The sequence below is a fragment of the Thamnophis sirtalis genome, unplaced genomic scaffold (genome assembly GCF_051295495.1).
Source record: "Thamnophis sirtalis isolate CommonGarterSnake01/CBP01778 unplaced genomic scaffold, rThaSir2_p1.2 scaffold_1, whole genome shotgun sequence".
Lineage (NCBI taxonomy): Eukaryota > Metazoa > Chordata > Lepidosauria > Squamata > Natricidae > Thamnophis > Thamnophis sirtalis.
The window spans coordinates 149,801,512-149,921,832 of record NW_028261381.1 but is presented as its reverse complement, the minus strand read 5'-3'; the positions used below and the strand labels follow the sequence as shown (position 1 = coordinate 149,921,832).

Below are 120,321 nucleotides of genomic sequence, written 5' to 3'. Positions count from 1 at the left end.
AAAAAAGGCAGACTATAGCTCAATCAATCGATCAAATAATATAGATAGCTTCTTGATGCTTTCACTATTTTGCTATTATGTTCCTTGTGCCTTTGGAGATAGAATTAATTTAAAAATTTGTCCCATTTGTCCACCTCTGTTCTTGTAAACTATTTAATCCACTATTCACTTAGATTCTCCCAGAAGATAAGACTGGACCTGAAGACTTCTGGTCCATGACTCTTTTTAGCCATTGGCTTAATTGTTTACCTGTAGTTATTCTCAAACTGTTTCCCATACACACAATCAGGAAGTTTCCATCCTTCAGTTTAATCTCTATTTTATTCTGTCTCCTAGCTACAAAGGTGGTGAGCTCCCTTGTCCACCAGAACCTAACCTTTGCTCTGGTTCACAATTGCTTGATGTATAAGTACCTCTGAATATGAGTATAATATTCTCTGTTTCTCAATACATTTAACTTCAATTTCACAAACAGACAGCACAACACAAATAGATACGGTCTGTTGAAATCCACTCTCCCAGACTCTAGAATTATCTCATTCCATCTTTTGTTTATTTTTGGTAACTGTAATTAAATAAAAAGTTTAGATGTATATAAAACAAAAAAAGCGTATTAATATACTAAGTGTATTTTAAATCAAAATTGAGACATATCAAGTATTGCATTTCAGTTTGTTAGCTTAAAGAGAATAACATGGTGTACATTTTAATTTCACTAGTCTGACTAATTTCATGTCTCACATTATGAACTCTTTTCATAATGTGGTGTGTGTGTGTGTGTGTGTGTGTGAGTGCGTACTCATGTGTGTATGAGATAGAGAAAGAGAGAGAGAATATGTAATATAAAACATCCAACATTTGTCTGCTGGTGTGCTGAGGTTTAAAATTAACCAAAGAGCCTCTTTTTTATTGCTAATGCTTATTATAAGGTAAACAATTATTTGGCCAGTGTACCAGCAATCAAGTCAGCTTTTGCATTGACAGGCATTTAAAGTGCCACATCCATGGTATTTTGGGAAGATGGGGGGGGGGAGGAATAATATAAATGCTTTTTATTTGGAGGAGAGTTTTATTTTGCAGTGAAGACAAAGAAAAGCTGACTGAGAGGTAAAGAATATTGGCAGTATCACTGCTGTAATACCCAACAAAACTTTTGCATTGCTGGAAGCATAAAAGCTATGCAAAAAGTTTTTTAAAAAATAGGATCCTTTTCTTTCAATATATCCTCAAGTTACTGCACAGTATCACCACTCAGAAGAATACACATGCATAAATATTGGTTTAATCAATAAATAAAATGTATAAAACTTTCACTGTGGAAAGAAATAGTCATCTGGTTTAGTTCCAAGCTGCAAGAAAAATGCTGGAAACATGGAGGCTGATTGGAAAGAAGGTTTAATGATGAACAGAACCACCAAGCACATGTGATTCTTGGTAGCTGACCACATGGAGTTGAGGGGGAGGGAGTAATACTTTCTCTTGGGCTTTGCACTTGAGCTTCCTGTTCCTATGCAACACCATATATTCTATTGGCTGTTGTCAGACTCCCACGGGGCCATGTAAGGGCTATGAAGGGGTTATAGCTGGTTCTATAAGCAAAGTACAAACCCTAGGTGTTTGTCTGAGCTAAGTTTGTTTGAAGTTTCGACTGCTCTGAGGGTGATGCAATAATTCCTATTGTGGCTTAATGGCTTTGTCCTGTGTTGAATCTTGAGTGATGGCTGCTTTTAATCCTATCCTTCTGCCTTTGTTTCAAAATATCTTCTCTTGACTGGATTACCAAATCTGCATTTCTAAAAGCTGACCTCAGTATCTGCTGGGGCTATTAAGGAAAGTGGGGGGGGGTTGCTTTCTGTCTCAAAAAAAACATGTTTCTCCATTTCTCCCTTTGGGAAATATAATAATCTGCCTTTTTAAAATATTCCGCAAAATATTTCATTCTTCTAGGAGGGAGGTGGCTTCCCACAGCACGTACAGCATTTCATGATAGCTCAATGTGATCAGAAGTAGGGTTGCTTTGCTCAAGCTGGAGCAGAAGGTATTAAGAAGCAAAGGACAACCGAGAAGGGGGCATCTTTTCAAGAGAACCAACCCTATAGCTCCCATCCCAATAAGTGGCATGCCAAGTAACTTCTCCCGTGATTGATTGCTGTGCCATTAGAACTGAAATCCTTCAGCAGGTAGGTGTTTCAGTCAGCTTCCAGAACAAAAGAGTTGCTTGTTGAAGGACTTCAGCTCTGTACCTGTTTGGATTGCTGAAATCCAAGCAGGAACTGAACTGAAATCCTTTGGCAGCAGCTCTTTCAGCCAGACCCCAGAGACCATAGGAGGTCCTTTCAGCAGATAGCAGTAGCTTGTAACCTCCCCAATGGTTTCCCTATTAACTCTCTGGAGAAGCCAGCAGAGAAAATTGCAAATTGTGGCCACATGGAGTGTGGAGTGCTTGGCATCTAGTCATAAGTGATGCATTTAGTCATAAGAAAATAAATGTATCACTTTCTAATAAATTGTTTCCTGACAAATGAACAAGTGATGGAAATTGAATACGGTACATGTGCAGGACAATTTTTACTATCCACGTAAGACTTGATTTGTGGTTTTTTGTTTCATTTCAGAAAAATGGTTGTCCAATTCCTTCTTAAAAAATTCCAGTGTTGGGGCATTTACAACTTGTAGAGGCAAGTTATTCCACTGATTAACCGTTCTGTCAGGAAATTTCTTCTTAGTTCTAGGCTGGCTCTCTCCTTGATTAGTTTCCATCCATTGTTTCTTGTCCTTCCCTCAGGTGCTTTGGAGACTAGGTTGACTTTCTTTATGGCAATCCCTGAGATGTTGGAACTATTGTTCCAACAGTTCTCAGAAATTGCCTGAACAAGTCCCTGCAGATTTCTTGGCAAGGTTTTTTTTTTCTTGGCAAGGTTTCTTTCTAGGGCTGAAAGGGTATGTTTGGCCCTCTCCCTTTAGGAGTGACTGTCCTCCTAGGGTGGGCCTAGAACCCAAGGGCTCCCTGTTTCTAGTCTGATGCCTTAACCATTCTACCAAAGTAGCTGTTTAACCAATTTATTTCTTTGTTTAACAAATGTACTGTATTTTTCGGAGTATAAGACACACTGGAGTATAAGACGCACTAAGATTTTGAAGAGGCAAATTAAAAAAAAAGTTTTTGCACTCTGCAGACCTCCCCCAAATGGCTCATTTTTTGCAAAAATGGGCCCTTTTTGTCAAAAAAGGGCATGCATAGCCTTTAGGAGTGCTTGGCATCTAGTCATAAGTGCAAACTGATTGCCAAGTATGCAGATCATAATCACCTAATAGTCGGGGAGAGGTGGCTTCTGATACTTGGCAACAATTAGAAATGCTTTGCAGGATGTAAAGTATCCTTTCCAAAACCAGTGATAAATCAAACTGTCATAAAGCAAATGGTCATAAATTGAAGATTATCTGTACCTTTACTTAATGGTTGCACCACCCTTAATTGATGATCCTTTTAGGAGGTAATGGTAGTGATGGAAAAGGCAGTAGCAATAACTAAAGCTAATAGGAGTGGTACTTTGCTCAGAAAGGTCTAGCCAGATGTTTTGTAACTATACAACAAAGAGGTTTTTTTTTTTTAAAACCCTCACATAATACCACAAGCTAAAATGCTCAGCCAATCAGCATGTGTGTCCTGCCAGATATAAGTTACTTAATAAACTTTGTGCCTTACTATGTTATCTGAAATCGATGTCATTGACATTACTGGATTATGATAGATTACTAGTATCGGTTTCCAGTCTTGTAGGTTGTTTTAAATTGGAATGATACAACACAAGGCTTTGTTAAACAACCATGTGAAATGGGAGGCAGTAAAGTAGTGACTAACTTGCTCATTGTGTGAGCTTTACAATTTATCGTTTTATACAAACACAACCCAAACAAAGGGCGATTGGGTGGAAAATAAATGTATCACTTTCTAATAAATTGTTTCCTGACAAATGAACAAGTGATGGAAATCGAATATGGTACATGTGCATGACAATTTTTACTATCCACATAAGACTTGATAGCTGTGGGTTTTTGCTTCAAAAAAATTTTTTTTTAGCCAGGTAGTGTAGGAAGTTATCACCCAGCCCTCTCCCAGAAAAATGAAATATCCTAGGAAATATTGAAAAGGCAGAATATTTCTCTGGATGTGAAAAGGAAGAAATATGTTTTATAAAGAGAGAATAGCTCCCTGAAGCTTCCTTCCTGTCAATGGGCCATTAAGAAGGCCAAGCCAGTCCCTTCACATAATAAAGAGTTCTTCCCTTCAGCTCCATGGGGACGGGATTAAGGCATAATAATATTGGCCCTTTTCCCAACTCACCACATGGCATCTGAGAACTCAACCAAACCTGGATTCAAAACGCAGCCTAGAGAGTTGCGCCTGCATGGCCCCATGGGAGTCTGACCACCAATCAGAATACAAGTTCAAGATCAAAGGCCAGAGAGGGCATAAAACCAGGGACTCGGCTTCTCTTGCTTCCTTCTCTTTTTCTCCACCAACATTGAATCATGTGATCACCTTTTCTGTTCAGGACTCAAGCCATGTGGTCCTGTCCACCATTAAAACCATCTTTCCAAGCAGCCTCCATGTCTCCAGTGTCTTTTTCCACACTGGGAGCCGAACCCAGAAGGACATTTCTTCCAACAGTAGCACCTGTGCAGTTTCTGATATTACTAAATGCAAGTTTGAATTTCATGAGGACTCATATTTATTGCTGCTGCTGATGTGAAATATGACAGAGTAGACAGGATCTACTCACAACCTTTTCCACAATGGTGGGGAGTGTTATAGTTCTATAGAAAGAACAGCAATAGGTGCCTACATTATTTAGGATCATAAAATATACAAAATAGATGCAAATCCTTGCCTTCTGAAGTGCTCAGAAGGAAAATACATACTAATGATGCAGTCTATTGTTTATTTCTACTGCCACAGTTTGTGTGTGTGTGGTGGTGGGGGGAAGCAGAAATAACAGCAGAAAATTCTGCCTCAGATACTAAACTGTTTTGACTTGTTTCTGCCTGTTTTTCCTTTCCACTTTAACTCCAGATGTCCCTTTTAAATTCAGTTAGAAAAATTGTTTAGTTTGGCCCTTGTTGTAACTTGCAATTCAAGATTCCCAGAACATCATCTGACCATTCCTGTCTATGAATCAAGTATGATCAAGTCTGTGCCAATTGCTTCATTTTTGGATGGTTAAGGCAATACTTATGAAAAAAAAAAGTAGCTGCTGGGAAAGATGATGCAAGCTGCAATTGCTTACCATGCTGCGTTTACTCTTAATAAAAAAACCCTCAACAGAGGCCTGTTGATTCTGCTTCTTGGCCGTGAACATGCCTACATGGGAACATTTTGCATTTAAAAGTAATGCCATTTTGTACAAAAGCTCACTGGCTTCTGAGCTTTCATCATCCACCATCTATGTTCTCCATGTTTTAGGACTAGGGCGTTGACTTTGTTTTGTGTTTCTTGGTTCTAAATTAGACTCCTGCCATGGAATGCAGATTCTGCTTTGGTTCTTGTTATGGGTTGGGAGGCCAATAATTACAGGGGGTGATGATACATCATCAACTACTGAGAGATCTGTACTGGGGTCAAATGTCCTGACACAAGTATGTAATTGGAGCACTTATGTGATGATATCATTGAATATATTGTCAGCGTTCCAAATAGCATCCAAAAGTAAATCAGAGTCCAAGGCAAAGTATTGCTCAAAGTTCCAATTTATTAAGAGAGCCACGTTGGCACATCTGGGAAAACCCAAATCTGAAAGTTTCCCGGTTTTCCCCACCTAGTTGAAAGTTCAAGATCTCGCCCGCATACCCACAATAGCAATAGCAATAGCAGTTAGACTTACATACCGCTTCATAGGGCTTTCAGCCCTCTCTAAGTGGTTTACAGAGTCAGCATATTGCCCCCAACAATCTGGGTCCTCATTTTACCCACCTCGGAAGGATGGAAGGCTGAGTCAACCCTGAGCCGATGAGATTTGAACAGCCGAACTGCCGAACTAGCAGTCAGCCAGTGACGTGCGGTGAGGGATACTGTTGGTGAGGCAAGAGCGCAGCAGTGGCAAGAAGCAACGTCCCCGCCACTGTGTCCGACAGGCGTCTCTTGTTTATGATGGACGTAAACGCGAGATACCTGTCGAACACAGCGGCGGGGGTGTTGCTTCTCACCGCTGCCGCGCTCTGCCGCCTTGCCCCCCGCCTCCTCCATCCCCGCTGACATTCTTGGGAGCAGGTCGGGTGGCTGGCTGGCTGGGAGGAGAAGAGCGGTGAGTCTTTGTGTCAGCCGGCCGGCCAGGCAGGGAGCAGGTCGGGTGGGGGTGAGTGGCTGGCTGGCTGGGAGAAGAGTGGTGAGTCCCTCCCCAGCCAGCCACAAGGGCTCACCATTCTTCTCCTCCTCCTCCTCGTTGCCCTCCCCGCTCGGTGCTGGGCTGGCTGCAGAAGAAATGGCGGCTGGTGAAAGAAAAACCTCTCCAGAATCACCCTTGCACTTGCGCAGTCGCTCAAGTGCAAGACATGATTCGCTGCTCCCAGATCAGGAGGCGGGAGAATCAGTGCCTCTTTTGCATATTAAATCTTTTGCTTTTTAACTCCTCCTTAACTTTTAAAAGGCGAAAAATTCCTTAAGCAAAAGAGGCCCCGAGTTCTCTGGCCTCCTCCTAGTTAACACTGAGAGCAGACACCAAGCCACTGTGACTTGAAATCTGGTAGCAACTATCCTGGCTTTAATTCATTAAAAAAATATATTTAAAACTCTTTCCTTTCTCTCAGGAGACTGGGGAGGCTCCGTCTCCCTTGCCTCTAGTGACTGCACGTCCCTGCAGTCAGCTGAAGTAGCCTGCAGTACTGCACTCTAACCACTGCGCCACCTCGGCTCACAAGTCCATCACATGGTCCAATCTCCCACTGCCATGCTGGTAGTTCCACCCATCCAATTCTGGTCAGGTGCAGAGGTGCAGAGACAAAGGATGACCTTGGCTTTCTAGAAAGAATTTTGTTATGGCTACATATCATCTAACTCCGTACAATTCCCCCCCTCCTATTTTTCCACAATAGAAAATGCATAGTAGAATAATAGAAAGTATGATAGGCCAAAGATCCAAAAGAAAAGATCTCTGCAGGCCTGACACATATATTATCAGTTTGGTGACATGGGCATTTCTGTTTAGCCTGCTGCACTTGGGATGCTACAACAAAACCTTTTGAATGGTTTAAATAGTTCATTTAGTAGGAAAGGCCTTGCTAGATTAGGAAATTTATGTCCAAGTGGTTACATTTACTCAACATGATTAGCTTGGTTACTGAATTAATTCATTTTTGGACTTGTATAATACATTGCATCATAAACTCATCAAATGAGCTGAGTTTTCACAATATGATATGCTGCACGTAATTTTACCAAGACTTTTTTTTTTCCTGTTCAGTTGTGTCCAGTTAGAATATAGAATATAGGATAACAGAGTTCGAAGTGACTTTGGAGGTCTTCTAGTTCAACCTGCTTAGGCGGGAAACACTACATCATTTCAGAGAAATGGTTGTCCAATTCCTTCTTAAAAAATTCCAGTGTTGGAGCATTTACAACTTGTAGAGGCAAGTTATTCCACTGATTAACCGTTCTGTCAGGAAATTTCTTCTTAGTTCTAGGCTGGCTCTCTCCTTGATTAGTTTCCATCCATTGTTTCTTGTCCTTCCCTCAGGTGCTTTGGAGACTAGTTTGACTTTCTTTATGGCAATCCCTGAGAAGTTGGAACTATTGTTCCAACAGTTCTCAGAAATTGCCTGAACAAGTCCCTGCAGATTTCTTGGCAAGGTTTTTTTTTCTTGGCAAGGTTTCTTTCTAGGGCTGAAAGGGTATGTTTGGCCCTCTCCCTGTAGGAGTGACTGTCCTCCTAGGGTGGGCCTAGAACCCAAGGGCTCCCTGTTTCTAGTCTGATGCCTTAACCATTATACCAAAGTAGCTGTTTAACCAATTTATTTCTTTGTTTAGCAAATGTACTGTATTTTTTGGAGTATAAGACACACTGGAGTATAAGACGCACTAAGATTTTGAAGAGGCAAATTAAAAAAAAAGTTTTTGCACTCTGCAGACCTCCCAAAAATGGCTCATTTTTTGCAAAAATGGGCCCGTTTTTTGCAAAAATGGGCCCGTTTTTTGGTCAAAAAAAGGGCATGCATAGCCTTTAGGAGTGCTTCTGGGGGTGGGGGCAGCAAAAATGAGCAAAGAATGGCCCGTTTTTCACTCATTTTTGCCCTCCTCAGCCTCCAGGAACACCGGAAGCCTCATAAAGGCTATGGACAGCCATTTTGGCAAAAGGGGTGGGGTTTGGGGAGGCAAAAAAAAAAATGCTGGATTCAGTGTATGAGACACCCAGATTTTCACCCTCTTTTTTGAGGGAAAAAGGTGCTTCTTATAGTCCGAAAAATATGGTTACAGTAAGTATATGGCTACTCACCCCGTGTAACCCTGAGTAGCTTACAAAACATAATAAAATGGTATTTTAAAATGTTTTTCTTTAATAAAAAGAATGACATTTTATAACGTACCTTTTATAAAGTCCTCCCCACTTACTGAATTATTGACACAGATATTTGTCCAATTTGGCAGTTGTTTTATTTTTATGATGCTTTATTTGTGAGACCTTTGCTGGTTTTCTTTTTGGTTCTAAGCATATTTTCCCTGGTTGCCTTGAGCATTTTGATGTCAAAGCAGGTTAAGACTGATGTAACCAAACAAACAAAACAACCACTAATAAAGTCTGCAATTCACGATTCTATTTAAAAATCAGTGACAAAGTTCTTCATGCTTAAAATGATTCTGGATTATAACCAATATAAGCAACCTTTCTTTCCATGGATAACCTATAATTTTTTTTCTTTTGCTGGGAGCAAAAGATGATGAGAATGCAAGCATTTACAATGAAAACTGGGTGGAAATGAGAATGGAAAGAAATCCCGGAGTTCATTTCGGTGGGATTTCACCCTGCAAATAGATTCTTTTGGCATTGCAGAAAAATCAACGCAACATGTTGGACTTTGGTAGTTTGCAAAATATAAGCATTAATATAACCCCAATTTTTTTTAAAAAAAAAACTTTACTTAGCAAGGTGGAAAGCAATATAAAAGCACATCATCTATAAAATGTCAGCCTTATTCATTCTGGGCTTGAAACATTTTTCTGCTTACAAGGTTTTTCTATCAGAAAACTGTTCTAGCATAGAGATGCCATGGGAATCTGTTCAATTAGTACTGAATTTCATGTGAAAACGTTATGGATGGGAACTGCAATAAAATATGGGGGTATTCCTTCATGATCTTACTGCCAGTTGGCATACCCTCCTCTATAAAATGTCATTCAGTTGCTCCTTGACTTTCTAATTGCATGTCCAACATTTACTGGGTGGAAACATGTATTCGCGTTGGGGAGGAGAAATGTAGCAACCACTGATAAATCTCTGTTGGTTTAAGTTGAAAGCATTATTTATAGATTAAAGGCAGAAGTCAATGAATGTTTAATTGGATTTTTCTTCCAGACAGCGTTGGGTGGATCTTGCTAGAGCTTAGCTGGCATCAATTGTGAAGCGTGCAAATGAAGTTCAGTAACGTGTTTTATTAATCTCTCCTTGAATGTCCTAGTCTTTGGGATGACACACACTAAGCTTGCTCATGTGACCAACATATAACACCAAGTCACGTCCCAGCTGAACTGGCCTAGCACTGTGACTGAAATTCTGATGTGCAATTCTTGACTTCAGAACCCAAATAAGCCTGGAGGGAGGCAACTCAGCTTCAGCATCTCCTTCTGTCATATGGGGGGCGGGGGGGGGGCTTTACACTAACCCACCTTCCAGGACTATATGCAATTACAGGTATTCCTCAATTGACAACTTACAACAGATCATTTAGTGACCGTTTGAAGTTACAATGTCACTGAAAAAAGGAACTTATGTTCATTTTCCACACTTACGACCATTGCAGCATTCCCAAGGTCATGTGACCACAATTCAGACGCTTGGTAACTGACTCATATTTATGTTGGTTGCAGTGTCCCGGGGTCATGTGATCCCCTTTTGCGACCTTCTGACAAGCAAAGTCAGTGGGGAGGCAAGATTCTCTTAATAACCATGTTACTAACTTAACAGCTGCAGTGATTCGCTTAACAATTGTAGCAAGAAAGGTCAAAAAATGGAACAAAAGTCACTTAACAAATATCTCACTTAGCCACATAACTTTTGGACTCAGTTGTGGTTGTAAGTCAAGGACTACCTGCATGGGATCTTCTTTGGATCAGATTTAATTGCAATGTTTCATGGAACTAAAAAAATGCTGCCGAAGGCCTGCCCCAATGTTAAACTCAAAGTTGTCAAAATGCTACATGTTGCACACAGTTCTATTTTATGCTTTATTTTAAAATCATTTTCTATTTGACACATGAAAGTTGTGCTTTCAATGTTAAGTAACCTTGTGGGTTCCTCATGCTTACTGGGAGTTTCCTGAAATTTGCTATAAAATGCAGGCTTTCAAACAAATTATCCAACTTTTTGATTCATCCAGTTTTTTACATGTAGAGTTATGGAAGGAACATTGAAAGTGACAAGAGCATTTATTTGGGGCAATGAGGTGGGAGGAGAGAGAGCCAATCTGCATTTCCTGAAACTGGATGGAATATACTGGACAAACCTGACCATCAAACTTATCTTAATTGCCACATCAGTTGAAGCCATTAAGGTATGATCATGGGAGGAAGAAAAGGGGAGAGGTGTTTCTGTTCAATTACTGTGTGTATACTTATTTCCTGCTCTCTTTCTTTCTGTTAAGAATCATGTTACAGGTGAAATGGATTTTAATGGTCATCTAACCTTTGCTCATTGTAGAAATTGGGAAAATGAGAGAATCCCTGAGAAATGGCTACCCAGAGTGTGTTTAAATTACTCCAGGAAAAGAGAGCAGAAACAATTGAATCCACTGCTAAAGTAGGAACTTCTTGTGATGTTTAGTTTCCATAGAGTTCTACAGTAGTTCTTCTTCTGCTTCCTGGAGAAGCAGATTAAAAGTTAGTGCGGTTTTATATAGCACTTATGTACTTGATCTTCAGTTCTCCAGAAATATTGTATCCAACAATATATCACAGTGGTTGCCACAAAGACAGAGTCAAGTTATTCTCCGAAGCACCTGAGGGCAGGACAAGAAGCAATGATTGGAAACTAATCAAGGAGAGACCACAGCAACCTAAAACTAAGGACAAATTAGAACAATTAATCAATGGAACAAAATGCCTTCAGAAGTTGTGAATGCTCCAATACTGGAAGGTTTTAAGAAGAGAGTGGACAACAATTTGTCTGAAATGGTATAAGGTTTCCTGCCTAAGCAAGAGGCTGGACTAGAAGACCTCCAAGGTCCCTTCCAACTCTGTTATTCTATGCCAGGGATGTCAAACTGGATTTCTTTGAGGGCTGGATCAGCATTGCAGTTTTCCTCTGCAGCTGGCTGGGGGAAGAGGGGAAGGGAGACAGGACAGATGCCTCCTGCAGCACCCTGCCACCCAAAACAGACCATGGGGTTGCTGCACAAGGACCCCTGCGGCCATTTTCGGCTTCCACGGCCTTCTGTAGCACTCTAGCAGCCAAACACTGGCCACAGCCAGCAAAGTTGCCATGGGCCAGTCGTTTGATATTTCCAGGCCAGCCTCGAGGGCCAAATCTAAACACCCTGTTGGCTGGATTCAGCCCATGGGCCTTGAGTTTGACACTTGTTCTATGCTATTCTAAAATGTGTTTTTTTCTCCTTCATAGTAACAAAGGTTCAGCTGCAATGTCATTAGAAGCCTGACACATCAGGACAGCAATAATGAAGATGAGTACTGTAGGTCCTTTGCTGCATCCGATTTTTGCAGGCCATGTAGTATTGCCAGGGACACAGAGAACTCTCTTTTTTCAAGTCTGCGGTAGAATTTTCCAAGTGTTGTCAAATGCAAAATAAGCTCATGGTTTATTTTTGTGCCTTGGGTTTTCTAAATGGAAGCCACTTTCCTGGAACCCTCTGGATAGATGACCAAAAGAAAAATCCAACCAAACAAATCAATAGATAATTTATTTATTTTTTAAAAAATGTGGTTGGTGGCATGAGAGAGAGGCATCATTCTGGATTTTTATTTTAGCCATGTAAGTGCTGTGGAGCCTTTTAGTCACTTCAGCAGAAAGGCTAAGTGGTATCATAAGGTTAATAGCAAGACTTCAAATATGTTCTTGAGAGTCATTGGTGAAAACAATGGCACCCATACCTGTCTATGCAAGTGCTAGTTACAAGTTGTAGCCTCCTGTTCTCCAAAATCTGGATCGGTCTATGGATAAACTAACCTAGACCTTCTTGATCTAGAACTCTTTTAATTTTTTGCTCGAAGTGTCAAGCCTAAAGGTACTATTGTGGAGTCAAGAATGGCCGGATGTTGCTGCATGTTGTGGCCTCATCATTGAAAGAAAACCAGTGACACACTTTTTTTTTAAAAAAATGTAGTAAAACAACAAAAAAGGTTAGAACTCTATATAAAGGTGATAAGTATCAGAGAAGAGATTGCTTTTTTTCCTACTGGTGGAAGCTCATCTCCCTGGAAGATGAACATTCCATCAAATGGATATTACCCCGCCCAAGAAGAAAGATGAAAGGTTTGTTTCATCTCTCCATGAATATAATCTCTACCATGGATGGTACACACACAAGACGGTCTGTTTGGAGTGAGCACAAATAGGCCACTTGCAACTAGGCAACCCCAGGAAGACAAAGTTTTGGATTCTTCCCAGTGACCCTTCTGAAGATCCCTGTTTCTCGGTTACTAATGAATGCAGAGAGACAATGCTTGGGAGCAAGGCTGCTGTAAGAGCAGGCTGGCTGAATTTTTATTTTATTTTATTTTATTTTATTATTTTATTTAACTTTTCTTTTCTATTTTATTTTACTTTATTTTACTTTTTACTTTACTTTACTTTACTTTACTTTACTTTACTTTACTTTACTTTACTTTACTTTACTTTACTTTATTTATTTTATTTATTTATTTATTTATTTATTTATTTATTTATTTATTTTATTTTATTATTTTATTTATTATTTTATTTATTTTATTTTATTTTACTTTTCTTTACTATTTTATTTTGTTTTATTTTACTTTTTACTTTACTTTATTTATTTGTTTTATTTGTTTTATTTGTTTTATTATTTGTTTTATTATTTGTTTTATTTGTTTTATTTGTTTTATTTGTTTTATTTGTTTTATTTGTTTTATTTGTTTTATTTGTTTTATTTGTTTTATTATTTGTTTTATTTGTTTTATTTGTTTTATTTGTTTTATTTGTTTTATTTGTTTTATTTGTTTTATTTGTTTTATTTGTTTTATTTGTTTTATTTGTTTTATTTGTTTTATTTGTTTTATTTGTTTTATTTGTTTTATTTGTTTTATTTGTTTTATTTGTTTTATTTGTTTTATTTGTTTTATTTGTTTTATTTGTTTTATTTGTTTTATTTGTTTTATTTGTTTTATTTGTTTTATTTGTTTTATTTGTTTTATTTGTTTTATTTGTTTTATTTGTTTTATTTGTTTTATTTGTTTTATTTGTTTTATTTGTTTTATTTGTTTTATTTGTTTTATTTGTTTTATTTGTTTTATTTGTTTTATTTGTTTTATTTGTTTTATTTGTTTTGTTTTGTTTTACTTTACTTTTTATTTTATTTTACTTTACTATTTTATTTTACTTTACTATTTTATTTTATTTTACACTTTATTTTACTTTACTTTTATTTATTTTAGTTTAGTTTAGTTTAGCTTATTTTATTTTATTTTAGTTTATTATAAAACTTATTTGCTGCCCATCTCTCAGTTTGTGTGACTGTGAGCAGCCATGTCTTGGGTTTTCAGATGATGCTCTAAAGCTGTTTAGGAGTTGTGAGTTTCTGTGTGTGGAAGAGAGGGATCCCTCATGAGGGTCCCTCACTCCTAATGGAGTTCCACTTGCAACCCTTTTGGTGTTTTTCCCTTTTAAGAAGAAACACAGAATGCCACTGTTACGCAGTTATATCCAGAAAGTATTATTAGCAGGCACAGCACAGTTGTTGACAGAAGATTGTGATGAGTTTTCCCACTGATAGCAGGGGGTGGGGGTGGGGTGGGGAGCGTCTGCTTGGAAGGGAAGGAAAATCTGGCCTGGGCTTGTACAGGAAATGAAGTTCCCATTCAATACTAATTAGAAAGAGATTTTAAGAGGATCACGCAGGACAGAGCAGATGTACAGTATAAGCTGCAGTTACCTCAAATGACCCTCCAGAGCAAACACGGCTTTCATAAAATGCCAACAGCAGATGATCTACTCTTAAGAGCATGTGGAAGATTGATCTCCATTCAGTTCACAATTGCATCATCATGGAAACATAGAAAACTGATGGCAGAAAAAGACCCAGCGGTCCACCGAAACAGTTTTGGTTATTTGTGAATAAATGATGGATGGGCCATCCCAGGGCATACCTAAAGATGTATTGAAATCATTAAAACATCCACTGTTCTATCTACAGGAGGAGAAATTGTAAGGTAATTCATTATAATGAACAATTTTTACTTGGGCATCTGTGTACAACAACTTTGCGTACAATAGGGCTGCCAGTTTGGAACTGCAAAGATCTGGATGACGAGGAGATCACAGCAATGAGACACACTTTCTGCTTTTTAATGAGTGTCCAGTTTTGTTTTGTTTTTTAGATCTTAGGCGTGATAGCCCTAACCTCAGGGAACACTGGTGTCCTTATTTCCTCCTGCTTAAATATTGAGCAAACTATTGTTGCCAGTTTCCTGAGGGAAGAATTTCCAAGTTGTACAATATCATCCATCAGCTACACATACAGGGAGCTGGATAGACATCAGTTGAGAATTAGCTTTGGGCTTACCAAATGTTAACATTAAATGACTTATCCTGTTTCCCATTGGAGGTGAATAAAATATTCAGAGTTTCAAATATTCAGTTATCCTAGAAGGCCTCTCTGTAACTGTGATCCTATGATTACGTTTGAAAATAATCTTAGCAAAAATGGTGCTTAAATTCAGAAATCCAACACTGGTCAACCTTTCTATATTCAAATTGGTTTGAAAGCTCCATTACAGTTGTGTTACATTGGTTTTACAACATTTGCAGTGCATATATTACACCACGTCATATTGTTCTGTGATGTTATGTGTGATCCTAGCCACTGTCAGAAAGTTTGTATCACTCCTTCCTGATCGCTTGGAAATGAACACCATTTCCCATGCATCTCCAGAAGGAAAAAATAGAAGTCCATCCACTGAGTGTCTATGGAAATTCTCAGTCATTCAGGTCATGATAGTCCCAAAGATTCTTTTTTAAGGGGCAACTGGACTGTCTTTGTTTTTCCTTGAAGAAGTTTCGCTTCTCATCAAGAAGCATCTTCACTTGTGACTGAATGGTGGGGAATAGAAGGATTAATATCCCTTCAGTTATCTGGTCATTAGTATTCTTTATGAAAAAGAGAAAGCACTCAAAAAGAGTGCTAACAATCAGGTGACTGCAAGGAGTTTAAATCCTTCCATTCCCCACCATTCAGTCAGAATGGAAGAAGCTTCTTGGTTGAGAAGCAAAACATCTTCAAGGAAAAACAAAGGAATTCCATCTGCCGCTTGAAAAATCACCTTTGGGATTAATCATTGAGAATAAACTGAGCACCTTTATATCAAGGTGGGAGACTAACAAGAGCAATCACTTAGTTTAAGTGTTCCAGGATACTGGAGGGCATTGTGTTTATTTTAAAAACTGGAGCTTTAAAAAAAAAACATTTTCTATTATGCAAGTAATCTAAGGTGTTGAATGATTAACACAAATGAGAAATCCAGATCAAGGTGTTGGAAACCAGGTGAATGATGTACAGCACACGGAGAATCAGAGCATGGCCGCTCACCCCATCATTCTCCAGAAAAATATTGATCAGCCCTTTCCTGCTCGTTCCTCAAGGATAGAATATCCCAAACAAATTTATTCTTTGCAAGAAAAAAATAGTATTCCACAACATAAGCATTCATGTTCTCTCTTGCCAAGAAAACTGCTTTTCTGTCACTTACCAATAACAGATAAAATATATTCTGTCTTTCAGTTAACTTTCTTTCAGAGCATGTTGGTTTTGCATGCCTTTCTAGATCTCAGTGATGCAACTAAAATAAAAGACTTTGCATTCTGTATTACTCTCTTGGCTAATAAACTATGGTTTATGCCTTAATTGCATGTATCAGGCCAATGGGAGTTATTCAATTAATCAGAATGGAGATAAATCATGTTGTTTTCCGTAATGTGCGAATTCAACCAATACTGGCCTTTTAGAAGATGGGAAATTTGTTGTCTGAATCTGTCTTTTCTTTCACGGTGAGTGATTGACTATGCACAGACTTAGTTATAGAACTAAGTTAAGCAAGAAATTCTTAGAGATTGTTCTGCCTAAAAAAGAAGGAATCTTAGGATAGACTCACTGCTAAAATACATGAGGGTGACAATCAATTTTGATTATTTTAAAAGGGGAATAAACCAATGGGGGGGGGATGGTCAGTTCATGACTGTTCACTCTAACATCTAATAAAAATATCTGAACTATTAGTCGCAGCAAAGTTGAAAAATGTACTCCGTACTTTGAATCCTAGTTGCTGAAAAACAGCAAGCGGAAAAGGAACTTTTTCCTCCTATGTCCTGTCCGCGGGTTTTCTGGGAATATCTAATTAAACATTGCCAGAAGCAGGAAGTGGGACTCAAGAGGCTTTAATGTGTTCCAGTAAGGAACATAGATTTTATTATTTACATATTACTCAGGCTTATATGGCACTTCAATCATAACTGCATGCACATTTAGTGAAACAGATACAGCATCGCAACATAAACTTAAGAAAATAAATCAAAGTACATTATGCCAAGGAATAACCATACCAAAATTGCTGAGCATTTCTTCCCAAACCTCCATTCCCACCCCAAAAGCTTTCTGGAGAAACAACAACAACCACCAGGTGTGAAGAACTTTTCTAAATGTCTGTTACAAGTAGCCCTTGCTTAGCGTCAATAATTGGGACTGGCAATTTGGTCATTAAGCAGAGTGTTCATTAAGAGAAACCGTAACTGTGGTTACAAACTTACTTCAGCTTTCCTTTGCTTTACAGTCCTGCAAAGGTCATAAATATGAGGATTGGTCACAATGTTACTTTTTCATTGTCATCATAATTGCAAATAGGTGCTAAAAGGGACAGTCACTAAATGAGAATTACTTGGATAGGGTTGGTGTTAAGCTGAGAGGCAGCGGCAACAGAAAAAGCCTATATTTAAGGCCCCTGTTGTTAATGGGTTTATTTTACAAGGGAACTTTCCTTCCATATTGTATGAGGAAGGAAACCAATAGTACCAAAGACATGTAGATCCTGAGCCATAGCATTTTGCATTGCAGCCTTGCCAATATGCTGACCAAATCTTTTCCTTAGTACCCTTCCCTTGTCTTTCATGCTGTTGTTCCTCCATCTGTTGTCTGCCACAGACAAAGGGAACTTCAGAGTCATTGCATTAAGAATGGTAGCATGGCTGGTGATTTAAAATACCATTGAATAAAAAGTATTCAAATGCACTGGGGGATATTGGGCCACAAGAGCCATGGTGGCACAGTGATTAGAATGCAGAACTGCAGGCTTACTCTGCTCACTGCCAGGAGTTCAAGTCTGACTGGCTCAAGATTGACTCAACCTTGCATCCTTCCAAAGTCGGTCAAATGAGAACCCAGATTGTTGGAGGAAACTTGCTGACTCTGTAAACCACTTAAAGGGGTATATAAATCTAACTGCTATTGCTAGTGTTTTGTCCTTTAACCACTCTGCCAAGCCATTGTTGGTTAACTACCGTACTTAATCACAATTGACTAAATTCTCATGAATGTCTTAGTCAACATCAAATAAACCATTTTGACTTAGGCCATGTGTGAGCCCAGCCAAACTGATTCACAGAAATGATATCCACAACTTCATTAGAAATCAGTTTGGTTCAGCTTCACAATTCACCTTTCAAATTTGGATACATCTTTCCTCTAAATAGCCTAATCACATTGAGAAGCATTGAATTTGCTTTCTCTCTATCCTAACACATTAACTTGCCTATGGGCAAATAATTCCATGGACTTGTAAATCAATTTATCAGCTGAATTGTCTCTGCATAAGGTATGATCTTAACTCCCACCAAAGAGTTTCCTTGTGCATTTCAGAAATAATAATGTTCCTGATTATCTAGGTTGTCAACCACTTGGCAAAAAATGTAACCTTGTAAATTAGTATCCCAAAGGATGAGACTGTTTACATTGACTAGGCCTTTTATGTAATATTAATCAATACCAAATGAGGTCAGTTCCATTACTGATGGAAAAGAAAAGCATTCTCAATCAAGCTGTGGAGATTGGAGGTTAGAGATGCCCCAGACAACATGGAATTTGGGGATTTATATAATCTATATCTATACTTTATACAAAAAGACACAATAAAGAAAAAAAATCAAAGAAATGATACGTCCAAGATTAGCTGCTTACTGCTTTTTTCAAATTAATATATAGATATCACAATACTTTGCCTTTGCAACACACGGCAATTCTATCTTTTAGGAAGAACAAGGGGCTTCATAGTCAAATCAGTGACTTACTTCCCACTATTTCCAGTTCATCAGAGATGAAATAGCAAGCATTGATTCAGTACTGTATCGATAGGGCCTTCTGCCAGAAGAGAGCAATTGCAGCCAGTGGACCCTTTTGGCAGCTTATTACCTTAGTCCTGAGCAGGAAGTTAAGCCAATCACTGCAGGATTACTGCAGCCAGAAGATTTTGTGCAATGTTTCCTTCTCCCTGCCTTAGAACTTGTATCGTGGAATGCGCTGACTATGGGATATGATCTGTTGCTAATTTGGCAGATGTGTCAAAAGAATGCGGATAAAAAGAGAACATGACAAAAAAAGGAGAGATTCAGAACAGATTGTTTGAAAAGTAGGTGAAAAGGAATGAGGAAAAATGGGTGATTTGATTAGATAGATTCATTTATTTTGGTCCGTAGGAGGGAATTTATTGGAAACTTCCCAAATCACAATTGGGGACCAGAATTTCTATGACTAAACAACATAGTTGTTAAATGCATTGGGCCCTTTCTTATGACCCTTTTTTTGCCATAGCTGTTAAGTGAATCACTGGACTTTTTGAGAGAATCATATGGTTTTTAAGGGAATTCAGCTTTCTGCACTGACTTTGCTTTTTGGAAGCCGGGTGGGAAGATTGTAAATGGAGATCACATAACACATAAATATTTACCAATTGTCAAGCACACAAATTTTGATTACATGACCATGAGGATGTTGTGATGGTTGTAAGTGTAACGATAGGTATAAAAGTTACTTTTTTCAATGCCGTGGTAAGTTTAAACGGTCACTAACCAAACATTTGTAAGTCAAGGACTAATTGTACTGTGGAATGGGACAAGTCACTGTGGCCAACTTGCCGTGGATAACTAGCCATGGCCAACTCACCTTGGGACAACTTGCCATGGGACAATTCAACAATTCAATTTAATAATTTAAAATAATTTTAAAATTACTTTAATTTTTGTCATTCACATTTAATTTTGTCCCTCCTTTCTTTAGTGATTCTATTCCATGACTTATTCAATATAAATGTAACTCTTGTCCCATGGTGAGTTGCCCCATGGCAAGTTGGCTGTGGCTCCTACACTGGATTGTGATAGAACAGGAGTGTCAAACTCAAGGCCCAGGGGCTGGATCCAGCCCACGGAGTGCTTAGATCTGATCCATGGAGCTGCCCTGGAAACAGTGAAGGACTGGCCCGTGGTGCCTCTACCAGTGAAAACAGAGCTCGGGAGGGCTGCAGGCGGCTTTCCGGAGCTCCATTTTCACTGGCAGAGGGTTGCAGGAGGCTGTCGCAGCCGAAAATGGAGCTGAGGATCCCGTTTTTGCTGGCAAAGTGCTCAGGCCACCACAGGCGCCCCCAACACAAGTGACATCGAGCCGCCCACACCCACCCTGACAACCCGAGGTCAAACACAACCCTGTCGCGGCCCTCAATGAAATGGAGTTGGACACCCCCGTTATAGAATGTTCACTAACATTTGGAATCCGGGAGAGGAAAGCTCATTCATGTTTGGTTTGGTTTGGTTTGGTTTAATTTTATTTGTATGCCGCCCTTTTCCCTGAAGGGACTCAGGGCGGCTCACAACTCAAAAAGGGAGGGGAAATACAAACAGAATAACAAAAACATAAAAAACCATACATAGTTAAAAAGCACAACAATCATACCATTCGAAGTGGGGCAGCGAGTCTTTAGTCCCGGGCCTGTCGGAACAGCCAGGTTTTAAGGGCTATGCGGAAGGCCTGGAGGGTGGTGAGGGTACGAATCTCCACGGGGAGTTCGTTCCAGAGGGTCGGAGCAGCCACAGAGAAGGCTCTCCTCCGGGTAGTCGCCAGTCGACACTGGCCAGCTGATGGAATTCGGAGGAGGCCTAGTCTGTGGGATCTAATTGTGATGATAAATATATGGACCTGCTTTTGTGGCTACCAAATCTGGACTCAAACATTCACTTGGCATCTAACAAAGAAAATCACTTTTGCTGCCATCTGTTGATTATCTGGATTTTTGCAGTCTGGATCTCTTGCCTCTGTGAGAAACAGAGTGGTTTGACTGTGAAAAAAATTTAGATTCGGCTTTGAAACTACATACAATACACATTATCATTGACATGAAAACTGAAGATGGCCAATCCTGGTTCAAAAGATATAGTCAGATAATCACATTAGTTTTTACACTATGGGATTGAGAATTACAATGTGGCCTTTTACACGCCTGAAGTCTCTTCTGTGAATGAGCTGAGAAACAATTGCTGCCTGTTTGGATCATAATACAAATTGACAGCTAAAAAAATGCTCAGAGCTCATCTGCTGAGGTTATATAACTCTGGAACTTCAAGCAATGTTAGGGGGAGGGATTTATTGCACAAATAGTACAATTTCTCATCAGATGATTAAGGAGAAAGCTGATGGGGGGGGGAGTAGATAAAATTACCATAAAAGGCCACGGTCTCTGCATGTACAAGTAAATAAAAAAACACAACTAGGCAAATACAGTGGTGACTCCCTTTTTGCTCATGCAAAGATTCTAGAAGAAAAACACTGGGATTTTGCTGAGATAATATCATTTCTTAACTAATTAATGGGGGTGTGGAAAATGTTAACTTCACTTTGATATCAGGCTCTGGATCATGAAGATTAAGAAATGTGATTCAGTTGTACTGTATACTTTGTATGGGAATGAATTTTTTTTCTCGTTCTCAATTCTCCATTTTATTTGACTTTGTACAACTGCTAACACTGAGCAAATTCAGGTCACGGATGTCCTAAAACAACCTCTTCTACCAACATTTACAGAAATCACTATAAATAAAACATCCTCTCTGCTAGGTTTCAGATTCTTTTTCATGCTATCCCATAGTTATCCTTAGCACTTAGACTTATATACCGCTTCACAGTGCTTTTACAGGCCTCTCTAAGTGGTTTACAGAGTTAACATATTGCCCCCAACAATCCTCATTTTACCAACCTCGTAAGGATGGAAGGCTGAGTTGACCTTGAGCCTGGTGAGATTTGACCTGCCAAACTGCTGGCAGCCATGATCAGCAGAAGTAACCTGCAGAACTGCACTCTAACCACTGTGCCACCACCGAGGCTCTTGTATTTGGCAGGGTGGTCCATAAGAAAGAGGAATAGCCATGATGATGGCCATAACCAGGTGACCAAAGGCCCACCCTTTTTACACCTGTCATTTTGATCCCATGATTGTGGCTGCCGTCGTGATGTTTTGGATCCCACTGTGGCTCTCCTTTTAAAGATATTGTAATTCACAAGAAGGTTATCATTGGAAAGTCTTATAAATATACCTGTTGAGTTTTTATTTGTATACCTTGGTGTTATTTTTGGCTTGTTTGTTTATACTTTGTTTAACTCTGCAGTACTTTGAACACATGGTACAAGGATATTGCAAACTGTCAGGTCTGGCTTTGAAAGACTGGTGGTATTCATTCTTGGAAAATTTGGCTGGTTTATGCGGGCTATTTAGAAACTTCATAAACAGATTTGTGTGTGTGTGTGTGTGTGCTTTTTCTCATGACACCTGCCACCTTGTCGATCTGCTTCTGCTGTTGTGCATTTAACAGAGACCTGCAAAGGTGGAACAATATCTGGATGGAACTTTTTAACTGAAAAGGCCCCAAGACCAGGGGTGAAATCTAGCAGGTTCTGACAAGATCTGGAGAACTGGTCGCGGAAATTTTGAGTAGTTCAGAGAACCGGCAAATGCAACCTCTGGCTGGTCCCAGAGTGGGGTGGGAATGGAGATTTTGCAGAATCCTTCCCCTGCAATGGGGTGGGAATGGAGTATCCTTCCCCTGCCATACCTACCAAGCCATGCCCATGAAGCTACACCACACCCACCAAGCCATGCCCACAGAACTGGTAGTAAAAAAATTGAATTTCACCCACTGCCCAAGACATAGCAACAGAAGTGGATTTGAGCTAGAATGTGGAAATTTGTATCTCTTCCAAGAAGGATTTCAGTAAACAAGGCTATACTTGAAAAAGGCTGCAAGAATTACACAAGTAATTTTGGGAGGATAGCTGTGAAGACAGTTGGAATTTGGAAACTATGCCATGAAAATTCTCACACTGTATGTGCCATTTTGGCCATGGAAAGCTGTGATGAGTGTGGCAGCCAGGAAAACCCATTTGCCAGAAGGCAGACTAGTGAGAGAGATAGTTCCCTACTATCACATCTAGCCATCTTCCCTCAAATATTCCTCATCACTCTAATGTACTTTTATTATATTTCTGGAAATGTAGGCAACTTCTAAGCAAAGTATCATGCTATAATCACCTATTATTTGTATTTAATTTAAAAAAAAACCATTAGGGCCTATGTGGGAACCAGAGGCAAATTTATAAATAAAGCTTATACCAATGATTGGTGCTTTATATCATGCCAACTTCCATTTTTAAACAATTCAAACAAATGGCAGGCTGATCCATACTGATCCATAGATTACAGCAATTAAATGCAAATTTGCAGATGCTTTAATAATTGTATTTAAAAGAAACGTTCAATGGAACCACTTTTCCCACACCCACACAAACCACACTATTTGAGTCGGTGCCAATTGCCTTACATGACACAAGTAATTTTGAAATCCTGCTGAAAATAGTGGCTGGGTTCAAATATGCTATACTGGTATTTTTTAAACCAAGATTTTTTAATTGTCCCAAATGATTTTAGTCAAATAAGTGAAGCTTATTGAATTGCTACAGAGCTGTGATCATAATGCTATTACCTTTAATATGCATGGGGGAGACCCAACTAGTGGTAAACTTCCAGTGTAAGCAAGTGCAAAATAATGGTTGTTAGTGTAAAAAACCCCAAACTTCACCTCCATACCAGTAGTACATCTAAGTTGAACTGGTAGTGACAGATTCAGAAACAGATGGTAGAATCACAGTGGAGAGCTCGATGTAAATGATTGCTTTTTTTTCTTAAAGGCAGACTCCATGCATGGTAACATTAAGAAGTAAAATGAAAATAGAACTTCAAGTATATACTAAAGCCCATAAACAAATCTATGGTGACAGACATAAAACATTGAAGATAGTTGTGATCATCCCCAATCTTAACAAAGATATTTCAGAAGTTTAAAAAAAGGCGTAACCAAAATGACAGCAGATGAGGCAGCTCTTTCACAAGGAAGGTTTAGAACATAGGATAGTGAGAATAAGGGTGACAGGAGTACATAAAAGAATACGTGGATATATTAAATGGTCAGAATGAGATTTCTCTCTTTTTCACAGTTGGCCCTTCCCAGTTGTGTCTAACTATGCCACAATAGCAATAGCAGTTAGATTTATATACCGCTTCATAGGGCTTTTAGTCCTCTCTAAGCGGTTTACAGAATCAGCATATCGCCCCCACAGTCTGAGTCCTCATTTTACCCACCTCGGAAGGATGGAAGGCTGAGTCAACCCTGAGCTGGTGAGATTTGAACTGCTGAACTGCAGATAGCAGTCAGCTGAAGTGGCCTGCAGTACTGCACTCTACCCACTGCGCCACCTTGGCTCTACAAACAAACAATCACTGTACCTGATTTGTTTTGTCAACCTTTTTTTTTTGGCAATTCAGATAAGTAACCAATAGAGCAGGGGTGTCAAACTGGATTTCTTCAAGGACTGGATCAGCATTGTAGTTTTCCTCCACAGGCCGGCAGGGAGGTGTGGGGGGAATGAGACTGATGACTCTTGCAGCACCTGCCAGCCGAAATGAGACTTGAGGGGGCCATGTGCTTCTCCCCCCTGCCCATGGCCTATTTTCAGCCTGGACAGCCTCCTGCATCACTTTGCTGGCCAAAATGAGGTGCAGGGAACTGTGTGCGCCCACCCCCCATGCCCCATATTTGGCTACCAGAAGCACCATGGGCCCGTCCTTTGCTATTTCTAGGCCAGCCCTGCAGGTTAGATTTAAGTACCCCGCAGGCTGGATCTGGCCCGTGGGCCTTGAGTTTGACACCCCTGACATAGAGGATTGAACTAGTCGAGAGGATAATGGTTAGTTCAGACTAGTTTGGGTATACATCTGCTGCCTGCCTACTTTCTACTATCTCTATTTTACCCTCCCTGCCAAACAAGCATATTCAGCAAGCTTGCAGATCCGGGAAGTTCTGAAGAGTGCTTACAGTAAGTCTGTGTTCTGGGAAGAGTGAATAAGCCGGAGAGGATAGATCTAGTCATCTCTCACAACTTTGAGAAGCTAATCTTAATGTGGATGCTTAGGCTCCTCAGCTCACTTTGTGACTTAGGATCCACCCTGTTCACTTCTCCTTCGGATCCTGGTTAAGCTTCACATTCCAACAGGAAGGGCACATAGTCTTAAAGATGTCAGATGTTGTATGTAAATTTTGTGGTTCAGGTTATTCTCTAAATAGAGCCATTATCTCATTAATTTTGGAACAATCAACTCCTACATCACCATGCCAGTTGAAACGGGGCTTGAAGGGGCCGGGCGCTCCCCCCCCCACCGTGGCCTATTTTCAGCCTGGGCAGCCTCCTGCTTATCTTGACACAAGAAATGTGGGTTGAGGCTGAGGGTAAGCAATGCCTATGAGTTCTTTGGTAATGCAAGGTTTAGATTTAGTACTTGTGAGTCAAATTAAGGGTCCCTGGTACTCTAATGGCCTTTCCAAAGTAATCCCATCTACTGCATTTACTCATTATGTTAATCGTGTATAATATGGGTATTTTCCAGCCAGAGTAAAGGGTAACTTTCTGACTTAATCATTTTGCTACCAGGATGAATGTCTATATATATTGTAAGTTCAAGTGGGGAGATACAGTACCTTTTCTCTACCTGCAGAAAATTAATTGCCTAACTCTGCACTTTGTACCTGAAAATAGTAGCGGAAAGACCTGAAGAAACATGTCTCTTTGTGTATCTGGGTTTTCCCCAGCCTGGGTTAACCATTATGCTAACTATATTGTAGATGATGATGGAAGTCAAACTTGAATCCACAATACAGTGCAAGTATTGGTAACATGCCAACTCCAGATGAGGCTTGGAATATGTTGAGGTAGGATTGTAGTGTTTGACCTTTCCACTTTAGTTGTCAGCATTTTGTTGTGCAAAATATTGTAACTCTCTGTAATCTTTTCCATGCTTCTGAAAAAAAAACTTGCTCAATTGGCACTGGGCCAAGCAAGCAAAAGATTGCTTCCCTTTGCTTGGACTGAAGGAAGATGCTTGCTGGGCTGGAAAAAAAAGGCCATCATCTCTTGTGTAGAAAGGTAGGATAGAAATCAAGTTAATAAACAACAACACGGAGCCATAAATCAACCACTTATATTTTAGTTCAGCCTAGTGTGTGAGCCAAGGCATGTGATTAGATTGTAGCTCAGTATGTCACTGGAATCCAGAGAATTGGGTTAATTAAATAACTGACAGCAAATGTGCTGTGCAAACACAGTCAGTCAGCACAGAATGCCCACCCATGAACTGATTCCTTTACAATACAGTTAAGCCTTAAATCTAGACAGGGTTCGTTTTGTCTAGTGTTCAGTCTGCCTAGCATATGGATGAGGATCAGTATTTTTGAGACTGCTTGCAAAGAAGAAACAGTTAAATTTCTACCACTTTGGAGAAATCTGTGTAAATAAAGCACAAGGAATCTGGGAAGGGAGGCCCATTCTGTAATCAGGGATGGAGGAAATATCCTCTTACTCCTTTGATGGATCAACACTCTGTTTGCTAGAGCCCATCATGTGATATAAAATGGGTTACTGTATACTGGTAATGTTCTGCCTGACTGATCACTGAAAGCGATCACTGAAAGCAATTTCTTTTGTTAAAGCAGTAACCTATGGGGTTCTTTTTTTTTCTTTTTTCTTTAACAGGCATACAAAAAATCCTTAATGCTAGGATGGACTCTGAAGCCACCCAGAGTTCTGCTACTGAAATTTAGGGGCAAAGTGTTGAGTTACACTGGTATGGTTTCCAGCTGGTTTTTGGCAGGCAATGAAAGGAAATTGATTGTTAAGTCTCCAACAAACACTCACCCACCCACCCACTCATCACAAAAAAAGGCAGGAAACTCCAGCCTTGACTCTTCTAGTGATATCACCACTTCACAATAAGGTTCCCTACTTCCCTCATTCATCCCAAGCAGTGCCAAAAACAAAAACAAAAAAGGTGAGCTGATTTCCTCTGTCCACCAATTTCATCACTTTTCTCTGTACATCGATCAGGCTACCTATAACTCAGGTTTAACTGGTGTATAATTTCAGAATGAATTTGCCAAAGTGGGACTTAGAACAAAGCTCTTTTTTTTATTCCTGGCTGTAATTTGCCCAGGGTTGTTTTAAGATGGTTGCCTATAGAAATGTTTAAAATGAAATATTGAATGAATAAAAGGCTCCTTTCCCACTAGTCAATCATACAATTTTCCAGGAAACCCCGTTCTGCTCCCCTCTGTCCAAATTTGCTGTGACTCCTGAGAGCATTTTTCTGGGGCTAAAGACCTGTTGCCCCCGTCTCGAATGGTATGACTGTTGTGAGTTTTAAATTATATATTGTTATGCTTGCTGTTTTTTTAAAAAAATTTTTTGTCTGTATCCCCCCTTCCCCGGTTCGAATTGTGAGCCGCCCTGAGTCCCCTTCGGGGGAAAAGGGTGGCATATAAATATAATAAACTGAAACTGAAACTGAACTTTCTCTATCACTGACTTTCCCTGAGAGTGAGATGGGTGGTCTATACATTTGATAAATAAAAATGAATTAAAATGTTTTTAAGGCTCATTCCTTAGTTTTGTTGTTGTTGTGTCTCTGACTTAGATGCCTCTCTTGTTTATCAACAGTGGCGGATTAAGGCCAGTGGTGAAATTCATTTTTTTTTTTACTACCAGTTCTGTGGGCGTGGCTTGGTGGGCATGGTGGGTGTGGCAGGGGAAGGATACTGCAAAATCTCCATTCTCACCCCACTCTGGGGCCAGCCAAAGATGGCATTTGCTGGTTCTCTGAATTACTCAAAATTTCCGCTACTGGTTCTCCAGAACCTATCAGAACCTGCTGGATTTCACCCCTGATTAAGGCTCACTGATGCCCTAAGCACTGACAAATCTTGGCGCCCCTCTCCTGTACAAATCTTCATTTCTTTTTTCTTTCTTTCTCAACTTTGTGGTGCCCCCTTGGGCCTGGTGCTCTAAGCACATGCTTAGTCTGCTTAATGGTTAATACACCACTGTTTGTCAATTATGTTGTTTTGACTAAGTCCCACAATCAGAAAATAACAATATAGAGTCTAGAGCTAGGTGTTTACAAAGCTTTTGCAAGCTTTGCAGTCTTCAACACAGCCACAGCCACAGCCTGTTTGCTTATTTTATGGCCACCCTGAGCACCATTTGATGATAGAGTTTATCTCTGCTGGTTCCTGTCTGCATTACAATTATAAATAGTTCGGTTTTCCTATTAAGGCTTTGGTTATTCTGAGGATGCTGGGCTTTGTTTGCAACATAAAATAGTGGCTTTATTTTTCTGTCTATTGTTAAAATGAAGTTTGGGCATTCATCCCAAACAAGCTATATAGCTGGAGACAGAGGCAATTGAAAGATTGATATAGATGTCACCTATTTCTTTTAAATGTACACATGCAACAGCCATCAATTTGCAGATCTTGACAGCTTGCTTGCAAGCACCCAGCTACAAGAATTAAAACCAGGCTAAGAAATTTCTTTTAAAAACCCAACAGGCCTAGGTCTAGATTCCTGTAACAAAGAGGGGACCACCTTAGCTCCAGGGGCAAGTTATTTTGGAGAAAGCTAGAATTCTCCATATTGGGCTTGCTTTTGGTCCAAGGAATTCCTATGGAAATCATAAAAATCAAAGGCTATTAGCTTTGATAGCAATGCGATTGAAGACACATACACTATGGGTGACTAATGATTGGCTACTGGGAGAACAGGCTGCTAGACTAATGGGCCAGTTGGCTGATCCAGCATAGCACTGCTTACATTCATATATCTTATGTGCTGTACCTGGATTAGATGACCATGTGATAGCAGCGAAGAGAAATGCCTCTTTTCTTCCATCTAGTGATTGCCCAGACATTTGCATCTTAATAGTGGAAGCCCTAGGATTCCTCCATCCTTTTGTGTTCCCATCTGACTGGCTTCTACTGTTCAAAGGTGGAAGGAGACATGGCAACTCTATTGTGCTTGCTTTAACAGAAAAAACAGAGACTCTAGACCTGGAGGTCTTCTAGTCCAACCCCCTTGTCAGGCAGGAAACCCTACACCATTTTAGACAAATGGTTGTCTAGTCTTTTTTTAAAAAAAAACCTCCAGTATTGGAGCACAACTTCTGGAGGCAAATTGTTTCATGGATTAATTGTTTTAACTATCAGGAAATTTCTCCTAAGTTTTAGGTAGGTTTTCTCCTTGATAAGCTTCCATTTATTGCTTCTTTTTCTCCCTTCAACTGCTTTGGAGAATAGGTTGATAACCCCCCCCCCCGCATCTTCCTTGTGGCAGCCCCTCAAATACTGGGATATTGCTATCATGTCACCTCTAGTCCTCCTTTCTTCTTTTTCCTTTCTTCTCTTGATCAAACAGACAAGCCTTTAAGACGTTACAAAACCTGTGAACTGCTGCTGAGATAATTGTTGAAATGGAAGTGTGCTTTGTGATGTGTCTGTGTAACTCTGTAAGGCGAATTGATTGTGTCCAGTCCAATTCTGCTTGTTTCTGACTGCACAATAACACTCCACATGTAAAGTTCAATGCATTTTAACAAAAGATCTTTACGCTTAGAAAAGAAGATTGCTTGCAGGGTGGAATCAAAATATCGAGAAGACAGTTGAGATCACACAGTTGAAACCCTGCTTTCCTTTTATGCGCATTGTGAGACATATAAGAAAAAGACCCAGGGTTTCAGTTGCATGGATGCAGATGCCACACTAATTTTTTTGACTTGCCCACCCCCATCCGCCGTGGATGTGTGTAGTTACAAAAAAAAAATCAATTAAAATTAATCTACCCAAAGTGTCTCTGTCTTGATATTAAATTCACCTCCTCAATTTTCTAGCTTTTTCTTCCAATTGATGCGAATGCTGTGCTTATACAATTTACATGAATCTTCTCCATTATGTTTTTCAATTGCCCTGTTTGGACTCATTATTATCCACACTCACTGCTTCGGTCCATTTTAAAAATGTCTTGGCAAAATAAGTAATGAAGTAGCGAGCGGGCTGCATTACCATTAACATCACTTTGTCTATTAATATAGTTTTAACTCTTTTTATAGTTTTTAATGCTTTAATCTTTGTAAATAATGGTTTTAGATATTTATTATTTTAGTTTTGTTGTACACCACCGGGACACACTTGTGAGACGGGCATCTATATAAATTAGATAAATAAATAACACACTGAACCATAAACTAGACCCATCTTAATCTAACATGATGGGCAAACTCAGTCCCATGGGAATAATATGTAGCATTGTGTGAACCCAAGCATTTGAATTAACTTTAGTAGGGGACAGTTACATTAACCAAGGGCTGCAAGCATTGGGTGGATACTCAGTGGAAGTAAAGAAAGATATACTACTTTCTTTGTCTCCAGCTAATAGTGAATGCCCCAACACTGGAAGTCTTTCAGAAGATGTTGGATAGCATTTGTCGGAAACAGTGTAGGGTTTCCTGCCTAGACAGGGGGTTGGACTAAAAGACCTCCAAGGTCCCTTCCAACTCTGCTATTGTATTGTATTGTATTAATAGCTGCCTGGATTCTTGCAGTCCAGATATGGCAGTCTTAACAGAAAGTGAGATGGTGTGTAGGATGAGCAAACCTAAGACAGAGAAATGTTCTGAGACCCAAAGGAAAAACTGCTCTGAATTAAAGTTTCTCTTTCTACTTAAAACATTCTTTTATTAGGTGACCCTTGCCTTACCCTTGCCATGGTTGTTTCTAATGTTCAAGTGACACATTTACCACGATTAATTTATCTTTTAGTCAACCCAGTAACCTAGTTATTCCACAGCAGACAAAATTATAAAACCAACTACAAACCAGCTGTTTTAAAAGAAGTTTAAAGGAACGTGTCAGTGATTAGTAGCCATGATGTGTGCTAAATGGAGTTTCTTGGATTTTAAAAGTAATATTTCTCCAGATGTATTAATTGCAGCATGTAGCTGGGAACAGAAGATAAAATCTGCTGCCCTGCTTTCCTTGAGCAAAGAAATAAAAAGCATACAAAGGGAATCCCTCACTATGGGGACTATTCAACATGTTCCTCAGAAGTTTTCATAAGCAAGCTTGCAATTGACTGTAGGAGTCACTGCTGTTTGGCCAGTGCATGCCAGGCACTTCTCTTAAAAATTAACTGCATTGAGGCAAAGGTTAGGCAGCATGTAGTGGCTTGTATGCTGTGTGTGTATTTGTTGTATGACTTTATCTGCATGAGGTGGAATGTCTCCAGCATCATGTGAGCAGATTGCTTCATTCAAACCGCTTAGAGCCTGTTGCTTTCCGAGTCCGGGGAATTTGTACAGTGGAAAGTAGCTTCTTTTTGCCAAGGACAGATCTTTTGCTGTCCTTTGTTCTTCCTCTTTTTACATACTCCTTTTCAGCAAAAGACAGAGAGAGCCACTCAAATAAGTGGCATTCAAATGTTGCTGATAAATAAATGATTAATAAATAAAACGATGGATGTCACAATGCAAAATCTCTCCAATGATATTTGTGTCAAGTGAAGTAATGTACATCAAGACGTCACATTTTCTATACCGTGTACGGGCTCTGGGAAGTCAGGGGGGGGAAGGAGGTGGGGGGAGGGTGGGGGGAGGGGGGATATATACTATGTGTTAGATTTCAATGTAATGCGACTTCACATGTATACTGTTTCTCTTTAATTTCTCTGTAAAAATAGGACAAGTTGAGTACATTGACATATAGTAGAAATACACCAAGGGGAGGAGGAGTGGGATAGAAGAAAGATGGGTAGAGAGGGCGGGAGAGAGGATGGGAGGGAGGGTGGGAAGGAAGGGAGGGAGTGGATCGGGAGAGAGGAGTGGTAGAGGGGGAGGGGAAGTAGGCTAGAGGGGGATGATGGAGGGAAGATAGAAAGTTGGAGGGGGGCGGAAGAAAGAGGTGTATGGAGAGTGGAAGAGGTATATTGGCTTTCTATTTTGGGGGGTATTGTTGACAAGAGGAATTGCTGTGATTATTGTTTAAGGTTGTATGGCCCCGGCTATGCACAGTATATATGTGAGTGTATGAAAATGAAAAATGGAAAATAAAAAGATTTTAATAATAAAAGACGTCACATTTTTTGTTTTTGTTTTTTCATCACTGGGGTTGGTAATGGACACTTCTGCACCTATCTATGAATTATTTAAATGATGGATTCAGCTACCCATGGTTGAAGTTGGTCAGTAGAAGCAGTAGCTGGGAAACCATTTGTATCCTACTATCCAAATCCTATGCCTGTCTTTTCATGACTTAGATGCTCTTTCTGCCACTAAGCCAGTGACTGTTAAATGAGGAGGGGGGCGTGTGTGTTGCAATAGCACTAGCACCTTAGAGTATATACTGCATCATAGTGCTTTTATAGCCCTCTCTAAGCAGTTTACAGAGTCAGCCTATTGCCCCCAACAATCTGGGTCCTCATTTTACCCACTTCAGAAGGATGGAAAGCAGAGCCAACCTTGAGCCTGGTGAGATTTGAATTGCCAAACAGCAGCTAGCAGTCAGCTGAAGTAGCCTGCAGTACCACACTCTAACCACTGCGCCACCTCGGCTCTCTAGATTGCAGACAGAGATATGTCGTGGTAGTTATGGAGCTGTAAAGTGGGCAGTTTCTCCTGTGTGAGAACTTTTGCCACACTCTTCTCCCTGGTTTCTTAGTTCTCTCCTCTCCCTGCTGAAGTCTTACTTCCATGGCATCTTGACATTTTTTCACAAGGCCTTTTAAATGAGGTTCACTTTTTTTACTCTGGGATAAATGTAGTGAGATAACCACACAAATGGGCAGGGAGGGGACCAAGAATGCTGAGTCCTGTTACTTTACTGGAAGAACCACTGATCAGTACATGGAGAGGATAAAGCATTGTAAGGATAGTAGCTGTTGGACACATTTATTCTCAAGTTATATCAGCAATACAAGTCAGAGTACGGAAGTGCTCTCTGATTTCTGAACTTCTAAATGAATTTGCATTGGAAGTCAAAGAGATAAAATTGTTAACATGTCAGCCTTACCTTTTCTTTGTCATATTTCCTGTTTGAGGTCTCCTGAACATTTGCCCTCTCCAAATGAGTCATTATCTTGCTCAAACAATATCTAGAGTCAGGAAGGGTTTTTTTTTTCATAAAATGCAAATTTAAGAGAATAAACTTTGTAGAACAATAGAAAGTAGGAAAAGTAAATGACTAATGATCTGCTCTTAACGTGTTATGATACTTGCTTCATAAAAGGGAAGACTAAATAAGCAGCATATGGTTTGGAGGTGTTTGTTTTAAAGTTAGGTAGTAGAACAAAATATATAGTAAACTAGAGCTCATGGTATGATCATAAAGCAATATAAGTACTGTACAAGAGCAGATCTATAGTTTCAGACAGACTCAGAAAAAGAAACAAAAGTACTGGTGGAAATCAAAGAAAAATCCTGCTTCAAGGCAGATCAAAGGCAATCCAAGTAGAGTAATCAACTAGATTTTAGCACTTAAAACCTCCACCATGTTTCTTGGGGTTGGGGTGAGGGTGCGAGTAGGGAAGATAGCACAAAATGTCAATAGATACTCTAGGGCACATCGTCTCTGATATTGCAATAATTCTTCCATTCTCAGTATATTCTGCCTTATGGTGGGACCAATCCTTCTTCTTTTGACAGAGAAAAGGTTTATAAAACCCATCACATATGAAAATTAATTGTCTGCTTCTCATGTGTCATAATGGTGTTTCCACAAGTCAGCTACTGTATCTGAAACGAAGCAGTTTATGGTGTCCTAAGTGAAAGTAGTAACACAAGAAAATGCTTCTCTTTTTCTCAACCTCTCCCATGCTCCCTTCTTTTTAGGTGGTTTCCATGTCCATCCATAACCTTTTCATACTAGAATCAGATGAGTTGTTTAAAGTAGAACACAGCTACACCAAGAAACAAATAACTTCACACTGTTTTATTTATATTTATCAAATTTATATGGCCACCCATCTCATGGGAGGTGACACTGGACAGCATACAACAATCCAGTAAAAACAGATAAACAACAGGACATTAAGTACTTGCTTTTGATCAGTGGTGAAACTCATGTCTTTCCTGCAGAAAGTTTTGAATTCAAGCAAGCAGCTCCCTATTTTGCTCCCTGAGAGAAAATATAAAGGTTTGTTTCTGATTTAACTATTGTTATAATCTGTAATATGCTTTCTTTGGTTTTCATTCTTTGAGTTTTATAAACCTATAATTGTGAATGAACATTCTAGTTTATGGCTTACATGTGATGCTTGAACTCAAGTCAACTGAGATTTATTTTATGGTTTCATGGAATCACAGAATTGGAAGGGAGATTTGGGTGCACCTAATCCAGCCTCAATGCAGGATCCAATGTCTCTGACATGATTACCCATCCTCCATTTCAAGACTTTAAGTGAAGAACAATTCACCATTTCATGTGATTCCACTGACTGACATGATATTCAGTCAGGATATTCTTTCTGATGTCTAGCCTGAACTACTCTTTAAGAGCAGGGGTGTCAAACTTGATTTCATTGAGGGCCACATCAGGGTTGTGCTTGACCTCGGGGGGCAGGGGTGGGCATGGCCAGGGTGGGTGTAGCCAGCTTGACATCACTTGGAACGGGGGTGTCTGTGTGGCCCGAGCACTCTGCCAGCAACAACGGGCTCCCAAGCTCGGTTTTCAGCTGCCACGGCCTCCTGCAACCCTCTACCAGTGAAAACAGAGCCAGTCCTTCACTGTTTCCAGAATGCTCCATGGGCCAGATATAAGTACCCCTTGGGCCAAATCTGGCCCCCAGGCCTTGAGTTTGAGACCCCTGACTTAGAGCATTAACCCATTGGTTCTGATCCTGCTCTCGGGGACAATATAGAAGTCCACTCTCTCTTCTGTGTGGCATTCCTTCAGATTCTATCACATTTCCCCTCAGGTGTCTTCTGTCTAGAGCCTGGCTAAGCATTCCCAGATCCTTTAACTGTTTCCCGTAGAACTTGTTTTCAAACTTCTCACTATCTTAATGGTGTTTCAATTCGTCCCAATTTTTCATTCTCCTTTTTGAATTGTAATGCCCATAACTGGATATAAAATTTCAAATGGTATCCCACAAAGGCAGAGTAGAATTGAATAATTACTTTCTGTGATCAGGACTCTGCTCCTGAGTGCTGATATAGCCTCAGATAGCATTTGCTTTTTTAGCAACCTAATCATACTGCTAGCTCATGTCTAACTTGTGGTTGACAAGGACAAACAGATTCTTTTCACGTGTCCTACTCTCAAGCCAGGTCTTGCAATCCTAGACCCATATTTTTTTATTTTTCCTACCCAGATGCAGTTGTTTACATTTTTCCTTGTTAAAATAGATCCTATTTTTGACACATTCTCAACTCTAGCTAGATTTTATTTAATCTCCCCACCTTTAGATTAAACTAGCTGTCACTCTTAGTTTTGTGTCATCTGCAAAATTCATAATTCTCTTATCTAAGTCATTGATAAAATGATAAATGGCACCAAGTCCAGGGCAGAGCCCTGTGGCACTCCATTTAATGATTCCCTAAAAGATAAGTAATTACATTCTCTAGGTGCAATCATTCAGCCAATTGTAAATACATATGAAATAATATTATTAAAGCCATATTTCCATATTCTGTGGAAAGCTTTGCTAAGGTCCAAGTGCACTAAACTAATCTGTCAAAGAAGAGAATATGGTTAGTTTAGCACAATCTGTTTGCAACAGCTAATGTTGGCTCCTCTCAGAGGAAGCATGCCTTTCCACAAACATGTTGCTTGAAAATCTATTTGAAGACATGGTCCCATGTGTTGTAAAGCTGACAGATATGTAGTTTCCCAGATCTTCTATCTTCCCAATTTCAAAGGTGGGAACATTTTCTCTCTTCTGGGCCCTTGTCAGTTTTTTAGGAGTTCTCCGAAATTATTAAGAATGATTTTGAGATCATCCTTGTTAGTTCTTTTAATAACTTGCGATATAATTCATTTGAAACCAGAAATATTTTCAGTTAAATAAATGAAAGCCCAATTTTCTTCCTCTTTTTTGTGTTCAAGTCAATTTTGACCCTTATAGTTGACTTGGCAATATTTGCAGAAGTTGTTTTGCCATGGCCTTCTTCCTAGGGCTGGGAGGGAGCAACTGGTTATTGCTCAGCTGATTTTCATGCCTAAGGCAGGGCTAGAACTCACAGAATTCTAGAATTCATTAGCATTTACTCTCCTGGCTTCAAGATCTGTGCCTTCATCAAAGTACTTTATCAAACCGCCTTTCTAATTATGTCTTACCTTCTCCTTTTTTGCCTTAAGCTACAATCCCTCCCCCCAAGGCTGTATAATGATTAGTTAGGTCTCCCATTTTCTTATGAGAGAAAACAGATGCAAAATAGGAGTTAAGGAGGTCTGTTTCTGATCATTGCTCATTACCAAGTCACAATGTTTTGCTCTAGTCAATAATTGTTTTTAAGGAATAAGCTTTAAAGGAATGCAGACTGTATTTATCATTCTGATAGCACCAAGAACCAAAGAAGTTATCTTAAGCAATCGCATTGTAGTCATCTTGAGCGCATAGGACTGTGTGTTCAATTTTTGGTAAAGGGTCTAAACCTCATAGCATAACATCTGCCTTCCCATGTTTGATTTATCTTAAAATCAATGAAAATAATAATGTAGTGCCTGCTTCCTGATAGCCAGTGTAACTTTTTAATCAATAGTAACTCCAACTTGATAAACATACTATTTGAAATATATTGCTGTTCTAATGTTTTTCAAAATGTAGGACACAGTACATTTCCATGAATTCATGTAAATAATGTAACATTTAACCATAACACATAAGTTTTGATGTCCCTATGTCAGAAATAGTTTAAACAGACTAACATTTCTAGCAACATTATTATTCTGGCTTAATATCATTTTTTTTAATTAATTTTTTTTAATTTTTAATTTAAAACAAATACAACATCTTTCTTTACATGCTATAGAAAGTGTATCAGTTGGTTACAAATAGATTTTTGTGCATCTCTTCCACAGTCAACAAACATAATTCATGTTAACTCAAGTGTTTTAACTCAAATATTCATACATGTCACCATCATCATATATCCATTTTCATTTGACTATAATTGTTATTAAATAATAATAATAATAATAATAATAATAATAATAATAATAATAATAATAATAATTTTTGTTACTTAAACAACACATGCCCACACCAGGACAAAAAAAAACAAGGCAGGGGAAAAAAAAAAGGAAAAACAAAAGAAAAACCAAAAAAAGACACACACCCCCAAAAAAGAAAGAAAAACAAAACAAAACACAGGAGGTATAATGATGTCAATATGGTAAACATTAAGATATTTGAATTAATATGAATTAATGGAAGAGATACACCAAAACATGTTGTAACCAGCTGATATACTTTTTTTATAATATATACCTGTGTTTTGTTTTGTTCTTAATATCATTGATGGTGCTACAGATTAAGTTTTCCTATAATCTTGTTTCCTTGGAGTTTCATTGACATGAACAAAAGAACTACGATCATAGTTCATATAAGTTTTTACTGTTGCTTGAGCAACTAATTAATAGATCTTACTTTAATCCAAAGTAAGAAAGAAATGCATTGTGATTCTGTCATATGACATTGATTCAAAGGAAAAACTGAATAAGCCAATAATTAATCCTTAAATCAGAAGCTGCAGTTTTCTTCCAAAGAGTAGTTCGTGCCTGTTTAGAGCGGTAATCCCTTCTTCTGACAACACCCTTGAAATGCTGCCCTTGAAATGTTTTATTTAAAAGTCTAAAAGCAATTTTGTTTGAAGGATAGGTATGTTTTCTCAGTTGATGACTGAGGCTGCAGTCCTATGACCCATCAAATCAGAACTTACTTCACAATGTTTATTTGTTACTAAATGCTTATCCTTCAAAATAAAAGTTTACAACATTTACAATTATGAACTAGAGATTTAAACAAAAAATGTATGTATGTATGTATGTATGTATGTATGTATGTATGTATGTATGTATGTATGTATTTATTTATTTATTTATTTATTTATTTATTTATTTATTTATTTATTTATTTATTTATTTATTTATTTATGAATTTGGAGCCGGGTACGGGAAGAATCTGGAGGCAGAAAGGGGCTGGGTGAAGGGCTGACAAAATTTGCTGGAGGGGAAGGATTTGAAAATCTGGCTACAAAGTGGCTACAGAAAGAATAGGCAGTATGGTTTAAAACAGACTGTGTGGGTGCCAGAGATTGTGGTATAATGTAAGATAGATGTGCCAGTATGGAGGATTGGGGGCAGAGAAATAAAATGAGGTAGAAAGGAAAGGATTATAGAGATGGGCAGAAGTACATATGATAGGAAGCATAGAGAAGGCTGCTCTATATTATTTTATAGGAACCATCTAATTGTATATTATAACAAGTTTTGTTTATAAGAGTAAAGTATGCCTTATTAAGAGGATTGTCTTGAATAGAAAATTTTTAAAAAGATGTAAATCATTATGCTAATATAAAGGAAGAACAATCTGTGTTGTGGTAAATTATAGATTAAAAACTTTAGCAAAACAGAATATAATATAAGCATTTCTCTTTCATGAAAACTGTAAATTCATGCTGTGAAATTTAAGAAGAGAGGTAGTTCTAGCCCCATTTATAGTGTGTATCTCTGTCTGTTTTTATGTCCCACTTAGGCTTCTAATACTATAGCAAGCAGTTGCAGGTGGTACGCCGCAGTACGGGTGTACCGGAGCCTGCCCGAAGTGCTCTGGACCCTTTGGCGCTTCTGCACACATGCATGGCGCATACAGTGCCTGCGCAATGCTCCTCCAAGCAGCTGGAGCATCTCGGAGGCTTGTGGAGGTGTCGCTGGATGTTAAGACGCATGTGTGCATGTGCCACACGTGTTCATATGGAGGATGCCGGGCCCCATTGCAACTGTACCAGTGGCAACGGGATCCGGAACCCACCACTGATAGTAAACAAGTTTATTTATACATGAATAGCTGAAGATTAGATTTTCATTACTTCTGAGTGGATGAATTCACAGTAGCAAAAATAACCTAGACTCTGTTTGCAGTATGATTGGTATTTTCTGTTTCTGTTTCTCTCATTTTGAATTTTCTTCCCCCCCCCTCCAAAGTAAGTTTCCTTTGACATAATCCAGATCTGAGGCTCTTAACCAGCTTTTCTCACAAATCTTCCACATGTTATCTGGCAGGGATGGGAATTGTAGTCCAACACACCTGGGCAGACAAAAGGAAAAAGTGATGCTGGAGTCAGAATATATGAGTTAGTAGCTGATTGATTTTTCTGAACCAATTGTTTGTTGCTGTTGCAAAGAAAGCATTTGTCAAGTAACACGTCAAGATAAGTTTTTAAAATGTTTTCCAGAGAAGCATGTTTCTAGAAAAACAAGTCTTTATTGATGATGATGGTGATTTATTAATTTTTTAATAAAAAATTAAAAAATGCCCATCTCCCCTACAAGATAACTCTGGGTGAAATAATTTAGTACTCTGGTAGATAAATTGGGTCATCTTAATCTATACCATATTGGCACGGAAAAAAAACCTTTAATCATTAGGCAGAAGATTCCTATTCAAATATTTATTAATATTTCACATTTCTAAACAGCCTATCTCCCTTAGAGAGGGACTCTGGGTAGTGTACAATAAAATAGGATACTAGTGAAGCTCAACAAAGCTACTAGCGCATTGAATTGTAGTCTGGTTTCCCACAACATATCAAGCCAGCTGTGTAGTTTGACTGCCTTCTTGTTAATGTTTGTTACATTAACCTCTTCTATCATGCTTTCTAAAACAGTTAAACCGTTTGTTTAAAAACATTTAAATAAACAATAATTTGTGTGATGTGTTGCATCAATCTGCTTGTATAGGAATACCATACCATACCAAGTGATTAGGAACTTCTTGAATCTATATGTTGGTATCAATGCGGGATTTTGAAGAGATGGTCATTTCTTCTTATGCCATAGAAGTGATTTGGGATATAATGCTGCAAACATATCAGTACAACACTTAATGTGCAATGTAATATTTGTTTTTTTAATATTAAGAGACACATTTTTAAATGATGTGCTATGCTAAGTTGTAGCTGTTTATAAAGTGATCCATGCCCTGCCATTATGTATTATATAAACCTATAGACAGAGAAAAGTCTGTAGTTTTACAAGGGGAAAATGGTTGTTTAATCTCTAGCATACACAATTAAAAAGACTAGGTAGCAAATAATGGTAACAAATCCCTCTTATGACACATAAAGATACACATAGGAACAGATGGATAACTATGATAGATATACTCACTGTGTTACATTGTATTGTTTAGGGACTTTAGTCAATTATGCCTATTTTTTTCTGGGAATATATATCCACATTATTTATATTTGAATTTATGCTATACTAAGTTTGGTGAGTTTGATTAAGCAATTAACTATTCAGAATAGAGCTGGAAGGGACCTTCAAGGTCTTCTAGTACAACCTCCTGCTCAAGCAGGAGACCCTATACCATTTCAGACAAGTGACTGTCCAGTCTCTTAAAAACCTCAAATGATGAAGTATATTTATTAAAAGGAAAATCACTACTGTACTGAAATATAACCCCTTCCTCATTTTTTAATGTAGAACAAGTGGGCCTATTTTTAAATGGTTTGAAAGTGACAAAAGCTTGTAGCATTAATTGGGGAACATTTCAAAAGACCTTGGGGTAGTATAGAGCTTTTGATAGTTGGTTGAGAATATATTTGCACACTTTGTAGTTTACTATATTTTTCCTTTAGTTAATCTTTTTTTTTACATTGTTTAATCATATCCAGCAATCTAGCTAGAGCAGCACTTCCCAACCCTGGGTAAAACTGAGTAAAAGTGTTTTTCGTTGGGCAATGACATGATTCACTACCTAATCACAATAGGGGCATTTGAAAAAGGACTTTCTGATAAGCAGTTTTGGTTATGAAGGATAAAGCTTGGAAAGCACTGAGCTAGACTCATTTCCCAGCTTAGGTAGCATTTAGTAAGCTATATTTAGTTTCATTTGTCATATGAACCGAGCCTTTGGGATTAATTTACAGTATGGTCGATTTATTGGGCTGAGTAAATCAATAAAATTGTTTGAGTAAAATTGTTTCTTAGAAACATGTTTCAGGTTTACATCAATTTGTGTTTAATCATTCCCCATTTTAAAAATGTTTGCCTGTAATATTGCTGTTACATTGGTCTTTTTCTATATTGCAAATAAATGAAACTGCATTCTAGACTGCCTTTTAAGGGTGAAATCAAAACAATTCAGTGTTGCAGCTGCAGTCCCTCTTTTCACCCAAGATAAGCATAGGCACACTTGTGGCTGAGGTGATTAATAAGTGTGAAATATACCAAGGGTGTGTGATCATAATACAACACACTCTTTGGGTGAGAGCAGGAGAACAGAATGCTGAGGCTTTCAAAAAAACATTTTTCTGATCAATAAAGCAAGTATGTCCCAAAGGTAATTTTTCAAGAGGAAACGGGATTTTCTAGTTTTTCCTCTGAAGACATTTCGCTTCTCATCCAAGAAGCTTCAGCTGTTTTTCTTTGAAGATATTTCACTTCTCATCCAAGAAGCTTTAGGTGTTTTTCTTTGAAAACATTTTGCTACTCATTAAGAAGCTTCTACAGCTCTGTTTTTCTTTGAAGATGTTTCGCTTCTCATCCAAGAAGCTTCTTCAGCTCTGTTTTCCTTTGAAGACTTTATCCAAGAAGCTCTCTTCAGCTTCTCTGAAGAAGCTTCTTGGATGAGATACGAAACGTCTGCAAAGAAAAACCAGAAAGTCCAGTTGTCTCTGGAAAAAAAGCACATTTGGGACAACGATGAGATTGAGAATCTCCATAGACAATAAAGCAAATAAACACGAAAAGCAGCGCCGAAGCGGGCCAGGCTGCTCCTTCCTCACGCATCCTCCTTAACACACGTGAAGCCGGAAGACGCACCACGCCTTCCCCACGGAGGGCTCAGCCGAGAGGGGTTGTGAGGGGGGCCGGGCCGCCAGGAGGCTTCTCATTGGGGCAGAGAGCGCTCGTGATGAGAAGGCGAGGCCGAGGCCGGCGGGTTTGGGCCTTCCTCCTCTTTCCCCCTCTGCCGCCCCCTTCAGCCAGCGCCACTTCACAAATCGGACGGCCGCCAGTCGCGAAGCGCCTCTGAGCCGCTCGGAGAGAATTTCCCCGCCTCCCACACTTGGTTGGGCTGCTTCTTCTCTTCGCCTTTGCAGGCCGCTGAAGCCCGCCGTTCTGTGAGAACCTCTTTGGGCCAGCCCGAAGCTGGCCTCGGCCGTCGCCATGGAGCCTTGCCCGACGACGGATGGTTCCTGCGAGAAGAAAAGGTAAGGAGGCGATTCTTTGCCCTTCACTGCCGGCCGCGGCCTGGGAGCCTTTTCCGGATCGGGACTGCCTGCCGTCGTTATAAGGGTCCAGGAGGGGAACAGAGGCTTCCCACCCCCCATTTTTTTAAAAAAAAATGTAATTCGGTGTGTGGAGTTTCAGGAAGGAAGGAGCGTCTGTATTGCGAGGAACAAGGAGAACCTCTCCTCCCCCATCTTTATAATCTCTCCGTCTTCACAGGCAAAGCCCACGTCAACCTAGATTTATTCACCCCAGCCTGTGTGTGATCGCAGACAGGCGAGCGAAATTCCGGTGGATGATGGGCACTGTAGTCTGCCGTGTGTCGGGAGGTTGCCAAATTATGTAAAACTCCTGCCTTCTAACATGATCTTGTTCGAAATTTTGTGCCTCCTTTTTTAAACACGGGTAGCCGCGGCGGTTCAGGCCAGAATGAAGTTGGAAGATCTCTTCTTTTCCCAGGGGTTGGTTTAATTATCTCTTCCTACCTGCTTTTCGTGCCCATCTTTTGTTCGTAGCGACCCCCCCCCCACCTTCTTTGCTTCTCAACTACCGTTTTTCTTCCTATTTTCCCTAAACAGCTTTCCGTCCATTCAAATTTGTCTTCATCTTTTTTCCACCCCATGTCCTCTTATGCCCTTCCCTCCCCCCGACCACCCTTCTTCCTTTTTCTTAGGAAGATGTTTTCACTCTTGTATTTCTTCTCCTCCCCCAATTGTCCACGTCGCCATTTTGTGCTGGGGGGGGGGGAGTGTGTGAATCTGAGAAAGAGAGAGTGAAATCAGATTTCTCTTCAAGATGTTCTTAGCTTGCTAAATATGCAACTTTTTTTTGCAAGATATTGCTAATGTATGACATGGAGACTCCACATTTGAGTTTTTCTATTTTTTTATTTTTTGGGGGGGGTTCCTATTCATTAAGGCATAACAAAAAAAAAGATCTGGCATTTCAAAAGAGTCAGGAAATGTGATGGTGGCTTTAATATAATGATTGTCTGGTTTTTGGAGTTGTCCACAGGAGTTAGGTTAATGTATCTTGACTGTTTGTAAATGGATATGAAAAGGATGGGTCTGTCTTGGCTGGTTATGATTTGGAAGGAACAGCACTTTGCCTGTGTACATTTTCAAATTCTTTGTAAGCAGACAATAAGAGATATCGATTAAAAAGTCAGGTAGAATAACTGTTAATAATAGAGATGGATATATGCTGTCTTAAGTGGGAGAGTCAATGATACTTTTAAGATTTTCAGTTTCTTTCAGTGCTGGGACAGATTACCTCGTAATTTTTAGTGAAATGACTTCAATAGGGCATTATCCTACAAGGTTGCCAGAAGTTGTTCTAACTCCCCAACTTGTGCTTCTCCTATCTGAATCTTCCTGAGATAATGTCAACTTGAATTCCCTCCAAGCTACTCCTGCCAAAATATGGTTGCTACATATCAGTGAATTATTAGCAGTAATTTTTGGGGTTTGTGGTAAGGATTTGCATTCATGTGTTTTTGGAAGTTGCAGGTCCTTGGATGGTCTGTTTTATACTTCACTAACTCCAAACCTTTTATGTAGGGTTAAGTTTATCAATTTTACAGAATATGTAAACAATAGGATAAGCATTCTGTACTCTGTTAAAACAGTGTTTTAATATCATGGGGGCTCCTTGATATGGTTAGACATAAAAATGGCTTTACTGGTTAAAAATAAAGAATAATTTGCTCTGTAGGATTAATCTGAGGCTTTCCTCTACCAATTGTGAAATACACAACTTCTTCCATTTCATTTAATATTCAATAATAGACCAGGTTGACTGACAAAACAGTGTCTTTTATTGGGGGTGGAGGAACAGCTGATGTGACATGTAAAGGTTTGGATATCCCCACCTCTAGGATCCGTCTCGTCTCATTTTTTGTAATAGTAGGACAGTCTCCATTTTGAGAAACATTTAAGTTGTATGAAAAAGGTAATTATCCACTAAGTTTCAAAAATATCTCCCTGCTCTAAGAGGAACAATACAAATTCCCTTTGGATCAATTTATATGTTATTCCTTCTCTTGAATTTTAGTGTGAATACGTAGCAGTTTGTAACTAAATATTTAGTACTAGTGAACAGCTTCCATAAATCCTGTCTCCACCCCTAAATTATAAAACAATTAAAAATTCTTCAAAGGGGACTGGATTGCTTCATACATTTATAGACCTTGGGTAGAAAACAGGTGGATCTTACTACATCCCATTAAATGTGATTTTTTAAAACCGTTCATGGTTTAAAATAGTCAATATATTTGATATTACATTTTTCAGAGTCTGGTGAAAACAGCTTGCAAGATTGGTTTGTCTTTATTTTGTTTTATCTTTCTTTCAGAACTTGAATAAAATTTGGATTCTTAAATTTTTACATTGTAAATATTTTATGTATTTATCACCTCTTTACTCACCTGATATCCCAGGAAATCTTCTAAAAGACTTAATAGAATTTTGTAGAGCTGTGGGATTAATATGACAGGTTTTTCCTCTCAGCCCCTATTTCATCTACATCAGTTCTAAATTACAAATAAACAACATGTGATGAAATGATTCATGATTTGATGTGAATGCTTTTGTTAAAAAGTATTGTAAACTTAGTAGAGGAAGTTGCCTCTCAGAGAAGCTGAAACATGATTCTTTTAAAATCATGAAGTCAAGAAAGGTTTGCTTTCCCTCTAGCTGTTTTACCTTCCAAAGGGAGAATTGGAAAGCTGCTTTCTGTTTTGCAGAGATTATATTTTACCATATTGTAATTGTAGCTTATATAAAACCTGTTTTTATTCTCCCAATTTAATTCTAATTGCCCCATTGCTTTCATTAGCCCAAGTCTTTTTTGGTTGAAAAATAAAAGTTTAAAATCAAAGATGAAGGGAGCTTTGCGCAGGAATATTTGATAATATTAACAAGCGCACAGAGTAATGGTGGTTTGATAGTGGTTTAGTTTGCTTTCTGCCCAAGACTAGTTTGCCACAATCTTTATGCTATTTAATATTCCTTGGAGTTTAGGAATTATCTATTGAAAGAAAAGGAAACATCACTTTCTTGCAATCTCAGAATATGTTGGATTCTGCCTTGCCAGCTAACTAAACCATTCTGCTACTCTCTAATTCTGAGAATATAAACATTTCCATAATGCTTCAAACCAAGTGTGTCTTAATTTCATGTTTTCCTTAATTAATGGAAATAGACAGACATATGCTTCTGGGAACTTTATGCAGCTGTTAAAATGATATTTCCTTTTTTCTAAAAAAACGATTGTCTTCTTTAGGCTTAAGTCCCTTGAATAGGATAGCAAAATACAGTTCAGACCCCTATTGTTTTGTTTAAACTTACAGTAACAAACAAACAGGGATCACAGTAGAACTTTGTGAATTCAAAACAAGCTGTGTCTGTGGAAGATTTGCTGCTCAGCTCAGTCTTAACACTGTTTGAAGGTTAGTCTACTGATTTCAGAGATGGTTTTTTAAATTGCTTTTGTTTACAAAACAGAATAAAAGACTAATAGAAAACTGTTTTTAAGGATATTATTACATATCTAAAGATCTGCATTTTTATTATGTCAATAAAGAGCAAGTTCATTAGTAGAGTATAAATTCAGAGGTTTAATTCCAAATAGATATAAGCATGGAATTGGTTTTCTAATCTTAAAATGTTAAAATAAAAACTGAAAAATATATTGGAATACATGAGTTATCATTGGCTTCATTTTTAGGATCTTTTAAGACATTTAAGAAGTGAAAGTTTAGTAACACTCTAGAGCATAATATTTAGGTCACCATTTAGTTTATGTTTTTATTGGACTTGATATAATAGTGACACTTTGTTAACCATAGCTAACTAATTTGGAACAAGATTTAAGAATGGATATTTTGTTCACCAATTCGTGCATGCCATTAACTTTGTTGGGGATTTTTATTTTTACTTTATTAAGTAATAGGAATTTGATAGCTGTGTAATTAGTATGCTTTTTGGATATGGTTTTATGATAGCAACTGAACTGATCTGTACTAGTTATGAGATTGAGCCATGACTACGAATCCAAAAACGTACACTGAGAATGCCTCAAAAATGTGAACTTGTATAAGGTTTCTAACCTTCACTGTGTTGAAGATGTCCTTTCCAGAAATAGGACAGTTCACATAAACTCTAAATTATAGTGGACAATCGTATTTGTAGACGTCATAGAACCATATTAACTGTGATAAATCTGGAAGTGTCCCTGTACTGCAAGATCATTCTTCCAACGTAACCTTATTCAGAATGAGTAATACTTATACTATTTGAATAGAAGAACTACTTATGCTATGGCCATCTTTTGAAATTCAGCTTATTTATCTAAAGCAGCTATTGCATTATTTAAGTGTTAACTATTAGTTTAGATTGGCTTCTCTTGATTACAATATTATTATAGAAAAATACTGTTGGATGTCTTCAACACACCAGAACTTCAGGCAGATATTAAACAGCTAACCAGGAGACAAGAGGGTACTTTGAGAGAAAGACAAAGCATTTAATTTGTTAGTTGTCCTGACTTGTTTAAATTTAATAAAATAAATAAACATGAACTTGTTTAGTGACTGTTTGAAGTTATGACAGACCCCAGAAAAGCTACTTACAGCTCAATTTTGAAGTTGTGATAGCAACAGCACTTAGACTTACCGTATATACTGCTTCATAATGTTCTACAGCCCTCTTTAAGTGGTTTCCAGAATCAGTATATTTCTCCCAACAATCTGGATCCTCATTTTACTGACCTCAAAAGGATGGAAGGCTGAGTCAACCTTGAGCCAGTGAAAATCAAACTGCTGGGAGCTGGCAGTCATCAGAATTAGCCTGAACACTGCATTCTTAAAGTCACATGATCACATTTGGGCACTTAGCAACTAGGTCATCTTTGTGGACATTTGCAGCGACCCACAGTCACCATTAGGTAAATTGGATTCACTTAAGAACTGTGTTCACTTAATGATTGCTGCTGCTGCTGCTGCTGCAAAAAAAAAATCAGGTCCAGTCACATGATGCCTTGACTTGTGACCACAATAACTTCTGGGCTCAATTATGGTCTCAATTCAAGGACTACCTGTATAAATCAAATACTGTTCCTTGAGACATGTCTCACCAATAAGAATAGAATCATTACATAACTATGGTATGCTCCAGCCCCTATGGTACAGCTGGATCATGATGAATGGTTTGAAAAGATGCTGTCTCTCTTCCAGCAATGTAATCTGCTACGTTGACAAAATAATTCTGTCCATAGCAAGGCAGAAGCCCGCATAGAAATGGATCTAGAAAAAGTTTTTTCTAAGAATCTTTGTAGTTAGGTTACGTTCATTCTCTTCATCATATTGCCCAAGAGGAAAAAAATACTTTCCATTGGAGTACCGCTTTGTGGGTGTTCACATCACTAACTCTTTAACAACAACATATTATTCAATAATACGTTTTGTGTAGCAAAATGCTCCTAATTCACTGTAGTAGCCATTGTGGTAGAACACGCCATCACAAACATCTTGCGCATGCTTTTAGACTGCAGAAACTAAATCTGATCTCATATAATTGCCACACTGGACATGTCATTTGGAATTGCATTTAGATACTTTTATCGTATCAGGTCTCTAAGGGTTGTAAAGCAGCATTTCCTGTAATAGATGCCATATATAGCTCTACAGCTTTACAGTGTAGAATCTGATCAGCTGAAAAGGAAGCATCCTTTACATCTTGTACGCTTGGTGTCCATACCGAGGCCAAGACTTGAAAGGAACACTAGATGAAGTTATTGACAGATCTCTAGAACTTCCAACTGGAAATCAATTGGATTGTCATGTTTCTCCAAAAGAACACTACTAATGTTTGGTCTACGGTCAACCAGACCAGACTTTTCTCTGTACTTGTAGAAATTGCAGTGAACAGAAGGTTCAACCAAATGACCTGTGTGGGAAATTGACTACAGAAAAAAACAAATTTGGGTACCAATTTGAATATAAGACAGTGAACTAGAAATATGTTTTAAATAATACTTTCTTTCCTACAGGACAGGTTTTTGGGAAAATCAAAATTTGTTGTGTTAGATTTATAGCATAAGTTCCTTTGGGGCTACAGAAAAAAATAATTGATTGCAAAAGGTATTTGTCACATTTATGACAGTAGGAAAGCTTTTTTTGTATTGGCCAGCAGAGTAATTATCTGAACTATTTGTTTTGAAGCATTCTCTAGCAGTACTCTGAAGCAACTATGAAGAATGCATTTGCCTACAATAATTGAAACTTGTTACACAACTTTCATTATCATGAGATCACTTTGTCCCTGTGGTTGACCTCAGTGAGGCTGTTTTGGAACAAATGTTTTGAGGATCCAATCCTAAACATAGGATTACAGCACAAATTCACAGTAGTCGGTTTAATTTTTACTTATGGTATGTCTCAACTCTCATTGGTTTATTCTACCATGTTTCCCCGAAAATAAGACAAGGTCTTATTTTCTTTTGACCCCTGAAATAAATGCTTGGCCTTATTTTCGGGGAGATCTTATTATTTTTGAGGTGCAGGAGGCAGCAAGCATGGTCACCTCATGGCTGCTGCTGTGTTGCAATATTTTCAGGGAGGGCTTATTTTGCGCATGCGCTAAAAAGCTCGATTGGGCTTATTATCACGGGAGGGCTTATTTTCAGGGAAACGAGGTACAAACCATGATTTATTTGATTCTGGTATAGTGTAATGATTAAAACAAAACTCAGTGTGATGTATAAACTAACCCAATCAGAATAACAACAATAGAAAAAATTTAATAAGCCAGTTTAAACATTTCAGAAAAATTAAAGAAGACACTGCAGATTGTCTGCACCCAATGTTCTGGCACTTCTACCTTCCTTCTGTTGGACATTGATTTTTTGGGTGTGTGTGTGTGATGGAGAGTATTTTATGCATAAATGTGAAACATTTCCAATGAGCATGGAAGAGCCTGTCTAAAATACAAATACAAAGAATTTTGAATTCAAAAATTTTAATAAAATTCTGGGAGGCTTGCAGAGTATAATTTGCTTAATGTCTGCTTACTTTAATAATTAAAAAAGTAAAAGTAAACCTTAAACTAGTAATAATAATCATAATTGATTTATATCAGTTCCAATCTATGAATACAAATAGTCATTGACTTAGGACCACAGTTGAGCCCAAAATTTCTGTTGCTAAGTGAGACATTTGTTGAGTGACTTTTGTTTCATTTTATGACCTTTTTTGCCCCAGTTCAGTGGATCACTGCAGTCGCTAAGTTAGGAACACGGTTGTTAAATGAATTGGCCTTCCCTATTGAGTTTGCTTACCTGAAGGTCACAAAAGGGAATCACATGATACTGCATTTGTCATAAATATGAGTCAGTTGCCAAGTGGCTGGATTTTGGTCATGTGATTATGGGAATGCTGCAATGATTGTGTGAAAAACAATCATGAATCACTTTTTCTGGGGCCATTGCAACTTTGAAAAATCACTAAATGGACTGTTGTAAGTTGAGGACTAGTGGTAACCACCCTGAATGAGTGAATGAGTTGGGTGGCCATATTTATTCTAATTGCTGCCTCTGGTTTTTGACTGTAATGTCCAGTTGGGTTGTCATATGTATAGACTTTTAACCATAGTGTTAAGACAGAATGTTGCCTGAGGTACACCATCTTGGAGGTAACCTATACTTCATACCCTGGTGGCCGTATACATTTTCTTAATAGATAACAGGAAAAAGGTATTTCTCCTCTTGAAAAGTTCAGTGAGCAATAGTTTGGGCCTTTGCAAGCTCAGGCGCCCAATAGACTTGTAATGTTTTGTATTTCACAGTAGACATCTTACAATTAGCCGCTTGCCTCAAAAAGAAGGCACAACAAAGCAGAACATCTCGTTGTAACCACAGAGTTCCATATAGTATGGCAATGAACTTATTCAGCAGGCAAGTAGCAATTTTCTTTTAAGTTGTAAGCAGATTTTAATACCTGAACATTGTTTAACCATTTTTTCTTCACCTCCACTCTCTCCTGCCTTCAATTAGCTTTAGCCATTGACAGCAAAAATGCTTCATTGACAAACATTTCTTCAAATATAAAAGGCTTGGAGGAATTTTTTAAAAAAGAACAAACTGGTTGCAGATATTATGCCTCTCATATGTAATGAACTGTTCCCACCTTATCTCCCACTTGGGATAAGCACAGACTCTTTTGTCCTGAGTTCAGAAGACTTAGAACAGTTTGGATAATTATAATAATTATTTTACCATTAAAGGAGATTAGTGTGGAATTTACTACAAGATAAAGTAATAGACATTGATTTGAATGATCAAATTGGAGTTTAAGGCTGACAGTTTTAAGCTATGTTTTTTTTTCTGGCGTTATAAATATTCCCCTGAAGCTATTTACTAAAGAACACAAGAGAAGAGGTGTCATTGATTCATACCCTATTTAGTGGCTTTCTAGGTGGGTATTGTGTGACTGAACATTAAATGTCTCCCGGAGTTTGCTCAAATCCATGTTCATTGTGTCAATTATACTATCTGATCAGTTCATTCCCAGCCATCTCCTTCTCATTTTCCTTTCAATCTTACCCAACATCAGGGTCTTTTCCATTGAATCCTCTCTTCTCATTAGGTGGCCAAAGTATTTGAGCTTCAGTTTCAATATCTGTCCTTCCAAAGAACAATCAAGGTTGATTTCATTTAGGATTCTGAATATTTGCATATGTCATTGTTTTTTTAAATGACTTTTCCTATATTTTCAATTGGATCTTGTTTATTTTAATCACAGTTTATACAATAAATCACCGTTGTTGGATTTACACAAATCTATAAATTTATCATTTACAATTATAATGGCATGCTTGTACAACATGCCAAGTCAAAATGTCAAAATGAAATGAACTACATTGTGGTTCAACACGAAGGTTTCCAAACTCTTCATACTAATATGTTGCTGATACTTTTGCAAAATGGGTGAGCTTACTCACCCATCAAATGGCTGCCCAAGAATATTCAACAGTTCTAAGTACCAGTTCTTAGTCACTCCCTCTACATCCCTTTCTGCAAAGTACTCCCTTAATCTTTGCCTTTAGAAGATTGTGATAGGTTTAAGAATCAGTACATCAGTGTATAAATGACAATTTCAAGGGAAATACATCAGAGATTAAGTGTGTAGGTGATTTGGTGAATTGCTTGCCAGTTCTGTGGGTTTATAATTTCACTTGCTGCAAGTTTGTGAAAATATTTGGCTTCTTACAGCTATACTGGCATTTCCATATTTGCTATTAATCTTGTGCATGGGTTTCTAGACACACTTTTTAAAAAACTAGTTGAGATATGAAAACTAATGCAAGAGTCTCTGAGTCATTTTTTAATTTTTACATTCCTGATATATCTGAAATTTTAAGAATATTTTGTGGGCAATCTTACAAAATGACTGCCATTGGGAGTATAGCTAATCACAGAAAGACAATTTTAAACCAAAATTGCTCTCTTCTGCTTCCCCAAAATATTTCACATCATATTTTAATGTACTTAGGGATTTTATTTTCTTGAAATACCTCCGTGAGGTTTAGAGGCACTTTTGGGAATAAAAATAATGTTGGAATCTATCATCAGCTTTTTCATTTTCATTTTAAAAAAAATCACACAGAAGGATGGATGCTAAGGATACGTATCCATGGGGATCTCTGATTTGCTGTATACTAGTGATCTGAAATGACAGCTAAGACAAATTACAGACAGAACAACACTATATATATTAATGTTTTACATAATTCATGATTTACACTAAGAATACAATTTTTTATTTTTGTTTTCAATTCTAGTTTCTCTATTGAACACTTCTGAAATCAGTACTTCTCTTGACAGAGTTCCAAATCTGTAGGAAGTTGTCCAAGTTCTATTGACCTAGTTCTTTGGGTAATCTATATTGATTGGTTTTGTAGCATAATCTTGGTTCTAACTGCTATGACTAAAACATAATGCAGAAGGTATTTAAATTATTTCCATGACAAACTTTCTCAAGTTCAAACACAAAAATTGCCTAAAGATACGGAAATGGTTGGGTGGTAACCATTTCTCTCACAACATGTCTCTTTGTCATAACTCAATAGTGAATTATGCCCATTGTTTTTCTTCTCTTTTTTCCTCTTTTCTCCTGATTTTTCCAGTATTGCTATTGTTTCAAAATCTCCTACCTTCTCTTCTGCCTATTTTGTCTGCTGTTCCCCAGCCTCCTCAATAAACCTCAGGCCCTTAGATAGAAGACTTAATCCAATGGCAACTATACTTTCTTTGTTGCCTTTATGACAATAAGATCTTTTTCTGAGGTTTCATTGAATCTAAATGTGTGAATCAGTTCCTAGATTCCTACCAAACTATGGCAGGACCGCTCAAACTAGTGTCAATATATACATAAAACATTATTATTACATTAATGTATGATTACATTAATTGTAGTCATTTTTTGCTGTTTTGAATAGTACATGTTTATAGTTTTTTTAAAATGTGACTGTTTTTTATGTATTTATTGGTTTTTAAATTAAGTGTTGTATGCTGCCCAGAGTCATTCATATGTTAGATGGGCAGCTAAATAAATACATTCAAATAAAAGATTTGATATTTGGGAAAATATTTGCACTGGAATGTTGGAAGCAATGTTGGGCAGTAGACAATGAGATCATATGCAATTACAATATATATTTGGCACATCAAAGAATACTGCTTGAAAAGAGGCCGTAAATGGCCACTGTTTTATTCTCTTCTATTGAAATATCATCATCAGTGAGATGCTATGCTCCCCCCCCCCCAAATTTAGGAATTACCAGATCCAAGTCCTTTTCACAATCAGGTCATCAGAGATGACCATTGCAAAGTCAGTATGGAGCATTGTGGAACTAACTTCTGGCCACTTCCAGTCTGTTTGCTTCACAGCAGGAAATCCACCATGCAGCCCTGGCCACATGGGGGGCTAGGGGAAAGAACAAGAATGCTTTTCTCATTATTTTGCAAATTAAACCTCTCTCTGCTCTTATTTCCTATCTTAAAACCAGCCATGAAATACCTGTTTCTCCCATATTTTTAAGAACATTCATCTATAAAACAAATATCATACAACTTTGAAACTTTCAAATTTATAAGGTTTTTTTGAAAGTAGATTTTTTTTCCCCCTTGCAGAAACTTTGGATATTCCCTTCCAGATTTATCAGTTTATATCTGTTCCCGGAAATGAATTACAAAATACCCAACTTTATGTCTGCTATGACAGAATGATGAGTACACTATCACATTTGGTTCTGTTTTCTTCTTGTAAAATTATTTCTGCAAATCCATGTGAATTAAGTAATTTTATACGGATTGTTAGGCATTTCTTATATTTTTAATTGTTGGAAAGGAGTAGGTAACTTGGTTTAAATTCAAACTAAACCCCCATCTTCATTTCAACTATGAAACTACTGTTTCAAGTGCAAAAAGGAAGTGTTCTGCAAAACACAAGTAAAATGTTCATTTTTAGCTTAAAAGGAGAAGTTGCAGATTTGAAACAATGCAGCTGATTTTCAACCCTTGTGCAGGCTGCCTTATGCAATAAAAAGTCTACATTTTGGCATCCCTAACTTTCCTTTTTACATTTTGCAAATGAATATATTCCTTTCAGTTGGCAAAACAAATGTTGTATTTCTTATTGTCCAACTGAACAAATTCAGGTTAAGCTTTGAATTAATTTGGACATAATTCACATGAAGATACTATTCAACTCTACTCATTTGCTTTCTCCATTTGCTCACAATAACAGATATGACTGTATGGTTATAGAGGTGCGTACTGTATTTGTCCTTTCTATATATATATGGGCCATAATAAGTGCTTCTCTTGGGTTAATCATCGACAGTCTGAAACATCATTTCAGTATTCTAGAAAGTCTACAAACTTGTTGGGGCAGATTTATTGTTTGTGTCTCTGGGATGGGGGATGGGAGCTGCAATATCAGGAAGAATTCAGTGGTATCTGCTCAGCGCATAAGTTTGATATCTACCAAATATTTGAAAGGGTTGAATAGAAACCTTTAAAAAGTGGACACTAATATACATTACCATAGATGTAAATACTATTGTCTCAGTGTTAAAAAGCTTTTGATAATCATTAAAACAATATAGGACAGAGATGGTTGCTTTCCAGGAAAAGTGTTTGATAATCATTAAAACAATTTACGACAGCGATGGTTGCTTTCCAGAAAAAGCGTTTGATAATCATTAAAACAATATAGGACAACGATGGTTGCTTTCCAGAAATTGTCATACTGTAACTTCCAACAGTCCTAGGTAGCACCATCAATTTTAAATATGTTTGCAGTTTTAGGAACAGCTGTTCACCCAAGTCTTTGGTAAGGATGATTGAAGTCATTTTTAACCTAGATTGTTTCTACCAAGTTTGTTATCTGACCACCTTTATCATTTTATAACTTTTTTTTTTATTTGTTACTTGGCATTGTTCATGTCTGCTTGTTCATATTTTAATTAATTTGTAAAAGTTCCCAGAGTTGCTGGAGTAAATTTAATAAATAATAATCACAAAATTTGGAGTCTCACTGGTTCTCTAGTATTGTTGTGAGTGGGGGACTTTTAATGTGAATCACTTTGGAAGGTCATGATCAAAAATGAAAGTGATAGCAAATTTGTGGAGTTGTAAAGCCATATCACTATAACAATTTAATTCTGTTCTGTTTGGTCAAGCTGGACTAAACTTTGGATAGAAAGAAGAGAAAGAACCACTTTGAGGCTATACTGATACACTTAATATTATAAAGGAGGACATTGTTACTTTTATTTATGGATGAATTAGTTGGAAGTCAAACTAATATATAGCTTGAATAAAATATTTCTTATTTTACTCTTAAATTACAGTGAGTATGAGTCTCTAGTTCTGTGGTTCCCAACCTTTTTTTGGCCATGCCCCACCTAAGCATCTTTAAAATCCTATTCCCCCCCCCCAATATAATTCTTACTTTACTCAAAAAGTGAACTCTACTCACGCAGAGGAAGTCTAAAAGGCCATTAACTTGGTTTAAATAAGATTCAAATTGCCCCCATTAAAAATCAAATTGTCCCCCTGTGGGGCCTGAGCCCCACATTGGGAACCACTGCTCTAGTCGCAAGAAGTTGGATGAATATATTGTAATACAAACAGCATGCCTATTTTAAGAAGCCTGAATTTGGTGTCAGTTTGCCTTTGTCAGCTGAAAATCAGTAATAATTTCTGGGTTCAGAGAGAAATATAAATGCTATGTATTTCTTTTAAATCCAAACCTTCAGATGGATGTAGGTGGTTATCTGGAAGCAATTATAGGTAAGAGGAGAATAGGGAAGTGCTGAATTACAGTATTGAAATAGTTGTTTTCGGAAATTACAGGAAGACAATAATAAAATTAAGCTAGAAATAATTTTCACAGGAAAGATCTGTTTCCTCGTTTTACAAGAAAACGGTTACTCTATCTTTCTGTGGTTATGTATATATTAAATGAGCAATTGTAGCCTAAGGTACAGCGCTTAGATTGTTTCCATGCAACCCTCAACCTAAATAAAAACAATACTTTAAAAAAGAACTGGTCCAATTCTCATGTTACTATTATGTTCTTGCAAAGATTTTAGGAAAGTATACCAGACCTATATTTGCTATCATAATGACAAAATTGTCATTTAAAAAAAAAATAGAATGTGACAACAATGATGCCTCCACAATTACATAAAGATGTGTATGGATTGATTGATCGATCAATCAATCATTTCAATTTGATTTGTGTGCCATCCATCTTGTCTAGAGGCGTATCATTATCTGCCACCTCAAACAGTTGCCAAGTCCAACTACTACTATCATGGTAATTTGTAATCTGCATGAAAAATAATTTGTTACAATATGATACAGATATAAAAAAGTAAGTCGATCTGTTTAATTTGACTCTTACAATTACATGTCTGTAATTGTCTTTGAGTTTTCTGAGCAACCTTATGGAAGTGATCTATCATAAAGTAGTGTTTGTTTTAACTTCCCAGTTTAAGCTACAACTTTTATCATTTAAATATGAGCCAGCAGTGTGTTACAGCTGACAAAAAAGCCAACACAGTTCTAGGCTGCATAAACAGAGGGATAGAATCTAGGTCATGTGAAGTGTTGTTACTTCTTTATAATGCCTTAGTGTAAGGCCACACTTGGAATACTGCATCCAGTTTTGGTCACCATGATGTAAAAAAGACGTGGAGACTCTAGAAAGAGTGCAGAGAAGAGCAACAAAGATGATTTGGGGGCTGGAGGCTAAAATATATGAAGAACAATTGCAGGAACTGGGTATGTCTAGTTTAATGAAAAGAAGGACTAGGGATGACATGATAGCAATGTTCCAATATCTCAAGGGCTACCACAAAGAAGAGGGAGTTCAAGCTATTCTCCATAGTGAGGGGGGAGGAGTATCCAGGATGGGTGTTGACTTTGTCCTCTCATGATTGGATGAGTCAGATAAGCTCTTTGGGTAACGCCCCCTGGCCAGCAGGACTACCCATTCTTCTGACTCATCTCCTCAAGGAAAAGTTGCACTACTCAGTAACTCCAGTAATTTACAAAGGAGTAAGGAAAATAAACTTGGATCCGGCGAATCCTGCCTCCCTTCATCGAACACAGCCTCCTCCTGCAAGGACTGGACTGCCACAAGCCCCCTGGGGCGGCACGCTGCCCTGGCCACTCAGTGAGACGGAGTCACTCAGGGAGGACAATTGCCGGGCAGGCAGGAGGAGAGGGCAATATGCTTCCTAGAAGCAGCCCTTAATGCAGAGGCTAATCAGGAGCAGAAGCGCTCCTCTGCTCCCCTCGGGTTGAGCCACGAAGCTGGCTAAAATACCCTGGAACACCTGTGCTGGCAGCCGACAAGGTGAGAGCCGGAAAGGCTTAAAAAGAGCTGCGGAAGACAGGGGAGAGAGCTGCAGCCATGGCAAGCCTGCAAAGGCAAAAGCCATTTCCATGTGCTCCAGCAAGGAGGAGCCGTTTGAATTTGGAGCCGGGGCCATCTTGAAACCACATGGTCCAAGATGGCTGCCCCCAGCAGCTCAGAGCCTCAACTCTCAGCCCTCCAGCCACAACCGGAGGCTTGTGGAGCCCTTGAAAGGTGAGAAACCATCGCAGAGGCATTAGCCAAGGGCGGGGGATGCAGCAAAGGGCCAACAGGAGGCTTGTTAAGGGAGTTAGAGGCAGGCGGTGGACCCCCCCCCTACTTCCTAGATGAATCAAGACTGCACGAAACCCCCCCCCCCCAACCTGAGAACTCCTCACCTCCCAGAGGAGGATTCCCTTCGGCTTGGTGCTTCAGAAATCCTGCCTAAAAGCCCGTTCTCTCCCTTTCTAACTGCATAGTAACAGGGAAAGCCCCCCCCACCCTTAAGGACATCTCCTTTAAGGAGGAGAAAGAGACTTGGCGAGAATGCCATCAGAAAAAGGCTTCCAGCAAGAGCTGTGTTTTTTGGGGGGGGCTAAGTCTCCTTCACCCTTAAGAAAATTCTCCTTGAGTAGGAGAAGGAGGGGGGAGGGGCGGGAAGTCCCTGAGTAGGAGGCAAAACAAAAGCTGTTTTTTGTGGCTAAGTTCTGAGGGCGGGGCGATGGCAATTGCCTTGCAAAACCATTTGGAAAGAAGGGGGGAGGGGCCCCACGTGGCCAAGCCAAGGAAGAGTATTCAGCCCCCAGGGAGAGACAGAAGAACCTCCAATCAGGTTAGAGATTACCCCCCTCCCCCAAGGCTTTCCAAGGGTGGGGGTGAATAGGCAAAGAGCAAATGCTATACAATACAATACTATGCAATACAATAGCAGAAGGGGCAGGAACCTGGTAGGTCTTCTAGCCCAACCCCTCGCCTAAGCAGAAATTCCTACACCATTTCAGACAAATGGCTATCATTACTAGTCAGCCCTGTAGCTCAATGGTTAACAGCTGACTCTGTAAACCACTTAGAGAGGGCTGAAAGACCTATGAAGCAGTATATAATTCTAACTGCTATTGCTATTACCATCCAACAGCTGCTTAAAAATCTTCCACTGTTGGGGCATTCACAACGTCCGGAGGCAGGTTGTTCCACTGATTAATTGTCTAACTGTCAGGAAATTTCTCCCCAGTTCTAAGTTGCTTCTCTCCTTATTAGATTCCACCCATTACTTCTAATTCTGCACTCAGATGCCTTGGAGGATAATCAGGTTGCCTCTTCCCTGTGGCAACCCCTGAGATATTGGAACACTACTATCACGTCTCCACTAGTCTTTCCTTTCAGTAAACTAGACCTGCCCAATTCCTGCAACCGTTCTTCATAGGCCTTAGCCTCCAGCCTGATCCCTCTGTTGCTCTTCTCTGCACTCTCCCTAGAACCCCCACATCCTTTCTACATCATGGTGACCAAATTGAATGCAGAATTCCAATCTGGCCTTTCCAAGGCCTTATAAGGTGGAATGAACACTTCACGGGAGCTTGATTCTATTCCTCTGTTTATGCAGCCAAAAACTGTGTTAGGTTTTCTGGCAGCTATTGCACACCGCTGGCTCATATTAAAGGGTGGTCCACCAGGACTCCAAGATCCCCTTCACAGTTACTACTGTGGAGCAAGGTATTCTGTACCTGTGCACTTCACCTTCGTTGCCTAAAGGTAGAACCTTACCTCTTTGAATCCCATTTCCCTAAGTAGTGCCCAATGCTCAAGGGTACCAAGATCCTTCTGTATCTTTAGCCTGTATTCTGAAGGGTTGGCTATTCCTGCCAGCTTGGGGTCACCTGCTAACCTGATGACCCCCCCCCCCCCATCAGCATTTAACAAACAGAGAGCTAACAGTCATTCTGGCTCCTTCTCATGACCGCTTGAGATAACAGCAGTTCTTAAAGAAACAGTACTACTATCATGGCATTTATTTTGCTATCCCAAATGTTAGCTTACACACCTAACACCCTCATTCAAATCACTGATGAAGATGTTGAAGAGTACTGGGCTCAACCTGAGCCTTGGGGGACTCACTGCACTCTTCCCTCCATGAAGAGGCAGTCCCATTGAGGAGTATAGGTGTGTGCACCAGTTACCAAGGCACCTGGTGTGACTAGGTCTAATCCTCAGTCTTCTACTTTATCTAGTAGTAGGTTATGGTCTACCTTATCAGGACTTGCTGAAGTCCAAGTTAACTATATCAGTGGCATTCCTATGGTCCACTAGGGTTGTCACCGTAATCTAAGAAGATTTGTAGATTTAGATTTATTGAACATTTATAGGCCGCCCTTTTCCCTGAGGGGACTCAGGGCGGCTTACAACAATGGGGGAAGGGAGTGCAAAACAAGACATAAAAGAAACGTGAATAAAAAATTAACTATAAAACACAACATTCATTATGGCTAGTCTAGTATGATCTGTTTTTGACAAACCCATGTTGGCTTTGGGCTCTCGAGCCGGTTTTCTCACTTTCTGAAGGGGGGGAATCACATCAGCAATTCTATAGTGGTTCTCCGGTACTCCAGGAGCTCTGATAGATATAGTTTCAGTTGTTTGGAGATCTCATCCGCCAGCTCCTTCAGATCCCTGGGGTGTAACCCGGTCCTGGGAATTGGACCTTGCCTAAGATAGACAGGCTACCATTTCTTCCCTATCTCATCTTGGGTCCCTAATCTGAATTTGGGGTGCTGTTTTTGATAGGTTGGATAGTTTATCCCTGCTGGTAAAGACAGATGCCAAGCACGAGTTAAATAGTTCGGCTCTACCCCTGCTGCCTGTCACCTTCGGGCCACTTTCTCCCAGCAAGGGACCAATTGTTTCCTTAATCTTTCTTGGTTTTATCAGGCGGGAAGATGCCCCCCCTTTTTGTATTTCATTTTATTATTATTATTGTTGTTGTGATTCTTGTTATTATTATTATTTTACCTTTGTGGCAGGCCTTATTGTGAGCCTTAGCTTCCCTCTCTTCATCGTTACACACACTCTAGTGGCCGCCCATTAAACTCCATCGGTGTTTACATTCAGAATATCTCTGCGCTAATCCTAGCCATAGAATCATAGCACCCTTATGGCCGGGGGGGAAAAAAAGGGTCAGATAGGCTGGTCCCCATGCCAGAACCCACCACAAACTCAGAATGGGATGCCCGACTATGAGAGATCGCAGAAGCACCTCAGATAGCCTATGAATTTAGACAACTTTCGCTGAGGGCAGAACATATAGCAGGGGTGGGATACATCAGAGCCGACTGGCTCAGCCGGACCAAGGGGACAGTTTGGAGCGGAAGCTGCAGCCAGCAATCTTCAAGGAAATGGCAGAGTGCTTCGGACACCCGGAGATCGACTTATCCGCCACGCCCTCAACGCTCAGCTCCTGAGGGTCATCTCCAGGTACCAGACATGGGGGGGGGGCAGAAGGGGCGGACGATCTGCGAAGCCCCTGGACCAGGGGTTGTCGGTATGCCTTCCGCCCTTACCCCTGATCCCCAGGGTCATATGGGAAAACCTTCGGGAGGGGGCAGAAGGGGTTCTCTTGGTGCCTCTCTGGCCCCGGAGACTGTGGTTGCAGAGCTCCAGTCGCCTTCAACGGAGAGGCCATGGAGATTCCCCCTGGAGGGAATATCCCTTAACCAGGGGTCGCTGGAGCACCCAGACCGTCAATGGCTCCAGCTGACCGCTTAGCTCTTGGAACGGAGCATCCTGGGGAAAGACCCTCCCCCCCCCCAGGGTGATGCAGACTATCCAGACTGCCCGCACACCTTCCACAGAGCGTATATATGGCTCCATGTGGCAGGCCTCTGCCTCATGGTGTAATTCCCTGGGGCACAATCCTAGCCAGGCCTCAGTGCCTCAGATTCTGGACCTCTTCCAGGCAGGCCGGGACAGAGGGTTAGCTTCTAACACAATTAGGAGACAGGTCCCAGACTTCTCGCCAGTTGTCCTGCGTGGCAGGAACCAGAGCTCGACTCACCTTCCTGTGGTCAGACAATTCCTCAAGGGGGCTTCCAACCCCAAACCGCACGCAGCGTTCAAGTACCATTCCTGGGACTTACACAGGGTAGGGGACGCTCCAATAGGTGCTCCATCTGAGCCTTTACGAACAGCTTCCCTTAAGTTCCTGATTCTCACGGTGGCCTTTCTGGTGGCCATCCCCCCCCGCCAGGCAGATATATGAACTGCAAGCTCTCCACCGGGGAGGGTCTCTGCTTCCCCCACTAAGACAGAGTGGGGTTACGCCCTTCATCCCAAGGTGGGCTTCTGCTTCCATCAAACCCAGGAACTGATTTGCCCAACTTCTGTCCAGACGGGGGGGAAAGAAGGGGCTCACTCTGGGCATAAGGAGGGCCCTGAGGATTATCTCAGGAGAACCAGGCCAGTCAGGAAATCCGAAGCTCTGTTTGTTTCCTTCCAATAGGGGCCTGGGTAACAGGGTGACTTCCACCACAATAGGTAGGTGGTTGCAAACCTGCGTTGCCACTGCATACCAATCACAGGGCTTTCAGACACCAATCATATCACAGCTCACTCCACGCGGAGCGCAGCCACATCCAGGGCCTGGGCCACGCAGACAGCCCTGGCCGGAATCTGCAGGGCAGCCATGTGGGCTTCCCCCTCTCCCTTTGCTAGGAACCATAAACTGGACTCTTTTACCCCGCAGGGCAAAAGCCTCTTGGACGCAGGGCCTCTTGGACGCAGGGCGTTGCAGGTGGTTCACAGGGCGGAGCCCACGCCTCAACTGGCACAAGCGGGGGACATGGGGCCTCTGGGGTCTCCCTCCCTAGGGACGTGCAGGCTTTGGTACGTCCCATCCTGGATACTCCTCCCCCCTCACTATGGAGAAAGGGCGTTGGTACTTACCTGATACGCCTCTTCTCATAGTGGGGGGAGGAGTATCCAGTCCCTCCCTGACTATGTTTGTATGACTAAGTTTTATGTTCACAGTTTTATGAAGTTATATAAATATTGATGTTGAAGACGATAAAAGCTAAGAACTGAATTAAGAGTCTGGAGTGAATGGTGCAACGAGTCGGATGGAGCTCTTCGTCAAAAGAATGGGTAGTCCTGCTGGCCAGGGGGCGTTACCCAAAGAGCTTATCTGACTCATCCAATCATGAGAGGACAAAGTCAACACCCATCCTGGATACTCCTCCCCCCACTATGAGAAGAGGCGTATCAGGTAAGTACCAACGCCCTTTCTCCAAAGCATCTGAGAGCAGTATAAGAAGCAATGGATGGAAACTAACCAAGGAGTACAGCAATCTAGAACTAAAGAAAAATTTCCTGACAATTAGAACAATTAATCAATGGAAGAACTTGCCTCCAGAAATTGTATCTGCTCAAACACTAGAAGTTTGGAAGTTTCTTAAGAAGAGACTGGATAACCATTTGTCTGAAATGGTATAAGCTTTCCTGACTAAGAAGGGGTTTGGACTAGAAGACCCCCAAGGTCCCTTCCAACTCTGTTATTCTATCTTCTACCTTGTAATTTCTTGAATAGATCTCCCATTCAAGTGGTAATTGGACTTTTTGCTGCTTAATTTTCAAGTTAAGCAAATATCTGTTTTTAAACTGATGTGAAAATCCATAGTAGTGGCAGTGGAAGATATTCTGTGGACAAGTTACTGCCATATAGAAAGTTATTTGCCTTTTTTCCACAGAATCTTTCTTGGTAGAGAGGCGAAGAGAGACTGGTTCAAGGAGATATGATCTTTTCAGTCCTTGAGCATTTAGAATTTGATAGACCCAAATATAGTGCTTAAAAATTGTGTAATAGTTTTTTGTTAAAATTTAATTTTTGCTCTTGTTCAGTCTTCATCCAGACGTCCATGCAATTTTTGCACAACGTTGGATGACTCCAATTACAGTGTGAGTTAATAATGTTAATGGATTGGTGTCATTTCACTCCAGCCTTCATGATTTCTTCAACTGGCAGCTTTCTGTTAAAATTTATGAAGATCAAGATAAAGTATCGGTGCCTTTAGTGGTACAGAATCTCCCCAATGCTTATTTCTGAGGTGAACTCTGTTGGGAAAAAGAAATCACTGTGTCTTTGCCTACTTCCATTCCATCAAAATACCAAGGATTATATCATAGGAACAAATGTCATTGAGAGGTCAAGAAGAATTGGCATGCCTACAATTGCTTACCAGAAACATAGAGGACATTTAATAGGCTATTCAATAAAAAAATTTGGATAGTTTGCAACTTCCATTTGTATTTTCTCTCTCTGTGTATTTCCCTTGGACGTGGTCATTTTCTTAAGGGAAAGGGGACTCAATTGCTTGTAAAAACAATCTGCTTTTTAGGCAGTACCTAAAAGCTCCTGTGTCTTTAATGTAATTCATCTAAGAATTAGCAATGGTTGCAGTATAATGAAAGGGAAGCTAGCAAGTAAATATAGGAAGTATTCTTGGAACAAAACTACAACCTTCTTTTGTACTTGTACTTGACGCCTCTTCGCCCATCGTGGGTATGGGCGACTTCCATGGAAATTTGACGCCACTGTTTTCGGTCCTGGGCTAGGGTTGTCAGGTGGTGCAGCCAGTCGCTATTATATGATTTTAAATACTTTTAGTGAGAAGGGCCTGCTTCCCTGTTTGTAGCAATGTTTGCACATTGAGGCAACTGATATTGTTTAGCCCTTAAAGGGCTGATTGGAATGGATACGGCGATCCATGGAAGCTGTTTCGGCTGGATATACCCAAGGGGGCGCTAGTCCCAAGGGTCGACAGAGCCCGATTGGTGGGAACGGGGGGCACCACGTGAAGGTCGGGTTGTCGTTTGATAGCTGAGAGGCTTTGCAATAAGCGTTGCAATGTATATTTTGCGCATCAGCTATCCTTGCCCCCCCAACCTTCTTTTATTCAACCTTTTCAGGCAGTTGATAGAACTGGCTCAGAAGTGGAAAGATAAGTTCATAACCAGAACAATTCTGAAATACTGTTTCCTGATAAGAGTTAATCCTGCTCATGCACACACATTATACTTCTCAGTAAAATTGAAAATCTCAATCCTGGTTCAATAAATTGGTTCATACAACTAAGGCCATAAATCATGGTTTATAAACCTGTGGGTGAATTGACAGAAAATACTAAATTGATATTACTTATGGTTTATTGTGGTGTGTGAACACACACATACACACATCTTTTAGTGGTAGCAATTCTAAGTACTCTCTCACTCTCCTATAGCATTGTTTGTAATGAGAAAGAATGGTTTTAGGATGTATAGTGCACGTCAAAGGTACCTAAAGCTATATTGGAAATGTGGTGGACTAATCCTTCCAGAGATTTCAGATCAATTTTACAATAATTAACAGAAAATATTTAATTTTTTTATTAAAATGAATTAAAGACTTTTTAAAAAAATGGATAAAATAATTTTTAGTTAAATTAACATTTCATTCCAATTGCATGTTACTTTGTTTGCTTTCTGAATTCACAGATTATCAGTGTTGATTGAGGCCACAAATATAGGTTAATATTGGATTCAAAAACATAAATGCTATGCTGTGTAAGTTGTTTTCAACATGATTTATAATATTTACATATCATTTATTTAAACAGTATATCACATTTAGTAAGCACATGAATTAGCACATAAAAGAAGTATTTAAGAGTGTTTTAAAATATCTAGCCAGTAATTAGCACTACATATGAAAAGAAATACTGAAAATCATTTTTTAAAACTTCCTACTGATTGTATCTAAAATATTTACGTCAGTGTCTAGTTCTATAATTTATCAACAGGATAGGTTTCCTGGGGAAAAAAAGGTTGCATATGCGAGATTATTTTAAAAATAAATATAGTAAATATTGTTTATTTGATGATAAATTCTATTGAACAACTGATAGTGGCTTTAACCAAACTCTTAATTCACTATTCATCTATAAATCCTTGCTATAGTTTAGCTAAAGTCTATAAAATGTCTAGCAGTAAGTGTCTCCAGTCTGCTGTATCTTATCTTCTTAGATTTGGGATTAGCAGTACACAAAATAGCAGCAAAAGCAGCAAAATTTCAGCCTCTTGAAGATTTAACAGTGTTGACTTCAAGACTTAAAAAAAAATCCCTCGTTGCATAATTAAGTAAACTTCCTTGTCAACAAGTGTAGGTTAATTGATGCAAAATAATAGAAAATAATAATAGTATACATAATCTTCAAAAGAATATCATCAAGAATCAAGAATCATTTCTTAAATATGTTGTATTGATCCTGGGCATTCTTTTATTCTTCTTAGTGAATTTTAGTCTTAGCAACTAAAATAAAGGTTTACACTATACTCCATCAAATTGGCCAATGTAACAAATTGTTACATTGGCCAATGTAACAAATTATGTCATAAGTTCTCTTTTGGCATTTGCAGATAATTTTTACACCCCCCCCCCTTGCTTTCCTGGATCACATAATAAGAAGGATTACAGAGCAGAAACTGTCCCAAGTGGAATTGCCCTGAAAAAGACCTGGAGGTCAGAGTTAATCTGTTGGTATAATACTCAGCTTGTTAAGTGTTATTGAAATTAAAAAGAGGCAAAGCAATAGAAGGAAAAGAACCATTGAAGGAATCAATAGAAATACCAATTGAATTGAAAAACCAAAAAAGTATTTATAAATATGGGGGGGGGGAATCTCAAGAAAACAAAGGCAACTAAATGAAATCTGCGACAAGCATAGAAGGGTCTAAGAAAAGACAAATGTGCAGCTGACATAGTCAAAAGGAACATTGTGGCAGCCTTAATTTCTTATTCAAGCAGCAGCAGGGAAAACATTGCCTTGTGATGATTTACTAGAAGGCCTTTGAAGAGAAGCGATGTTGGCTTTTAGAAGATCTAGGAAGGTAGGTCAGGATAGCAGAGATCCCTGCTTATGCTCAGTGTAAAGATAGCAAGCAGGAACAGGAGGATAGCTGATAATGAAAAGATAGCACCAGAAGTCTCTTGAGCTTTCTGGTGGAACTGAGCTAGGCTTGGAAAGCTGAAGAAAAGGATTTGATCCTCTGGGTCTTTTCTGGGATGAGAGAATAAAGTGGGGAAAGAAAATTGGGGAGATGGCTACAATAATTATTTGGGTCAGAAGGGCACTGGTGGCACACAGAGACATGTGTCAGGGCACGGGAGATGTTGCCCTGTTAGCTGGGCAGCGCACATGCGCGTGCTGCCCAGCTGAATTCAGCCTTTTTTAAAGCCATTTTTCGCCCTCCCCAGGCTCCAGAGGCTTTATAGGAGCCTGGGGAGGGTGAAAAGAACCTGCCCTCCGGAGGCTTCAGGAGCTTCCCTGAAGCCTCCAGAGGACTAAAAAGGACCCTATGAGCAAACCGGAAATCACTATAAAGCTATAGTCACTATAAAGTCACTATAAACTCTGGAGCCTGGGGACAGCGAAAAAAGCATGCAAAAAATGGGGGGGAGCACTCGCATGTTCACGGGGGTCATGCGTTGCATTATGGGTGCGGCACGCCCGAGCATGAAGGCCCTGCGCTCCCCCTTTATGGCATGCGAGCCAAAAAAGGTTCACCATCGCTGGCCTAGAGGCTCTGCTGAATGCCACCAGGTTTAAGAGCTTTTGTGCAAACCTAGGCTGGTTTTGGGGGGAAATAAATTGGAAGTATATTTTTTTTAATTTAAAACCAGTTCAATTCTGATTTAGACTTAAAAAAATATTTCTACAATTAAAAATAGTTTGATATACCCCAGGGTGCTTATTGACTGTTTTTATTCAAGTTAATTTGAGTTAACTAGCATGATAATGCCCTTATGCTGGATTGGGAGCTATACAGATATCAAGGGAGATGTAGTTCCAGAAGGCAGACACCATGACACAGATGACATGATCCCTAGGCTCAGATAACCTTGTTTAATTAGTTTATGAGTTGCAACCCTTAGTATGATTTACTTTCAAACCCAATAGAAAGCTAGGCAATATTGTATATAGAGAGAACTGCAAATAGCTGACCTTGGGAGAGGACAAAGAGATGCTGCCCAGGGAATAGTCAGATAAGAGAGAGCATACCTGACAGCTACATAGTGGGTGGATCAAGAGGCTCAGGAGGGACTCTCCCTAGGTTATCAGGCTGTAAACATGGTGGCAGCAGAGAACTGTATTTTCAAACTTGGCAAGATTCGGTTAATGTAGCTTTACAATAAAGTAGAATTAGCATATCTGCTTGTGTTTCCTGTCTAGTCTACCTGGTAAAACTGGCAGGTAGAAATTGGGTGATGGAAGGAGACATTGAGTCTACCAATCTTTCTTTACAGCAGCTATCTGGAAGTCCAACACTTCTGTTTAATTGTTGCTATATGGATCTTGCATTGGTGATTGATACATATTTAAGTTAAAATGTTTACAAACAGTACTTGATCTTGTTGAGGTTTTGTCTGAACTTGTTTCTCCTGATCCAGTTGCTCTCAGCCTCTAGATTCAAGAAGTTATTTATAATTATTTTCTTCAGAAATCAAAGAGAATTGACTAATATGATCCTTTCAAAACATTAGACTTATATGGAGGAAAGCAACTAGCCTGAACTTTGATTTGCTGTGTGTAATATCAAACGAGAGCTATTATAATAACTTGATAGAAAAAATTCTTCAAGTTTTGTGTAAGCTTCACTTTTGTGTTCAATTACTTGTTAAGTGACTGCATATGAGTATTCAGTGTATATATTTTCTTGTCTGCAAATGGTAATTGAATAAAGGATATCTTAAAATTAAATTCAGGCAGGAGAGAGGTGCTTATTGTGGTGATTTATAATTCCAGGGAATGTACTAGATGATTACACTTTTGCATGATTTATGGATGCTTTGAACTTGCTATAATTTCCTAGATTAAAACTACAGCCCAAAGCCTTTATATTACTTAAGGTTTTTTATAGCTAACTCTTATCACTTTCTGGAAAAAAATGACATTATGAATCTACTAATAATCTTAAAATTTGACTGCAAAAAGGCTTCCACAAGGAATTGTATTTAGAAACTTTAATTAGTATAGGAAGTATTGGTTATTATCTTTAAAGTTCTTGTGATTTGGATCATCCTGCTCACTGAAGTAATCTGATAAGATTGATTTACTGTTACAATGATCTTATTGGGTCTTCTCTATAATTAACTCAGGATTGTCAAATGCACCCCTTCTTGGCTTTTTTAAAAGGTTCTAAAATGCACATTTCAAAACAAGGTTTTTGTTGCTGATTTTAACATTTCAGGTGTTAATATTTTAAAGTCATAAACTATTGATAGATTTATGGATTGCAAGGACATGATGATGAATAGATACAGAAATGTGCATTGGGTACAAATATTTGTTTGTGAATCTTGATTAAGTAGTCTAAAAACTCATTTTCAATCAGTTGATACATGATATTTAGCCATTTGGATATTGTGTTTATTTTTGTAGGATTAGCTCGGAACGTAGAAAAGAGAAGTCTAGAGATGCAGCCAGGTGTCGGAGGAGTAAAGAATCAGAAGTGTTCTATGAACTTGCTCACCAGTTGCCTCTTCCCCATCACGTGAGCGCACATCTTGATAAAGCCTCTGTTATGAGACTTACAATCAGCTACCTCCGTATGAGAAAGTTGCTTGATGCAGGTAAGCATTATTCTTGCAGATGTGAAAATTTCTCAGTGGCTGGTGAATGAATACTTTGCTGTCTGTGGCACCATGATCCGAAACTGTATCACTTCCCAGTTTCTTTTTATCTCTCCATCTCAAGAAGTCATTTCTTAGAATGATAAAGTCAAGGACCTATTTTTTAAATTTCACAAGCTCTTTATCTATTATTTCCATTATTGTTACTGCTTCAAGGGAAAGGACTTGCTGGTAAGTCTAGAATGTGTAGTAAAAATCATATCTCTTAGAACATTTTTTAATCTTCTGTACATAACCTTACTTATGCATTAAAAATTTGCTTCATATACTTTGCTTATTAACGTTTAATACTTGATTGAAGACTTAATTAAAACTATTCACCATGACAGGTGTGGGTCTAGAATTGATAAATAGTCATGCTTCCTTCAGACTTTGAAGCTCAATATATGGATGAAGATTGAAACTTGAGAACTTTGGTACAGGGACAAACTACTGTGTACCCACAATATATTTTGGCAGAAAAAGTATTCTGTCCACCTTTCCAGCAGTTTACTCAGGAAAAACCTGGGTTATAACAAAGATTGCATTTTGCTACCTAAAAGTAGGTTTTCTGTTAGGCTGTAAGTCTAACAGGCTACATTACTTAAATTTATCCAAAGTTAGAGAAATGTTAGTGCTTTTTTCTTGAAAGTCATGATTCTACTTTAGACAGCAAAGCCCAAGAGGCAAGCAACAATTAATTTTGTACTGTCCCCAAAAAAGCAGTACAACTTTTTCTAAATTTCCTGAGCCAAACATATATACATGGTTTGAAGGCACATGATGTTTAAAATTTGCTGGACTAAATTTGGTAAAATGGGAGGCTCTTTGAAAGTTCCAAAATCCATATACAGTTGTTTTTTTTTAAAGGAAAACAGGAGATGCAAGTGTAATATTATAAATCCTGTTTTACAATTGTTGGTGACTTAGCCTCTTCTGTTTCTTCTTTTTCTGAAAATACTACTCATACCCAAGTAAGACAAACTTTAAAAAAATTGGTGTCAAGGACAACATGCCCACTACTAGACATGTAATATTTAGAGGATAGTAAAATAGATTGCTTTGGATATAATTAAATGTGTTTATGTCTTTCTGAAACTCAGTTTTCCAAGTTATTGGTACGCTATTTAATTCCATTTAGATGCTGCCCAATCCCAAATGATTCTGGGCAGTTTATAGACAATAACATACAAACCAATACAAATGGGAAGTAATTCCAGCAAAATATGCAGACCAAAAGCAAAAATGACAAACAAACAAATCAGAGGTTGGTTCCAGAAGACACTACTGCCGTTTTGCTCATGTGTGCACCCTGCACACTCGCATATGCAGTGCAATAAAAATTGTTCTGTGCATGCGCAGAAGTGAAAAACAAGATGGTGCCGCCTATGGCACCGCCTGGAGAACCGATTTGGTGGTGTGGCAGGCCTGGGTCGCTGCATGTTCTAATGACCCAGGCCACCAAAACATTACTGGTTCGGGTGAACTGGTCCAAACCTGTAGGAACCCACCATTGAAACAAACCCACCAATCTATAATACTTTTCCTTTTTCAGAGAGAACATATGCTTAAACTGAGCAGCTATATATGCACAGTTACAGAGTAAAGGTATTTATTCCAGACAGAACTTCATTAGCGCCCTGAAAGTTTTTGTTGTATCAGTTCTGCCCATTGATTATTCAGGGTAGAGTATTATAAAACTGCCTTAAAAAGATTCCCAGGGCGACATCCATATGGCCTCAGCTAACTTGCACACTTGATCCACCCAGCATGGTTTTAGGTTTTCATCTAGTTTTGGTTTTATGGCAGTTGATACATTGTTTTTTATAGTGATAGGTTGCAGGCATTCAATATGTACTAATTCTTCTAGATGACTTAGAGGCAGAAGCTGAAATGGAGACCCAGTTGAATTGTTTTTACTTAAAAGCTCTGGATGGGTTTGTTATGGTCCTCTCTGAAGATGGTGACATGATCTATACTTCTGAAAATGTGAACAAGTGTATGGGACTCACTCAGGTATGGCACGATTTGATTGTGTAGAGTATTATTTATTTTTATTCATTTGTTGACTAGATCTCTAACCTTTCCCCTAGGAGTTCAAGACTGTGTTCATAAACCCCCTGCCATCAGTTTCTTCCACTATAACAACCCTACAGGAAAATGACTAGCCTGACATTGCCATCAGCTTCTGTGGCTGATAGTGGATTTGATAGCAGGTCACCATAGTCATAGTTCACTAGGCCATTAAACTACAATGACACAGGTGTTAAAAATTATTGTTGTTAAACTTATTGTAGTCAACTGGCATTTTCTGTGACTATTACAAAACATTCTAACTTTCAAATTAAAAAAATAAAAGTCAATAAAATGATTCATTATAATGCTATAAATATATAAAATGCAGATAATAATATACTAAGGAATATAAATATTTACTACTAAAACTAATTAAATGAATTACAAATTAATTTATAAATAAGAAATGAAAATGCTCACTTTATAAATGCAAATTTACATCCCCCCCTCCCATCTCCTCAATTATCGTATTTTTTTTGGTGTATAAGACGCATTCCACCCCCCAAAAGTGGGTGGAAATGTCTGTGCATCTTATAGAGTGAATGTTACTGAAGCCCCACCCATCCACCCTTTGACTTCTGCCTCCCAGCAGTTTGCCTCCTTGCAGCAAACAGACTGGTCAGCTTCAACACAGCCTGATTTAACACGAGCAGCAGATGTGGTATTCAACAGATTCTAACCAGTTTTGGAGAACTGGTAGCAGAAATTTTGAATAGTTCGGAGAAATATGGTAAATATCTCCTCCGACTGGCCCCACCCCCATCTATTCTCTGCCTTCCAAGTCCCAGCTGATTGGGAGGGAATGGGCATTTTGCAGTATCCTTCCCCTGCCACACCAACCAAGCTATGCCCATCAAGCCACACCCACAGAACTGGTAGTAACATTTTTTAAATCCCACCACTGAAGAGCAGCTGATTGGCGGCTGGGTCTGTGTCCTGGAATACCACCTGTCAGCTATTCCAGGCTTTGGGGATTGCTGCCACTGCCTATCACCACCTCAGCACACACCATTTTTGGCCTCTGCATGGCCAATTTTCAGCCCGTTCTAGGCAGTGGGGTTAGGCAGCGGTGGGGTTCCCTGCCCTCTGGAATGGACCAAAAACGGGATCTGTGGAGACCAAAAATAAGGGGGGAGAGGCCGAAAATGGGGCATACGTGCTAAATCAGGCTGTGCTGAAGCTGACCAGGCTGTTTGCTGCAAGGAGGCAAATTGCTGGGAGGCAGAGGCAGATTTTTTTTTCTTGTTTTCCTCCCCAAAAGTTAGGCGTGTTTTATAGTCTGGAACATCTTATAGTCCCCAAAATACGGTAAATAGTTTTATGGCTACAAGCATATCCTTGCCTCCTTTGGTATACAAAAAGTCTAGTAGGTTAATAACCTTACTAGATATAGATTTAATTTGTTTGTCCACATTCATGATGGTTGGAGCACTATGCCATAATATTTGAAGGCTGAAACCTGATTTATAAGATTGTTTGTCTTTGATTAGTGTTTATGGTGTTTCAATCCTTTCAAGCATCCAATCCCTTTGGATTTAGAATAAATTACTGTGGGCGTTTCGTATATAGTAATATGCTAGGACTGTAGATTTCTTCTGAAATAGAGACAGTCTGGCTGCATCACTGGCATAGTGAATTCCTGGTGACTATGAACAGGGTAGTGAACTAGGATTATAACCAGTATTTTTTCCTGCTATAAATATACAGTGCTAAATAGAGCTTTTTTCCCCCTTTGGCAGTTTGAATTGACAGGACACAGCGTGTTTGATTTCACTCATCCATGTGATCATGAAGAGTTGAGAGAAATGCTCATCCATCGAAATGGTAAGAAAGAAAAGATAGTGGAAAATACATGTAGGTTGAAGTTGAATTGTTGGGTTATTGGTGTTCTCTTATCTTGTTTTGTTACAGACATTTCATTATAAGATTGGGTAACATCAGTGCATCAGGGAATGAAATTTGTTGGCTGTTTATATATATAGTTGACCTACCTGGGTATTTATTGTTATTTTTTGATGTCGTTTACCTGATGTTAGACATTTTTTGTTGTTGAAAATCAACGTTTGTAGGAGAAAAAAGTTCACAAATGTCACTTCCTTAGGCTTGATGATTATATTTATCCTTGAAATGAAACATCTGAAAGAAAAAAAGCAAACTCAGAGAAGAGGAAGAACTCAATGAGAGAGAAACATTCAGAGTTTTGCTATGAGATGGCTTCTCTTTAAATATGTGCTTGATTAATGTTGTTAAGCAATCCCATAATTTATCTTAATTATAGTGAGTCCCCTCCAAATACAAATACAAATTTTAAATTTGTAAAAATTATAACTGCTATTTGTAAGTTGAATTTGATTTGATACTTAAAAATTAAAAAGTTGAGATTTAAAAATTAAAATATAAAACACTGTGTTTTCTTGTTGATTTCTGAAACTTGTCTTGAATAGTTTGGATTAAGTAAAAATTTTCATCCTGTTCACATACAAATACTCCTCGACTTACCAGCAGTTCATTTAGTAACCATTCAAAGCAGTGGTGGGTTTCAAAATTTTTTAGAACTTCTTCTGTAGGTGTGCCCTGCTTTGTGGGAGTGGCTTGCTGGCCATGTGACCGGGTGGGAGTGGCTTGCCAGCCATGTGACTGGGTGGGCGTGATCAACTTGTAAAATATGGTGAAACTCACTTAACAATGTTCTTGTTTAGCATCCAAAATGTCGGCTCAGAAGCTCTGGCATTTGAAGCATGCAAGTCTTAAAGCTGTCAAGTTACAAGACCCTTGCACCCCTAACCCTTTAGGAAAAAAACCTCCAGGGGTGTTCAATCTTGACAGCTTTAAGACTTGAGGACTTCAACTCCCAGAATTCCTCCTCTCAGTCTTCATCTTGATGATGTGCAGACGGGTGGGGGAAGGGAGCTGGAACCATTCTAAACGGCACTGTAGATTTATGGAACCTCTTTTATAGAAGAGGTTAGCACTGGCAGGAATCCACCCCTGATTTGAAGTTACAACAGCATTGAAAAAAGTGATATGACGTTTTATCACAAATACAACTGTTGCAGCAATCCCATAGTCGTGATCAAAATTCAGGCGCTTGGCAACTGACTCATTTATGACTATGGCAGTGTCTTGGGTCATGTGATCACTTTTTGCACCTTTCTGACAAGCATAGTCAACGAGGAAGCCAGATTCATTTAACAACCATGTTACTAACTTAACAATTGCAAGTGATTTACTTAATAACTGTGGCAGGAAAGTTTAATAAATGTCTCACTTATGCAACAAACATTTTGGGATCAAGTGTGGTCGTAAGTTGAGAACTACCTGTATATGCTCTTCTCTAAAGATTTTCTTGATGCGATATACTGTAGAGTGGGCTTTTACAGTATAACAAATCGTGTGTCCCATCCCAATTTTTAATATATGCAACACATACAATAATGCACTTGATCTACAGTTGTCTTAATAATGAAGCATTTAAAAACAGTAAGTTACAACATAGTATAGATATGCTGTTGGAAGCAGTAGTCTCATGTGTTAAATTTCCTCCCAACACTCTAATCCCATCTCACACCTATCCACTAAACCAACAGCAGTAGGGACAAAGTTCATGGGAAAAGCAAGAAAGTACAAATACAGGTACTCCTCCATTTAAGAACACAATTGGGCCCGGGATCTTGATCGTCAAATGAAGTAGTCATTAAGCAAATCACTATGGAACTGTTTCACTCAACAACTGCAATCCTGGCTCTCCAAGTTGCAGTTGTTAAGTAGAACACTGGGAGAGGTCCTCAACTGCCTGGGCATGGTGAGATTGCGGGGACCTCATATCCAGTGAATGCCCTGGTGAGCACCATTGTTGTGGAAGGTTCACAGTGCTGGGGTTCTGGCATTTTCCCCCTCAAAAGGGGTGGAATTATTGGCATTGTGTTTTAGTTAGATTTGCACTCCGTTTCTCGCATGCATCAGAGGATTTCTCCTCTCTGCAAGAAGAGAAGGGGAGGGCAAATCCTTTGGCATGCTGGTAGAATGGACTTCAAATCCAACGCCCCTTCTGCTTGCAACCTTCCCTGCCAGCTTCTCCATTGATTTTTCTGGGGAAGCCAGCAGAGAAGATTGCAGTGGTTACTCAAATGATTTCAGGGTACTTCCCAACTTGTGATAAATGTAAACAGATTGCCAAGCACCCCAAATGGAATCATGCAACATTTTATGACAGCTGGAAGTGCTTTATGGGCCATGGGAAGTGCTATTGTGACTGCAAATGGTTGTATGAAGGCACCTGTACGGTCACTGTTTAGATAAATTCATAGTTGAAAGTCAATGCAAATTACACATAGTATTTTGTATTGTGTAAATCTATTTCTGTGTTTCAATTGTTGTCATCTGTTTTCTTTCATTTCCATTGTGTTCTTTCTGTATCAGGATCTGTTAAAAAGGGAAAGGATCAAAATACAGAACGGAGTTTTTTCCTCAGAATGAAATGTACACTGACAAGCAGAGGAAGAACTGTGAATATAAAATCAGCCACATGGAAGGTAATTTTACTTATGCTCTGAAAGAAGTGTATAAATAAATGCTTCAAGAGCATTTGAAGAACATATGTATTATAAGATGCTCCCTTGACATCTCACATTGTTTGGATGCTCTATATTTTAAAGCTTTTTTTTAGTCACATTCTAGCCTGCATTCGTTTTTCTGCAATTATAATGGCAAGTACTCTTAAGTTAAGAGCAAAATTTCTTATAGTCTAAAATTTTGTTCAGTGTTGACACTAAATGAGGCACACTGTTCCCTGTTGCTACAAATGTTCATCCACAGAGAACAATGGTGCTTGAAACAAATCTTTTCTCAATGTTCATGTTGGGACACAGAAATAAGGGGGATGATAATCCATAGAGCTATCAGAAATCCAATCTACAGGGAAAAAAACCCAGAATGACAGGGCTGCAACGGTCAGCCGATTCAAAGGTCTGCAAAAAAAAAATTTCCGAGAGCTGTTTTGGTTATTCCACGTAATCTTTATGTTTTTTGGTGCGCTGAATCCGAAAATACCTCCATTTTGTCATAGGACATCATGTTTCCTGACAATTTAGGTAACTATGTTAAGGCAATACCTCAAAATAAATGGAAATAAAATTAAAGTTTTATTACAATATTTTCATGAAAATCCTTTTTTGAACTGAAATGAGCTTACCTAAACATGCTAAACTTGATTCTTCTTCCTTGTGAGGCTCCTCTTGTGGCTTTTACGCTTGTGAGTAGCATCTGGAATGACTCTCTGAAGCATCCAACAGTAGTCTGCCATCATTGCAATGCCCCATTTTCCCTGGTATCTCCTTTCCATCTCTTTAATGTCTTGGTGGATTCATTCACCTTGTTCCTCACTCACAGCTCCCTAATTTTCAGGAAACTAGTCAAGGTGGGACTGGAGGAAATGCACTTTCAAACTCATCAGGCAACCTAAAGCTTGAGATGCTTTCAGCATTCTTCCAACGATCTTTTTGTAGTGAGGATCTTTGTTATTGCCTAAAAATTTCTGTGCAACTTCTTTAAATGCAATCCACCCTTTTTTGAGGATCCATCATGGTATTGACAAACTCTTGATCAACTATAAGCCTTCTAATGTCTGGTCCGACAAACACACCTTCCTTCAATTTTGCCTCCGACAGGCATGGAAACTTGGTGATCAAGTATTTGAAGCATTCTCCATCTCTTGGAAGTGATTTTACGAATTGCTTCATCAATCCCAATTTTATGTGGAGAGTTGGTAGAAGAACTTTATAGGAAAGTACCAAAGTTTCTTGGAGGACATTTTTTTCACCGACTGTTAGCACCCTCGGTTGCCAACTCTTCTTGGTCCAGTGATTTTTGTCGGTCTCGACTATCCCATAGACACAGAAAACAAGAATATTTGGTATACCTAGCTTGTTGCCCGAGCAGCACGCACAAGACCTTCAAGTCCCCACACACTTGCCAACCATGGTCTTAATATTTAAGTTTACGAAGAACCAATTCCAAGTTCTCGTAGGTTTCCTTCAAGTGTACGGAATGACCTACAGGTATGGAAGCGTAAAAACCGTTGTGGAGTAAAACTGCTTTGAGACTTCTTTTTGAAGAATCTATAAAAAGACGCCATTGTTCTGAATCATATTCGATTTTAAATTGACCCTTCAGACCTTCCACATCGATGCAATAAACCAACTTGTCTTCCTGGATGAAGTAAGGAACTAACTCCTTTTCACGATGTCTGAACCATGAAGATGACACTCCTGGCAACAATAAATTCCTGCTTTTCAGCCTTGATCCAAATAACTCAGTGGCATCTTTGGGAAGATTCAAGTCTCTTACCAAATCATTCATCTCTTCCTGAGAAAACAATTTTGGTCTTGTATCATCTTCAAAGTCAGAACTTGATTCGTCATCTGGTACAGGTATGACTTCACCTTCATCGGAGCTAGGTATCTCTTCCAAGGTAGCAGGGGGCTTGGGTACTGGTATATCTGTGCCACGGGGGATGGGACGAATTGCTGAGTGAAAATTGGATATGAAATGGAATGCTTCCATTTGGAATTAAACCCTTTCACATCGCATGAACAAAAGTAACAGTCATCACTATGGTTCTTTTGCTCTCGCCATACCATAGGAATCCCATAACGGAAAGATTTTTTTCTTACCCTTGAACCAGTTTGAACAGTTTATGAAGTGCCCAGACTTTATCTTGATCTCCAATTTTTAGTCCAAAGTATGCAAAGTATACTTTTTTCACAAAGTGTAATATTCTGCTGTTGCCTCAAGACTATATATTCACCACAGATGAAACAGAAACTGTCTGGTAAATTAATACCCTTTTGCGGAGCTATAACCTAACGGTTGAAGAATGACAAGCTAACATGAATTGCGATGAAAAAGTGTGAACAGCATAGAACCAAGATCCTAATGATGATTCGTGCACAAGTGTAGCATGCAGAAGAGAGCAGCTCTGTGTCTGTACACGGGACGTCACAGTGCTGGCCATGCCCCCTGCACTGACCGGAGAAGCTGCTATCTGCCCTGTGTCTCCCTCCCACTGGATTCTTCAGGAAATATTAACCCCTTCTACCATTAGAAGCACAGACTTACTTGCTTAGTTTATGTATATATTGCTGACCATCAGATTTACAGTGCTATATTTTTTTACATAACTCGGACAAACCCTTTAAGGTTTTTTTGGCATTTTATATCTTAAATGCACATGTGAATTAATTAATAGTAATTTGTAGTTTAAATTTGGTTAAAAACACATAATATAAAAAATACCAAAAATTTAAAAAAAAATTGATAAATTTGAAGACAGTTTTGCATGTTGTGGCAAATCATGACGTCTAGGAGTTTTTTCAATATTTTATTTGTTTTTAGCACACCAAAATATATGGAAATTAGATGAAAATAATCAAACAGCTTTTTAGCTGCAGACCTGTGTTTAGCTGCAGAAATTATACTTTTTGCAGTTGCTAAGCATTATTATATCATTTTACTTATGTAGTCTGAAGTGGTAAGATTTCCAATCCAGTGTTCACCCAGCCTGAATAAAATAGAATACTTGATGTTATGTTTAAAGATTAAATAGAGTAGCTTTTTCTTCGATATCTTTAACCAGTTAAGAAACCATGATGGCTATGAGTGATGAGACGTTTCACTGAAAAGTAGCATTGTGTAAAATATTTTTTAAAACACAATAGTACATAAACGTTTTGGGACTGGTTTGTTTTGTTGTGTTGTTCAAGAACTTAAATCTAATATTTTAAGCATATTAAAATAATTTGAAGGATGGAGAGAGTCACAGTGTCAAATCTGTGAGAAAAATCTATGTGTTTTACATTAAAGGTTTCCTGATGACGCTTGGGGAGTTTCCCAGCGATCTGGAGGGCGACTCTGTTGAGCGCTTTGTTGACCTCTGGAATACGGTGGCGGCCAGGGCACTCCTCGGCAGCATTTACCCCTGAGCAGCCTTTTTCCCCCCTCCCTTTCCCTCCTCCCCCAAATCAACCCCTCACAGCTCCTTGATTCATTGAGGAGCTCCGGGAAATGAAGGAAGTGAAGAACCGTCTAGAATGATGCTGGTGAAAAACAAGAAGCGAATGTGACCGGACACGAGTAGGAGCCCAGATTCGAGCCTACTCTGTGGCGATAAGGGCAGTGAAGCATAATTACTTTCCCTCCCTTATTGCGTCTGCGGAATGTTGGCCAACTACACTGTTCAGAGTGTCCTGGACCCCTTGGGAAAGAATGGAAAGGAAGATCCAGTTTATGTAAGTTGTGATCATCTGGCCAAGCATTTCGTGGATAAAATCTCTCACATTCACTCTGAATCACAAATTGGATGGACAGAATCCACTGAGATGATAGAGGTGATGTCTTGTGCAGTACCTGGGAGATTGTGATTTTGATGAAATAAAGTCCTCTGCTGCCTGGAATTTGGATTCTGGCTGCAGACAGCAGTTTGTTAAGGGATGGGGAAGTAACAGAAGATACACTGGTCTGTCACCTAGTGAAGAGGCCATGCCTGGAACCAGCGAGATTGGACAACAACAGCCTTATCATTCACCTTGTTTGTTCTCAGGGATTAAAATGATGGGGTTATAGTTGCAGAGGACTCTGGAGAATATGAATTATCTAGACCTCTGACAGTCTACATCTGAATGGAGAAAAACAGACTCAACCCAATCTAGGCATGACTGAATAGACTTTTTTGGTTCTTGATGTAGTCTGTTTCTCAGAAAAGAGCAGGGCCACTATCTGGGGCTCTTCCTGAACTCTTATTAAATATTGCATTTCAACTATGGGAGCTGCATTGCTACTAGGTTTCTGAGTTCAATTCAAGCTGCTTTTCACTGCATATAAAGTACTATATGGCGCAGGGCTTGGACATCTTAGACCCCAGTGTTCCCCAATAGTTTCTGCCCTTTCTACATGGAAAGATAGGAAGCATCTGCTAAGGATCCTTAGCTACTAAAGAGGTATGGCAGGAGGGGAGGGTGTTCTCTGTAAGAGCTCCCCTTTAGTTTGCCCCCACCCTCATGACCTTCCAAGAAGCAGATGAAAATCTGGCTCTCTCCAATGGCCTTTGAGAAATTAATTATAACTATTGGCACCATACCAAACAAATATTGGCTCATTAATTTTAAGTTGTGGAAATAGATTTTGGATTTTGTAAGTTTTAATTAATTATATTGATTAACCAACTAGAATCTATTAGGTTTCATAAACTGATAAATCTCATTAACAAATTAATTAACCTGGGATGAAATAGTTCATAGACATTGGTATGCTTTATGTATATTACAAACCACAACCTCACCCCAGTGCAAAAATTGTCTTCCTTACTCAATCGTACATCTACTTAGAGACCATTTCAAGAGGGAAATATGGACCTTTTTCTGTTGATTTGAGTTCTTTGCGCAATATATAGGCAACCAGACCAAAACTACATAGCTCTGAACTTTATTTCGGCATTTGTTTTAAACAATTAAAATAGTTTTCAGTGAAACCTATTTGCTACTGCTGGAGGACATAATGGCTAATTTCACTTAACTTATTTAATATTTGAAGATGAAACAATCATCCTTTAGTGCTGCAGACTAATGATGCAAATGTAGGTCCAGAAACAAAGGGAAACAAGAGTGCTCTATTGGCTGTAGTGAGGAACAAGCTTCTTTTGGCTACTTTTGTCCAAACTAATCCCCAATTCAGCCGCCAGTTAAAGAAATGACTTTGTAATATAAATAAATGGTGTTTGAGATTGCTTCAGTGTTTATATATCAGGGTGTGGATAAACAAAATCTTTTCTTTCTTTTCAAAACTCAGGTACTTCATTGTACAGGTCATATTCGTGTTTTTGAGAATTGCAACAATCCGACTGTGTGCGGCTATAAAAAGCCTCCCATGACGTGTTTGGTATTAATTTGTGAGCCTATACCTCATCCATCAAATATTGAAGTCCCATTGGATAGTAAAACGTTCCTCAGCCGCCATAGCCTTGACATGAAATTTTCCTATTGTGATGAAAGGTAAAGCCTCTAGACAGCAATGCCAATGCATACTTCATTCTCCTCCACTTCCAAAATGGATTCCCTTTGAGTTATCATACTCACCTGTTTGCCGATGGCATGCTGTGCCATTTTACTGTACCGTGCATTTGTTTATTAAAAGTTGAGGAAGAGAATTAGGATGATGTAAATGATGATGCAAATCCATGTGCATCCTTCTGAAAATTCAGTTTTGTAATTTTCAATTCTCAGCAATGAGGATGCAAAATGATTTCTATTCTGCTTCCCATTTTCCAAAATGTTTTTAAAGAACATGTTTTAAATTTTTCCAGTTTTTAACCAAATTATTGGAAAAATTTATTTAATTAGCTAGCATGTATTAAAGCTAAAGCAACAGTTACATTATGGTTATGGTTTCATTTTAGAAAAAAAATCACTTCTGCTTTCTCTTGTGTTTCATTTCCTTGCTCTGTGTAACACTGCCATCAAGTGGCTGAACTTATTTTAAATTTGGCATTCCCCAGTCTGGTGTCTTTAGAGGTGGTGGACTACTTCTCCAACTTCAAGCAACAGTATTAGGCACGCTAGCTTGGAACAATAGGACTTACTGTTCAGCACATCTGGAGGCACCTGATTGGGGAAAGGAACTAATAAGACAAAAATATGGTATTCTTATATAGGAAAAGTATAATGTATAATTGGTGTAATGCTGAAATATTCTTTGTTTTTGTGCTTATGATTTTTTCTTTGAGATAAGCAACAATCCTCAAACCTTTATCTCTCTAATTAATTTTGTCTCTGAGCACAGGTCATATTGTAGCTACTAGTAAAGTTTGCATTGTGATCTGTGTTTGTCTAATTAATGCAATGTTTACTTCCATTTCATTCTGTGTTATTTCCATTGGAATTTTATTTATAACATCTCTCCATGCACTTGGGAAGAAGCATATTTTAAAACATTAAATGACATGATTCTATTAATCCCCAAAATGCAAAATAAAACCAGTATGTAAATATTTTTTAATTTTGATTTTTTTCTAAGTTGCTTTGAATCAAGTAAAATTGCTAAACCTTGATTGCTCTAGCTTAGTTTGGCTCCAAGCTGAGGTAATGTTATAGTTACTAGGGAAGCTTGTATTACGCTTTTTGTTTTATTTGAAACAGACAGTAAATTGCAATTGCTTTTTTTCAATAAACTTTCAATACTTTTCAAATAAACTGTACCTTTAATCTTTAAAGATATCATAAATTTATTTTTTCCCTTTCCTTTTGCATAAAGGATTACAGAACTAATAGGATATGATCCTGAAGAACTCCTGGGGCGTTCTGTATATGAATATTATCATGCACTGGACTCTGATCATCTGACCAAAACACATCATGACAGTAAGTTGATGAAGGCAGGACAGTTGCATGCTATTCAGGTTTCATTAACATATTCTGTGCTATTTATCATTGATCTTGTACACATTATGCCAGTGTTTTGTCAGATGCTGTGTATGCTATTGTGCAATTCTAAGCAATTCTGAGCTAATCTTGGGCACAGATTTGCTGCCATAAAAAATGGCAAATTTATAAGTGACTAATTATAAAATAGCAATGCAGATGCTGTCATTCGGTTGCTAGATGGATGCAATTTGCCCAATAACTGAAAAAGTAGAGGAAATGTCTGAGTCACAAATACCTAATTATCTATTTGTGCCCATGTATGTCAACTTTATTAAATGCAAACTGGTAATGCTCACAATGGTCCCTCAGTATATTACTCTGATTCATAAATACGCATACCTAGGAAAAGATCACACTAGAAACAAGCCATGTAATTATTCTCAAAAACAGTCAAGAACAAAGCATATATGTGCACATGGTGAATCAAAACTCCTATAATCCTTTGCCATCTCTTTTAGCTTACTCAGATGTCCTACATTGTCCCCAGCTCCAATCACCATTTAATTTTTAAAAAACAATTATTTATTTATTTATTATTGTTGTTAAAAATATTGGAGCTGGGGACAAGTCAGGGTGAATCCAGCCAGCTTGCAAAAATAAAACCCAAATATAAACCCCAATTCCCATCTTAACATTGAAAATATTAATGTTAAAAGCATTCTTGGGAATAAAGATGTTTTAAGAGGCTGGAACTTTATTTTGCAGTATTCTGGCCACCCATTATTTTCATTGAAAAGAATTTTAAAAAATGACAAGGCCAATTAGAGTTGAGTGAATGTCTGGCAACCTATTGGGCAACTCAGTCTTCAGTATATAAATAATTTGGGTCTCTTTCTTCTTCCAGTGTTTGCCAAAGGGCAAGTCACCACCGGACAGTATCGAATGCTTGCCAAGCAAGGAGGCTATGTCTGGGTAGAGACTCAAGCAACTGTTATATACAATACTAAGAATTCTCAACCACAATGTATAGTGTGTGTGAACTATGTCTTGAGGTAAGTTTTGCCTGTAAATGCTATTTTTTTTGGGGGGGGGGGGTTGCAAATACTGTATTTTTCGGACTATAAGATGCACCGGAGTGTAAGACGCACCAAGATTTTGAAGAGGCAAATTAAAAAAAAACTTTTTGTACTCTGCAGACCTTCCAAAAACAGGTCCGTTTTTTGTCAAAAAAAAGGGCATGCATAGCCTTTTGGAGGCTTTATACTTCGAGAACTTACATCAGAGTTTGATCATGAATGTAGTTATTGCAACAAATAAGCATGTGTGCCATTCATACGTTTTCTTTCTCCAGTTCATGTATAGAATTTCTTGGCTTTTTCTAAAGCCAGCTTGAACCGTTGACATGTCCCTTTCCATGTTGGGTTCTAATCTGTATTGAATATCCTAAACATTTATTTGTGTGCAAAGTTAAAAAGATTGTGTAATATTTTATACATTGTGTTAAGTCTCCTTTCTTTGGTACTTGTATATGAATTGACTTCCAATTTTTGGTCCCTGTCATTCTCCAAATTAGATGGTTAGAAGCTTTGCCTGAAATGGTGAGTTTTCTGGATTAATACATTTTTCAACTACCATATTCTTTGGAGTCTGACGCATCTTTTTCCCTCAAAAAAGAGGCTGAATATCTAGGTGCGTCTTCTAAACTGAATACAGCATTTTTTGCCTCCCGAAATCCCACCCCCTTCACCAAAATGGCCGTGCAGAGCCTTTAGGAGGCTTTCAAAATATTCCTGGGGGCCGGGGAGAGCAGAAATGAGCGAAAATGGGACATTGTTTGCTCAATTATGCCGCCCCCAGCTCCCAGGAGCATTCTATAAGTCTCCTAAAGGCTATGCATGCCCTTTTATTTTGACAAAAAAACATGCCCATTTTTTGCGAAAAACGAACCATTTTTTGCTTGTAGTGGGGCTCCACACCCCAAAAGCATTCTACAAGCCTCCTAAAGGCTATTCATACCCTGTTTTTGAAAAACAACAGGCCTGTTTTGGTGAAAAACGGGCCGTTTTTGGGAGGTCTGCAGAGTGCAAAAACTTTTTTTTTTGCCTCTTCAAAATCTTGGCGCGTCTTATACTCCAGTGCATCTTATACAATGAAAAATACAGTACATTCTCACATTTATATTTTTGACTCTTTTCAGGCTAATAATGGTGCCCATTTCCCATTTTTTATAAGTTTGTGTACATGAACATATTCAGTTGAATTCATACCTATTCCCAAAGGAATGTTATGTTATTATTTTAAAAATGTATCTACAGAGTTATGCAGTTAGCCTCAAAAGAAAAGAAAAACAATAGCAGAATCATAGTGGACAGTTTGTTCATTACTAATATTTCCCTACAATATATAATTATGAAATATTTTTAGAAGCTATTTTAGGGTGCAAAGTGGTGGTAAAACCTAATCATTTTGGATATTTCACCATCTATATTTACATCCAGAATTTTCTTCAGTAAGCAGAGACTGTGATAAATGCTCAGGGGCCTGTTGCCTTGACAGCAGTATAAGCCCAAAATATGTATATTAAATATGTTTCTTATGCAATAGACATACATTGTAAATAAATGTGCATTATGCAGCTCTCAACATCTCTTTTATCCTTTCCGTCTTTATTCTTTTGCAGTGGAATTGTTCAGCGGGACTTGGTTTTTTCACTTCAGCAAACCGAGTGTATGTTGAAACCAGTGGATTCTCCTGAGATGGGAATGAGGACAGAACTCAACAAGAGTGATCTGGAAGATAGCAGCAGCCTCTTTGAGAAACTTAAGAAGGAACCTGATGCATTAGTCTATCTTGCTCCTGCTGCTGGAGATACCATCATTGCATTAGATTTTGACAACGATGGTGTGTGTATATTTAATCAAATATTTAAAGAAAAAGTCTAATTATCCATAAATGCTGACCATTAGAATTTCTTAAAGATGTTCTTGGCATATACAGAATTATAATAAGGCTCTTAATTGGTGACTCAATATTTCTTTTTTTTGATGATGTCTTTTTAAAAAAATTTGTAGAGCCAGATGAACATCAACCGTCTGATGACGTTCCTTTGTATAATGACGTAATGCTCCCCTCATCCAGTGAGAAACTGCAGAATATAAATTTGGCAATGTCCCCACTATCTGCTTCTGAAACAACAAAGCCCCTCTGTAGCAATGCTGATCCAGCACTCAATAGAGAGGTGGTGGCCAAACTGGAACCCAGCACGGAGCCCTTAGATCTTACTTTCTCCAGCCGCCGGACCCAGGATCAACCAGCTACTCCTTCTGATGGAAGCACTAGCCAAAGCTCACCTGAGGTTTGTCTTTTAATAATCTTTTGCAGCTTTCCATTGTTTATGTATTCAATTTTATGCACTATCGACCTTGTATGAGGTCAATTTCTTAGGAAACACCAGAAGAGGATATAGGGAGAAAATAAAAACGGATTGAATCTTTGCTAGTGAACTCTGTGCTGCATGAGAATTCCAATTAAAAACCTTTTATTAGAAATAATAAAACTATTATTTCACATTTTTCTTTTCCAAACAGTGTAGTAACAGTTTTAAATTGTTTTGCTCAGCTAAAGATTAAAACAATTCATTTCCCTCCTTCTTTTGATTTGTTTCTGTTGACAGTTAAGAATTGTTCTGAGATACAGAATTTGCATTTGACCATTTGCTTTTATTAGTATAGCCTTGTTTCCTAAGCCTTAAGAATGTTTTTAAATACAGTTTTAAAATGTGAGGAGCTATGTGCCAAAATGATTGTGTGAGCTTTATTATTCCAATCTATATATCTTTTTGGGCCTCATCCTAATTATAGGAGCTTAGTGATTTAAAATTTCAATGAATAGACCTTTTTTCCATGACATTGGATTCATTATGATAGCGCACTTAAAATTTGGTCTCATTTTACTGAATAAAGTTGCTGATTTTTTTTACAGCCTAATAGTCCTCCAAATGATTATTGCTTCAGCGTGGATAATGAGATGCCAAGTGAGTTCAAGCTGGAATTGGTGGAAAAGCTCTTTGCAATAGACCCAGAATCAAAAAATCCCTTTTCAATGCAGGTGAACATTAATTAAACATTAATTAAAACTTTTGGTTCATTCTATTTTAATATTATACTTTCATGATGTGTTACTTACAGTGCTTGTTGTAATTTTTCAAATACCAAGATAGAATACAAAGTTCATTACTATCTGACTAGATATAGGTGAGTGGATGAGGGAATTGGCAAGATGGGTGGCACACTAGATAGAGAGAGAGAGAGAGAGAGAGAGAGAGAGAGAGAGAGAGAGAGAGAGATGTAATTTAGCTCTGCTGTAACTTCAAGTGGTTGCTGACTGAATTGTCATAAGTCAAAGACCACCTGCAATATACATTTCTGAGGAATCAAAATACCGTATTTTTGGAGTATAAGATGCACCAGAGTATAAGACACACCAAGGTTTTGAAGAGGCAATTTTTTTAAAAAAGCAGGTAGTAGATAGAGGGATAGAGAGACAGAGAAAGAGAGAGAAATACGGTAGGTAGTTAGGTAGATAAAGGGATAGAGAGAGAACTAGAGAAAGAGAGATAAAGAGGAATACAGTAGGTAGGGAGAGAGTGAGTGAGTAGGTAGGTTGGTAGATAGAGGGATAGAGAGAGAGAAATATATATATAGAGAAACAGTAGATAGGTAGGGAGAGAGTAGGTAGGTAGGTATATAGGTAGATAGAGGGGGGGAGAAATACAGAAGGTAGTTAGGGAGAGAGAGAGAGTAGGTAGTTGGGAAGATGTTTCCAGGTCTATTTATCCATGTCCTGGAAAAGGAAATCGCTGACAATCTGCAGCACCTAAGACTTTGTTTCTGCTGGCACAGCACTTGATCAATCTAATTCACATCAATCACTCTTAACTAAAGAGCTTTCCGAAAGGAGGAAAAAAAGTTTTTACACTCTGCAAACCTCTCAAAAATGGCCCGTTTTTTGCAAGAATGGGCCCGTTTTTAAAAAAAAGGTATAAATAGCCCCCGAAAATTATGTTGCTCACCATCTCCATTTCAGTAGCCTTCCCAGCTAAGCCTTTTGGAACCAGGAGGAAAAGGAGGGTTGATAGATTCTTGGAAGCTGACAGGCTTGATAGCAGTTTAATCACAATCCTGTGTCAAATTGTGCAATTATGTCATCATCATCATCATCTTCTTTCAGGAAACAGATTTAGATTTGGAAATGTTGGCACCTTATATCCCCATGGACGATGATTTCCAGTTGCGCACCTTCGACCAGCTTTCTCCACTGGAGGGCAATACTGCAAGTTCTTCTTCTAATGTGACTCCTGTGACAGGGTTTCAGCAAACTCCAATGCAGTCATCGGCCACTGACACGATAAGATCCACGACAATCAAACATGAAACTGCTCCGAAGATGCTTGTAACGCCTGCCCCTATTAATCCAAAAGTACTCACAGATCCTGCTCCCATAATCAGTGCCCCGGCATCACCTTATGCTAAGAATCAAAGTCGGACTTCCTCTCCAGTCAGAACGGGAAAAGGCACAATAGACCCGACAGACCAAATAAGTACAGGAGCACCGGACTTGTTGACAGTCACTTTTGATAACAGGTAAATGGGGTTATCTGTCAGATCTTAAAGGTGATCTATACTCTTAAACACATAAAGGTGAATGAACTTGTGGATTGTATTGCTTGCAGGCACTAGTAAGTTCACTGATCCTCCTTGTTTTTCTTTTAGAATTTGTCTTATTAAAAAATAAGGGCAAACCATTAACGTTTAGGCTGGAAACTATTTCTAGAAAAGTCTTTCTGAGGATCGAGAAAGGCTTTTCTGGAAATAGTTCTCAGCCTAAATGCTGGATAACTGGGGAGGAGATGAATTTATTTTTGTTAAAAAGGTATCTTGCTCTTGGCTGTGACAACTAATTTGTAAACACGGAAATCTCCTCTGATAGAGGTAGTCCTCAGTTAAGGAACCTTATTGGGACAGGAGTTTCCATTGCTAAGTGATGTTGAGATTCTAGACTCTAGAAAGAGTGCAGAGAAGAGCAACAAAGATCATTAGGGGACCAGAGGCTAAAACATATGAAGAACAATTGCGGGAATTGGTAGTCTAGTTTAATGAAAAGAAGGACTAGGGATGACGTGATACCAATGTTCCAGTATCGAGGGGCTGCCACAAAGAAGAGGGGGTCGACCTATTCTCCAAAGCACCTGAAGGCAAGACAAGAAGCAATGGATGGAAACTAATCAAGGAGAGATCCAAGCTAGAACTAAAGAAAAATTTCCTGACAAAACAATTTATCAATAGGACGACTTGCCTCCAGAAGGAAGCTGTGGGTGCACCTACACTGCAGGTTTTTAAGAAGAGATTGGACCACTATGTGTCTGACACAGTATAGGGTTTCCTGCTTTAACAGGGAGTTGGATTCAAAGATTTCCAAGTTCCCTTCCAACTTTGTCATTTTGTTATTCAGTCATTAGGCGACCATACAATTTAGCAACAACACTTCCAGTAATCCTGGTTGTGATCATTAACCAAGAATCTCACACTTCCTCTATGTACTATACTAGGCTATACTTCTGTTTCCCACCCACCTAATTTCCCCCACCTATACCCCTTCGGCTGTCTTGCACTCCACTTTATACTCCTTCTCTGTTGCCTTCACTGTCTTCTTCCCACTTCTGACAAAGTTGCACTTGGCCTGGCCCTTCATGAGCAGCTGCTGGCTGCAAGTACCTCGTCAGCAGTGGGAAAAAGATGGCAAAGGTCGGCAAGGGGGAAATATTGCACAGTAGCATGAGTGCAGAAGGCAGGGCGGCAGGGGCAGTGAATGGAGGGTTGCCAAAAGACAGAGATAGGGGAAAATAGATGTGTGGGGGAGGAGATGGAAGTGCATGCTGAAGTAAAAACAGTTGGGCTGAATTTTGATTATATGACTATGGGGTGCTGTAGCGGCTATCACTTTGGGATACATACATTTCTTCAGCACCATTGTAACTTCAAATGCTTGTTGAATAAATATTTATTAAGTAAGGACCACTTGTAGTCATTTGATGGATATGCCTACTCCTGTTTTTAAATAATCCAAAATGCCATGGGTCACAAAAGTCAGCTATCCTGATATTTATTCTCATTATGCCAGTGTTGCCTTATAGTATAAAATTTTCCCTATTCATACATAAGGAAGCACCTTATCCAAGTTATCAATTAAGTCAAAATGCAGCTGAATTTTGCAACCTAATACTTTAGCCCCATCTGCTAGTTAAAGCTGCTTAATGGGCTTCCCAATAGGTCCAAACCGTTCTTGTTTTAGTCTTGCTATAAGTTGTAAACTTTATTTTCATCTTAGGAGTTCAGAATCTTTTCGGATATTTAGCTTTACATTCTGGAGCACGTCATTCCTGTGAGGCTAAATGGTCTAAAAAACCTACTTCCATATCAAATTAAACATGAATAAAATTGCACTTAGACTAGTATTTTGCTCTGTTTTAATTAATTAGCAATTAATATTGGTCTTCTGATGTAGCTAAGCCAAATTTGATACTGAAAGCACATTTAGTATTTTTTAAATATTGCTGATTGGATGTCTATGGAGATTCTCAGTCATCCAGGTCATGGCTGTCCCAAAGATGTTTTTTCACGAGGCAACTGGACTTTCTCGTTTTTCTTTGAAGACATTTCACTTCTCATCCAAGAAGCTTCTTCAGCTTCGACTGGATGGTGGGGAATGGAAGGATTTATATTCCTTGCAGACAGCTGGTCATTTGCAATCTTTTAGCGAGTCATTAAGGCCACCTTAAGGGAGGTTTATCTGTGTCAGGGTCATCTGAGTGGTGCATAGTGTTGAAAGGACTCTGTTGTAGACTGAAGATAGATGATATTGTATCCCTGGGCCCCCTCTGTTGAGGGAGGGTTGTTCAGTTTTGACATAGATAGCCTCTATGAGTTTGAAAGTCCTAAGTCCACTCCGTCTAGCCCACATAAAATGCACATACATACACCTTGAGCTGAAAATTTCAGTCCTTTTCATTTAAGGATGTCATCAGCAGTGTGTTCCAAGCACAGAAGGACAGTACAATTCCTGGCTGAAAATAATTTTTCACATCTGGCCTAAACCCTGATGAGCTAATATTATTACAAAAGAAAACAGTCTAGATTTTATTCTATAGAATTATTCATAAATTTAGTTTTAATTGATCTGGAAGAGTTGTTAACCCTCTGGCTTTATATTCCACACTAGATCAACTGAAGTGAATGAAGACATCAATCCAAGGATAATAGCTCTTCATAATATTCAGAGGAAACGAAAAATGGAGCAGGACGGCTTGCTTTTCCAGGCAGTAGGAATTGTACGTTTTTTAAGGATTCTCCCCTCCTTTCTTTTAATGTTGGGTATTGCATGTTTAAAAATGTATTTTTCTTGAGTCATCAAGTTGTTATTTCGTAGCAACATTACAATTTTTAGCCCAGAGTTGTCAGGTACATGAAAGGTCTGCTTAGCTCTGCCCTTTAACAATATCCTTTACTACTTACAGCCTCAGAGTTGTAGACTACAACTATGGCCTTGATGCTTCAGAGCTGGGTCTTGTTTTATGGTGGGATAGGGAGACCACCAGAACCTCTAAGGGTGTCGATGTGGAAGAATGCAGGCTGCCTTGTTTTTTATGTTATATCTCATTTGTCACTGATCACAATAGGTTATAAATACACACAAATAGACACTTAGTAGCTTAGTACACTATGGTATTATTTTATTCATAATGTAGTTTTATAATTTAGTTAATTGGCTTTTTCCATTTAGATTTTAAGTATTCTGTTTTTTTGTATTTAGTAATCTGCTATTTTATTTACTTCTACTGATCTTTTAAAATATATTTATGTATTTTAATTTGCACTCTGCAACTTCAAACAACAATCGTATAAAATTCTGATTAGTGATCCTACTACCAGTTCATCCAGGTCAAAAGAGTAGGTTTGCTTTGCAAAGAGGGTATTGTTATACCCTCCCTTCAGAAGATCTGAGACATATGGTTCTGGATCAGGTAACTTTTGATAAGTAGCATTCTTAGAAGATTTTAGGAATACTGAAGCTAGTCCTCAATTTATAATAGTTCACTTAGTGACTGAAGTTATAAAGGCACTGAAAAAGTGAGTTATGACCATTTTTCACATATATGACTGTTGCAGCATCCCCATGGTTAAGTGATGTACATTTGGATAGCAATAGCACTTAGACTTATATACCGCTTCATAGTGCTTTACAGCCCTCTCTAAGCAGTTTACAGAGTCAGCATATTGCCCCCAACAATCTGGGTCCTCATTTTACCGACCTCAGAAGGAAGGAAGGCTGAGTCAACCTTGAGCTTGGTGAGATTCAAACTGCAACATTGCAGGCAGCCAGCAGTTGGCAGAAGTAGCCTGCAGTAATGCATTCTAACCACTGCATTCTAACCACTGCGCCACTGTGGCTCATATGAGAATGCTTGACAACTGACTCATATTTATGACAGTTGCAATGTTCTGCAGTTATGTGAATACCTTTTGCAACCTTCTGACAAGCCAAGTCAATAGAGAAACCAGATTTACTTAACAACCATTATTAATTTAACAACTGCAGTGATTCACTTGGCAAATGTGGCAAGAAAAGTCGTAAAATGAGGCAAAACTCATTTAACAAATTTCTCATTTAGCAACATAAATTTTTAGCTCAATTGTGGTTGTAAGTTGAGGACTATCTGTACTAACTTCAGCAAAGCATTTCACCCATTGCATGCTGACTATGGTTATTTAAGTGTGGGCTATACAAAAAAATTAAGATAATGAGCCAGCAGTGTGACATGGCTGCAAAGAAAACAAGTATTGAAGACTTATGATTACAAATCATAATCAGCAACAATAGTATAGAAATCTTACAAATCATAATCAGCAACAATAGTATACTTCAACTCATGAAAGAAATTATTCTACTCTATTGTTTTGCCAGAACTCACCTTGAATACTGTGTTCATTTCTGAGCAAAATTATTTAAAAATAATTCAGTGAAAGTGAAGCAGATTTGAGAAAGTTAACAAACTTGAACAAGCAACTATAGACAGCCCCAGGAAGAGAAAAAGAAGCTGGATTTGATTAGCTTTAAGAAAAGGCAAGATATAGGACATGGATGTATGGTTTGAATCTACTAGAAAACAGATTTTGCTTGAATGTTAAAGAAAATTGCAAGTGCAATTCATTTATGCAATTAATCCCCTAGAAAAGTAGTAACCTTCCCTTTAAGATGTGTTCTAGATACATCTAGATAGTATCTAGAGCAGGGGTGTTAAACTCAAGGCCTATGGGCTGGATCTGGCCCACGGGGGGGGGGTAGATCTGGCCCACGGGACCACCCTGGAAACAGCAAAGGACCTGCCTGCAGTGCCTCTGCCAGCGAAAATGGAGCTCACAATGGCTGTGCACACACAAGCTCTGTTTTTGCTGGCAGAGGGTTGCAGGAAGCCATCATAGCTGGAAATGGAAGTCAGGAGCCCATTTTGCTGGCAGAGTGCTTGGGCCACCACAGGCACCCATGACACGAGTGACATCAGGCTGGCCACGCCCACCCCAGCCCCTACTCTCCAAGGTCAAACACAACCCCAATGCAGCCCTCAATGAAATCGAGTTTGACATCCCTGATCTAGAGATAGATAGTCCTTGACTTACAACTTACAACATGCCCATTCATGTTGGAAGTTAAGGACTATGTCAAATGAAGTGCATAATTAATAATCTCCCTGTCCCTGCTTTCCTCAATGCCTTCGTTAAACGAATAATAGAGCATGGGGTGATTCGGGTGGGGGAAAATGGGAGGCCTAGTGCAGGCCTAGGCGCACCCAGGATTCCTCCCTGCTATTAGAGATCATGTTCCCTTCAGAATATCTGCTTTTAAATGAGTACATTTTTTTTTCATTTCAGTATTTTTGAGTAGAAGTGCTGGTTACATTTTAAAAAGTGTGTATATATTTTTAAGGGTACACTATTGGCACAACCGGGGCCTCCTGGAACAAATATATCCCTTTGGAAACGTGTAAAAGGATGCAGATCAAATGGACAGAATGAGGTGGCGGAGAAGACTGTAATTTTATTACCATCAGGTTAGTGTCTGTGTAATGCTAACATAATAAAATATGTCAATCCCTTCTCTGTTTCTCATGTAAACACCTTATATTATAAAATATTAAATTAATATTAATAAAAATTGGGAAGGGTATGAAGGCCCAAGCTATTAATATTGGGTTGGCTATTAGAGGAATTCTATTTTAATACGTATATTTAGAAAGGAATGAAATGGACTGGATCATAGGGTAAGGAGAACCTTGATAATGTGAAATTAAAACTAACTAATATCCTTCCATAGGATACCGTATTTTTCAGAGTATAAGACACACCTTCCACCCCTCTAAAAGAGGGTGAAAATTTGGGTGCATCTTATATACTGAATGTAGCCCCACCCACCCACCGGCCCCAACACTTTGGCCTCTGCCTCCCAACAATTTACCTCTTTGTAGCAACAAGGCTTCAATAAGCTATAGCAATCCCTGCAGCCTGTAAGGAGAAATTGAAAGTGAAACTTGCTGTTTGCTCCACATGGCAAATTGATGGGAGGCAGATTTTTTTTTGGGGGGGGGGTAATCAGGCTGTTTGCTGCAAGAAGGTAAGTCAACAACTATAAATGCCTATATTAGACTTATTTTTTAAAGGCTGCTTTATTATTATTCTAGATAACTTAACAAAATGAAGAAGCTTTTTAAAATAAATGCTTGATCTGAAGAGGCCCAGTGCTATTGTTTTAAAAAGTGCTATTCTTTTAAATAGCAGAGAATAACTATACTTTCAGAAAGCACATCAATTTTAACAGCATCTGTACACGTATAGTCTGAAATATAACACTATAAACAGTGTGTATTGCCTGTACTGTTTGTTGCAAGGAGGCAAATTGCTGGGAGGCAGATATTTTTCCCTTGTTTTCTTCCCCAAAATGTAGGCGCGCCTTATACTTCGGAGCGTCTTATACTCCGAAAAATACAGTAATAAAAATGGTAGATAGGACTCTCTTATTACTTAGTTTCTGTCCAGGGGCAGAAAATATAGGATATATTTAGGATATCTTTCCATACGTCCAATAATTCTGTTTTATTTTTAAGGATACTTCACCTTTTATTATTTTCTATGGCCTCCCCAAGATACACAAAGAAAGAACACCACTCAGACCCATAGTCAGCTCCATAGGCTTACCTTTACAGAATCTTGCCAACTTCCTCGCCAAACAACTCCAACCCTGGGCAGAATCCATCACTTTACATGTACAAAACTCACTCCACTTCATAGAAATAACAAAGAAACAAAACCTACAACCCAGCGACCTACTCGTGAGCTTCGATGTCATATCCCTCTTCACCCAAGTGCTTATAAAAGAAGCCTTGACAGCTATCCAGAACAAACACAACCTAAACACATCCTGGATCTGACCAACCACTGCCTAACCAACACATACTTCATCCATAATGGACATAGAAGGAGCACCCATGGTATCACCCCTCTCACTCCTCATTGCAAACTTACACATGGAACATTTTGAAACTAACGCCTTAGATAAATCTGAACACAAACACAAACTCTGGCTTAGATATGTTGATGACACTTTCGTGATTTGGCCACACGGGAACGAAAAACTGGACAACTTCATCACACATCTCAACAGCCTACACCCCAAAATACAATTCACCATAGAAATAGAAGCAAATAACCAACTTCCTTTTCTGGATGTCCTTCTGTTATGGCTCCCTAGGACACACCATCTACCGGAAAAAAACCACACATCAACTGCTACTTAAACACACAATCCCATCACCACCCTGCACAGATCAATTCTGTAGCCAAGACCCTCATCTCCAGAACCAAACGCCTAGCCGACAAAGACCACCTGAAAACTGAATTACACACTCTCACAAACGTATTAATCTCCAATGAGTTCCAAATAAAAACAATTACCAACCTAATCCAAAGGGAGACTCCCCCCCAAAAAACGGAGACACAGAACAGGACAACGGCATCGCCCTCCTCCCTTACATCAAAGGCACCACAGATAAAATCAGCAAACTTCTCCACAAAAACAATATCAAGACAGCCTTCAACACTGCCAACATCTTAAGAAATCCCAAAGACAAAATCCAGCTAGAAAACCAAGGAGTCTACGAAATACCATGCAAAATCTGCCCTGCAACATACATAGGACAAATGAACAGGAGAATAAATGCACACATCGCAGAACACAAGAACGCAGTAAGAAAAAACTTCCTCCCTTTTCCAGCACTTAAAGCTACAGGACATGAAATTAATTTTGAAGGAACCAGGCTAATCTCCAAAACAGAACACTTCAACAAGAGAATAATTATGGAACCTATCGAAATAGAGAAACACCCCCACAACATGAATAAACGTGACGATACCTCCCGCCTACCAGACATCTGGAAACCAGCCCTAGTCAACAAACGAGCCCCACCCACCACCCAGGCCGTTACAACATAAAACAACAATGGATACACAGCCAGCACCAATCAGCACCAATCTACCAATCATGATACAACCACACAATCAATCATTCCACTTACTGAAACAAAGCCAGCACTCCACCCCCCTCCCCAAGATTTATAGAAAGATGGCAGCTTCGATCACACTTTAAGCCCAAAAACCAGCCTAAAGAAGGCGAGTGAGACCTTGCTGAAACATTGTCAAGACAATTTCAATCTTACACGGGAAAAGACCCGAATGCAACAAGACCAGCATACCTACACCCATGAAAATCTACGAAAACAAACTAGCCATAAGGGTATGGCCAGCTAATGAGAGCTAAATAGCTTGAAATAGATCTATACTTGTCTCCCTTTATTTTTCAGCACAAATGCAATACACACACACATTGTACTTTTGCATGTCTATAGGTGACTTACAATAAAATAAATAAAATAGAGTATAAAAAATAAAATGCATATCAGCTGGGCATTATCTAACCAATCATTCACGCAGTCAGGAGAAAGGCTTTGTTCCAGAAAATTGAAAGATTCATTTAGCCTTGTTATCAGATACTCATAGCTAAATTATCTAACAATGACAAGTGACATGTCTATTTATTTGTTCAGTTAGTTGCTCCAGAATGCTGTACAGATAACATTCATTTTCTTTTTCCTTGCAGATATAGCAAGTAAACTTCTAGGGCAGTCAATGGATGAGAAGGGACTTCCACAGCTTACCAGCTATGATTGTGAAGTCAATGCTCCTATACAAGGCAACCGAAACTTGTTACAAGGTGAAGAGTTGTTCAGAGCCCTGGATCAGATCAACTGAGCTTCTCTTCCTGCACCTCCTTCTTCATAATTGTTCTGTTTTCTTGGACATTGGTGATTTACCACCTAAAAGCAGTGTATTTATATTTTCTATATCTGATTTTAGAAGCCTGGATACAAATACTGCGCTAATTCAGTTAGTTTGTATCTGATCCCCTTTCTATTTTGGACAATTTCATACTTCTTTCTTTCTTTCTTTCTTTCTTTCTCTTTCTTTCTTTCTTTCTTTCTTTCTTTCTTTCTTTCTTTCTCTCTCTCTCTCTCTCTCTCTCTCTCTCTCTCTCTCTCTCTCTCTCTCTCTCTCATTAGCTCAGCTAATGAATGCATTTTTGGTACATAAACAGTTCATGTCAGTTAAATTTAGAACATACTCATAATGACAGCTTTGAAGTAGGCACCTTTTCAAAAAGTATTTATTTTTTATTTTGACTAGGTATTTTGTCACTCAAGAATTTTTATCTGATGATACATTGCCGCAATAAATTTGTCTAAGCTTTCTATCATGTGGTTGTAGGCATACTTGAAGGCACATTGTGCTGTTATCTCTAATGTTTGAATAAATTTTTACTTTACCTTTTTTTAAAAAAAAGAAATATTGCATTTGTAGCCAGTCGCACAATCTATTTTCTTATGAAAATAAACAAAATACCAGTAGTCCTCATGCAATATTGTGCGTTTATAAAACTAGTTTTTAATATGAACATTTTTTCTTTTTTGTTTCTCTTTTATGTTAATTACATGTGAAATTATGTAGAAATTTTGGAGTAGTGCTATATTTTTTTTATGTTGTATTTCAAGATGCTCAATACTGAGTTTTAATATTAAAGTTAATACAAGTTGCGTATGTGAGGCTATCAACATCTGGAGACTTTCAGGTTAGGAAAAAAGATTATTGAAGTAGATAATGGGAATCTCATGCAAATATTTGTGGAAATCCTTTTGGATTTTTTAAAATTGGGCTCACTAAATAAGGTTGATCTTCAGACCAGTTGAAAATCATTTGTTTTCCTTTTTTAAGTTATTATTTTTCTGCAAATGAATGAATTCACTGCCACAACATAGCCATTTTAGAAATGGTTTGCCAAAAGACGTCTTTTTCTTTTAAAAAAATGGACATGGTCTTAGGGTCATCTGTGTTTAAAGGCAAGGTGTCTTCTTATAGTTTTCTGGAAGAGGGTTTTGTTTTCATCCTTTGCTTATGAACTTTCTAGAAGCATCAGATTGGGTTGGATGGCCCTTTGGTCTGATCCAGCAGGGCAGCTGCTTGTTATTTACATTAAAAAATTTTCTTTCATTTGAAAAACAATCCATTTTGAATGTTGGAAGTTTTTGACCAGCTCAAAATTCTCCCTAGTTCATAGCTGTGAAAGTACATGCTAATACTAATATACCAACAACACCTTAAATGTTCCCATTACTTTGTTTGGTAGAGGTGATATTTCAGACAAAGTCATATACCTTGTTGCATTTTTAGTAAAGTTACCTAGTTTCATCATTAAGTTGCTTGCTAATAATTCAGTATTTTGGATTTTAAGTATCTTGTTGCTATTAACATCAGACCTGCCCCCCACTCCATTGAACATAGCTTTCAGTAATGCTGAATATACTTTAGAATTTTTTTTTAATTTAGGAAATAAGTCACAAAACATCTTTCTTTCTACATGCTGTACAATAAATTCTACCTACTCATTCTTTTTTTTCTTTTCGTGGTTGGATATGACACTAACTGTATTGTTTTATGACATCAATAAACTATGTGGACCAGGCCTGTAGCAAAAGGTTGTATCTGCAGATGATAGTGAATTTCCAGTGTGTACTGTAATTTTTTTGCTCAGATGTCCAGCAATCATGCCATGAAATTTTTGTTGAGCAGTATTGTAAGGGTGGGTGCTGCAACTCTGATAAGCACATGTTCATCCCAGAATGTTAGAAAAATTCACAAGGCATGCATGATTCTTACAGTGCAATCCTGAACATGTCTACTTCAACAGCATGCTGACAAATATGTGCCCATTCCCACCAGTAGTAGGTTGCCAATTTTTTTACTACCACTTTGGGCGCACTCCCACGCATGCTCATGATGTTTCTGCGCATGTGCAGAAGCGTCCGGGTTGGTGGGAAGAGCCTCATGCTGCCGCTACTACTGGTTTGGCTGAACTGGGCTGAACCAGGAGCAAGCCACCTCTGATTCCTACTCTGAAGCACCTTTTCAGTTTCTTAATTAAGGGGCTGGGGGAGATCATTGTAAAATTTTCAGGTGATAAAGAACTAGAAGGAATGTTTAATGCAGTTAGTCCTTGACTTATAACAGTTCATTTAGTGACCATTCAAAGTTACAACAGCACTGGAAAAGTGACATGATGGTTTTTCACAGTTAAAACCTTTGCAGCATCCCCATGATGATGTGATCAAAATTCAGATGTTTAGCAACTGACTCATAATTATGAAATAAGTCACAAAACATCTTTCTTTCTACATGCTGTACAATAAATTCTACCTACTCATTCTTTTTTTTCTTTTTGTGGTTGGATATGACACTAACTATTGTTTTATGACATCAATAAACTATGTGGACCAGGCCTGTAGCATTGGGGTCATGCACCTTTTGCAACCTTTTGACAAGCAAGTCAAAAGCAAGCCAAAAGAAATCAGATTCACTTAACAACCATGTTACTAACTTATCAACTGTAGTGATTCACTTAACAACTGTGGTAAGAAAGGTCGTAAAATGGGGCAAAACAGAAATGTTGGGCTCAATTATGGTCATAAGTTGAGAACTACCTGTACTGTAGAAAAGAAAGGGAAGATTTTTAAAAAAAATACAAACGAGCCAGTATGAAATTTGACAGGGAAAACTGAAAATTGTTTCTCTGCAGAAAAAAAGGACACATTTTGGGATGGGAAAGTTTTGGATTGAAGTAGTATAAATAAAAATAAAATAACTGGATGTTCTAGTGAAACACAAACTGAACATCAACTAATAGGGTTAGGCAACTGCCAAAAACCCAAAAGCAGTTTTGGAAGTGTATTAACAGGGATTTAGTATCCAGATTATCTGAAGTATTCTATTCTACTTGGTCAGGCCTTATTTAGAGTACTACATTCAGTTTGGTCTATAGTCTAAAAAGGGCATCGATGTGATAATCAAGATAGTGAGGAAGGCAGTAACCATATCCTAAGAGGAAACAGTTAAAGGAACTGGTTATGCTTTGGTTGTGACTGAGAGGAGATAGGATAGCCATCTAAAAGACTGCCAAATAGAGAAGGAAGTAGATTTGTTTTGTCACCCTGGAGGGTAGAACCATAATTGCTATGTTGAAACTACAGGGAAATAGATACAGAATAAGTATTTAGAATAATTTCCTGATGGTAAGAGCTATCAATCAGCATAGGCTGACATATGACATAGCATGGAGAACACTGGAGATCTTTAAACAGGTTGGATAGCCATCTATCTGAATTGTAGAATTTGAAGAAGGCATTGAACACAATGTAGCAGTTAAAAGACATGATGAAAACTCCTTAATCTCACAACACATAAACAGACCCAACCACAGTTTTAACTGGAAACTGAGCATTGTAGACAAATTAAAGCCAAAATGCTAGAGCATTCCTGGAAGCTTGGCATTCAGATCTACCAGCCATCAACAGACACATAGAAATAAATCACATTTACACACCATTCAAATGACAATTTAGAGAACCTAGAAAGGAAACAGAACACATTCTCTTCAATAGCCTACATCCAGATAAGCAGACAATCAAAAAATAATACTCTATTCAAGGGAACTACCAAGGAGAAAACCCATAGCATCAATCCCAGCCCCAACATTGGCAGAGCAAGCTGTTGTATTTAAATGGGGAGCAAACCCCACACTCATTAGCACTGATTACGTTACCTAGTTGGGTAATGAAACATTTGCAACAACCAACCAAGTTCAGAGAGCACCAAGGATTCTAACAGTTCAAACCTGAATTACATGTTCTCTCCTATTGGAAACTGCAAATGTATTTGTGGCCAGAAAACATAGTTAAGTTTTGTTTTGTTTTGTGAGGAATAAACCTAGGGTACTTTGGGTGAAGCAAATTCCATATCCAAATTCTGATATTCATTTTGGATGTGAATATATACACTTTCACAACAGACATTTGCTTGTCTGTAGTGACAGACAAGCAAATGTCTGTCGCACATGTGCACAGAAGTTTCTTTTCCAGTGCACACATGCCCCCTGAGCAGTTGCTCTTCCTGGTTGTGGCACAGCTGGAGGTGCACCCACAAGGTGCTCCCTTTTTGGCAGTTGGTGTCAGCCAGCCGATCAACCAGCCACCTGCACACTCCTTTTTCGGCACTCAGGGCTGAAAAGGTTCGGCATCACTCTCATAGAGGCTACTTTATTTTCCCTGGATAACCCAAGAATAAGGAAGAGGACATGATCCATCTGCTAGGCCTACTGTAGATTGAAGACTGATGCCTCCTGGGTGAGAACCAGAGGAGAATGGGAGTATGTGAATGGGATCCCTCTATCAATTGGTGGGAGCAGCAGGCAATGGTTCCTGTATTAGTATTAGTAAATGTGTGTTGCAATATGTGTGTGTTTTGTAGTGGCCTGGGAATTGGTGGCTAGGTATTCTGGTAATGCTAAGAGATAGTGAAGCTAAGGTGCCTTGGATGCTTGGCTTCCCTGATCAAGCATGGTTGCAGAAGACAGTGGGAGATTTCTGGTTTTAGGAATTGGGGGCTTGAATTTGGGGCTGGGGATGTCATTATGGGAATGTAGGTGAGCCAGAATATTATGGTGGTGCTGAGCCTGGGAACCTGTTATTTCTAGGAAATGCAGGCCTCTTAACTTACACTGGTTTTATGTTTCAGTTCCTTGGTTTCAGCCACAGACATTCAGTGACCCTGACTTTTGGCTGCTGCTGCTTTTAAATATTAACTTGTTTTAAATGTTATCTTACCTTCTGAAAAGAAAGCAGTATACAGTTTGATACAATAAGAATGTCTTACCCTGTATAATTTGTAAACAATATGGAACATATTTCTTTTTGAAATGATTTTATCTAGAAATCCCATCTTTATTTTTAGCGAACTCACAAACCACCAATTAACAGAGAACAGAAGTATTGGTAGCTGTTCAGCATATTCTGCAGCTACTAATCCATATAAATACCTATTCCTCCATTATGCAGTGCTTCGTGGGGAGGGGGACAATGTAATAGGATCCTTGTAGTATGAACAGAAGCTGAATTAGGATGGGGATGGAGGGCAGCCAAATTATAAGACATGCAACTCGGTTCTATATCTTGTCAATCAAATCCAGGAAAAGAAGATGTTTCCCGTCTTGAGTTGAAAATAATAATATGAGATCAAGCTTAAGAACAAATGCATACAAAATCAGAATTGACAATGCAGCAACAAACAGCAAATCCCAACTCTGCGAAGAAGCTGAAGAAACAGTGGACCTTCTAGTTAGCTACTGCAACAGCATGACAAAATAGTAACAATAGTGCATTGGAATATCTGCAAAAAATACCATTTGCCTGCAAGTTACAATTGGTGGGATCACAAAATAGACTGAATAATGAAGAAGCTAAAGTGTTTTGGGATTTTAGACTTTAAATAGGCAACCACCTGCCATATAACATCCCAGAGTTAACAATTGTAGATAAGGAAGACAAAAAAGTCTGGATTGTGGACCTGGAGAATCTGGAGCCAGCAGAATAGAAGAAAAAAGTAGAACGAGTGTGACAAAAGATGGCAAAGATAGCAATAGGTTCCTTGGGTGCATCCCAAAACAACTAGAGCACCACTTGAACACCATCTGCATTCAAAAAAAAATCACAAATCAATTACAAAAGGCAGCTTTACTCAGAATAGTTTACATCTTGTGACAATATCTTTAACAACAACCTCTGCCTATTTCAGGTTCTTGGGAAGGACTCAATAGAATTGGATGGATAAAGGGGGGAGGAGGAGGAGGAGTAATGTTGGCGAACTGGGCTTATTTCTTGAAGATTTCCTTCAACTTTCAGAATGAATAACGATTAGTAGCTTTATGCCTCATGCAGTTATCTCCCCCTTTTTATCAATTCTAGTCTTCCTAAAGTCACATATGTGCAGTTATAAAAAAACACTATAACCTTCAAATTTTCAGTACTTCATTATCAAAGCATTTCCAGTCCCCAAATCCATTATACTTACCCAGTTTGCCCAAAAAGTTATCTTAAATAATTCACCATCAGAACGTCTCTTGGAATATGCTGTGGTGTTCTGTTCTAGTTTCAGCTGAGGATGCTTCTCTCAGATGCAGGAAGGAGATGCAAATGAAAGAATGTTCCGGATGCTCCCAGCCAATCTGCTCAGTGGGGCCACGCCCACTGTACGTGCAGCTCAGCACTCTAGACAGAGCCAGGAGGTATTTCTCACCCTCCCCACCCTTCTTATAAGTATAATCTTTATTGTCATTGTACTTAAATACAACAAAATTGGTTTCTCTGTATCAGAAAAGATAGCTCTTCTTTTTGGCAAGCAGCAATTGTACTGTATAGAATGAAATAGCAGGATAGAGTATTCTCTTACTAAGTGTCTCCCTGGAGCTTGTTCAGGATTTATTGGCGCTGCAGATTAAACCCAGTGTAAAATTTTCCATTAGGCAGAATGTTTTACATTAATTTTTGAAACTGTCAAAGAAACAATATGTGATAAGATGTTAAGAGTTGTAAAGTATTTATGGTTAGTTTGTTACATTAAAGGAAGTCAAAAAGCTAATAACCTGCAGAGAGTAGAGGAAAGACAGAGGAAAGAGGAAAAGGATAATTAGGATATACAGTATAAAGAAGTAAAAGAAAAGTCATGTTATGTGACTTTTATGTAAGGTTACTTTTAAATCAATCTGTGATAGTCGGTAAATACTAGTGCTTTGAACAAATGAGAGCAAAATATAAATACTACTCATTCCATACACTCCATGCTGGTAAGAGAGCAGATAATTATCAATTAATAAATATTATATACTGCTTGTTTATATCAAATTATGTGAATGAAATAATTGTGAAGATGCAGAATTTTTATTACATAAGTTCGTTTAAATAATAAGTGATTGGACACTTATTAAGGAAATCATTAAGAGGTCGATTAAATAATAACAGGGAATTTCCAATGTTATTATTCAAACTACTTTGTGGCATACAATTAAAAAAAAAGACCATAACGTTTCTTTTAATGACTACAATAGAAATAGATTTCAAAACAGAGAAGAGTGGAAAGAGAAATAATTATTCCTTTCGCTTTTTGACTCCTTCATAAAATGTCGACACTTACCGCCGCTTTTGTGTGCATGCATACGTGCAAACACAAATACTCTCCTCCTCCGCTGACAGTTAAAATTTTAATTTGGCAAAACACAGACAGGGGGCTGGAAAATTAACACAAGCGATGTTAAGGTAGGGCTTCTCTCTGTTTCTCTTTTATTACTGAGGGAAGTAATAAATATTTATTTATAAATAAATAAATACATGAGGGCTCCTTGGTGCTTTCTGAACTCGGTTGTTTTCTTGCAGGCATTTCACTACCCAAACTAGGTGAGTAATGAAACGTCTGCAAGAAGACGACCAAGCTCAGAGAGGACCAAGGAGCCCTCATTTCAACCCTGAGTTATATATATATATTCTCTTTTATCGATAATCTTAAATAAGTAACATCGCAGCAAAAAAAAAAATCCAGTAATTGATATCTTCCCAGGACGCTTCATTCATTCCGATTCCAACACAAAAAAAATAAAACGACGCCCATTCCGCCTTCCAGGACGGTGACGTCATCCTCCCCAAAGTCATCTTGAAAGGGAAGAAAAAGCTGTGGGCGGAGCGAAGAACCCAAAGTTAACCCGGATTGGTTTGATTCTTTTCCTCCGCCCCCTGATTGGATTAACTCTTTCGAAGGCCGCCTTATTGAGAGTCGGCGTTTAAGCAGATTCGAAGTTTTCCTTCCTTGGCCGGAGAACGAGTTAAGGCAGGCGTATTTGTTCGCCGTGTGCGCATGCGCAGTCGACTCCCTCCGAGGCGGAGGGCCGGTGGTGTCGTCCGCGGGCTCTCCCGCACGGCGGATGGTCGTGCACCATGAACGGGTGGCCCGGGCTGAGGACGGACTGTGAGGCGATGCTTACTCGGTTCCAGCAAGCCGAGAGTGTCCGCTTCGAAGATTTCGCCTTGCTCTGGAGGCAGAACCGTTTCGACACCATTTTTTAGTGAGTCCCTTTTTCCTTTGCTCTGCGTGGTTTCAAGTCCCTCGTCCCAGGAGAGAGAGAGCGAGAGCGGCGGTGGGGCTTTTCCACCTGTGAGTGCTGAGCCTGCACGCCAAGACTTCTGAAAAGTTTATTTGGAATACGGTTGGATTTCCCCTGCCTCCCCTCCGCACTTTTTCACTTTCCCTCCCCGCCTTTAAATAGTGAATCAGAGATAAGGGAAATAGTGAAATATTCCTGCACTTTTTTATATGGTGCTTTCCTAACGTTTTAGTTGCACATTCCCTAGTCACTGTAGTTAAGGATGAGAAAAGATAGGATGGAAAAGATGATCTCTTTGGAGCAGCCTTCCCCATTTAGATGCATTGGAATTGCAACTTGGAGAACGTCCAGATATAGAATAGAATAGACTAGAATAGCAGAGTTGGGAGGGACCTTGGAGATCTTCTAGTTCAACCCTCTGCTTAGGCAGGAAGCCCTACACGACTTCAGACAAATGGTTATCCAATCAGACAAATGGTTATCCAACATCTTCTTAAAAACGTCCAGTGTTGCAGCATTCACAATTTCTGGAGACAAGTTGCTCCACTGATTAATTGTTCTAACTGTCAGGAACTTTCTCCATAGTTCTAAGTTGCTTCTCTCCTTGATTAGTTTCCACCCATTGCGCCTTGTCCTACCCTCAGATGCTTTGGAGAATCAAGATCACGGGAAGTGTTTTAATACCACTTTATAATGCCTTGGTAAGGCCACACTTGGAATACTACATTCAGGTTTAGTTGCCACGGTGGCGCAGTGGTTAAAAGCAGCACTGCAGGCTACTGCTAGATCAGCAGGTCAGCGGTTCAAATCTCACCGGCTCAGGGTTGACTCAGCCTTCCATCCTTCCGAGGTGGGTAAAATGAGGACCCAGATTGTTGGGGGCAATATGCTGACTCTCTGTAAACCGCTTAGAGAGGCCTGAAAGGCCTATGAAGCGGTATATAAGTCTACTGTTATTGCTATTGCCACGATGTAAAAAAGATGTGGAGAGACTAGAAAGAGTGCAGAGAAGAGCAACAAAGATGATTAGGGGACTGGAGGCTAAAACATGAAGAACGGTTGCAGGAACTGGATACGTCTAGTTTAATGAAAAGAAGGACTAAGGGAAACATGTTAGCAGTGTTCCAATATCTCAGGGGCTGCCACAAAAAAGAGGGAGTCAAGCTATTCTATCCCTCTGTTTATGCAGCCTAGAACTGTGTTGGCCTTTTTGGCAGCTGCTGCATCCATATGAAGGATGTTGGCTTGGCATTCTGGCAGTTTAATCCTCTGTCTGCACATTTATCTTTTTCCACATTTTTTCCTTTTATTGAGTTAGTATAAATCTTAATACAATTGATCCAATAGAACTATATTTATATAATACTCTTAAATTCTTACCACTCAATTATTTAGAGCTGAGGAAGCTTCTTGATGAGAAGCAAAATGTCTTCAAAGAAAAACCAGAAAGTCCAGTTGCCTCTTGAAAAAAGCACCTTTGGGACAACCATGACCTGGATGACAGAGAATTTCTATAGACACTTTATTATTTAGATAGTAGGTGCACAGAGCGCTGTTACCGTCCCACCAAAGTGGTCCCTATTTTTCTACTTGCATTTTTACACTGCTAGGTTGGCAGAAGCTGGGAAAAGTAACAGAAGCTCACTCCATTACGCAGCGCTAGGGATTCAAACTGCTGAACTGCTGACCTTTCTGATTGACAAGCTCAGCGTCTTAACCACTGAGCCACCATGTCCCTTAGTCACCACCTCCCTTAGGTGATAGTTACAACTGCAGGAAAAAATCTCCCCAGTAGTTCTTAAAAAGTGTATTCCTGCTTTAAATAATTCTTAAGCTCAAATAAAGTAATTATCAATTCCAAGCATGGTATATAGAGAAATGTAATTTGTTCTACTTCTTATTCTATAAATGTTCCGGGTGTTAATGCAATAAACAAGTGACTAACATTTATAGCAGAACTTCTGCAGATTTGATATGCAAATGGCATATTTCAATCTTTTCCCCTTGATGTAGGTAGTTGATAATTATTTTTTTCTGGAACTAAGACTTTACATTTTGGTTGAGGTTGATATATTTTGTATTTTTTATTTTTGTGCTGATCTTTAGTGGTAAAATAAGGACTCCAGAGCAAATCAAGTTCACTAAAGAAGCTTTAGCCCTGGTATGGCCCTACTTTTTGCCTCCTTACACTTTCCAGATCCGAGTTGGTGCTCTTTATCTTCTATATGGTTTGTACAACACACAACTCTGTCAACCAAAACAAAAGGTAATCTTAAACTGCTTTTAATTCATTCTCCAGTAATCTTGCGTTGTAACTGATGTTCTTAGCAGGGGTGTCAAACTCAAGGTCTGCAGGCTGGATCCAGCCCATGGGGTGCTTAGATCTGACCTGCGGGGCCACCCTGGAAACAGCGAAGTACTGGCCCACAGTGCCTCTGCCAGTGAAAATGCTGCCCGAAATGCTGCAGGAGGCTGTCCCAGCCAAAAATGGGAACCCGGAAGGCCCGTCATGAGCCCTCATGAACTCTGTTTTTGCTGGAAGAGTGTTAGCAAAACAAGCTACTAGCAAAAGTGGCATTTGATCACACGAGTAAGATCGAGCTGGCTACGCCTATCCTGGCCATGCCCCCACCCAAGGTCAAACACAAGCGTGATGTGGCCCTCAATCAAATCAAGTTTGACACCCCTGTTCTTTACTCTTGGGGAGTTGAAATTTTATTTAATATAAAAGATATGAGCGTGGAGGCTGACCTAGTGAATAGTATGCTCTGATTTTTTGCCTCACAGCTGTCTCATATAGGGCTAAAAATGGATTTCTTTGCAGAACTGTGTTAAACAGTGCCAATATACATAAAACATAAATTTAAAAAGCAGGATGTAGAAATGTGTACATACAAATTATCTCAATTTAAAAAGTATTCAGATACTTCAGATTACTGGGATGGAAACCACCAGTAAATTCCTGGGCCATAGGCTAGTGTGTGAGGTTTTTTTTTAAAAAAAATCCATAACAAGGCACTGCAAATTACTTCTGTATTGTTGCCAAGAAAATAACATCAGGAGTCAAACTCAAAGGAGGTATTTTCTTTTCTCTTTTAACTTTCTATCATATAACAATGAAGTCTAGAAATATATTTTCAATCTCCTACTGTTAAATATTCTGGGAATTAATTGTAAGAAGACCATGTAAACCCCAACTCCATGCATTCTGAATAAACTATAGCATTCCAGTTTGTTGTTTCAGTTAGAGCTAGGTGATTTAGGTATCTGACTGTGCTGACATCCTTTGTAATATCCTTTTCGTTAGCCACATAGGTTGTTTAATTACTTCACACTTCAGGGTATGTTGCTGACTTGTTTGATGACATTTTTGTTTGTTTTTTATTTCAGATTAGGGTTGCACTTAAAGATTGGGCTGAAGTCAGCAAATTCAAGCAGGAACTTTTAGATGCCCAGCACTATGATGCAGCATATATCTTCAGGAAACTTCTGATGGACAAAGCATTCTATTTCACAGCAATGCCCAAATTTGTGAGTTATTAAAACCATATTAACAGAAGTACTCATTGTACCGTCTCTATTTTCTGGCTGAATGGGTGGTTTCTTATCATTTTGCTAACAAAACTTGGGATTGTTTCTGTCTGGTATTTGCTTCCTATTCTCTGTCCTGCAATATCCAAGCATCACAAGACAATGGAAGAAATTGATTTTCTCGCACAGATCCAGTTTTCTTTCTCATACAAATGCTTCTTCAATTAATAACTTATTTTTCGCTCCTTAAGATGCAGTCCCTCCCCCCCAAAAAGTGGGTAGAAATGTCTGTGTGTCTTACAGAGAAAATATTGTGCCTCAGGCTGGCCCGTGGCGGTAGAGTCTGAATCCCGCCTGTTCTGTCTTTGTCATTGCCCGCCTCTTCTGTCTCTTTTCCACAGTGTAGGAGTCAGTAGGCAGAGCTGGCACATAACAGGACATCTATCTGTGGTCCTCTTAGGCTCCGCCTGATTTTTTTTTCTTGTTTTCCTCCTCTAAACCTAGGTGCATCTTGCAGTCAGGTGCGTCTTATGGAGTGAAAAATACGGTACATTAGAAAGATTGAGCTGACAACTTGGTTTAGAATGCTTGTTGTTTCTACAATGATTGGCTTTTCCCATAATCCTCAACTATTTCCTGCAAAATTTGACCTAATTGGACCTGGTGGGATCTGCAGTAATTCTGATCTGCTATGGTTCTTTGGATTATGTGTAACAGTGTATGGATCAGGGACGTGCAGTCACTAGAGGCAGGGGAGGCGTGGCCTCACCAGTCATGAGGAAAAGGAAAGAATTTTAAAGAATTTTTTAAAAATAATTAAAGCCAAGGTAGTTGCTGCCAGACTCCAAGTCACAGTGACTTGGAGTCTGCTTAGTGTTAACTATAGGAGGAGGCAAGAGAACTATGGGCCTCCTGTGCATAAGGAAGTTTTCGCCTTTTAAGAGTTAAGCAAGGGTTAAAAAGCGAAAAAGTTCGTATGCAAAGGAGGCACGTGATTCTCCCGCCTCCTGATCTGGGAGCAGTGAATCATGCCTTGCAGTTGAGCGACTGCGCAATCTAGCAGCAGGAGCCTTGCTTGTAAAACGCGCCTGTGTTGGAAAAGTTCATGCTCTGAGCAAGTTGAACTCTCCACTTTGCATTGCGGGAGTCGCCAAGAGCAGAACCATCTATAGTCAGAAGACTTAGAGGTCTCTTATTTCAAAAACTCTCCCTTAAGAATGATTAAGTCTGCATTAAGACATTATTGTTATTATCATCCCCGACATGGGAAATTAAAGCAATCTGCATATGGAAGCCACTTGGGAATTTATGGCCAACAAACATGGTAAGCGAATATGGGGCTACTGAGAAGTAAAGCCCACAGACTTAACTGCTGGGCTGGCTGCAGGCCGGGGCAGCAGGCGGGCGGCGGCATCGGCGTGAATGTTGGCCTTGGCGGCGGTGGGGCACTTTGCATCGTGGAAACCGCCAAGCGCCTTTGCTGCAGACCCAGGCCAGCCCAGCACCGTACCCGGGTCTGCAGCAAAGGCGCTTGGCGGCTCCCGCGATGCAAAGTGCCCGGCCGCCACCGAGGCTGACATTCATGCTGCTGCCGATGCCGCCGCCCGCCTGCTGCCCCAGCCTGCAGCCAGCCCAGCACCGTGCCTCACCAGCCATAAGCTTCACCGCATATCACTGGTATGGATGTTGTTTTGAAAAATGTGGCTCCACTTGGTGCCCCCCTCATTAAGAAGTTTTTTGGTTAATACTGGAATTTGTTCAGAGTTACTGCTATTGTGGCATTAACAAGGCCTGACATTTCATGCGTGTTGGGTGATTCATATACATGCTTTTCCTATTGTTTTGATTCTGATATGACCTTCTCTTTCTTAGCTTTCATTTAGGACTAAAAAGAACATGCATGCAAATACTGAGATGAAGAGGGAATTCAGAGATCCTACTGATCGTGTTGCCATGCTTTGCCATGAAAATTTCTTGGAGGTATACTTAACATCTTTTGCAACATGGTTATTTTTGGCTTATGTCCTATACACTGTAACAATGATATCCATAAACAATTTTACAGAGAAATAGATATAACACTAAAAAAAACCTTATAATCCAAATATCTTTCTGTGAATGTAATCCATACTTTGTATGAATTATATTTGGTGCTTGAACCTCAAGTTGTTTGCTATAATCCAGGCCAGGCCATTTTCACATAGTACCCGGAAAAGAAGTACAACTGAATTTTGAGAGATCTCCAACTCCATCTGATCTCCCCCAGGAATTCCTTTGAAAAGTTAAAGAACATAGAAACAAAGGAGATCTCTGATAAGTTTTATATAAAAAGATATTACGATCTCTTTTAATTTCTAAAGGCATATTCATAACTTGCACCTTCTAGTTAGCAAGTTTTTTCCCCTAACAATTTTATGACCCGACACAGATCCAAATCTTTTAACTTAGTTTTACTAGCATATATTCCTAATATGAATGCAGAACTGATCATGTTTTCTTTTTGGATGAAACATTAAGAGCAGGATGTACAGAAAAATATGACAACAATCTCAATTTTTATTGATGGGGATATTAACAAATTTTGTTTTTTATCTGCTTCTCTTATAAGGAAACAAAAAATATTCATGAGCACTATAAAAAAATGAAATGTCTGATCTCTATGGATCAAAGTCAGCCTGATAAGGCTATCAGTTTGATTAAAGATGATTTCGCAGCCAAGTTCCAAGATATCATTCTGGATTATCAACAGTGGCAGAAAAAGAAAATGGTATATAATTTCATTTTTCTTTAGAAATTGGTGTATAAGTCCTATAAACTAATGGATTTCACTACATAGTATCAGAAAAATAATAATGTAAGAACAAAATTCCAGCATCAATCCGATCACTTTATATAAGCTATTTTTATAACCTTTTTATAAACTATTAAGCTTCAATAGCCCTGTGGAAAAAAATCTGTCTTTGAGATCTTTCTGAAGGATTTTGAGATGGAGGCAACTCTAAACTGCTAATATTTAAAGACATGTTGCAAAGACGTGTTGACAGAGGCAGACATAATCTTGCTTCTTGAGGCACGAAATTCCTGATGAATGATGTTGGAACTAGTTTACCATTTAAATGGAGTAGCAGTTCACCAGCTTTCTATGCACATGCATGGGTCCTCTTGTGATATTTCTGGGAGAGGAAAGTTACCTTTCATCTGTATAATGATTTAACTGTATAACTCCAATGTGTATGTAATGTATTCTGGGATCTAAATAATATCTATTTTTCAGGAATCCCCTTTATCTACTGTAGATGATGAAAAAAGGAACAGAAAAGAAGGTTGTTCCCAAGAGTCTGATGTAAGGAAATCATCATCATCATGGTGGAATATTTAATTTATTTATAGGAATTCCTAATAGGATATAATTTACTATAAAAGTCCCTTGTAGTCATTTCTAATTCAGCTCTGTAGTACAGAACCAAGAAGAGGCCAGTGGGTGGAGGGTGGGGATGGATTATCCCTGGATAGCTATCCTTATTGTCCTCAAAGCTGAGTAGGTATTTGAAACAGTAATTTATTTACAAAGAAAAATAATATATTTCTAGCATATTTCAAGTTTTTTTGTGCATGATATGGAAAATTGTTAAAATATTAGAAGCCAAGAAGTAAAAAAAGGTAGTTCAAACTGTATTGGCAATCTTCTCTTTTCAGGCATCTGGCAGAGCTCAAACATTAGCTGAAATCAAATCCAGATCATATTCTGCAGTTGCTCAAGTAAGTATGTAAAGACTGGAATTTTTTCTGTGCCTATGACTCCCAGAGATTCCCTAGACTAAAAACTCCTAGAGACTCCCTAGACCAATGGTTCTCATCCTTCCCAATGCCATGACCCTTTAATACAGTTCCTCATGTTGTGTGACCCCCAACCATAAAATTGGTGCTTCGGTTCCTAAGACCATCGAAAAAAAGTGTTTTCCGATGGTCTTAGGTCAACCCTATGAAAGAGTTGTTTGACCCCCAAAGGGGTCTCAACCCACAGGTTGAGAACCACTGACCTAGACCAAAAATGGAGCTTTTGTGCGCGTGCATGTGTGTCTGGGCCACAATCGGGAAGAAAAGTTGCCCAGGGAGCATGCTTGCCCTGAAAAACTTAATTCCGGTTTCCGGCAAGTCTTCTGGTAATTGCCATGCATAGGCACGTGTCGATCAGCTGCCGGCTGCATGCTCACACCGGAAAATGGAAGACCAGCTCTTCCGGTTTCCGGCACTGCCGCACGCAAAAAGGCCAGTGATATGCGCATGCATGCCAGAAACCCGGAAGAGGAACGGCTGATGCCGCATGTGCCAGGCAAAATGGCTCTGTGTGCCATAGTGGGCACACGTGCTACAGGTTCTCCATCACAGCCCTAGACGAATCCCTGTTGTTTTCTTCACAAAGTTTTTGGAAGCGGTTTGCCATTGCTTTCTTCCTATAGCTAAGAGAAAGTGACTGGCCTAAGGTTGTCTTTTGTGCCCAAGACAGAACTAGACTGCATGGTGTCCCACTTTCTAGCTTTATGCTTTTAACCACTACAACACACTGACTCTCTTGAAGGCCATAATTACCTGAACGTAAGTGCTGAACTGTGTTTCAGTGTGCTTGTAAGAAAAGCCATTTGAAACAGACAAATTAAATTAGTGCTAAACAAGATGTCCTGCTGATAAGTAGAAATCTGCTTAGGTAACATTGAATGTAACCCTTAACATGCTTTCTTGGTATGTAAAGATAAAGTTGGCAAATTGCAATTGTTTTAACAGCTTAATCCTGACTTAATGATTGCCATGACTTACAACTGTAAAATTATAGTTGTATGTTGAAGACTGTCTGTAGCCATGGAGAGAAGAGGCAGCAAACCACTTCATTCCATTGATTTTATTGAAGAAATTTATATAGCTGCCCAATTCACTATCAATAACTCCAGGTGGTTTACAAAGAGGAAAATCCAACATAAAAATAGCAAAAATCTATCCCCCCCCCCAACAACAGTCAGTCAGATAAGCCATTTGGTGGGTTCCATCCCACTCTGGGGTCTAAACCCATTGGCAAAGTCTTTAGGGCCTTGTCAGAGTGGGAACCAATCCTATTTCCATGGGATGATGGGCTGGAGGGAGCCAACATGGAGAAGGCCCTTCTTCTTGGTCCTGTTACATGAACCTTCTTAGGAAAGGCAAGCCATTGAATCCCCTGCCTGTCCGCTCTAGTGGGCTGAGTAGAAGTTTCCTTTTTGAAATTGCATATCCCCCACCCCCATCTACCCTGGAAGCAATACCGTAACAATATTCAAGCTTGTATCCCCAATTGCAGATAGTAGAGCCTAATAGTTAATAGAATGTATCTTTTCTCCATTAGTGCACTTTTAAACCTACCTATACCATTTGACTTAGGTTTGGATTTAATTTATGTTGTAAAGATGCTCTTGATGAACATGGCAATATGATTAGTTTACAAACACAGTGGCAGAATTAAATACCTTATGATAAATTCATTGGAACATCATCTTTGTTTTTCAGAGCAATATTATTGTGTATTCATTGCTTGGATATTTTTCTTGTTGCACTTTCCCTGGCTGAAAATCTATTTAGGCTTCAAAGTCTAGGCGACATCGCCAAGTTAGGCTGGAATCTTCTGGACTGGGATCAAATTGTGGGAAAACCAGATTGCCTAGGAAAAGAAGTGTCAGGAAATGTTTACCAACAGCAAAGAAGTCAGAACATCAGGAAAAGAGAGGTAATTAGCATAGTAGGATTAATCTGGGGAAATTGCTGTTTCTACAATGCCCCTGGTGTATAGGCCCCCTAATCAGTGTGCATTCTGTGCATTGTGAATGATGTACCATAACACAAGAGATGTAAATGTTTGATAATAAAGGTGGGTGATATATCAATAAAAATAGCCTTGTATTGTGCTTGCCACTTTTAAATGTATTACTCATGAATGTCCTTCCTTGTTTTTCAAAATAATTTGCCTGTAGTTTTGTTTGTGTGTGTGTGTGTTTGTGTGTTATTTCATAACAGTCTCATAACTGATGAAAAGGTCTGGTGAAAGAGAATTAGTTCATCTGTAAATCGTTGTAACAGTCTCCTGTCTAGTGGGAAGGATTTTGCAATTATGATATGGGAAGATTTTAATCCAATTTAAGCTCGGGACAATACATATCATTTATGTATTTTTGAATGCAAAGGTGGAACATATATGTTATGAGATAAGCTAAAATAATCATTCTGACTCAACTGCTGATCTTCAAAAGTTAACTAAAGGCACAGTCTGCATTTTGCTTCTGTAGAAGTTTACAGCAATGAGGATCTATTAGAAAAACAAGTTCTGTAAATGGATGGCTGTCAAAAATTTATCCTGCTTGTGAAAGTTGTCTATTCCAGAAGGCCTTTCGGATTTGTGTGTTATGGAGCTCTTAGAAACATTACAACTGTTTTTACAATTAATTGTAGTAATCTGTAATTGTTATTGTATTTTGACATTATTACGATAGTTGTTGCTTTTGTAGTTGCATAGAGTTGCTAACTGAAGTTAAAAAAAACAAATAAATATTATCTTTCAAAAGGAACAAAAATTTCAAGCACCCTTGCTTGATTACACCTTAACCATTTGATGCAGCTTTTGGAAATTTGGAAAGCTGAATTATGGTTCCAAATCCCTCAAATGTTGCTTGTTCCAATGTAAGGGTATCCTATAAGATTGGCTATCAAAGATATAATCTAATTTCAGTAAAGCTGAAATGAAAATTTCTCTTTAATTTTGTTTGTTTTGCAGGAACTTTACTACCGACAGCACAGGAAAATATTGAGAGACTGAATATGCCTGTGATTGGAGATGATGATGAAGAAGAAGGAAATGATCACTCAAGTGATGAAGGTATGTTATAGTACACTTTTGCACAATACCTCTGACCAAAAAGGAAAAATCCTTCTTAGCCATCTCTGACACAAACAGATATATGAGTAATCCTACTTAAGTACCACTTCTCTCTTCCATTTGAGAAGTTTTCAAATATTACACTGGAGAAAAACATTCAGCTGTTAAACTATAACCTTTTTTATGTACAGGTAATGTAATTCCTCAGTTATTGAACAACTCAATTTTTCAACAAAGTGTTCTAGACCAAGCTACATCCAAAAACACAAAGTAATTCCTGCAAATTTGGCATTCAGACAAATCAGCCATCAACAGGCAAACTGAGATAGACCAGCAGTCCTCAACATTTTGATTGCCAGGGACAGTTCTGTGGAGGGCAGTTTTCCGCAGACTTGGGGAAGGTGTGGTTTCACGTGCTGCCTGGATCCCGCACATAAGCAAATGGGGCTTTGCTTGCTTGCGTGGCATGGTTCCTGGTGAAGTTTGAAGTTTAATAAATTTATATGCCACCCAATCCCGAAGGACTCCGGGCGGCTTACATAAAAACAATTTAAAAGAATATTAAAAAATTTAAAATAGAAAGACAAGGCAAGTTAAAAAAAAAGACACAACATGCACTCAACTTTAATGGGGCTGGACCTCATTCAAGAGGTCAACAGCCCCAGGCCTGCCGGAACAGCCAGGTCTTAATGGCCTTTCGGAAGGCCGAGAGAGTGGGGAGGGTCCGGAACTCTGGGGGTAGATCGTTCCATAGGGCCGGGGCAGCTACAGAGAAGGCCCTCCCCCGAGGAGCCGCCAGACGACATTGTCTAGTCGACGGCACCCGGAGAAGGCCCATCCTGTGAGATCTTATCGGACGCTGGGAGGTATGTGGCAGAAGACGGTCTCGTAGATATCCAGGTCCTAAGCCATGTAGGGCTTTAAAGGTGATAACCAGCACCTTGAATCGCGTTCGGAGACCTATCAGGAGCCAGTGCAGCTCGCGGAGGATGGGTGTAACATTATCGCTCGCCCCATGTAGAGCGCATTACAGTAGTCAAGTCTTGAGGTGATGAGGGCGTGAGTGACCATTTGATGGGTTGACCATTTGGTGGGTCGCAGCCCAATGCCGGTCTGTGGCTCAGGGCTTGGGGACCCCTGAGATAGGCAATATTTATACACCAAAAGAGCTTATGAAAAAGCTAAAGGGAAACAAAAAGGCTAGAACATTTACCTGTCAAGAGAGAGGGAGAAGAATTGCTGCAAAACTGAGTTTCCTGAAGTGGACCACTAGACTCCTAAACAACTTAAAAAATGATCTAGTAGAAAGAAAAATCAACCAAAAGAGCAACATGCAAACAAAAGCAAACACCTCAGGAGCAAAACAAATTAATGTTTAATTTGTATTTGCTAAATTGGCAAAATGGACTGGTAAATTGACCATGCCCACCCAGTCACATGACCACCTAGCCACATGACCACCTAGCCACAACCACCTAGTCACATGACTACCTAGCCACACCCATCCAGCTGATATGGTTCCAACAGTTTGAGGGACCGTGAATCCCCCCTCCCATTAAAAAAGTTTGAGGACCCCTGATGTAAACAGTTAGCAAACTTTATTCCCTCCTAGCACTGAAGATGTTACCTAGTTTAAATGTTTGCAGCAAGCAGACAACCAGGCTCAGAGAGCACTAAGGACTACATTCTTCCTTCTAAGATGTGATCCTCAATTACCTATTTGCAATGCTTGCTAAGTACTGCTTTTAACATCACCACAGCATGCATAGCACATAGCTGACCTACACAGATTACAGAAAGCTAAGCAAGGTCACATCTGGTTAGTTTCTAGAGAGAAACCACAAAGAAATCCCATTGTTTCCAGGAAAAATGGGGTCAAAATCTGGAGTCTATTTTTTCTTTAATTTCAAGGAACCCAAACTCTATACTTCTGAATACAGTTGTTTACAGAATTGTTAGGGTGCCTAGATAATTTTTGATTGCATTGATTCAGAATAAGGTATATAAGTAATCATTTGGTCATTTTCTCCCTAAGAACATGAAATATCTAACATTAAATTTACTAATGCATGTGAAATGTATTGAGAAAATCAGTACCGTATATTCCGCTGTATAAGGCTACTGGGCATATAAGATGATCTAATTTCAGGCACCCGCGAGCCGGCTGAAGGCCTCTGTGCTGCTGGGCTTTCGTAGTTTGAGCTCAGCGCCTTCCTGCTCCAGACCACCAGCCAGACCTTACTAAGCCATCCCAGCGCTCATCCATCCACATGCCCAGGCGAGGAGCACCGAGGTTAACGATTGAAAGGCTGGCGTCTGCACTAGTGGCAGCGCAACTTTTTGCTTGGCGGTGTTGCTTTTTCTTTTGTTTTTGTTTTTTGGTATGGCCTTTCTTATACCCGGCGTATAAGACGATCCATGATTTTTGAAATAATTTTGGGGGGGTTAAAAAGTCATCTTATATGCCGGAAAATACGGCATTTTATGTTGATTGAAAATAGTTGTTATTGGTCAATTTAAACAAAAAAAAACTGTTAAGATTTGAATATAGAGTTCTTTTTGTTCATAGCTATAAGCTATGGTCTTGTTTCTTCCATTTTCAGATTTCATACCTACCAAGAGGAAAAAGGCTCATTAACAGTGCATCTTAAGGGAAAATGGTAATAGATGAATCATCTGTCTGAATGAACCATGTTTTCCAGCCAGGAATGAGGCAATCTGAGTGACCCTGAGTGACCATGCTATGTTGTGAACTTGACACTTGTTAAGAAGGCACAGAAGCAGAAAAGACATTATGTAAATTCTGTTAAGCATTACATATGATTTACTTCATAGAAGATTATAATGGATTCTTTATTCATATTTAAAATAGATTTTGGTAAAAGTTAGTTTCATTTTTAAAAAGTCTTTAGCCACGTTAATTACATGAAAGAAGAACCACTTGTACTGGACAGTAACAGATTTGTAAATGCAGTGCATATGTATGTTGTAGCTTTTTATGTATGTATATTACTCCTGCTTCCATTGGTTTATTTGTAATTGTAAGTTATTGTTAGAAGAACCTAGAACAAAACAACATTCTGAAGAATTAGAAGATTTAACATTTTTGCACTGTTGAAGGTTATGGAGTTCAGCTCTGCTTTTTTTCCTGCAAAACTTTGGGGAATGCACTATGAACTAGACTGAAAGATCCTTATGTGATTCTAGATTTTTCACAAAGGAGAAGATAGAAAACCAGATGGTTCCTAGCTTAAACTAAGGGTTGAAATTTACAGGCAGGCTGAAATGTGATGTATTATAAGAAGTTGAAAGAAATCATAATTTTGTCCTGCTTGTTTCAATATTGTTTTAATAACAGCAGTCAAAGACAATGCAAACTAAACTCAGAAATCAAAAATAATAAAGAATAAAAGTGCAAAGAAAAAGGAAGAAATAAGAAAACTATTTAAAGAAGCCATTTCAGATCTTCAGTAATTCTTCACTCCCATAAGGTTACAAGCAAGCATCTCTTCTTCCCATAACCCATCCATTATGCATCTGCAAATCCATAAATCATTAACATTTCATTCAATCTTAATGCCAGCAAAAAAAATCCATAAATGTTTTTTTTTTAATGTTGAAACATTTGTTTTAAACCTTAAACAAATTTTGTAGTCTTTCCTTTTGCTACTAATCACCTTAGTCTTTATTTCATTGTAGGATTGTTGGAATATTGGTTTAATTATTTTCAAAATCTTATAGCAAAAGTTCTCCTATTCCAAATTTGCCTGATGACCAGACCCACAGGTAGAGATGGGAAAACCAAGCAGCAGTTTTGGGAAAATATGGGGAAAACTCATCTCTTCCCCCCCCCCCCCAATGTTTCCATTTTTTTAGGCCGTCCCATCTTTATCCACAGGTGAAGAATTCAAATTGCTGTTTATTGTTCTATGCCTATTTCATAGCAATCTTCCGAGTCTGGTAGTTTGCCCCTGGGAAAGACTACGTAAGGTTCAATGGCATTTAAGTGGGATGGTGATGGTGTCAGACTTTGCCTTCTTGTATCTTGGCAACAATTCCAGACTGATCCCGTTTGATACCCTCCTTCTGACTGGGACAGTCTCTCTCTGACACATAGTCCTTTGATTTGCTTATAAATGTCTTGTGTTAATTTGACTTTTTGCTGTTTATTTCAAATATTTAAATTCTTAAGCTTATAGCTTTCTCAAAAATACAAGAATTTCTGCTTTTACAGCCTAAGGCAGAAAGATAAAGAATTCCATTTGTAAAGGCATTTTTCTGGCATCTTTTCTAAAAGAACAGTGTGTGGATTGTATTTTTCTCTGTAAAACTACTAATTCTGTTTAAGCAAATGTATTGTAACTGGGAAACATAGCATTTCAGCTCAAATGAATGCCCTAAATAATTGAGCAATAAAATCTTTAGTATATTTTTAATGAGTTGAACTGCACAGGAACTCTCTTAAATTCACATTTGAAGATCTGCTCATGTTGCACCTCGGAAGAGCCGAGGTGGCGCAGTGGTTAGGCTGCAGTACTGCAGGCCACTTCAGCTGACTGTTATCTGCAGTTCAGCGGTTCTAATCTCACCGGCTCAAGGTTGACTCAGCCTTCCATCCTTCCGAGGTGGGTAAAATGAGGACCCGGATTGTTGTTGGGGGCAATATGCTGACTCTGTAAACCGCTTAGAGAGGGCTGAAAGCCCTATGAAGCGGTATATAAGTCTAACTGCTATTGCTATTGCTGCAGATCTCAAGCTGAGGAGGTGGGTAAAGAAGTCTGCTACAGAACTGT

General features: G+C 39.0%; 2 protein-coding genes across 2 annotated transcripts; both read left to right on the top strand.

The window, feature by feature from the left end:
- Nucleotides 1–42,041: 42,041 nt before the first annotated feature.
- On the top strand, nt 42,042–96,957 carry HIF1A (hypoxia inducible factor 1 subunit alpha). Its single transcript, XM_087727508.1, has 15 exons — nt 42,042–42,280; nt 68,691–68,881; nt 70,791–70,936; nt 72,736–72,820; nt 75,416–75,528; nt 80,837–81,039; nt 82,298–82,404; nt 83,312–83,459; nt 85,088–85,308; nt 85,479–85,762; nt 86,389–86,514; nt 87,637–88,049; nt 90,685–90,793; nt 93,448–93,571; nt 96,670–96,957. Exons 1-15 carry the CDS (start codon nt 42,237–42,239, stop codon nt 96,819–96,821), a joined length of 2,466 nt encoding a protein of 821 aa, XP_087583634.1. The 5' UTR covers nt 42,042–42,236; the 3' UTR covers nt 96,822–96,957.
- A 7,911-nt stretch (nt 96,958–104,868) lies between these two features.
- Nucleotides 104,869–119,960, top strand: SNAPC1 (small nuclear RNA activating complex polypeptide 1). Its single transcript, XM_087727500.1, has 10 exons — nt 104,869–105,063; nt 107,209–107,368; nt 108,493–108,633; nt 110,506–110,613; nt 111,242–111,400; nt 111,908–111,976; nt 112,330–112,392; nt 114,241–114,385; nt 115,427–115,528; nt 118,132–119,960. The coding sequence occupies exons 1-10, from the start codon at nt 104,936–104,938 to the stop codon at nt 118,164–118,166; spliced, it is 1,110 nt and encodes a 369-aa protein (XP_087583626.1). The 5' UTR covers nt 104,869–104,935; the 3' UTR covers nt 118,167–119,960.
- The last annotated feature ends 361 nt before the right edge of the window (nt 119,961–120,321 follow it).

Bases quoted from the DNA above. Each gene is read 5' to 3' on its own strand.
- SNAPC1 (XM_087727500.1), top strand. From the start codon at position 104,936: ATGAACGGGTGGCCCGGGCTGAGGACGGACTGTGAGGCGATGCTTACT. The intron at 107,369-108,492 runs GTAATCTTAAAC...TTTTTATTTCAG, and splicing joins TCTGTCAACCAAAACAAAAG to ATTAGGGTTGCACTTAAAGA. The intron at 111,401-111,907 runs GTATATAATTTC...TCTATTTTTCAG, and splicing joins AGTGGCAGAAAAAGAAAATG to GAATCCCCTTTATCTACTGT.
- HIF1A (XM_087727508.1), top strand. From the start codon at position 42,237: ATGGAGCCTTGCCCGACGACGGATGGTTCCTGCGAGAAGAAAAG. The intron at 75,529-80,836 runs GTAATTTTACTT...TTCAAAACTCAG, and splicing joins TAAAATCAGCCACATGGAAG to GTACTTCATTGTACAGGTCA. The intron at 81,040-82,297 runs GTAAAGCCTCTA...TTTTGCATAAAG, and splicing joins TTTTCCTATTGTGATGAAAG to GATTACAGAACTAATAGGAT.